Source organism: Mus musculus, chromosome 18, assembly GCF_000001635.26.
Source record: "Mus musculus strain C57BL/6J chromosome 18, GRCm38.p6 C57BL/6J".
Lineage (NCBI taxonomy): Eukaryota > Metazoa > Chordata > Mammalia > Rodentia > Muridae > Mus > Mus musculus.
Window position 1 is genome coordinate 4,400,811 of NC_000084.6, and position 144,179 is coordinate 4,544,989.

Genomic DNA, 144,179 nt, shown 5'->3' on the forward strand with positions numbered 1-144,179 from the left:
GCCAGTATCACTGAAATGTAGGACCTTCTTAATCATTGATCACCCCTGAGGAACAGGCCCTAAGGTTGACTAATACCAACCAGTCTTCTGGTATTAGTGGCTCCCCGAGTGCCTTTACTTGGGTAGGACCCATTTGCTTATGAACTTTATTTTCAAATATTGCCCTGGCTCCATTCACCTTTTTTCTAAGCATCCAGCTACATCTGTTAAACCTTTTTGTTTGCTTCCCTTCTAAGTCTCTCCTTTTATCTCTGTTTACTTCTGACCTATATTACAATATATCATTTTTTATATCTAACTTAAAATCTATTAAACTATATTTTAATTGAGGGTTTGTTTGTTTGTTTGTTTCCCTTGTTTGTTTCTCAGTTCTACACTTTTGCCAAAAACCTTCCAATTTGGTTGGAATTCTCAACTCAATACCTGGTCTCCTCTTCCTGTACACAGCAGCTTGGGGCCTGACCTGCGAGCCTGGTGACCTGTCCCTCCATGGCTCTGCTGTTCTTGTGGTACTGATTCCTGCTGACCAGGGCAGAAACCAGTGATATTGATTCCTGCTGAGCAGAGCAAAAACTAGTGGTCCTGGGGGATGGGGGGGGAGTGACATGATTTCATGCAAAAGGCTTTCTTTTGTGTCTAGAAGGTGGGTGAGAATCTTGGGTTCCCTTGTTACAGAAAGGGCAGATATTTTGAGGATAGATTCAGTATAGAGATTCGTGTTTACTCTGAGTTGTAGCACCGGCAGGAACGATCAAATCCCAGGCAGGTATGCTCAGCAAATGTCCACACTGCTTTCTGGCCCTCTCAGTTGTGAACTACTGCTTCAGTACATGTCTCCCACACCTGTCCCCTGAAAGGATTGGGCTTCCCTGCAGTTTACTTCTCATCAGACTTGAAGTGTTTCACCCCTTGAGCACTCTGATGTATTCAAGCTGCTGGCCTTTTTTCCCTCTACTTCTTTGTCATTTGTAGCAGTGGCTCTACCTATTTGCTCTGCTTTTACTAGAAACCCGTGAGGTCTGTTGACCCCAACTCCTGGCCCCTGTATAGGAGTGTGTATTGCTCAGGGACTTTCAGTCAGTGCTCTCTTACTAGCAGCTTGTTTGAATGGGATTCCGTGCAATCATCCAACTGGAGCCACACCCATCTATCACCATGAAAGCAGAGAGCATGCCCTCCTTTAGAAATCCAGCATTGCCAAACTTTGACATCTAGCCTGTGGTTTTTCTCAGAGGATTCTGTCCATGCGAATTCAAGGTTGAATGTGTCCCATGTATGAATGTGTACAAATGCCATGTATATGTACCATGTATGATAAATGTGTACAAATGAATGTGTACATTGAGACACTTAACCAAGAAGTAGATGTTTTCTTCCAAGTTTTCAAAATACTTGTCTTGGCAAAGATAAAGAATGAAGCATTTTAGGCCGAAAATCTTCTTTTAAAAATATTCTTATTTATAAAAGAAGTTAAGAGCTAGAGAGATGGCCATTAGGAACACTTTCTGCTCTGTGGGTTTGGTTCCCAGCACCCACATGGCCACTCACAATCATCTCTACTCCAGTCCTAGAGATCCAATGGCCTCTTCTGGCCTCTGTGGACATCGGACACATGCATGTGGTGCGCTTACATGCATGCAGGCAAACACACACAAAATGAAAAAGAAAGACATCTGTAAAAAGGGACTTTAGAAAATGTCTTTTCAAATTTTACCATAAGTTCTTGGGAATGTTTTTATTATTTGTTTTACTGGGGGAGGAGATGTGCTCTATGTGGCATGTAGAGGCCAAAGGAGGATGGTGAGTGTCTCCCACTACCTTCTACCTTACTTACTCACTGAATGTAAAGCTCATTTTGACATCTAGGGTCCATCTATCTCTGTTCCACACAATGTGGTTGCAAGGGTGCACAGCCATGGCAATGTTTATGTAGATGCGAGGATGCAGATTCAGGCCCTTTCACTTGCACAGCTTTCTTGCACTCTGAACCATCTTCATCCTATTATAATATCCTACAATGAAGATTTAAATGCATGTGTACACAGGTGAAATATAACTAACTCATGTTTCTTATTTTCAGTTGTATAAACAGTCAGCATTTGCTGTGGCAACAATAAAAATTGATGTCTTTATTTTAGTTTTCCATATATAATTATAATGTGTTACATATATTTTAGCACTGTTGGATTGCCAGAGACCAAGCAAGTCTACATATTTAATAAAACCATGTGAGAGCTGGAGTTATTTTGTTCTTATCTTCATAGCTTTGGAAAGCAGTGCTTCAAAGGCCGTGTGGCTGTAGGATGGAAGTCTCATTAGGAGATGTTGAGTGTAAAGGTTGCATTGTTTAAAGCCTTTTGAAGTCCCATTTCTAAGCCATATTAGCTGCATTTAGTCTTCTAGATGAAGAAAGATTTGACTATGATTAAGTAAGTGCAGTATCATCCTGGAATAAATTATATTCATAAATTAATAAAATATATGGATTCAAGAGGAAATACTTTCGGCCTTAAATGCAGTTACATATCTACAGTCTCTTTAAACCCTGTGCAGCTGACATCTGTTTTGCTTTTAAAATTAAAAGTTCAGATAGCACCAGAAGAGACAGAGGACATGTAGGTGGAGGTGTCTTTTCCTTAATTGGTTCTTGATTGTGTCAATAAAGACAGCAGAAGCCAGTCACTGGGTGAAAGAAAAGGGGTGGGATTTCCGAGTCCCAGGAAGAAGAGAAGGGGACAAGAATAGGTGAATTTCCATGATACTTTGGGGAGAGGAGCATGAATGGACACCATGTAAGGCCTCCGGGCAACTAGTACCAGTAGTGGCCTCTGCCACCTGCGAAATTCTGACATAGGATAGCTAATGAGTTTAAGGCTATAGATTCTGTGCCCAGCAGTTGTGTTATCTGGTTGGTTTTAAAATATTAAGGCTGTCTGGTGTTTTCCATTGCTGCATTTAAGTGGGCTGAAAGAGAAAGAGCACAGCCAGGACAGAATTTGTCAGGCTTTGGAACAGGAGGATGGAGTGAAGGACAAAGCTCCAGGGAAGAGGTAACCAGGTGGAGGGCAGGCTGGCGGAAGAGTGATCTTGAGCTCTGGCTTGGCAAAGCTAGCTGGGATGAAGAGATAACTAGGTGGAGCTTGGGCTGGTGAGAGTGTGGCCCCAGGCAAAGGAGCAAGAGTGATTTTAAAATTATATGCAACAAGGACATATTTTCTAAGACCATCAGAAGCATGTCTAGTCACACATGGAGGACCAACAGCTCCAGCCTTTCTATATAAGGTCAAATGTTCTAATCAGCAAGTGCGCTCAGCTTGGATTCCACGTTCCTCATAGCACCTCCTTGCTTCCTTTCTAAGGCTTAGCGACTTAGACAAAGGCCATGTGTGTGGTAGCCAATAAAACCTGCTGTCTTTTCCTCACCCTTTCACATTCACTGTCTGTGATTTTTATTGAGGTTTAGTCTTTTGTTATGTATTGTAATGCTGAATACTGGCTTTCAAGGCCTAGTTGCCCCCTCCCCCCTCCCAACCCCAGTGAGACAATCTGCATGCACACAGAGTAATGCTATGTGACCTTGCTCCTTAATTTAAAACTATTGGTTGAATAAAGATGCCAACAGCCTGTAGCTGGGCAGAAGAGAAACAGGCAGAGTTTGGGTTCCTGGGCTGGGGGTTGGAGGAAGAATACAAGGAAGAGAAGGAGGAAGGTGGAGAGAGGACAACACACCTTGAGGTAGGTGAGTTATGAAGTCATGGCATGAGGGCTGGCCAATTGGAGTTAAGAGCAGCCCAGATGGAACGTGGCAAGTTATAACTAGGAGGTTTTTTGGTTTTTTTTTTTTTTTTTTTTTGGTTTTTTTGGGGGGGGGGTGCGGGGATTGAGACAGGGTTTCTCTGTGTAGTCCTGGCTGGCCTCGAACTCAGAAATCCCCCTGCCTCTGCCTCCCAAGTGCTGGGATTAAAGGCGTGTGCCACCACGCCCAACCTAGGAGTTATTGATGGGGAAGTAGACTTTTAAGCAAGGAACGTAGATTCTAATAATAGGGTAGGTATCGGCCCAGATCTATTAAAGGCTTACTGTAAATATGAAAGTTGTGTGTCTTTTATCTGGGAACAGAATGATCAAAGGTGAGGTAGAAAACCCATATGAGAGTAGGTATCAACTACAACTGATTTCAATATTACTGAGGAAATGGTGGCAAGGAAAGTTTTCAAAGCTCAGAGATTTAGTCTTTAAGCCCTTGTGGGCCCAGGTTAGTTGTTTTTGTAGGTGGTCTTGTAGTTTCCTTGACCTCTCTGGCTCCTTAATTCTTCCTCCTCCTCTTCCACAGGATTCTCCAAGCTCGACCTAATGTTTCACTGTGAGTCTCTGCTTCTGTTTCCATCAATTGCTGGGTGAAGCCTCTCTGTTGACAGTTATGCTAGGCTCTTGTCTGCAAGTGTAGCAGAGTATAGTTAACAGATTCAGGGGTGGCTCCCTCTCATGGCATGAGTCTCAAGATGAACCAGCCAATAGTTGGCTGTTACCTCAGTTTCTGCCCCATGGTTATTCCCACACATCTTATAGGCAGCACGAGTGTAGGCAGAAAGTTTTGTGCCTGGATTAGTGGCCCAGTCCTTCCACTGGAAAATCTTGCCTGATCACAGGAGATGGTCAGTTCAGGCTCCATATCCCCCATTGCTAGGAGCCTTAGCTAGGGTCACCTTCATAGATTCCAGAGTTTCCATTGGCCTAGGTTTCTAGTTCATCCCAGAGATGTTTCCCCACCCCAGTTGTCTCTCCCAGTACTCTTTCCCTCCATCCTTACCCCACCTGATCCCTCCTGTTCTTATTTGAACCCCACCTTCTATCCACCCACAATGTAACTCTAAGCAAGTGAAAGATATATTCCTATTCCTCCATCATATATGAGGTTGGTGAAGATTTTTTTCCCATTCTGTAGGCTGCCATTTTGTCCTTTTGATGGTGCCCTTTGCCTTACAGCTTTTCAGTTTCATGAAGTCCCATTTATTAATTGTTGATCTTAGCGCCTGAGCTGTTGGTGTTCTGTTCAGGGACTTGTCTCTTGTGTCAGTGCACTCAAGGTTGTTTCCCCACATTATCTTCTATCAGGTTAAGCATGGCTGGTTTTTTATTGAGGTCTTTTATTCACTTGGACTTAATTTTTGTGCTGGGTGATTGTTGTGATTGCCCTGGTGCTGTTTGTATTTTGATGCTAATTCTGCTTCTCCAAGAGGGGCTGCCTGGGACAAGGAGTGAATCACTCCGGTGACTCCATGTGAACCTTCTCCCCATTTTCAACTGTTTGGAAAATCTTTTTCCAGCCCTCTAATCTTGAGTTAATGTCTATTTTTGATGTTGAGGTGTATTTTTCCCATCGATTCTGTTAGCCCGTGCCTTTTTATTGAGGTATTGAGTCCATTTATATTGAGAGATATTAATGACCAGTGATTGTTAATTATTGCTATTTTGTTGTTGTTATTGTTGTTGGTGGTGGTGGTGATGACGTGTGTGTGTGTGTGTGTGTGTGTGTGTGTGTGTGAATGTGTGCTCTTACCCGCTCTGTCTTAGTCAGGGTTTCTATTCCTGCACAAATATCATGACCAAGAAACAAGTTGGGGAGGAAAGGGTTTATTCGGCTTACACTTCCATACTGCTGTTCATCACCAAGGAAGCCAGGACTGGAACTCAAGCAGGTCAGGAAGCAGGAGCTGATGCAGAGGCCATGGAGGGATGTTCTTTACTGGCTTGCCTCACCTGGCTTGCTCAGCCTGCTCTCTTATAGAACCCAAGACTACCAGCCCAGAGATGGTCCCACCCACAAGGGGCCTTTCCCCCTTGATCACTAATTGAGAAAATGCCTTAGAGTTGGATCTCATGGAGGCATTTCCTCAACTGAAGCTCCTTTCTCTGTGATAACTCCAGCTGTGTCAAGTTGACACAAAACTAGCCAGTACATTACAAAAATATAAAAACAAAATACAAAAAACAGTATTTTGTTTTTGCTGGTGTGAAATTATTTCCTGTAATTTCTTGGGTTTAGTTAATAAACTCCTTGGGTTGGAGTTTTCCTTCTAGTTCTTCTGTAGGGCTGGATTTGTGTATAGACATTGTTCAAATTTGGTTTTGTCATGGAGTATTCTATTTTCTCCATTCACAGGGATTAAAAGCTTTGCTGGGTATAGTAGCCTGGGCTGATATCCATGGTTCCTCAGAGTCTAGAAAGTAGCCCAAGCCCTTCTGGCTTTTAGAGTCTTTGTTGAGAAGTCAACTATAATTCCAATAGGTCTGCCTTTATACGTTACATGGCCTTTTCCTCTTGCAGCTATTAGTATTCTTTCTTTGTTCTGTTCACTTAGTGTTTTGATCATCATGTGGTAGGGAGGAATTTTCTTTTCTGGTTCAATCTATTTGATGTTCCTTAAGCTTTTTATATGTTTGTATGCATCTCTTTCTGTAGGTTAGGAAAATTTGCTTCTATGATTTTGCTGAAAGTATTTTCTGAGCCTTTGATCTGGTAATTTTATCTTTTCTCTATTTCTATTATTTTGAGGGTTAGTTGTTGTTGTTGTTTTCTTTTTTCACAGCGTCCCAGATTTCCTCCATGTTTTGTGTCAGAAACTTGTTAGATTTAACATTTTCTTTAACTAATGTATCAATTTCTTCTACCATATCTTCTATGCCTGACAATCTCTTGTATTCTGTTGGTGCTCCTGTGTCTGTAGTTCCTGTTTGATTGCCTAGATTTTCTGTCTCCAGAATTTCCCCAGTTTGTGTTTTTTTATTGATTCTATTTCCATGGTTTTGAACAGTTTCATTCATTTTCTTCGCCTGTTTGGTTGTATTTTACTGTATTTCTTTAAGAGATTTATTCATTTCTTCTTTAAAGACGTCTATCATCTCTACAAGATTGGAGTCAAGTGTTTTGGTGCGTGTGCACATGCACATGCCTGTGCCTGCCTCAGCTGTCTTGGAATATCCAGGACTTGAAGTATTAGGATATCTGGGTTCTGGTGGTGCCATATTGCCCTGCTGTTTATTGTATTCTGGCCTCTAGTCAACTGGACTTGGGGTTATTATAGGTTTAGGTGCTAATTTCTTATTTTATCTTCGTTGGATGAGAGTTTTTTGGATGTTATTTCCCTTGCTTTACTCTTTTGCTCTGGTCTTCTTGCCTGAGTAGCCTGGGGTTCGAGTGACCAGTGAGTTTTCAGATCCAGGGTGTCTGCTGGGATTTTTGTGGCATCTGGGGCTTGGGGTGCCAAGGTTCCTCTGGGGTTCCTAAAACCAGTGTGGCCTTTTCGAAAGCAGGGGTCTTCTACTAAATTTGTGGGCAGTTTATGGTTGTGGTGTGTTTTAAGGGGTGTTGGCAGGCAAAGGGTAAGTTCTTACCTGGGGTTCCTGGGGCCTGTGTGGCTTCCAGAAAGCAGGCAGACTAGTGAGTCAAAAAATGGAGCTCTTGTAGATTTTTTTAAAATCATAATGTAAAACAAAATAGCTTTATACTGATTGTAATGAGTCAGGACATCTTTTGTCTTTTCTCCATGAATGGGGTTCACTGGGTATTTAAATGTCAGAAGTGATATAACTAGGTCATAAGATAGATCTGTTGTTAGGTGTTTGAAATATTTCCATATTGATTTACAATGTGACTAGACTTTTCCTGTTCCCATCAGCAGTATATAATTCCCTCTCTCCACATCCAGAGCAGTGTTTTTTGATGTATTCTTTCTTTCTTTCTTTTTCTTTTCTTTCGTTTTTTGTATTACCTTTTTCTCCTAACATAATATTTATATTTATGTTGATTACTTGGGAATTTCACATAAGGCACTCCTATCACCTCACTTCCTTTCAGGTCCACTCCTCTATGCATATGACTTCCTGTAGCAAATCAGCAGCAGCAGGAGGAGGATGAGACAGCAAGTCCAGTTTCTGTTGTCCATATACTCACTGGAACATGCTCAAACCCCAGTGGCCAGTCCCTTTGCTATTGTTTTCTGAATGATTGATATTCAGACTGCGATGAGCTTGAATCAATGTAGTTTCAGTTTGCATTGCTCTGATTGTAGTGGGGTGAAAGTTTTTCATACTTACTGTTTCTCCCTTTGAGAACTATTTCTTCATTTCATTAGTCCATTTATTTATTAAGTCACATGAGTTCTTAGTTCTTGGAGTTTCTTTTTGTATTACACATATTAATCTTCTGTCAGATAGATAGCAAAGATTTTCTCCTAGTTTGTAGAATACCCCATCTTTATTGTTTCCTTTGCAATGCCAAAACCATCTAATTCCATGAAGTTACAGTTTTCAGCTTTTAGTACTATTTCTGGAGGGACTAATCCTATTCAGAAAGTCTTTGTCTGCATCTCTACTTTGAAGTATCCCTCCCCTACCTTTTCCTCCAATAGCATCAGAGTTTCAGATCTTTGATCTTTAGAGTTGATTTTTATATAGTGTGAAAGAGGAAGGCCTGTTTTCATTCTTCTGCATACCATAATTTTTAAATTTTTAATAATATTGTTGGTACCTTCAACAGTACTGTGGCATTTTCTAGATGCCACAGAATTCTCCCACGTCACCTGCAAATAACGGTGCTGTTTCTTCAGCCTTTGGTTTCGTTGCTTTCCATTTCTCTCTGCTTAGAGTGGCCATGGCTTCCGGTAAAGCACAATAGAATGGTAGCATTGTCCTTGACTTCACAGGAACAGATTTATGCCTTTATTATTGTGTGTGTGACCCCTGGAGCTCTTGTAGATAATGTGTGTGAACTATGGGTCATACTTTTTTACTATATTAAGATTAAATTTTATTAGCTTGCCCTGTTTTTTAATCAATTGTTTTATAATACAAACTGATATTTGTAGGGAGGTCTGATGCTAAGGTCCTGTTCCCCAGTTGGTTATTGATCTGTCATTAAAGAAAGCCATGTACCAATTGCTGCATGAAAGTACAGGCAGGACTTCTGGGTCCCTTGGAGGAAAAGGGAGACACACAGGAAAGAGAGACAGTTCACCAGGCTTCTGATGGAGAAGGGTTGAAGAGCCATGTGAGATCTCAAAACGGAGTGGCCACACAGGCTGCTCCTCCAGGCAGGTGCTCAGGGATGTAATTAGCAACTGAAATTTAGGACAGGTGGGAGGTATGGTGGTAAAAATATTGTTTTAAGGGTGTGCTTTTCTAGGCGGGAGATAGTAGCACCCAGCAATAGTGGCCAAAAGCAAGTTGAGAAGGAACAATTGTGTGTGTGAGTGTGTTTTATCAGTGGATTCAAGGGTAGCTAGGAGAGGGCTGGTAGCACAGCCAGATCCCAGAGCTAAGGCTGGGGAGCAAAAGGCTATATGCAACAGATATTCGTAAACTTATAACTGAGAAAATGGGACATAACTTTTACTTAAAATAATTTTAATAATAAAAACAATATTTGAAGAAGCAGTCTATTTTTTAGTATAATGTAAAATAAAAATAGTTCTATACTGATTGTAATGAGTCAGGTCTTTTGTCTTTCCTCCACCTAAAGGCAAGAATGGAAAAGCTACTTTTGAATATGTTAATAAATGTCCACTTCTAGTAAGGTACCTATGGTGCCTCAAGAAAATAATTGTGTTGTGCTAGGTTATTGTGGATTTCTTGTTATGGGTACAATGGCAAAGAAAGAAATTTGAGCAGCATTCTAAATGCTAACAAAACAAAGCAAATGAAAATGTAGTTGGAAGGATTTGGAGTTGGTTTAATTTTGTTATTGTTGTTTAATTATTACTTTGAATCACTTTATGTGCATGAATATTCTGTCTTCATGTATGTCTGTGTTCCATGTGCATACCTGGTAACTGCTGAGATCAGAAGAATCTATGGAATCCCTGAAACAGAAGTTTATAGATGGTTCTGGACTACCATGTGGATGCTGTGAATCAATATCAGATTTTCTGCAAGAGCAACAAATGCTCTTCGCCATTGAGCCATCTCTTGAGCCCCCGTTCATCTTAATTTTTAAATAATCTCTAAGCTAGAGAGATGTTTCAGCAGTTAGGAGCACTCAGAGAGGACTGAATTTCCCAGCTCCCATGTCAGGTAGCCCACAACTACCTGTAACCCCAGATCCAGGTGATCTTACACCCTCTTTTGGCTTACACACACACACACACATACCCCTAAATAAATAAAATCTTATAAAATAGTTTTTGATATAAAAAATTCCAATTGAGATAGCAAGAAGCCTCCAGTTTGGATATTTTACATATCAGTTTCTCCTTCCTCCTCAGAAAGCTGCTTCAGATGGAAATGCTCTGCTCACTTTTTTTTTAAACTTTTGATGTTCTGGGGACAAAACTTAGGGTCTGATGTATACCATGTACTGAGAGATCTGTATAGGCCCAGAAACATAAGTTTAAACAAACATTCAGGCCCCAAGATATCTGGCCAGCTGCAGCTGCCGGGAGTTCCTGGTCCTGCTGCATTCTTTTCTGCACTCAGGAGATACTCTCTGGAGGAAAAAAAAATCCAACTGAATCAGGGGTAGCAGAAGCCTTGTTCTAAAGCAGTTTGTTTCCTCCTCCCTTACAAGTATCGGGGTTGAGCCCTCAAAAGTAGACTACTCAATAATGCAGTCCCCAAAGGCAACCAGGAGGGATGGCCAAACCAATAGCTGTGTGAACCATGTTATAAGAAAATGTGAAAAAGCAAGACTGTGGTTCCACCAAAGATCTTATATTCAAAGTTTCTTATATTTAAAGATACAGAAATGGTTAAAATGCCTGTATTCATCCCTTTTTCATTGTTGTAACAAAATACCAGGCAAAAACAACATTTTTAGGATGACCTTATTCACATTGTATTAAGGTATGTCTGTTCTTTCAATTATTGATTAGAGTGTTGGCAGGATTTTGGTATTGTCATTTCTATGGCCTATCACCAGCTTTATATTTATAAATGCTTGTCCTTCCACACCTACCCAAAACATGAAGGTCAGGCATTTCTCAATGCCTTAGTCAAGCTAAGAGATGTTCTGGTGCTGTCTTACTGCTGATTGGTTATAATCAAGAGCTGACAGCCAATAGCTGGGGCAGAAAGTATGAGGGTGGAACTTCTGGGCAGGGAGAATGACTTGGGAAGAAGAAAGCAGATCCAGGAAATTCAGAGGCAGATACAAAACAGAACAGAAGGAAGACCAGAGCAGAGCAGAAAGGGAAAGAGTTAGCATGTGGTGGGACACTGTTGCATCCGCTCTCGACCAGCAAGAACTACACGACCACCAGTCCTTCTAACAGCAGTTTATTCAGCAAATTTCCATCTTCATCTCTCTTGCTTCAACTTTATCTCTCTCAACTTTATCTCTCTCTCTAACCCCGGCCTCTCACTCTTATATACTCTCAGCCCTCATCTATTCACGGCAGGCCACGTCACCTCACCAGGCACGCAACTTCAGCTAATCAGGGCAGCAGGGGCATGTCTCCACCAAAATGGATTCGCCACTATTCCTGGTGCACCTGCTCAGCTCTCACGATGGTTGTGGCTTATTTTCAGGTGTATGAGGAAGTCAGGTGCAAGTCATAAGACTTAGCTGTAGTCCCGGGCGCCTTCTTGGGACTGCTGCCACACTCGCTCCTCACAGGACACTGTGCTGGGAAGTTGGATTAAGTTAGAAAGTAGCTGGGAAGAAGATGGCCTAGTCGGCTATCATTGGGAGGAGAGACCCTGGTCTTTCAAAGATTATATGCCCCAGTACAGGGGAATGCCAGGGCCAGAAAGCAGGAGTGGGTGGGTAGGGGAGCAGGGCAGGGGGAGTGTATAGGGGGCTTTCAGGATTGCATTTGAAATGTAAATGAAGAAAATATCTAATAAAAAATTGTTTGGAAAAAAAAAGTAGCTGGGAGATTGCCCCATTAAAAGGCCTAAGCTTTAAACTATTTTAGATGTCTCCATGTCAATTTTGAATTACTGGCACATCCAAGAAAGTCCCACAATACAACTTAAAAGGGAAAGGATTTTTTCCCAGGCTTCTCTTCTGGAAATCTGCTGGAAGAGAGAGGGTTGATGTACTCTGAAAACAAGGCAGAGGTACAGCTGCAACCTGACTCACAGATAATTTGACTCTCATGGAGCTTTCAAGAAGCTCGTTCAACTGGGTTTTTTTTCATGTGTGTCTAATGATTTTTGAGCAATATTGACTGTTGCATAGTCGGAATGTAAGAAGCCCTGTTCAATGACTTCAGCAGGTGGCTCTGTCTTAAAAGGTTGTGGATGCTACAGATGGTAGGGTCTAGCTGACAAAAAGGTTTTGGGTGGGCATCGAGGTTAAAAACCTGTAAGAATTATCAAATGTGAGTCTTTTCTATCAAATACTGAAAACCTTGTGTCTAAGACGAGGAATTAAAATCTTATTATTTCTCCCACCTTGTAAGAGTTTTCATGCAATTTTTTTGCATATGACATACATATGAACATTTGACATACATTTTGGGAATTTGATGGCCTGGAACAGTTTACCTTTTTCCCTTCTTCATTTCCTGTGTGCCAATACTTTTCAGCCCATCCAACTGAATGAGACTGAGGTTGGATGCTAGCCAATGGGGGAGAGACACTGCCACCACCTGAGTTAGAATAAAAGCCAAATGTATTTCTTATCTCAGAGCGTTTGCACCTCCCCAGCATACCTTGTTGGTCAAGCACATAGTTTCCTTTGCCTAGACCTTTTGTTGGGGTGGGGTTTTTTGTTTGTTTGTTTGTTTTGTTACCCCCAACCCATCTCTACCATTGCCCAATCCAGCTTCTTTTAAAACTCATTTGTTTATTTGTGTTGTTTCAAACCCAGGACAAACGGCTGCTAAGTTCTCTGGCATCCCTCACTCTCTACCAGTTACAGGGTATGCCTGGCATACTTTGCCCCCTATGCTAAACTTTTTAGCCAAGGAGTTTAGCTGCCCTTTCCCCAGAGGGTCTTCCCTATGACATTTTAGTTACCCACCCAACCCTTTTGTGCTGCATCTGGTTCTCTTCTCTCTTTCCTTCTCCCTTTCACACATAGTTCAGGATCATGGCTATACTGGACTCTTCCAGATGTGTCCGTCTCTGGCTATGCTCTCCCTTATGTTTATAATAAACGTTCTACTCCACCATACATAGGAGCAGTCCTGTCCTTTCCCTTCCTTTTTATGTATCTATTTGTATTCTGTTTGTTTGTTTCTATCTGTGTGTCTATGTACCCACTCACGTGCAGTCAGAGAACACCTTTCCAGGGCAGGTTAAGTCAGATCTCTCTTGATTGTGCTTCCATGTTGCATATTCCACACTGTCTGGCCAACAAGCCACTAGACAGTCCTCCTGCCCTGACTCCTTCCTTGCAGTAGGGGCACTGGGATTAGAGGCACAGGCTACCACATCTGGCTTTTCTATGTTGGTTTCAGGGATTGAACTCAAATTGTCAAGCTTGCACAGCATTCCTGGATGCATCACCTCCCTAACTCCTAGCCCCACCATCTTTCCTGCCTCTGCCTCCACAAGGATAAGCATGGACAGCAGCCACATGGTGGACAAGCAGCCACATGGCAGGGAGGGATGCTTGAGAGAAAGAGTGAAAGCGTCCAAACCCAGACACTATTGCACAATGCCAGAAAGATTTTGCCGAAGGGACCTTGTTATAGCTGTCTCGTATGAGGCTATGCCAGTGCCTGGCAAATACAGAAGTGGATGCTCACAGTCATCTATAAGATGGAACACAGGGCCCCCAATGGAGAAGCTAGAGAAAGCACCCAAGGAGCTGAAGAGGTCTGCAACCGTATAGGTGGAACAACAATGTGAACTAACCAGTATCCCCAGAGCTCGTATCTCTAGCTGCATACGTAGCAGAAGATGGCCTAGTCGGCCATCACTGGGAAGAGAGGCCCCTTGATATTGCCAACTTTATATGCCCTAATACAGGGGAATGCCAGGGCCAAGAAGTGGGAGTGGGTGAGTGGTGGAGCAGGACAGAGAGAGGGTATAAGGAACTTTTGGGATAGCATTTGAAATGTAAATAAAGAAAATATCTAATAAAAAAATAAATAAATTGATATTCAAGTTCAAAAAAAAAAAAGAAAGAGTGAAAGCGCTTGAGTGAGACACTCAAGGCTCTGATTAGTCTCTGAAAGGGAAAGAAATAAGAAGTAGAAGAGAAGAAAGAACAAGAGTCATTCCTTAGCCGGGCGTGGTGGTGCACGCCCTTAATCCCAGCACTTGGGAGGCAGAGGCAGGTAGATTTCTGAGTTCGAGGCCAGCCTGGTCTATAGAGTGAGTTCCGGGACAGCCAGGGCTTTACAGAGAAACCCTGTCTTGATAAAAACCACACACACACACACACACACACACACACAAATTAGTTATTCCTTTCTGAGTCTCAAAATGAAAGACAGAGCCAACCCCATGGTGGTTCTGTAGCAACTGTACCAAGGAACTGCACTGCATCCTGGAGAGGAAAAATACATGATCTCATTAAAGAGATAATTAGCATGGCTTACTGTGAACCTGCCTTCCTGAAGGCGATTCCTTGGCTGGATGAGTAAAATGGGGTTAGCCCTTAGGAAGGAAACAGAGGCATGTCTTCACCTGGAGGTAGATGCCATTCTTTAATGAAAAGCTTCCCGACACCGTAAGAAGAAGTATCCCTAAAATCACTTAGGAAATGGGGAAGTAGATACAACCCATTTCTACCACAAAAACCTATGGATCCATTTCCAAAGCTGTTCACAAGAAAGGATTAATGTCTGGACTGGAGTGTTAGTTTCTACTCTTACACATACTCCCAACTCCCTTTGCTTTAACATGCAGTGGTCAGAAGTTACTCTGTTCACTGCCATAACTTAATGTAAAGACTGGGAGCTTACACAAAGTATGGGTGTTGGAGGTCAAAGCTGGATTCCAAGCAATCAGACCCAGTCACATTTTTCTCCCAATACTTAGTATGGTGGCTCAGTTTGGGTTTCTATTTCTCTGAAGAGACACCATGACCACAGAAATTCTTATAAAGGAACACATTTAACTGGGACTGGCTTACAGTTCAAAGGTTTAGTTCATTATCATCATGGCTGGAAGCAGACAAGCAGACATGGTGCTGGAGAAATGTGCATTCCAGACATTGAATCTGAGATATCAGGCTTGGGGATAAGCTTTATCTGTTGAGCCATCTCAATAGCTCCCAACCTCAAAACAAGCCTTTTAAATACTTAATGACTTCCTAAAAGTTTCAGATTTAGAGCACTTTATATTTCAAATTTGATAATTATGGATACTTAACTGATAAAGTCTATGCTGTTATCACATTATACATAAATGGTATTTATTCTAGAAATGTGACTTTTTACATTTTAAAGTCAGAGTAAAACAGAAATGAATTATGCATCCATCCACCTACTCATTATGGAAAACGTCAGCTGACTAGAGGGAATATAATCTGATAAATGCTATGTATGATGAGTCCCAAGCACAGCTAACATTTGGCACAGAAATACTGAGTGTCTTTCTTAAACTAGACTAAGACCAGGATGTCTGCTCTTAGGTCTTCTGTAGACCGTGACCCCTGAAGTTCTAGCCAAGGAAATCAAGCAAGCAAAGAAAAGCTTGGAAACACTGCAGAGAACTAAGAAAACAGTGCTTTAAATATTAAATATGGAAGAGATTTGCAAACTCAAGAAGAATTGTTATCAAGTGTGGCCCAGTTTTGCTAGATGAACAGCTCCTGAGGTAGAGGCATGTAGAAGGAACAAGGAAATTAGAGCAGTGTGTGCGAGCCTGGAGATAACTGATGCTCTAAGCCTTGGCTGGAGAAGCTGCGTTCTACAGCGGGCAGCAGCTAATGTAGAGACTTACAACTGGCCAAAGTGCTGAGAATAAGTGAGTATCAAGAGCTTAGCACCGAACAGGAGACACCTACCTCCTCCGGGCTCAGGAAACACCCTGGAAGAAAGGGCAGGAAGAACGTAAGAGCCAAGGTTGGGAAGACTGCTATGGAACTCAGCATTTGAGACATGGTGTGGCTGTTATACTCATGAATGTACAGCTGTTATGAGTATGTGTCCAAGACCTCTGCAAGATGGGGCCCATTAGGCTGGGCGTGGTGACACACACCTTTAACCCCAGCACTTGGAAGGCAGAGGCAAAGCGAATTTCTGAGTTCAAGGGCAGCCTGGTCTACAGAGTGAGTTCCAGGACAGCCAGGGCTGCTGGGGCCAGCCAGCGGCTCACATGTCTGGATTCGAGCCTGTAATCTGGAATCTAGGCAACGAGAGAAAGGATGGAACCAAGACAATAGTCTGATCAAGGTTCAATTTTAATATTGGGAAACATGCACTTATAAAGAAGGGGAGGGGCCCATTCCCGCCAAATCATCCTTGGAGTCCAGCTGCAGGTGACCATGTGTAGGCTCCGGAAGATCTTGGCGAGCTGGTTCAGCCTCAGGCAGGTGGCAGGTAGTGGCATATCAAAGGAGAGAGATGAGAAGCAGCACAGCAGGTGGCTCTGCCTCAGAGGCAGATGGTCTGAGGCCAGCCTAGCTAGGCTGGAAGGAGGTAACACAGGGCTACACAGAGAAACCCTGTCTCAAAAAAAAAAAAAAAAAAAAAAAAAAAAAAGTTGGGGCCCATTAACATACCATTATGGATGGGCTGTCTTTTGGCTCAAGGAACTATTGGCAGCTAATGGTTACTGGGGTGTTGGGGGGCTACTGTTTTCTTCAGTAGTGTGGCCACTAATAAATTACTAATATGCCATACCAATGCTTATGTAAGCACCCCTTACTAAACTTAGGTGGGGGCCTGAGTAGATGGCACAGTGAGTAAATCACTTGCTGTGCAAGAGTGACTATTGGAAGTTCAGACCTCCAGAGCCCATTAAAAACCATGTAAATGCCAAGCAGCTATTATGGCTCACTTTATAATTTCAGCACCCAGGAGACAGAGGTCTCTAGGGCAAGCGAGCTAGCTAGACCAACTAAGCTAGCAAGCTCTAGGTTCAAGAGAGAGAGACTCAGCCTCAATATGAAAGGTAAACAGGTAAGAAAGACACCTGATATCAAGCTCCATTCTCTATATGCATATACTCACACTTGTGGGCATATCCCATCATGTATGCATCCCATATACATGAAAACATGCTTATACATATAACAGCACAATCAGTACTCATATGCATAAAAATTAAAAATTACCTTGTTGATATTAAAAAGAAAAACTCGAAAATAGGAGGGAGACAGAACGAATAAGATGTTCAGAGGGAGTAGAAAGAGCATGAGTGAGCAATGGGGGCAAACAGGACAAAAATACATATATTTGTGTGTAATTGTCAAATAATAAATAAACTTGTTTTTAAAAATAGCATATACACTATGCATGCCTGTGTAGAAACTATAAGAACTCAGCTGTAGGAAGGAATAGTTTTCTTCATGGCTCATAGAAGCTTTCCTGGACAAGGGATGTCTGAATGCTTGGTCCCCGGTTAGTGGACCTGTTTGAGAAGGATTAGGATTGTTGGAGGAGGTGTGTCACAGAGAGTGAGCTTTGAGGTTTCTAAAGCCCATGCCAGCCTCCTGATCTCTTCCTCCTCCCTCTCTGCTATGGATCAGCATGTAAGCTTTTAGCTGCTGCTCCAGCACCATGCCTGCCTGCCACCATGCTTGTCACCACCATCTGTCATGATGATCCGAAACTAAACTTTCTGAAACTGAAAGGAAGGCCCCAACTGGATGCTTTATTTTATAAACTGCCTTGGTCATGGTGTTTCTTCACAGCAATAGAATAGTAACTAAGACACTAACCAAATCATATACCAAATATTAACATCTCAAACACATGGTTTCTACAAAAACATCAATGATTTGCACATAGTTTGTTTGTTTGTTTGTTTGTTTTTAATAGTTGTTGAGATCTGGTATTTGTTTTACTCTTCTATAACTTCACAGTGCAGGCTGATTGCATTTCAGGTGTCCCATAGCATCTGTGGTGAGTGGCTGCAGTCTTGGGTATAGTGTTTCTGAATAGATGAAAATAGGAATGAAACCCAGGCTCCTCAGGGGTTGGTGAGTCAGCTTAATGATTAAGAACATGTACTGCTTTGCAGAGGACCAAGGTTCTATTCCAAGCACCCATATGGTGGTTCAAGCATCTATACCTCTAGTTCCAGAGGATCTAATGCCTTCTATTGACTTCTGCAAGCACAACACACACACATGGTACACATGCATGCATTCAGTAAAACACTCATACATATAACATAACAAAAACAAAACAAAAATGACTTCCCACTCCCCCCTCCCCCCCCCCAAAAAAACCTCACACACAAAACAAAACCCAGACATCAGACATCTTAGGTGACCATGACAGCACAGCACATATAATAGCACCTGAAAGTCTGAAGCAGGAGAATTATGGAGTGCATGAAAACCAGAGAGGCATAGTGAGTATGAAGCCAGCCTGAGATGTCATATATGTCATGAGATGACATATGTTACATGTGTCATATAACATAACCCAGTCTCAGAAAACTATCATCACTACCATCACAAATAAAACAAAACAAAATAGTATGCCCAAGTTATCTCTGGAGAAGAACAGTATTTTTGTTTTCGTTTTTTAAGTTTCTACTTTGCTTTTTGTGGATGACATTATACAGTAAAATAAAAAAATACTAAAAATGAAAAAAACAGCCCACAAAGTATTAATCTACTGAACTCACTACAGCTGTCTTAGTTAATTCAATGCTATAAATATTTTAAGTATGAAATAAACACTTTTAAAATGAAATGCAAAATGAAAGCTTAATTTTTATAACACCAGCTGCAACAACAACAACAAAATTGTACACTGTTCCTTTAAATTTATTTACTTACCTTGCTTTTGGGTCAGGTCTCCTCCACAGAAACTATACTGTGGTGGAGCTCAGTTGACTACTAGCCAATCTTGATGATTCCTACCTTAATTTCAGTTGAATATTTCTTCTGCTTCAAAGATCAAAATCCCAAGACAGGTTGTGGGTGGCACCTCTGCCTGGAAATGAGGACAATGCAGTCCATCATTTGCTCAAAGTGCAGATTCTATCGACACATTCTCAAAGATTGTTGTTGTTTTCTGTGCTTTAGAGCAACTTGATGTCTCTCCCATCATTGGGCAGGATGGGGGGGGCAATAGTGGGGGGGACAAAATTTATGAAAACAGATTTTTCAATGGTTTCTTTCCAAATAAAATCCTAGCTGAGTTTGATTCCAAGTTGTGTTTAATGGAATATTTAAATATATTAGAAGCAGAATGATGGGGCCAGGCAAGTTGAGTGTCTGAGTGATGCTGAGCCATGGTACTGCCACAGGACATGGGATCCTCCTTCCAGAGGGCAGTGCTTGCCTATTGTGCAATAACCCATTGTAGACTGTTTCTGGTGTGTAATCTGTGTATCACAATCACCGTTGATCCCTCTCCTGAATCAGCTTGCTCATATATGCATATCCATGTAATAAAATCTTACTTTTAGAGGCATTACACAGATCAAAATTCAAAATTTACAAAAATACCTAAATAAAGAGATTCCCTGTTTCTTGAAGGCAACTCCATAAGAAAGTATTTTCCAAAGTCAGCTCATAGTAGCTGATACAGCTGTAGGTCAAGGAGGTATGACAGCAGAACTTAGAAGCATTGTCTATGCACTACTTGCCTATATACTACTGCCTATTCCACAGGCATGAAAATGCAAGGTTGAATGGGTCATGGAGTATTGTTCCACAGTTTCAGAAAGCAAATAAGACTAAGGAAAGTCTATTAAGGAGTGTTGCAGCCATGGAACACACCCTACCCACGATAGGATCTATGAGTCCTGCAGTCAGTACACCCAGAATCCAGGAGGCTACCCAAGCCTTTTGGAGACCAGTTGATTACATGATGAGCTCTAGATTCTGAGCTGCAATATTTGTTGTTTTCCCTGCTTGGCTTTAGTTTTGCTTTGGTGTGACTATCCCTTGCTGTACTCCAATTCTACCATTTTAGAATAAGAACATTTACTCTGGCTATTATATGTTGGAAGTATGTAACTTGGTTTTGATTTCATAGGAGCCCACAGTTAAGATACTATAGATTTGTAAAGTTTTGAGACCATTATAGAAACTTTTGGTTTGGAATAGAATGCATTTTGCATTATAACATTGTCATGAGCCTTTGGAAACAATGGGTGGAATTTGTGTCTTAAAGATGATATATTTGTGTGTCGGGATGAGAAAAGGTAGAATTGTGGTGGTTGGTGTTATCAACTTGGCAATCTAGAGTCATATGGAAGATAGCCTTCTAGGTACACCTTTGAGAATTATCTTGATTCCATTAATTGAGGTGTGAAGGCTCTCCCTGTAGATGGCTACTACATTCCTTGCCTGAGATCATGAACTGTGTGAGTGGAAAAAAAAGCTGATCACCAGCATGAATTCTAGCTCCTGCAGCCTTGACTTCCCCATCATGATGGACTGTACCTTTGAACTACGAGCCAAAATAAATTCTTTCTCCCTTAAACTGCTTTTGTCAGAGTATTTTATCACAGCTACAGGGAAAGAAGCTAAGACAGTCAGTTAAGTTTTTCCTCATTCTTCCTTGAACCACACATCTCTTTTGTAGAAAATTTTGTAAACCATGTCTTTATAGCATTATCATCTCTCTCTGTATTAATGTATCTGCAGGATAATTTCACAGAAGTAGATTTCCTCAGTCCTTTGTAAGGCTGGGAGTTTATCTAGACTCCCCTCGGGGCAGAGTGTTATTTGTAATCTTAAACCCTCACCTTATTTTTCTTTGCTAATATAAATTTAAAATAATGCCTTAGTCCTGCCTTGCTCTTTTTTTTAAAACAGATTTATTTATTTATTATATATAGGTACACTGTAGCTGTCCTCAGATACTCCAGAAGAGGGCATCAGATTTCATTACGGATGGTTGTGAGCCACCATGTGGTTGCTGGGATTTGAACTCAGGACCTTTGGAAGAGCAATCGGCACTCTTAACCACTAAGCCCCCTGCCTTGCTCTTTGCCTGGGTGGGACTTAGTACCTTTTTAAGTCTTAGGTGCATTTGACCTTATTAGTCAGGGAACTATTTCCCTATATGAACATTTCTATAATTTTTTACTGCTTCCCAAGAATTCATGAGGTCTCTTTTGAAAAACCTTATGAACAGGAGGAGGGCTTTCTATATGGAAGCAGAAACAACCCTTGCCTGGCTTTCCTTTTTCAGTGTTGGGAAATGAACCCAGAGTGCTGTGCACAAGCATATGTTCTGCCTTTAGCTCCATCGCCAGCCCCCAGAGCTTTCCTTTCTAATCTATAGTAGTAGTATTTTGCTTCCCTCTTCTGGTGACTCTCTCTAGGAAGCTGAAATCACAAGGACTGTATCTGTTTTACATGGTTGTTCAAAATTCTGCATTGTGTTTGACTCTCATAGAACATGCACCAGGAAGATCTTTTTTCCTCTTTTGCCTTGATATATTTCATTTTTAAAAAATTGTGGCTTTAATTAAAGCCTTGGATGCCTTCAAGAAAGATGAGAGTGGAAACGTGAGGAGAGGGAGGGAGCTCAGTGGCTTTCATTTTTTTCCCTCCTGGGTCTGCTGAACTATTGGCTGATGGGAGAACAAAAAGCTACATCCCATCACAGGATAGCTTATGAACTATTACTGGAGAGTTTGGGTCACTGACTCTTCTTATGTACTATGTAAAGAAGCTAGGACAAAAAGATAATGAATTTAAGACTCAGTTACAAAGGAACAAACACAGTATGTACTCACTGATAAGTGGATATTAACCCAAAAGTTCAGAATACCCAAGATTCAATTCACAGACCATATGAAACCCGAGAAGAAGGAAGACCAAAATGTGGAAATACTCACAGGAGGAAATATAGAGATAAAGTGTGGAGCAGAGACTGAAGGAAAGGCCATCCAGAGACTGCCCCACATGGGAATACATCCCATATATAGCCACCAAGCTCAGACTTTATGGTGGATGCCAGGCAGTACTTGCTGCAGGGAACCTGATATGGCTGTCTCCTGAGAGGCTCTGCCAGAGCTCACAGCTAACCATTGGACTGAGTATAGAATCCCAGATGGAGGAGTTGGAGAAGGCACTGAAGGAGCTGAGGGGGGTTGCAGCCCCATGGAGGGAGCAACAGTGTCAACAGTCCAGACCCCCAGCAGCTCCCAGGGACTGGACCACCAACCAAAGAATACACATGGAGCAACCCATATTGCTGGCCACATATGTGGCAGAGGATGGCCTTGTGGGTGGAGAGGCCCTTGGGCCTGAGGGTGTTCGATGCCCCAGTGTAGGGGAATGCCAGAGTAGGAGGACAGGAGTGGGTGGGTGGGTGATCATCCCCGTAGAGGCACGGGGAGGGGGGTTGGGATAGGGGACTTATGACGGGGAGACCTGGAAAGGGGAAAACATTTGAAATGTAAATAAAATATGCAATCCGGAAAAAAAAAAAGCAGGAGCAAATTTGTACCTTTATGAGATAGATGTGCTTGTTTATCTGTGCATAAAGAATTAAATCTTAGTTGAATATTTAAAAAAAAATGCAGACCTAGAATGTGCCAAGACCCAGGTTCTTTCCCAAATTTTTCTGCAAATTTGTGTCCTGCCCTTTAATGACTTGATCCAGTTAAATACTATATGGGACTTTTATTTTTCTCACTCTTTGCTGTATAAGAAAAATATTAATTTTTTATTAAAATTCTTTTAGAAATTGAATCTATTTCATATAAATCCTTAATGAATATAGAGCTATATAGCTGTCTGATAAGTAGTCTGACTCAGGCTTTAGTTAAGTTACTTTAGACAGGAGTATGGAGCCTAAGGACAACTTGCATGCCTACATGCTTTGTAAATTAAAAAAAAAAAAAGCAAAATAATAAGTAAAAATAAGCAAATTAAATGTGGAGCCAGGGCAAGGGGAAAAAAATCTTGTTTGCATTTTTCAGGTTCATTTCTTCTTGATAAAATGTTTGCTGCTTAGTTGAGCAAGGTCTGTCTTGCATATCAACAGCTAGGTGGGAAGAAGTCAAAGTTAAAAGCCTAAAACCCATTTTAAGAGTGGCATTGTAACTCAAGGTACACAGTCATCGAAGTATTTTCTGGATAGCAGCTAACCTACACGCTGTTTTTGTGAGAGGTGTTGAGGAGCCCTGGAATATCTCATGGCAGGAAGAAAGAGATCATTCTGAGGAACCCCCTCAGATGTGCATGCAAACAGGCCAGGGTATTTTCTGAAGGTGCCCGAAAGGGTATAAATCCCCTACCCTGCCCGCCCACCTACCCAGAACTGAAGTTTCTGAGCTAGACAATTAGAAAAAAAGTCCTCTCAGCAGGACACACAGAGAACTTACTCAAGACATGCCCAGTCAGCTTACTGGGTCAACTTACTGAGTCAAGAGTCCACTTACTGAGACAAGAGGATTGCCATAAGTTCAAGGCTGGTCTGGGCAACATAGTGACCTCCTAACTATAAAAAGTAAAGAATAAATTAATGAATTGAGGCATTCAGTGAAGGCTCCAGTTAAGTTGCAGTGAAGAAATTCGTTTGACGCTTCAGTGCTTGTAGCTGGATGGGGAACTTGGGTGTTTATGATCTAACCAGAAGATGGGGTGGTAGCTTTTTATCTATGTCAAGGCAGTTATAACATTGGCATCTTTATAAACAAACAAAAGCACTAGGGAGGTATAAGGAAGAGGTGGTGAAGTGTCTGAGTTAATATCCTTGAATTAAAGATTGCTTTACCTAACAGTGCAGCCTGTCTGTTGTGTGGTAGTTGCTCGGTAAACATTTGCTGAATCCATTTATGAAGAAACATTGTCTTTCCTCGTGGACAGCACACCTGACCTCATTTCCTCAGATGACTTAAGGAAAATACCTATAAAAATACTCCATAAATAATTTCACATCTTGGACTGGACAGAGAACAAAGGGTATGCAGACTTCCCCACCCCCACCCAGTGGCTTCAAAAGCAGCCAAAGCGAAGCAGTTTGAGAGAAAGACCTGGTCAGGCTGGGATGCTGGAGAGATGTGGCTTCCTGCTGTGCTGGCCTCCTTTCTTTTAAAAATTAATCACTTAGTGTTATTAAGCTTTAATTAACAATGTATGTATACTTAAGATGTATATGGTGGTGTTTAGAGATAGGTATATCACACTGTGAAGTGATTAAATGGATCTAAGGTTGATTTAGGGGTGTGTGTGTGTGTGTGTGTGTGTGTGTGTGTGGTCACCATGCTGTGGAGTTCTCCTTCTGTATTTCCTTCTATATCTCACACAGAGATAGTGTATCCTCTGAAGACATCTCCTCATACCCTTCCATCTTCTCTCCCACCTTGACTTTCAACTTCCTTCCTTCCTTCCTTCCTTCCTTCCTTCCTTCCTTCCTTCCTTCCTTTTTCTTTTCTTCCTTTTTTCCCTTTTCTCTTTAACAATCCTGGGGATTGAACCCATGGCATAAATGCGTGTGAAGGAAACATGCTCTATTGCTACAGTACAGCCCCAGCCCTCCATTCTTTACTTTTGAAGTCACCTGTTCTTTTACACTAAATTAGGAATATACCCATATGTATTCCTATGTAGAAATTGAAAGGTACAGCCAGCAGAAACAAGTGCTGTCCTTGATGTTGTTTAAGTGCAGCAGCTTGAAGGACACTGAGGAACCTCCCCCATCAGCAACAGTTCACAAAACTAGAAGCTGAAACTCCAGGATTTGGTTGTTGATTAAAAAAAAAAAGAATGGGATCTGAATTTGAGGGAGCCATGAATTCTAAACTGACTGGGAGACCATGAGTTTACAATTTAGCTGAGCGTGCCAGACACATGGGCAGGAAAACAGCACTATGGAAAGCAGTCTATTCTAGAGAATAAGAAGCAGTACAAAGCCTACCTAAAAGTGTGCTTACACAATGGTCTCTACATTGTCTGTGCTCCTGCTGTGGTTTCTTCCTCATGGGTCCCTCTGGCCACATTGCCCACCCTCATCCTTGAGAGGGTTTTGCATTCTCTGTTGTAGATCTTACTGTTTATTAACTTTATTAACTTGCTTCAGGCAAGTTAAAAAATTCTGTGCACTCAAATCAAGAAGATACTATAACCTTATACACTACGAAAGGAAAGTATGCTAACTTGTAAAATGTCAGCACATAATAGATTTGATTGACATTTTTATTATTGTTGTAACTATTAGTAGAAGTACTAATAATAATTGGACACTTAGATATCAAGTTTCTTTATACTATAATTTGATACATTTAATAGATAATTGTATAGATACATTTTTGTGTATGTCTTTTATTATTTTCCCAGATTGTATTTGTTTACTGTACATATTTTAGATTTTTTATCTATTTTCTTTCCTTTTATATTTCCAACGTGTGGGCATGTGTGCACATGTACCATGTGTATGGAAAGGTCAGAGGACATGTTGGAGTCAGTTCTCTTCATCCACTGAAGCAGTCCCAGGCATTGAACTTGGGTCTCCAGGTTTGCTGGCAAGTGTTTTTACCTGCTGACCATCTTTCCAGCCCTTGTGATCTATTTTCCAAACTGTATCCCAGAAAATGTATATGAATTAGCTTTTAAATCAATATTTGAAAAAGAATGCCTGTTCACTCCACTCTCTTCAGCACTATTGGTTGCTATTTAAAGGTCTCAGAGGGAAATAATTAATATTTTCTTATTAACTTTTGATTTGTTTATAATTCTGGGATGAATCCAGGGCTCTTCCCATGTTACTGAGTCCTCAGCCACAGCTTAGTCCTCACTGTCTTAAACCAGAAGGGGAGACAAAAAAACCTCTCAAGTTTATCTTCACTTGCATCCAACCTTGTGTGTGTCCTGCCCTTTATTGGGAATGAAATTAAATCTAAAGTAGATATAACCATTTATGTTTAATACATTTTATATGTTCTATATTCATTTGATTAAAATATTATTCTTTGTTGTGTCTGGCCAGTAGATCACAACCTGGGTTCTAGCCTGGAAAGGCATTTTGGAAACCTGGAAGAGAAGAGGGGCTGGGCTGCTCAAGATAAGGAAGGAACCAAGACAAAGCTCTCTGCTCAAGGTTCAATTTTTACTATTTCGGCACTCCATTATAAAGGAAGGGGGAGGGGCCCAATTCCCGCCAAATAATCTTGGGGTCCAGTAGCAGGGTGATCATGTGGCTGCGGCGAGAACAGCAAAGCGGCAGGTTCCAGCAGTAGGCGTGGCAGAAAGATTGAGCGGGAAGCTCCACCCCTGAGCAAGCAGGTTTCAGGCTGGGGCAGGGGAGACTACATCTCCTCCCGGTTGTTAATAAAAATAAAAATAGAAAAAAAGGCTGGCCTGAGGCAAAAAATTAATCTATGCTCAATAGTTCTGCCTGAATTCTTAGGGCTAAAGAAAAAACCTGTCTCCGTGGGATTCCCTAACTTGTCTTATGGTAAACCGTATCTGGATAAGACTGTCCTTTCTATCCTAGTAAACAACTAACAGAAAAGCCCTAAGCAGTAGGCTCTGACTTTATGATGCTAATTAGTACTGAATAGGTAACTTCCTTGTTGAATTTTAAGTAGGGCGTTGGAACCCTGGCTAAGTTTGACTGAACAAATTTGAAATACACTTTATTAAGAATAACACTGAGTTGATATTCCTCTACATTTTTAGATGACAGGCGGGAAACAGGGAGAAGGGGGTAAGGACTGGCTCCGTAGTACAAGGCCAATTGGCTTTTTTAGGGTGGGAAGCTGTGAAGGGGTTGCCCTTCCAACAGTTCGGTCTCCAACCTCTCTCCCCCCTATTAATTAAGTTTAAAAAGGCCACACTTAACTGAGGTGATCAAATGATTTTCTCATCCGTAGATGAGTGGGCTTTTAACCTTGGCTTGAGTGGACATTGACCCGATTCCTCCCGTGGGTGCTATCACGACCCACACCTGTGGCGCTTGGTATCTTTTGGGAAGGGGAGGCAGAGCCTTAGATATTTTTGTTTTTTAGCTGTAAATAGATACCAACCTCCGTCAAACCCGGTTTATCCCACAGGAAACTCAGAAATGGTCAAGCTGGACCTTCCCCTGCAGTAGTTCTCTGCACCAAGCGATACCCATACTGTATTCGTATGATCACGAACCAGTATGCACAGTTCTGAGTACTGTGCAGCTCCTAAAGGAGAATTGTCAGCCTCAGATTTAGCAAGGCCTAGGCAAGAATTATGTCATTAGTAACACCACGATTTGTGGCTAAAATAGGAGCTGGAAGTCTTTCCTCCTCATCCCTGTTATTCCCACAGCCTGAGGAACTAAGGGGACCTCACAGTAACAACAAGGGTGAAAAGCCAAAGGCCAGCTAAGGGACTAAGCCCGTCTATCAGAATAAAAACCAATCTCTTTTAATATTAGAAATATCTGCCTTACTAGCCCTCTTGTTAAACCTAAATTTCAACTCAGACTGAAAACCACGTGCTGGAATGTCCTTGGAATGAAGATAGCAGTTGCCACCTGTGTGCTCTTGGGGGCGGGGGATGCACGTCTGGCTGGAGAATGTTGATTAACCTGCTTGAAAAACAAAAGATCTAGACAATGAGAAAATAGGAAAGCAGATCTTCTTTTGGGGAAGTCTAGGTACTTTATTCAGTTGCAAATTAGCAAGGCACAAGCTCAGTCTCTGGGCTGCTTTTAGAATAGTAAAAAAGGCCAGAGACTCTCTGGAAGTGGGGGATGTGCTCTGAATTAACTTTGCTAGGTAATTAAGAATATAGGAATCTCTAATATTGGACTGAATATTAGACCAGTCTAAGATTGAGTTAGAATGACTGGTCACACTGAAGAAAAGAGAAAAATCATTATGACTCTATTAAATGACTAATTTTACCAAGTCAGTATGCACAGTCTCTGATGTACTATTGCCATAAAGTTAAAAGGCTAGAAGCTAGTCTAAACTAGAAAAATGGCAAGCAAGGATGGATCTAAAACATGAATTTAATTTAGTTTTTTAGTCATTTCAATCAGGACACTGAGTCAACTTACCTGCCAGCTCGTCACACGAATTAATATGCTTCTGCAGTGTTCTGTGGAGAGAACCTGTTTTTCCCTTTCCCAATAAGGTAGCTGTTTTAGGATCAATCCATAAGCCAATAAGTAGATCCTTTAAAGATACTATAAAGCATTTATTAAATTCTTTGACATTTAAATTTCAAATTTTGAAAATAAAGATATGATTTAAATAGTGTGCATGGGAATGCACTAAATAGTATGTATGGGGATACAATTTTTCTCTTTTTTGTCTTTTAAGAAGTTAAAGTTTTAAAATTTCACAATACCTAACCTTTTGAATTAATAACTTGTTGACAAAATACTTTAAATACTTGGCTGTAAAGGGGCAGTGACTAATTGCACTATCAATCATTTTTTAAAGGAGTGGTTGTAACTAGAAAGCTTGCAAAGTTATTAAGAGTCACATGTGCATAATTTATTTATTTATTAACTAGAAATATGCATAAGCAATTGTAAATTTGAGAATTAATAGTATCTGAGGGATGAACAATTTAAGCAATTGTGAGCTCAGAGATATGGCATTGACTATTAATATACAAATTAAGGTTTGATTGTTCAGCATTTTAAAACACCATCTACAGCACACAACTAGATTATTTGTGCTGGAACAGGGGAAACTGTGTCTTAAGACTCCTCCCCACAGCAGCTAGTTGGGCCCACGTGGGCCAACGATCGGCTGGGAGGATGAGAAAAATGACTTTACAATAATGTTTTTTTCTGGCCAAAGAATTGTCTTGGGCACAACTAATTTTTAATTACCAATTAATAACAATTATAAAAGCTTTCTTTATTTTTTGTAAAACCTTTTGTAGTAAACTAAAACACTAAGTAATAAAAGGATATTGTCTCTGAATCTTTTGGGTGAGAGCAAGGATTTAAGGTAAACTTCCTTTAAGAAGCATTAGTTAATAAAATACTTTCCACTTAGGAAACAATATACACTGAAAGATTAAAACTCTTGGCTTCTTGTATAGAAGCAGAAGCAATAAAAATTTTTCTTACATAATGTAAAATTACATTAGCCATACCTAGAGGCAACATTTTCTAGTAATTACCAGTTCACTAGAAGCAAAACTCTTTGAATTTAAGCATTATTCTAAACATCTGAATAGATCTGCAACACTATTAAAAAGAAATTCTCTTGAACACAGGGAAAAACTTTCTCAGGCAATGTTTGCAAAACAAAAGAAAGGCCACAAGCAGCTCTGGGGCTGCCTAGAGCCCTGTATTGACTCAAATGTAAAATATTTTTTAATCTGAGCATCTTGGCCCTCCTGCAATAAGGACTGATTCTAGAGGAACAATATAACTGTCTATGTCTCTAATTTTTGATACTCTTTTTTAAGATGACTTACAGTTAAAACGTTCTTCACAACTTTAGTGTTGTGAAAAAATTGCCCATACTGCAGTTTCCTGCCAGGCTGCAACTATAGCCAAACTGATTGTTTGAGGGTCTAACCTATTCACAAAGACAAACATAACTAGATAACTTTGTCACAGTTTTGTATGAAGTGAGCTGTATTAGCACTTTCAAAAGATGATTACTCTTATAATTATCTTAATTAACAATATATGGGTGAGTAGAAAATCTTAAATTTGAAATCAAACTGCAAGCTGCAGTCAATGGAACACTGGCAATTTTAACCATAATTTTTAAGTTTTCGTTGCAATATTAGAATATATCTATAACTTTTGGAAAGCAAAACCCAAGTTTAAAACAATTTATCATCTTTAAAATCAATATTAGAAGCATTACTATCATATTACGAAGTTTGGCTGCCAATTAATACCTATGAATACATTAAAGCAAGCTTTAATGCTTTAATAAAGAGGCATTGCTTTAAATCTTATCTTAAATTTTACTATTTAGGATAGGAACCACATTAATTATTATCTAAACCAGAAATGTCTTTAGAGACCCAGCCTCTTGGCCTGCCTTATGCCACGTGTCGGAAGGACTCTAAACTTGAGTTATCAAATTTAGCACTAACCATCTGTAGCAATGTAACAATTATTAATCTTAACCAACAACTTATGAGCTGATTGTGAAAACACTCAGAGCACATTACCAATAAAAAAGAACCAAATGAAGCAGTTAATTTTAGACCAATCAGAGAATATTAATTTTTGTAGCTACAATCATAGAATAAAAGGCACTTTACCATTGTCAAACACATTAATCATGAACCATTTATCAGCTTTTTTACTCCGAAACTAAGAGGCTGTGCACTCGCCCCTTTTTCCTAAAACGAAACAGTTTTTCCAGCAGGGTCCCTCCTGCCATGTGTCTGATTCCTGGCTGAAGCACGTGGTAGCTCTCGGCTTTGTAGATAAAGTTTTTTATACCATCTTTATTATCCAACATAAAACATAGAACATTCATTCATACAGACTGGACACGAACATACATGAATTGAACACGAGAACAGATTGATGCACCAGACATTAGACAAGACACAAAAGGGAGCAGAGTACTCCTGCTATAAGGCCCAGAGAGAACAAAGCATGGCACTCCTGAAATTCCTCTCTGCTTTTTGGGACATTTTCCTCTCATGATGCAGTTTTTATTAACTGCGGCAATCCGCCTGATTATTAATTTCCTTTTAATAAACCCTTTCTTTTCTCACGCCTAAAAATGTAGCTCCGGAGAGCCACGGCCTACCGCCTGTTATAGTTCCCAGCTCCTCTTAAGCTTCACTGCTGAACCTAAGTGAACCAGCGCTCGGGTTTAACGCTGTTTCAGCTTAGCCCATATCTTCTCCGGTATGAATTTCCTTTATCCTTTAATTATTCCATGGAGCTCCAAACCAGCAGTGCCTCTTCCAAAAATCCTTTGCCGTTTCTCAGTCCCCTGTTGGTTCGCCAAATGTTGTGTCTGGCCAGTAGATCACAACCTGGGTTCTAGCCTGGAAAGGCATTTTGGAAACCTGGAAGAGAAGAGGGGCTGGGCTGCTCAAGATAAGGAAGGAACCAAGACAAAGCTCTCTGCTCAAGGTTCAATTTTTACTATTTCGGCACTCCATTATAAAGGAAGGGAAAGGGGCCCAATTCCCGCCAAATAATCTTGGAGTCCAGTAGCAGGGTGATCATGTGGCAGCGTCGAGAACAGCAAAGCGGCAGGTTCCAGCAGTAGGCGTGGCAGAAAGATTGAGCGGGCAGCTCCACCCCTGAGCAAGCAGGTTTCAGGCTGGGGGAGGGGAGACTACAATTCTTACCATTGTAGCTTGTATTTATGAGATGTATCTACGTTGTAGTTGTATCTATATATTCATCATGAATACATCTACATATTCAGTACAGCCTTCCTTGTCTGTTGTCTTCAGCTCTCTGCTGGGATGATTTGGCTCTTCTGTGACTACTGCTTGGGAGGATTCTATTCTTTCAGAGGCTACCTTCTGAGTTAGTGAAGTCTCTCCTCGGGCATCCTTGCTGCCTCCTTATACAGCACACAGACCTGCCAGCGCTTTACTTTCTATCCCCGAGACTCTCTCCACTTAAAAACTCCCTTTAGATGTCCTGCTATAGTTGACTGGAAAATGTCCCACAGGCTCCTAGATTTGGGTGTGGCCCCTACTTGGTGCTACTGACTTGGGGGATTGTAGAATCTCTGGGTCCTAGCGCCTGGCTAGGGGATGATGTAACTACCAGGCTTGGGACTTGAGAGCTCCAGGCCATTCCTCTACCCCAGATCATCTGTTTCTGGTTTATTACAATGTAAGGAAACACCCGACCCCCTGCCCCCCAAAGCCTCTGTCTGCCACTATGAACTCTGCCATGCCTTTCTCACCATCACAGACATAAGCAGACCTCAGGATTTCCTCCCAGAAATTACAGGTATTTTTGATAGTAACAACAACAACAAAAATAATAATAAACAATATTTAATAATTATTATAATTAATAATATCTATAAGTTCTCCTTCTCTGTGAGTATCGATTTTCCTCATTCTTTCCACACTTCTTTTCCTTTATATGTGACTAAGTATATCTGGACATTCTCATTTAACCTAAATACCTGTGCATCTGTAACTTCTCTTTATATGTTCTAGCTCTTTGAACTTTGTGATGCTTCCTAGAGAACTTCCTCATCTCTGCTTTCAGATCATTGTTTTTCTGATCATCTATGTCTAGTTACATAAAACCTATCCACTAAGTTTTTAATTTCAATCACATAGTAGGTTTTTGTTTCTAAAAAACGTTTGGATTTTTTTTCTTTTTTTTCTGATTTTATTTTAATAATGTTACATTGTTTGTTGGTTGAATATTTCCCTTTCTGGCATTAGTCATATAAAATATTCTTATTTTATAACCTATAAAATTAACTAGTTTTTCTGAAATTCTTGGGTTACAATGCCATTGATTATTTCATCCTCTGTTTCTGTGTGTGCCTGTGCCTGTGCATGTGTGCACATTCACGCATGCATACATACTTACATGAGCACATGAATGGTGTGATACACATTTGGAAGTCAGAGGACAACCTCCATTCTCTGGGTCCTGAGGACAGATCACACATAGGATGCCAAGCTTGGTGAGAAGCATCCACCTTTGAGGTAGGCTTTCCTGAAATGTCATGAAAGTAGGAATTTGAAGTAGAAATTTTAATGAGATAAATTCCCAGAAAAACGTTTCCCCGAGTTTCAGTACAGTAAGAAAAATAATAGATACTTTCTCTCTCCCTTTGCTTTTGAGGGAGGGAATCAAGCTTAGAATGGCCTCTCAAACTCACTATATAGCCAAAGCTGACCTTGAACTCCTGATCCCTTGCCTCTACTTCCCCAGTGCTAGGACTACAAACATGCACAACCATGCCAAGCTTGCATTGCTTTCCTGCCATGTATCTGGGGGAGATTGAGCACTTATCTATTCTAGTTTAATCTTTGGCATTGAAGGATTCCTATTTGCTATGAAGGTATATGCTTCCTTTCTTTTGCAAGACCACAATTCTGCCTCCTGCTTTAGCAGAATTATTAAACCTAATACTCAGAATTAATCAGGTTGTATTTACTTCTGGGTCTTTGATTGGATTCCATTGATCAACCTGTCTGTTTTTACACCAATACCATATGGTTTTTATTACTATTGCTTGGTAGTACAGCTTGAAATCAGGGATGATGACTCCTCCAGAAGTTCTTTTTGGGGGCAGGGTTATTTTTGGCTATCTTGGGCTTCTTGTTTTTCCATATGAAGTTGAATATTATTCTTACAAAGTCTATAAAGAATTGTGTTGGAATTTTGATGAGGATTGCATTGAATCTGTAGGTTGCTTTTGGTAAGATGTCCATTTTTACTATGGACATGAGCTTAGGAAATCTCTCCATCTTCTGATATCTTCTTCAATTTCTTTCTTCAGAGACTTGAACTTTTTGTCATACAGGTCTTTTGTTGGACCATGAAAGGCAGTCTGTGTTCTGGTTGAGTGAGGTTTACTCCGGATACCCAGTAGAAAATTCTACAAGGGACAGAACTTAGACAATGCCCCAAGCTCCTGGTTTTCTGCCTGGACTCCACCCCCACAGTTACCTGGCAACAGCAAGGTAGCCCACCCAGCCCATTATAAAAGGGACTGGTTGGCCCCTCCTCTCTCTCTTAAGCTCTTGCCTCTCTTACTCTCACCTCTCTCCTCTCCCTTCCCCCCTCTCTCCATGTGGCCATGGCCACCCTCTGCTTCTTTACTTTTCTTCCCCTCTTTGCCTTTCTACAATAAACACCTTAAAACCTTGGGCCATCTCTGCTCATTGAGATCTACCATGCTGGAGCAATAGAGCAGACTTCCCTCTAACTAGCCACATGTCTTTCCAGCTACCAGACTGGACCAAAGGCCCTCGCCCATGCAGGAATCACCCAGCACCTTCTCTCCCTGCCCACTTCCTCCTTCCACCCCAGGGTTGACTGAGCCACCCCCTGGGACCTGCACTTGGTTCTCAGCTTTTCTGAGACATCCAGTGTCATCTAAGATGTTTGAAACTGAGAACCTGTTATCTCTGGCTTCCAGATGGCCCAGGGACCTCTTCCACATTAACCAGGGGTCTGTGGTATCCAAGGGTCCGAGCCAAGACTGCACCTTCTCCACCCCCATGAGCAGGGTCTGGTGACCTAATACAGCCTGATACCCATCCTGCGTCTGTTCCATGGGGTCCCGCAGCAGTCTCCTGTGTCTGCCCATCCAGTCTCCCTGAGCTCTGGTGGGACTCAGGTCTCTCCCACCCCTTTATTTCCCCACATCTGGCTCCCGACAGTCTTTCACTTGCTTGTTTAGAGTTGTACCAAGATATTTTATGGCCGTTGTGAAGGATATTGTTGTTCTGATTCCTTTCTCAGGCCATTTATTGTTTGTATATAGGAGGGCTTCTATTGTGGTTATTGTGGTTGTTAATTTTGTAGCCAGCCACTTCACTAAAGGTGTTTATCAGCTGTAGGAATTCTCTGGTAGAATTTTTGGGGTTGCTTATATATACTATTGTATCATTTGCATACTTAGCTTCTTCCTTTCCATTTTGTATCCCCTTGATCTTTTTTAGTTGTCTTTGTTCTAGCTAAAACTTCAAGTATTATATTGAATAGATGCAGAGAGAGTGGACAGCCTTGACTTGTCCCTGATTTTAGGAGAATTGCTTTACGTTTCTCTCCATTTAATCTGATGTTGGCCATCAGCTTACTGTATATTGCCTTTATCGTGTGTGCATATGTAGTATATCACCTTTCTCGTGTGTGGATATGTAGTATATTACCTTTATCGTGCGTGGGTATGTACTTTGTATCCCTGGTTTCTCTAAGACTTTTATCATGAAGGGGTGTTGGATTTTGTCAAAAGCTTTTTCAGCATCTAACGAGATGACCATGTGGTTTATATGGTGGATTACATTGACAGATTTTCATGTGGACACTTGATATTTTTTTTTATAAAGAAGCCAGAAATATACAATGGGGGGGGGGGAAGCATGTTCAACAAATGGTGCTGGACAAACTGGATGTCTGCATGTAGAAGAATGCAAATAGATCCACATCTATTACCTTAAGCAAAACTCAAGACACACCTATAATATCTTGAGCATATACCCAAAGGCTCTCCATCATCCCACAAGGACACTTGCTCAAGTATGTTCATATCAGCTTTATTTGTAATAGTCAAAAACTGAAAACATCCTAGATGTCCCTCAACAGAAGAATGGATAAAGAAAAATATAGTACATTTACACAATAGAGTATTACTCAGATGTTAAATACAATGATTGGGCCCTTCCTTCTTCATGGGGGTCACTGACCACTGGTCACAGGGCAAAAGGAGCAGAGTCAACAACAGGGTTTCAGAAGGCCCATGAGTACAAATGGTAATAATGACGTATTAGGACCGGCTTCAGTGAGACAACGCCAGGGTATGCAAAGATCATTGGCTGAAAGCTAAGGCCCTGAGACGTCTCATTAGCATGGGAGGCATTTCTGGAATCTCAGGTGCTCCCTGAATGAGTTCTTATCAGGAGCAAGGAAGTTGAACCTGGAGCCTTAACTAAGGCTATGTGACATTCCACAGGTATGGAGTGTGTGCTCTGGGATTTCTCAGGCTGAGAAGAAGCCTCACTGACAAACGGAATCTGCCATTTTACACATAGCTCAGGGCTTTCCAGTAAGGTCAAACTGACCTTTGCAGCAGGGCAGCACAATGGCATCATGAAATTTGGTAGATGTATGTAACTGTAAAAGATTATCCTGAGTGAGATAACCCAAACCCAAAAGACAAACATGATATGTACTCACTTATATGCGGATATGAGCTGTAAAGCACAGGATAACCACCGTGCTACAATCCACAGACCCAAAGAATCTAAGTAATAAAGAAGACTGGGGGGTGGGTGGGATGTGAATCTCACAGCGAAGGGGATAAAGAATAGACATCATGACAGATGGGGAGAGGGGACTGGATTGGGGTGGGGATAGAGATAGGAACAGGAGAGATCAAGTGTGGGGAGAGTAGTGGGAAAGACAATTGGAATCAGGGGTCGTCTCTGGGATGAGCTAGAAACCTAGGGCAATGAAAACTCCCAGGAATCTATGGAGGCAACCTTAGCTAGAATTCCTGGCAATGAGGGACACAGAACCTGAACTGCCTATACCCTGTAACCAAGCAAGACTTCCCGTGTAAGGATTGGGACACAAGCCAAACTAGAAAACATTTAATCTATACTTTGTTCTGCCTACAAGATGTGCTGAGGTAAAAGTAGTGCAGAAATTGAGGGAGTAGCCAACCAATACTGTCCCAGCTTGAGATGCATGCTATGAGAGGGAGTCCACCCCGACACTGCCAGGAGGGCCAGGAGCCAGAGGCTGGACAGTCCACAATAGAACCAAAGGCAAATGGCAGAAAACAAACTTAATGAAATGATTCCTAATGATGTTCTGCTATACTCGTAGCTTAGCATCTAGTCCATTTGTCATCAGAGAGGCTTCACACAGCAGCTGATGGAAACACATGCAGAGACCCACAGCCAAAAATTAGGCAGAGCTTGGGAAATCTTAGGAAGATGGGGAAGAAGCATTGTAGAAGCCAGAGGGGTCAAGGATACCACAAGAAAAACCACAGATTCAATCAACCTGAGCTCACAGGGACCCACAAAGACTGAACCACCAACCAGGGAGCCTGCATGTGTCTGATGTAGGCCCCCTGCACATAGGTTACAGTTATGTAGCTTGCTCTTCTGGTGGGTCTGCTAACAATGGGTACAGGAGCTAAGTCTGACTCTTGCCTGCTTTGAGACCCTTTTCTCCTACTGGTCTGCCTTGTCCAGCCTTAATAGGAGGGGAGGTGCCTAATTTGACTGCAACTTGATACACCAGGGCTGGTTGATATTTGTTGAAGCTGCCTTTTATCTGGGAGGTGAGGAGGGAAGGGAAACTATAGTTAGAAAGTAAAATAAGTAAAATAAAAATAAAAAATAATGAGGTTGGCCTGGGGGGTATAGTTCAGGCATATAGAACTCCACGCGCAGTGTGTACTAAGGCCCCATCCCTTAGGCGCAGTCTCCAGTACCATGGAAAACTGTACTGTGACTAGGCCAGCAGCAGCCCACCTATTCTCTTGCTTCTTTTCCAGCTCATTCTTAGCCTTAGATTGTGGGATTCTCTTTACTTTCCTGCAGGTTGCACCTGAGACCACTCTGATTTCATCTGTCTTGGCCATATGTTTATAATGATTGGGTTTCCAAACCTTTACACAAAAAAATGGAAGCCCACATTTTGTTTCAGTTAACCCTGGCAATTATTGAATATAACTAAATAATGATTGTCTAGCTTCCTTAGTTCTATTGATGGTTGGAGGACCTTCTCCTTGCACAGTGAGGGTTGCATAGCACAGTGGCCTTATGTGAAAGTAAAAAGGGGAACTTTGAAAGAGAAACACACGTGGACTCCACATGGTACTGACGAGTTAGGTAAAGGAAGGAAAAAGCCACGGCAGGCAGACTCAACTGGCTCCATGCTTTGTAAGTCTTATTCTGCAGACAGAAATCCATCCCAGGTGACTTGTAGTCTTCGGAAGGGGAGCTAACCACTCTGTGACGCACTTGTCTGTTGGTACTTGCTGAGAAATGCAAACGAGTCATTTAGCTTCCAGTGAGAACCTACCAGGAAAATAGTTCTAGTATCTCTGGTGGTTTGAATGAAAAATGTCCCCATAGGTTCCAGTACTTGAACATTTGCTTCCTGGTGGGTGGCACTATTTGAGAGGTTTAGGGGTGTGTGGCCTTGCTGGAGGAAGATGTGTGATGGAGTTTTAGAGCCTTCCAGTTAAATTCTCTCTGCTTTGTGTTTGAAGTTACGGATGTGATCTCTTAGCTTCCTGCACCTGCCACCGTGTTTGTCCCCCCACTTCCCCACTGTGATGGACTGTCATCCCTCTGGAACCATAATCCCAAGCAAATCCTCTCTTCTCTATGTCTTCTTGGTCCTGGTATTTATCACAGTGACACGACCAAACTAAGGCAATAATCCTGGCTTTGTGTCTGAGCAGAAAATGTCTTGGTTTAGAAGACCAATCATAAAAATACAGCATTCTAGACGGCAAAAGACAATCCTTCAGACTCACAAAAGTACAAACCCATCTGTGCATGAAGATAGGAAGCTGAACAGCAGGAGAAATCCCATGTACTAAAGACTGTTACACTGTTTATTATTTTGAAATAGTGATTTCACACATCCTCTGTTACAGAGAAGTTAGATAAATGGTTTTTATCTAATTTTCTTCTTGCTGTTCCATGACAATGTTTTCTTCAGTCCAGTCCAGACCATCAAAAGACACACAGCATGAACAAGCTCAAATCCAAACAACACAGCAAATTGTTTCCGCTCTACCAGGAGATGCAGAAGCACTTCATCTTAAAAGATTGCAGAGAAGACAGTTGTTAAAATAGAGTTTTGGGGGAGAAAATGGAGATCTCTAGACCACTTATTCATTGTATGTTGTAAACTCCAAAGACTGGAACATATTTTTGATTACATCTAGTATACAGGCTCTGGGATTTGAATAGATCAAACTTAAGAGAGGGTTGCTCAGGAGTAGTTCCAACAAACTTTCCACAGTTCATTGTAGGAATCTATTATATAATTAGACTCTTGTCAAGGACTGAGGATCCCCACTCCCAAAAAACATGGTGGTGACCCTGTGACAGGTAGTACAACTCACAACATGACATATACCATTTAGGCCTTAAAACCCAGCAGGCAGGCAGCACCACCTGACCAAATGAGAACAGAGTGAATCTATCAAATCCAAATGTTTTAACCTTGCTTTTTGGCTTCTGTAGTTTCACTTTTGGCTAACTGTTCAACTGAGGTGTGTCAACACAGGATGTGTTGTTTGTGCTTAGAACTCCATCCTGAGGAAGGCTTGGGACTGCACTGGGGTCCTGAACACCCAGTGTAGTCTCCAGCCAGCTGATGAAGACTTTCTATTGGCTTGAACCTATGTCTTCTCTGGTGGATATCCCACAAGAGCCCAAAGCAGAGGCTTTCCCCTGAGTGAATTTATCTTAGACTCACGAATACAGCTCTGTGGGATTTTCAGGCCTTGGTTATCATTGCAAACAGACTGATGCTTAGAACTGCTGTGTCCTTTCCTGAGCACACAGCTAGACTTCCTGTCCTAGACTTCCTGTCAGTCAGGAGGCCAATGTCACTGAGGGCTCACAAATGGAATGTGAACAGTATGCATGCCCCACTTCCAGATCTGGCCTATAAAAATTTCACATGCATGCTCTGACAAGCTCATTTCCTCTCCTGATTAGGAAGGCCTCTGTGCAGCCTAGGGGAATGCATGCTAAAGATAGCAGAGCTGCCATGAGCCTGGATTTTCCTATGACTGTGGGGCTAGAGAAGAGCCACCTACCTGAATTTTCATTCACTGCTGCAGTGCATAATCATTGCACATTTAGGTTATTTTGATAATATAGCTGAGCCCCAGAACTAATGGAGGGTGTGTGAGGTACAGGGAGGGAATTAATAGCCCCAAGAGACACCAGTGTGACCCAAATAGAGTTGTTTTTCTTAGTGCAACTATTAACACACATCTGCATTGTCTCTGGCTGTCACCCAGGGCCTGGGATCTTTGTTGTGTATCTCTGTCCTCCATGGCAGCCCCAGAGCCAGTCAGATTTGTCTAAATGCTTCCAATAGTGCTCAGTACCTGGTTATTCAAATCTAATACAGCTGTACCTAGGCTGCACATTTCCATGTCATGCCTTCCTGAAACATTGGATTCAATGTGCAGAAGAAAGAGCAATATTTTCACAATAAAATAAATATTAATGGGCAGAGTGCAAAACTGGATGAATTTCAAAGTCCAGGCTTGCCACTTCAAAGAGATTCCAGCCTGCGTTTGCAGTCCTGGAGGAATGCCTTGGACTCCCGTGGGCTGCTGGCTAGCTGTGCTGAGCACTCAGTGCTCCAGTCTCTCATTGTTTCTTTAAGGATTTTAGGTTTGAATCTAGTAGACAAATATTTTCTCCCAATACACTGCAGACACCCAGTTCAAGGGCTGTTAAATATTGCTAGAGCACTGGATTGTTTGTAACTGGCCTCTCTTCTCTTCCTTGTCGGGGGAAGAGGCCTGGGCCACCCACAGATGTCAGCTCCGTGATAGACTGTGATAGATATGGGATGTGAGTTTTGTGGGTAGCTCTGCTGAAGGAGGGACTCCTTTTTTTGCCTATGGCCTCAAAAGGCCCCTTCCCACCACGCAGTGCTTTCCCAGCTGCCCACACCCCATTGCAAGTCTTCATTCGGAACCCCAGTGTGTCCTGAGTGGAGGAGTTGGAAGTACTCACCCTCTGCTCAGTGTGGACGGAATGGAAGCTTTGGCCCTGAGCAGCCTTGCAGCTCTGTGCCTACTAACCACACTAAGCATCTTTCCTTCCTGCCTTAACAGCCTGTATCTTACTGAGTGTCATAATTAGTTTTCTATTACATGATAAACACCATAACCAAAAGCTCCTTGGAGAAAACAAGTTTTATCTCCCCTGGGAGTTCACAGTCTTCCATGATGGGAGGCAGGGCAGGAATTTAGGTCCCCCAGTGACTGTGGGGGACAGTGCTTACTGGCTTGCTCTCCCTGGCTTAGTTTACTTTCTTTTTGTTTTGTTTTTTTAAAGATTTATTCAAAATATGTATGTGAGTACTCTGTTGCTCTCTTTAGAGAACTCATCAAAGAGGATATTGAATCGCATTACAGATGGTTTGAAGCCACCATGTGGTTGCTGGGAACAGAACTCAGGACCTCTGGAAGGGCAGTCAGTGCTCTTAATCACTGAGCCATCTCTCCAGCCCTAGTTTACTTTCTAATATACCTCAAGACCACATGTCCAGGGGTGGCACCACCCACCGTGGACTGGGCTCCTCCTACCATCAATCATTAATGAAGAAAATGCCTTACAGACTTGTCTACAGGCAATGTGATGGATGCATTTTCTCAGTTCAGGTTGCTTGTCCCAGATAAGTATAGCTGTGTCAAGTAGATAAAACAAAGCAAACAAACAATGAAACAACCAAGGCACTGGATATGGTGGCATATACCTGCAATCCTGCTCAGGAGGAGCAGGACTCAGGAATACAAGTCCAAGGCCAGCCTGGGCTAAACAGTAAGATCCCCCTTCCCCTCCCCTCCCCTCCCCTCCCCTCCCCTCCCCTCCCCTCCCCTCCCCTCCCCTCCCCTCCCCTCCCCCCTCTCTCTTTCTCTCTCTTCTTTCTCTCCTCTCTCCCCCCCCCCTCTCACACACACACACACACACACACACACACACACACACACACACACTCCTTTCTGGACACAGTTGCTCAGTGTGGACTTGTCACTTGCATTCTTTTGCTTCCCTTGCCATTCTGCCTCCTGACATCCTTTTGAGTTACTAGGCATATATTGATTCAACTCAGATCCACAGCCTTCTGAGTGTGGGGGTCTGGGTAAGCCCAGGGTGAGGTGAACTTCATCTCACCACAAAGGGGGGCAGGGAGGATGAGCAGCACCAAGGAAGGCCATGGAGGTAGCCCTGGTCTGGCACTTACAGAGGGCTATGGGGCTGCGGAGCCACCAGTTCGAGGAATCACAGAAGTGAGCTCAGGAGTCTATTAGGCTAGATCCTGCACTGTGACTGTTTTGCTTAGAAGATAAAAGTTGGAAGGTAGGAGATGGGATCAAAAGAGAGCTCAAGGGACACAGTCTGAGAGGACAAGCCCTGGGAGATGAGGGGGATGGCAGATGCCTGCAGGGAGCAGAGCAGCTGCACTTGCACAGGACAGTGGCCTCACTTGACAGGCTCTGATTTCTAATGTGTTGCTGTTTGTTGTATGGTGCTGGGGATTGAACTCAGGGCCTTGTGACTGCTAGGCAAGTACTCTAACACTGAGCTAATCTCCAGCCCTGAGAAATACTGGTTCTAAGTCAGTAGACTATGTAGGAGACTGCTTTCCTGAGTGAACAGTCTACTTTGACCTGTCCCAACTCCAGGTCTCTAGTTTCCCATTGACTGTTCAAGTATTTGTGCCTGCACAAGCGACAGCCATTTGTATCGGTGTCTGTTTATATTTCACAAGTGGCTTGTTGTACAAAAGTCTTAGTTCCTATGCTTCTGGCTGTAAGTTCAAGGTCCTTATTACAGTAAATGCAACACCAATAAGTTCACAGTAGGTGGTTTCAATGAGTTCCAGGGGGCTGCAGGATGTTTGTTCTCCATGCAGAACAAAGCTGGCTATGCTTCCCTTGGCCTCCAGTCACAGCCCTCTGGGGACACACAGTGATCTCTGTGCCAGGTCACTCTGAGATGTAGGGAGCAAAGCCGGAGGCAGCAGCTCACCCCAGTCAGTTCTGAGGAGCTGGCATTAGATTCTCCAGTGTGATTGCTGGATGAGTCCTTTCTGCGTTATAGCTCCAGGTAGGGTGAGTTCTTTGTGGTTCATGTAGTTCTAGGAAGATAGGGACCTGCTCCAGGCCAATAGGAACTCCTTAGCTGAGACAGAGTTTATATGGGTTCTTCCTGAATAATTCTTGGGTACACCCCTGATCATACCAGTTTCCCTCTTTTGCCTCCTCCAAACCGAGGCTGAGTTAAGTCGAGGAAATGTCTGGCAGCTGCCCTCTGGTGGGGTCGTGCTCCTTGGGAATTGGCTCCTAGCTTAGAGAAGCTCGGCTGCCATCTTGGTTGGGAATCCATGTTCCATGATGCCCTTCAGAGAGTCATGCCTCTCTCAGACTTTTGCTGTTCTGGGTAGCACTTCCTCCTATAAGACTATAATGAGTCTTAGCTTACCGGGGAACCCCTGAGTGAACAATGAGGAACTGAGGACCAAAGCAAAAGGAAGAGGAATGTATTGTTCCATCATGCTGGAGTCATCATCCTGCACCCTAAGAAGAGACCGCATACCTCTCATGCAGCCTGTTTGGTGAGCTTTATACAATTTTCAGAGCAGCAATTATTAGGCACAATGTGATTGGCAGAACAATGTGACTTTTAAACTGATTGGTCTTTAGAGAATGAGGTGGCAAGGACTTCCCTTGTCTGTAGGTGGCCAATAGTTGGTCTGCTCTGTGGAATGTGTCTGTGCTCTGGGCCTCCCCACCAGCAGGTGGCTGATGGTCAATTCCCCTCATCCCCTGTGGTCTGAGGAATGCAGTTAAGCCTCTCCCTCTCAGAGGGGAAGGGTGCTTAAGTGCTCCAAGACCTTTCTCTTCCAGGAGGGGAGGAGTCTGGTGAAAAATTTCAAAGGTCCTAAGCTGACCGCTTCATTTTCCCCTTTTCTTTGCTCATGTTTCAATACTGAAGCTATTGCTGGCATTGAATCTTTAACTACCCCCGGAATGGTCTCCAATATGTGCTTCCCGATGTTTCACACTCTAGGTAGCATAGAAGATATGGTTGGCTCCCTAACACTGATGGGCCTGCTGCTGGCTTCTCCCATCTCAGGGGCACACACATATGGGGGTTTCTTGCAGGACACTTCTCAACTTTGGGTATCTGCACCCTAAGCCCTATCCTCTAAGTCTGCTTCTGGGACATGGCTTAGATCTACAAGTCCCTTGTGCCCTACATTCAGGCAATCCCTCCCCCCCCGTGGCTCCAGGGCAGTGACACTCCAGAAGTCAAGGTCCACTGCTTAACCACAGAGATCAAAGACAGGGTCTAGCCACCAGATACTATGCAGGTAGTGGACCAAGCCACACCCCCACTGGCTGAGAGCATCTGCCAAGTCACCCTGGTAGGGTTGTGGGGGCTGCAGAGGCTCAGAGCTGGAAGATACAGCATAGCTGTCTTATGGATTCTCTGGTCTTGCAGAAGGGCGTTGCTTGGGTGTCTGGATGCTATCTAGTTGCTCTCAGGTGCAGGTGCTGGTCTGATGTGAACCCAGGAAGTTCCTCCATCCACTTTAACGGAGGTTGGGGTAGTCAACAACACCAGGAATGGCCCTCTCCACTTTGCTTCCACGTTTTCAGCACGACACCTCTTAACATATACCCAATCTCCAACTTGGTACTTGTGTGGAACCTCTGGGGTACCTGTGTTATACAGGGCACTAAGTTTAGACCACAATTACTGGTGGCTGATCTGGAAAGCTTGCAATCAAGCCATAAGATCTTTGTCAGCCTGAAAAGTCATTCTGGGGGGATCAAGATCTGGGTTCAAGGAAGTGGGGTCCCATACAGGATCTCAGAAGGGGTCAGGTTAAAATGGTAGGGGGTGTTCTGGGCTTAAAATAGGGCCAAGGGGAAGAGCACCAACCAGTCCTAGCCAGTCTCCAAGGTCAATTTAGTCAAGGTCTCTTTTAAGGTTCTACTTATTCTCTCTACCTGCCCTGAGCTCTGGGGATGGTATGCACAATGGAGCTTCCAATTAGTCCCCAATGTCTCTGCCAATCCCTGACTTACCTTAGAGACAAAAGCAGGACCATTGTCTGATCCAATTACCTTGGGCACTCTGAACCTCTGGAAAATTTCTTCTAATATCTTCTTAGCTACCCCAGTTGCTGTTTCCTGCTTCATGGGGAGAGCCTCAACCCATCCAAAGTATCTACAAACACTAGAAAGTATTTGTAAGCATATTTTCGTGGCTTAAACTTCTGTAAAATCGACCTATCAATGTACTCCAGGCCATTCTCACCTAGGTCTTTTGCCCTGTCTACTCTTGGCTGCATAAGCATTCACTTACTGGCATACTTTACACTGTTCTACTATATTTCTGGCCCAAAACATGAATCTTATTATATATCCTTAACTGCTTGGACAAGCTTTTTATCCCCTAAATGAGTCCATCTGTGCATTCGGCCTAGTAAGTTTTTTGCTTGCTTTCTGGTGAGTATAGTTTGCTTTCTTGTGTGCACCATTACCCTTCCTTCTCTAGGTAGTAGTTGGTAGGGTGGCTAGCAATCGGAGCCCTTTCTTCTTCTATATATTCTAAGTGAAGCCATCCCTTAGTCCAGTCCCATTTCCCAGCAGGTGTTTCTTGCAGGCCCATAACCAGGATAGGCTCCTGCATAGCCACTTCTCACGCCACTTGATCTGCTTGGTCATTGCCCCGTCCACTGAGTCTCTTCCCTTCTGATGTCCTGGGTATTGAATAATACCCACAGCTGCCAGCTTCATTAGGGCATCCAAGAGATCTAAGATTTCCTGTTTGTTTCCTCTGAGGTGAGCAGTCCTCTCTCTTGGCATAGAGCCCTGTGGATGTGGGCTGTGGCAAAACATACCTGCTATCTGTGTGGATGTTAATTTTCTTGCTGGCTCCAAGTTCCAAGGCCTTGGTGATTACAATTAGCTCCACTTTGTGCATCAACATGCCAGGGAGTAGAGGTGCCAGTGGGTAGAGGTTCCACCCAGATAACATTTGTGCCGTCCACCACAGCAGCATCTGCTTGTCTTCATCTAAGGAGAAGAAACTTGAAAGTGGATTCAGGGGGACCCTGGTGACTTACTTACCCCTTTGTAAGTAGGTGTGGCAAATCATATATAAGGAGCCAGCATTCTCTGGCCTTGCAGGAGGCACCCATATTAGAGAGAGTAGAAGAGGTCTATATGCGGAGGATCTGAATCTACTGCAATTCTGGCCTAGGCTTTTAATCAATCTAAGAATGACTAAACCAGCCACCTTGGGGTCAGGGAGCTGTGTTTAGGATGACGTAGGTCCCATCTCCATGTCAAAACTGTTTCTACTTTCTTTGGGGAACAAACTGGTGATTTTCATAGGTAATTCATCAGGGTAATTCTGAGAGATCTACCGCCTGATCAGGGCCATGCAAGAGCAATCTCAACTGCACCTGTTGTTCTTCTGAGCTCTGGTTCTGTGGTCTATCAGGGCTTTATATTGTGCTGTGAATTAGTAGACAGACAGGATATTCAGGGAGCCCTGCTTTAATATGCACCTGTCATGTAGGGGTTTGAGTTGACATGGAGTGGAATTAGCCTCAGGTTTCCAATGGCAACTTGATTATGAAATGATACATTGAGTGGCCCATGGATATAGTGATAGCTGAGAGCTCTTGCCATAAACGATGCATACCCAGGGCCACTCCAGAATCTAAACCATGCTTGCTGGATGATGAAATGGAAGTTTTTGGTTGTGTCATATGATGCAGACTCAAATGATATTTTGCTGAGGCAAGACCTGTGGGAGGACATGTGATGTTTAAAGAGAGTATAAAGAGGACGTAATGGACAGTGATGAGGTACTTGCATAGATAGCTTTGCCATGCTTTGTTGCTCTTGCATCTTCACTGATCTTTACTTTGTTTAGAGACATAGTAGAGAACATTTCCTGGCATCCCAACTGCTTCTTTTCTCTCCTGCTGACTGCTGCTGATTCAGTGGAGGTCTGTTTCTACTGGATTGTGCCACCACTGCCGATTCATGTTTGGTATTCTGACACTACTGAACTGGACTGCCTGTATCCTGACAGAGATTGGAATCATCCCAAAAGAACTACTTCTAAACAGGTCCACATCCCCTTGTCCTATTTACCATCTTTTCTCCCCTACATTTGGAGTAGGCTAGAAGGGGTATCGAAGTATTTGAAAACCCTTATTTTTTTATTAGATATTTTCTTTATTTACATTTCAAATTTTATTCCCTTTCCTAGTTTCCCCTCCAAAAATCCACTATTCTATCCCCCGTCCTCCTGCTCCCCATTCCACCCACTCCCAATTCCTGGCTCAGACATCCCCCTATACTGGATCATAGAACCTTCACAGGACCAAGGACCTCTCCTCCCATTGATTGATAGGCTATTCTTTGCTACATATGCAGCTAGAGCCATGAGTCCCTCCATGTGTTTCCTTTGACTGGTGGTTTAGTCTCAGGGATCTCTGGGGTTACTGGTGAGTTCATATTGTTGTTCCTCCCATGGGAGCTACAAGCCCCTTCAGCTCCTTGGGTACTTTCTCTAGCTCCTTCATTGGGGACCCTATGCTCCATCTAATGGATGACTGTGAGCATCCACTTCTGTATTAGTCAGGCACTAGCAGAGCCTCTCAGGAGACAGCTATATCAGGCTCCTGTCAGCAAGCTCTTGTTGGCATCTGAAATAGTGTCTGGGTTTGGTGGTTGTTTATGGGATGAATCCCCAGGTGGAACAGTCTCTGGATGGTCATTCCTTCAGTCTCAGCACCGAACTTTGTCTCTGTAAGCCCTTCCATGGGTATTTTGTTCCCCCTTCAAAGAAGGATCGAAGTATCCACACTTTGGTCTTCCTTCTACTTGCGTTTCATGAGTTTTGCAAATTGTATCTTGGGCATGCTGAGCTTCTGGGCTAATAGACACTTATCAGTGAGTGCATATCATGTGTGTTCTTTTGTGATTGGGTTACCTCACTTAGGGTGATGTGATGGTTTGCATATTCTTGGACCAAGGAGTGACACCATTTGGAGGTGTGGCCTGGTTGGAGTAGGTGTGTTACTGTGGGTTTGGGCTTAATACTCTCACTCTAGGTGCCTGGAAGTCAGTCTTCCACTAGCAGCCTTTGGATGGACATTGTTGAGACTGCTATAGACTATGAGGACTTTGAAAGTTGGTACTGGAAGTGGTTCTAGAGGAGCAGAAGTATAAGGATGAATCTTTTAAACTACTGGAGTTGACTTGTTGACCCACCAGCACCTTCAACTACTGAAATCTCTCCAGATTCTTTCTCTCTCTCTCCTTTGCCTGTTTGCCGTGTGGGACTGAGCAACTGCTAGATCCTTGGACTTCCATTCACAGCTACTGCTGACCATTGTTAGGAGTTGGACTGAAGACTGTAAGTCATCAACAAATTCCTTTACTATATAGAGACAACCCATAAGTACTGTGACACTAGAAAACCCAGAATAATACAGATGATATCCTCCAGATCCATCCATTTGTCTAAGAATTTCATGAATCCATTGTTCTTTTTTTTAATTAGGTATTTTCCTCATTTACATTTCCAATGCTATCCCAAAAGTCCCCCATACCTTCCCCCCCCACACTCCCCTACCCACCCACTCCCACTTCTTGGCCCTGGCGTTCCCCTGTACTGAGGCATATAAAGTTTGCATGACCATTAGGCCTCTCTTTCCACTGATGGCCGCCTAGGCCATCTTCTGATACATGTGCAGCTAGAGACATGAGCTCCAGGGGGTACTGGTTAGTTCATATTGTTGTTCCACCTATAGGGTTGCAGATCCCTTTAGCTCCTTGGATACTTTCTCTAGCTCCTCCATTGGGGGCTCTGTGGTCCATCCAATAGCTGACTGTGAGCATCCACTTCTACCTTTGCTAGGCCCCGGCATAGTCTCACAAGAGACAGCTATATCAGGGTCCTTTCAGCAAAATCTTGCTAGTGTATGCAATGGTGTCTGAGTTTGGCGGCTGATTATGGCATGAATCCCCAGATGTGGTAGTCTCTAGATGGTCCATCCTTTTGTCTCAGCTCCAAACTTTGTCTCTGTAACTCCTTCCATGGGTGTTTTGTTCCCAATTCTAAGAAGGGGCAAAGTGTCCACACGTTGGTCTTCGTTCTTCTTGAGTTTCATGTGCTTTGTATCTTGTATCTTGGGTATTCTAAGTTTCTGGGCTAATATCCACTTATCAGTGAGTACATATCATGTGAGTTCTTTTGTGATTGGGTTACCTAACTTAGGATGATGCCCTCCAGGTCAATCCATTTGCCTAGGAATTTCATAAATTCATTCATTTTAATAGTTGAGTAGTACTCCATTGTGTAAATGTACCACAATTTCTGTATCCATTCCTCTGTTGAGGGGTATCTGGGTTCTTTCCAGCTTCTAGCCATTATAAATAAGGCTGCTATGAACATAGTGGAGCATGTGTCTTACTTACCAGTTGGAACATCTTCTGGATATATGTGCAGGAGAGGTATTGCAGGATCTTCCAGTAGTACTATGTCCAATTTTCTGAGGAACTGCCAGACTGATTTCCAGAGTGGTTGTACAAGCTTGCAATCCCACCAACAATGGAGGAGTGTTCCTCTTTCTCCACATCCTCACCAGCATCTGCTGTCACCTGAATTTTTTAACTTAGCCATTCTGACTGGTGTGAGATGTAATCTCAGGGATGTTTTGATTTGTATTTCCCTGATGATTAAGGATGTTGAACATTTTTTCAGCTGCTTCTCAGCCATTCGGTATTCTTCAGGTGAGAATTCTTTGTTTAGCTCTGAGCCCCATTTTTTAATGGGGTTATCTGATTTTCTGGAGTCCACCTTCTTCAGATATTTATATATATTAGATATTAGTGCCTATCTGATTTAGGATAGGTAAAAATCCTTTCCCAGTCTGTTGGTGGTCTTTTTGTCTTATTGACAGTGTCCTTTGCCTTACAGAAGCTTTGCAATTTAATGAGCTCCCATTTGTCAATTCTCGATCTTACAGCACAAGCCATTGCTGTTCTATTCAGGAATTTTCCCCCTGTGCCCATATCTTCGAGGCTTTTCCCCACTTTCTCCTCTATAAGTTTCAGTGTCTCTGGTTTTATGTGGAGTTCCTTGATCCACTTAGATTTGACCTTAGTACAGGAGATAGGAATGGATCAATTCACATTCTTCTACATGTTAACCGCCAGTTGTGCCAGCACCATTTGTTGAAAATGCTGTCTTTTTTCCGCTGGATGGTTTTAGCTCCCTTGTCAAATATCAAGTGACCATAGGTGTGTGGGTTCATTTCTGGGTCTTCAATTCTATTCCACTGATCTCCTTGTCTGTCTCTATACCAGTACCATGCAGTTTTTATCACAATTGCTCTGTAGTAAAGCTTTAGTTCAGGCATAGTGATTCCACCAGATGTTCTTTTATCCTTGAGAAGAGTTTTTGCTATTCTAGGTTTTTTGTTATTCCAGACGAATTTGCAGATTGCTCTTTCTAATTTCTAATTCGTTAAAGAATTGAGTTGGAATTTTGAGGGGGATTCCATTGAATATATAGATTGCTTTTGGCAAGATAGCCATTTTTACTATATTGATCCTGCCAATTCATGAGCATGGGAGATCTTTCCATCTTCTGAGATCTTCTTTAATTTCTTTCTTCAGAGACTTGAAGTTCTTTTCATACAGATCTTTCACTTCCTTAGTTAGAGTCACTCCAAGGTACTTTATATTATTTGTGACTATTGAGAAGGGTGTTGTTTCCCTAATTTCTTTCTCAGCCTGTTTATTCTTTGTGTAGAGAAAGGCCATTGACTTGTTAGAGTTAATTTTATACCCACCCACTTCACTGAAGCTGTTTATCAGGCTTAGGAGTTCTCTGGTGGAATTTTTAAGATCACTTATATATACTATCATATCATCTGCAAAAGGTGATATTTTGACTTCTTCCTTTCCAATTTGTATCTCCTTGATCTCCTTTTGTTGTTGAATTGCTCTGGCTAAGACTTCAAGTACAATGTTAAATAGGTAGGGAAAAAGTGGGCAGCCTTGTCTAGTCCTGATTTTAGTGGGATTGCTTCCAGCTTCCCACCATGTTGGCTACTGGTTTGCTGTAGATTGCTTTTATCATGTTTAGGTATGGGCCTTGAATTCCTGGTCTTTCCAAGACTTTTATCATGAATGGGTGTTGGATTTTGTCAAATGCTTTCTCCGCATCTAATGAGAATATCATGTGGTTTTTGTCATGTGTTGGGTCCTGTTTGTTTATATAATGGATTACGTTGATGGATTTCCATATATTAACCCATCCCTGCATCCCTGGAATAAAACCTACTTGGTCAGGATAGATGATTGTTTTAATGTGTTCTTGGATTCGGTTAGCGAAAATTTTATTGAGGATTTTTGCATCGATAGTCATAAGGGAAATTGGTCTGAAGTTCTCTATCTTTGTTGGATCTTTCTGTGGTTTAGGTATTATAGTAATTGTGGCTTCATAGAATGAATTGGGTAGAGTACCTCCTGCTTCTATTTTGTGGAATAGTTTGTGCAGAACTGGGATTAGATCTTCTTTGAAGGTCTGATAGAACTCTGCACTAAACCCATCTGGTCCTGTGCTTTTTTTGGTTGGGAGACTATTAATGACTGCTTCTATTTCTTTAGGGGATATGGGACTGTTTAGATCATTAACTTGATCCTGATTTAACTTTGGTAACTGATATCTGTCTAGAAATTTGTCCATTTCATCTAGGTTTTCCAGTTTTGTTGAGTATAGCCTTTTGTAGAAGGATCTGATGGTGTTTTGGATTTCTTCAGAATCTGTTGTTATGTCTCCCTTTTCATTTCTGATTTTTTTTTTTGCTTTTTGTTTATTTTTATTAGGTATTTTCCTCATTTACATTTCCAATGCTATCCCAAAAGTCCCCCATGCCCCCCCCCACTCCCCTACCCCCCCACTCCCCCTTTTTGACCCTGGCGTTCCCCTGTACTGGGCATATAAAGTTTGCATGTCCAATGGGCCTTTCTTTCCAGTGATGGCCGACTAGGCCATCTTTTAATACATATGCAGCTAGAGACAAGCACTCTGGGGTACTGGGTAGTTCATATTGTTGTTCCACCTATAGGGTTGCAGTTCCCTTTAGTTCCTTGGGTGCTTTCTCTAGCTCCTCCACTGGGGGCCCTGTGATCCATTCAATAGCTGACTGTGAACATCCACTTCTGTGTTTGCTAGGCCCCAGCATAGTCTCACAAGAGACAGCTATATCAGGGTCCTTTCAGCAAAATCTTGCTAGTGTATGCAATGGTGTCAGCGTTTGGAAGCTGATTATGGGATGGATCCCTGGATATGGCAATCACTAGATGGTCCATTCTCTCGTTACAGCTCCAAATTTTGTTTCTGTAACTCCTTCCATGGGTGTTTTATTCCCAATTCTAAGAAGGGGCAAAGTGTCCACACTTTGGTCTTCGTTCTTCTTGAGTTTCATGCGTTTAGCAAATTGTATCTTATATCCTGGGTATCCTAAGTTTCTGGGCTAATGTCCACTTATCAGTGAGTACATATCATGTGAGTTCCTTTGTGATTCGGTTACCTCACTCAGGATGATGCCCTCCAGGTCTATCCATTTGCCTAGGAATTTCATAAATTCATTCTTTTTAATAGCTGAGTAGTACTCCATTGTGTAAATGTACCCCATTTTCTGTATCCATTGCTCTGTTGAGGGGCATCTGGATTCTTTCCAGCTTCTGGCTATTGTAAATAAGGCTGCTAAGAACATAGTGGAGCATGTGTCCTTCTTACCGGTTGTGACGTCTTCTGGATATATGCCCAGGAGAGGTGTTGCTGGATCCTCCGGTAGTACTATGTCCAATTTTCTGAGGAACCGCCAGACTGATTTCCAGAGTGATTGTACAAGCTTGCAATCCCACCAACAATGGAGGAATGTTCCTCTTTCTCCACATCCTCGCCAGCATCTGCTGTCACCTGAATTTTTCATCTTAGCCATTCTGACTGGTGTGAGGTGGAATCTCAGGGTTGTTTTGATTGGCATTTCCCTGATGATTAAGGATGTTGAACATTTTTTCAGGTGCTTCTCAGCCATTCAGTATTCCTCAGATGAGAATTCTTTGTTCAGTTCTGAGCCCCATTTTTTAATGGGGTTATTTGGTTTTATGGAGTCCACCTTTTGAGTTCTTTATATATATTGGATATTAGTCCCCTATCCGATTTGGGATAGGTAAAGATCCTTTCCCAATCTGTTGGTGGTCTTTTTGTCTTATTGACGGTGTCTTTTGCCTTGCAGAAGCATTGCAATTTTATGAGGTCCCATTTGTCAATTCTCGATCTTACATCACAAGCCATTGCTGTTCTATTCAGGAATTTTTTTTCCCTCTACCCATATCTTCTAGGCTTTTCCCTACTTTCTCCTCTATAAGTTTCACTGTCTTTGGTTTTATGTGGAGTTCCTTAATCCACTTAGATTTGACCTTAGTACAAGGAGATAGGAATGGATCAATTCGCAATCTTCTACATAACAGCCAGTTGTGCCAGCACCATTTATTGAAAATGCTGTCTTTTTTCCACTGGATGGTTTTAGCTCCCTTGTCAAAGATCAAGTGACCATAGGTGTGTGGGTTCATTTCTGGGTCTTCAATTCTATTCCATTGTTCTACTTGTCTGTTGCTATACCAGTACAATGCAGTTTTTATCACAATTGCTCTGTAGTACAGCTTTAGGTCAGGCATAGTGATTCCACCAGAGGTTCTTTTATCCTTGAGAAAAGTTTTTGCTATCCTAGGTTTTTTGTTATTCCAGGTGAATCTGCCGATTGCCCTTTCTAATTCGTTGAAGAATTGAGTTGGAATTTTGATGGGGATTGCATTGAATCTGTAGATTGCTTTTGGCAAGATAGCCATTTTTACTATATTGATCCTGCCGATCCATGAGCATGGGAGATCTTTCCATCTTCTGAGATTTTCTTTAATTTCTTTCTTCAGAGAAATGAAGTTCTTATCATACAGATCTTTCACTTCCTTAGTTAGAGTCATGCCAAGGTATTTTATATTATTTGTGACTATTGAGAAGGGTGTTGTTTCCCTAATTTCTTTCTCAGCCTGTTTATCCTTTGTGTACAGAAATGCTATTGACTTGTTTGAGTTAATTTTATATCTGGCTATTTCATTGAAGCTGTTTATCAGGCTTAGGAGTTCTCTCGTGGAATTTTTAAGATCACTTATATATACTATCATATCATCTGCAAAAAGTGATATTTTGACTTCTTCCTTTCCAATTTGTATCCCCTTGATCTCCTTTTGTTGTCTAATTCCTCTGGCTAGGACTTCAAGTACAATGTTGAATAGGTAGGAAGAGAGTGGACAGCCTTGTCTAGTCCCTGATTTTAGTGGGATTGCTTCCAGCTTCTCAACATTTACTTTGATGTTGGCTACTGGTTTGCTGTAGATTGCTTTTATCATGGTTAGGTATGGGCCTTGAATTCCTGATGATTCCAAGATTTTTATCATGAATGGGTGTTGGATTTTGTCAAATTCTTTTTCAGAATCTAATGAGATGATCAAGTGGTTTTTGTCTTTGAGTTTGTTTATATACTTGATTACGTTGATGGATTTCCGTATATTGAACCATCCCTGCATCCCTGGAATAAAACCTACTTTGTCAGGATGGATGATTGTTTTGATGTGTTCTTGGATTCGGTTAGCAAGAAGTTTATGGAGGATTTTTGCATCAATATTCATAAAGGAAATTGGTGTGAAGTTCTTTATCTTTGTTGGGTCTTTTTGTGGTTTAGGTATCAAAGTAATTGTGGCTTCATAGAATGAGTTGGGTAGAGTACCTTCTGTTTCTATTTTGTGGAATAGCTTGAGAAGAACTGGGATTAGATCTTCTTTGAAGGTCTGATAGAACTCTGCACTAAACCCATCTGGTCCTGTGCTTTTTTTGGTTGGGAGACTATTAATGACTGCTTCTATTTCTTTGGGGGATATAGGGCTGTTTAGATCATTAACCTGATCTTGATTCAACTTTGGTACCTGGTATCTGTCTAGAAACTTCTCCATTTCATCCAGGTTCTCCAGTTTTGTTGAGTATAGCCTTTTGTAGAAGTATCTGATGGTGTTTTGGATTTCTTCAGAATCTGTTGTTATGTCTCCCTTTTTATTTCTGATTTTGTTAATTAGAATGCTTTCCCTGTGCCCCCTAGTGAGTCTGGCTATGGGTTTTTCTATCTTGTTGATTTTCTCAAAGAACCAGCTCCTCCTTTGGTTGATTCTTTGAATAGTTCTTCTTGTTCCCACTTGGTTGATTTCACCCCTGAGTTTGATTATTTCCTGCCATCTACTCCTCTTGGGTGAATTTGCTTCCTTTTGTTCTAGAACTTTTAGGTGTGTTGTCAAGCTGCTAGTGTGTGCTCTCTCTAGTTTCTTTTTGGAGGCACTTACAGCTATGAATTTCCCTCTTAGAAATGCTTTCATTGTGTCCCATAGGTTTGGGTATGTTGTGGCTTCATTTTCATTAAACTCTAAAAAGTCTTTAATTTCTTTCTTTATTCCTTCCTTCACCAAGGTATCATTTAGAAGAGTGTTGTTCATTTTCCACATGAATGTTGGCTGTCTATTATTTATGTTGTAATTGAAGATCAGCCTTAATCCATGGTGATCTGATAGGATGCATGGGACAATTTCAATATATTTGTTTCTGTTGAGCCCTGTTTTGTGACCAATTATATGGTCAATTTTGGAGAAGGTACCATGAGGTGCTGAGAAGAAGGTATATCCTTTTGTTTTAGGATAAAATGTTCTGTAGATATCTGTTAAATCCATTTGTTTCATAACTTCTGTTAGTTTCACTGTGTCCCTCTTTAGTTTCTGTTTCCACGATCTGTCAATTGATGAAAGTGGTGTGTTGAAGTCTCCCACTATTATTGTGTGAGGTACAATGTGTACTTTGAGCTTTACTAAAGTTTCTTTAATGAATGTGGCGGCTCTTTCATTTGGAGCATAGCTATTCAGAATTGAGAGTTCCTCTTGGGGGATTTTACCTTTGATGAGTATGAAGTGTTCCTCCTTGTCTTTTTTTTTTTTTTTTTTTTTTTTTGCTAACTTTGGGTTGGAAGTCGATTTTATTCTATATTAGAATGGCTACTCCAGCTTGTTTCTTTAGAACATTTGCTTGGAAAATTGTTTTCCAGCCTTTCACTCTGAGGTAGTGTCTGTTTTTCCCCTGAGATGGGTTTCCTGTAAGCAGCAAAATGTTGGGTCCTGTTTGTATAGCCAGTCTGTTAGTCTATGTCTTTTTATTGGGGAGTTGAGTCCATTGATATTAATATATTAAGGAAAAGTAATTGTTACTACCCATTATTTTTGTTGTTAGAGTTGGCATTCTGTTCTTGTGGCTGTCTTCTTTTTGGTTTGTTGAGGGATTACTTTCTTGTTTTTTCTAGGTTGTGGTTTCTGTCCTTGTATTGTTTTTTTTCTGTTATTATCCTTTGAAGGGCTGGATTCGTGGAAAGATAATGTGTGAATTTGGTTTTGTCGTGGAATACTTTGTTTTCTCCATCTATGATAATTGAGAGTTTGGCTGGGTATAGTAGCCTGGGTTGGCATTTGTGTTCTCTTAGTGTCTTTATAACATCTGTCCAGGCTCTTCTGGCTTTCATAGTCTCTGGTGAAAAGTCTGGTGTAATTCTGATAGGCCTGCTTTTATATGTTACTTGACCTTTCTCCCTTACTGCTTTTAATATTCTCTCTTTATTTAGTGCATTTGTTGTTCTGATTATTATGTGTCGGGAGGAATTTCTTTTCTGGTCCAGTCTATTTGGAGTTCTGTAGGCTTCTTGTATGTTCATGGGCATCTCTTTCTTTAGGTTTGGGACGTTTTCTTCTATAATTTTGTTGAAGATATTTGCTGGCCCTTTAAGTTGAAAATCTTCATTCTCATCAACTCCTATTATCCGTACATTTGGTCTTCTCATTGTGTCCTGGATTTCCTGGATGTTTTGAGTTAGGATCTTTTTGCATTTTGTATTTTCTTTGATTGTTGTGCCGATGTTCTCTATAGAATCTTCTGCACCTGAGATTCTCTCTTCCATCTCTTGTATTCTGTTGCTGATGCTTGCTTGCATCTATGGTTCCAGATTTCTTTCCTAGGGTTTCTATCTCTAGTGTTGCCTCATTTTGGGTTTTCTTTATTGTGTCTACTTTGCTTTTTAGGTCTAGTATTGTTTTGTTCATTTCCATCACCTGTTTGGATGTTTTCCTGTTTTTCTTTAAGGACGTGTAACTCTTTAGCAGTGTTCTCCTGTATTTCTTTAAGTGAGTTATTAAAGTCCTTCTTGATGTCCTCTACCATTATCATGAGATATGCTTTTAAATCTGGGTCTAGCTTTTCGGGTGTGTTGGGGTGCCCAGGACTGGGTGAGGTGGGAGTGCTGCATTCTGATAATGGTGAGTGGTCTTGGCTTCTGTTAGTAAGATTCTTACATTTGCCTCTCACCATCTGGTAATCTCTGGAGTCAGTTGTTATAGTTGTCTCTGGTTAGAGCTTGTTCCTCTTGTGATTCTATTAGTCTCTATCAGCAGACCTGGGAGACTAGCTCTCTCCTGAGTTTCAGTGGTCAGAGCACTCTCTGCAGGCAAGCTCTCCTCTTGCAGGGAAGGTGCCCAAATATCTGATGTTCGAACCTGCCTCCTGGCAGAAGTTGTGTTCCATTCACCAGAGGTCCTAAGATCCCGTGGAGAGTGCTCTGTTGACCTTGGGGGTGTCCACAGACTCTGCGCCCAAGGTGACTCGGTGCTGGGGCTGACTGGAAGGGCAAATTCATTGTTCTTAATAGCTGAGTGGTACTCCATCGTGTAACTGTACCACATTTTCTGTATTCATTCCTCTGTTGAGGGACATCTGGTTTCTTTCCAGCTTCCGGCTATTATAAATAAATGTACCACATTTTCTGTATTCATTCCTCTGTTGAGGGACATCTGGGTTCTTTCCAGCTTCTGGCTATTATAAATAAGGCTGCTATGAACATAGTGGAGTTTGTGTCCTTATTACAAGCTGGAGCATCTTCTGGGTATATGCCCAGGAGTGGTATTGCTGGATTCTCTGGTAGTATTATGTCTAATTTTCTGAGGAACTGCCAAACTGATTTCCAGAGTGGTTGTACCAGCTTGCAATCCCATCAGCAATGGAGGGGTGTTTCTCTTTCTCCACATCCTCACCAGCATCTTCTGTCACCTGAATTTTTGATCTTAGCCATTCTGAGTGGTTTGAGGTGGAATCTCAGGGTTGTTTTGATTTGCATTTTCCTGATGGTTAAGGATGTTGGACATTTTTTAGGTGCTTCTCAGCCATTTGATATTCCTCAGTTGAGAATTCTTTGTTTAGCTCTTTACCCCATTTTTAATAGGGTTATTTAGTTTTCTGGAGTCTAACTTCTTGAGTTCTTTACATATATTATATATTAGCCCTCTATCAGATTTAGGATTGGTAAAGATCCTTTCCCAATCTGTTGGTGGCCTTTTTGTTTTCTTGACAGTGTCCTTTGCCTTATAGAAGATTTTATGAGGAAAAATCTAAGTCTACAGGAAGTTTCACTTTGGTACAGAATTAATTTTGATGCAAAATCAAGGTTTTCATTGGTATAAATTTCTTCTATTAATACTAAAAATTTAAAAGTACAGGACTTTGACCCAGTCCTTCTATTGCTGTTATTATAAACTGATTGGAGATGTTTAAGCCTGTGAGTTTAGGGCCAAGTATCAGATTCATGGCTGTGAGTTTATTGTTTGAGTGTTTTCAAGATTTTAATTAGAAATACCTGAGAGTAGTTAACTGGCAACAGTCCAGATTACTTTACATAGTTAGTTGGTTTTCAAAAATGTCATAAATCCACAGAATGTGACATTTAATATCATTTATTCAAATAAGTTAATTAATGTCTGCTCCTGACAGCTTTCCCTGTCTTGGATTCAAAGAAGAAATTGAGCATCTCTGAGTTACTCCTGTTGTGACAAGACAGCCACTAGGCAAGAATTGCCTCATTTCATCTACAGTCATAGTACTGTCAAAAGAAAGGATACAATTACAAGTTTAGGACAGCTTGATTCTGCTGAGACAGAGTAGGCTAGTCCTTAATATCCTGTTTCTATAAGGTCTGTCAGATGATCCTGTCCAGAAGGCTGAAGACCGATGCTCCAACATTTTGAAGAAAGGGACTGTCCAGGTGATCAGTGGTCTCTATAAATTGGCTAAGTTTTCGAAGTTGTGTTAGGCTTCCCATATATTTTCAGTTAATATCAGTTTTTCTTGGATTTCTGACAGGGTTGAAGACTTATAGTCTCCTAGCCAAACCAGGGTATTTACTTTGAGAGGAACAGATCTGAGAGGATAGTTTCCAGATAGCATTCAGTCTGAGGCCAAGACATAGCCAGGTGCAGAGCTATAATCTTTTAAGTTAGGACAGAGGACAGTGTTCAATTTTATTGGCAAAAATGTTAGACTGGGTGTTAGGTCTATCTTATACCATATAAATTGCAAAATGGTAATGGTTGTGCTCAAATTATATTTTGAGAGAAAGTTGGTTTTTTATTTGTTTGTTTGGTTTTTTTTGTTTTGTTTTGTTTTGTTTTAATTAAGCAGAAAGGGTGAAATGTTGCAGGATTTTCCCTGTCCAATCACATTAGGGCAGTGGGAGGTCTGTGATTGGACAGAGAAAAGGAAGGCAGAGCTAAGAGGAGAGAGAGAGAGAGAGAGAGAGAGAGAGAGAGAGAGAGAGGGGGGGAGGGGGAGGGGGAGAGGGAGAGAGAGAGGGAGAGAGAGAGAGAGAGAGAGAGAGAGAGAGAGAGAGAGAGAGAGAGAGAGACTGACTCAGAGGAGAGAAAGGAAGATGGCTGCAGACATGTACCCACGTGGCATTTACCAGCCACAAGTAACTATGATTTCCCAAGGCTAGAAATATTGGGATAAAGCTTTTATCATTATCAATTGGCTCTGAAATTATTGTATTGGCATCTTGTAAATTGTAATTCTATTGATACATAAATCTGATTGGTTAATTAAGCTTTAAGAGTCTTGATTTTACTGGGGTACTGGATTTTGTGATGTGATGGCTGACCGTGAGGTGTGGTGTGTTACATGGTAGCGAGAGGAACTCGGGGGCCTCCATTAGAGAGATGGCAAGCAGAGGTAACCTCTGGAGAGATGGTCCAGTGGTCTGGTGTGACCAGAGAGTTGGCAGGCCAGAAGGAGCAAGGAAGTATGGTCTGGCCCATGGAGAGTTGACAGGTTCATTTTTAAATATTTCTTGCAACCCTTTCTCCTTAGAAGGAAAGAAGAAATTTTAGACCATAATGCTGTTGATTGCTCTGATGTGAAGGTATGTTTTCTGAAGTGGCAAAGTGTTCCCAAGGGAACTTAGAGTGTTGTGTGTGCTCCTGGTGACACTGTTTAGTTGCTCAAGTGTCAGCAGTCCCAGCAGATGTCTGAACAGAAACCAGGTGATTCAGGGAGAGGTCTCACTCTTCTGCTTTTGCACCTGTTCATAGGGGTCCTTTTTCAGTATGTCCACCATGCTGGCCAGACCCAGAGTAGCATTTAAGTATTGGAATTACAAATGTTTCACATAGGCTGATAGACTTCTCCAGGAATTTCCACAAGCCTTGTGACATTCATCAGTACCTCTCTGGTGCAAGATCTCTTCCCTGACATTTGGACCCTGAATCCAATTGGCCAGTTGTCTAGTGAGTCTTTTACTTTATTCCATGTGGCTTTATGTTTTTGAGGCTCTTCTCCTATGAAGAATTAAAGTGTTTTGTAGACCATGTAGTACTTTGACCTGGGGAAAAAAAAGACAATGACACCCAGGTATAGGATACATGGAAAAACAGAGGTGTGGATCGTCAGTGGGCATGGCCAACAGTAAGCCAGGAACCTGGAATCCAGTGCCTTATGACATTAACTCATCCTTAACTATAGCCACTTGATTGCAGGGAACTTACTCATGTAAGAATGGAACAATGGGGCTATGCAATGTAGTCAGTGTAGTGCTGAGAATCTAAGTTCATTCTCCCCTTTAAAAGGCATGGTGATGCATTCTTACAACCCCAATCTGGCAGACACAATCAGGGGAGTCCCAGGGGCTCACTAGCCAGTCTTATTAGCCCAATTGGAGAGTTCCAAGGCAAGAGAGACCATGCCGTAGAAGACAAGGTGGCTGGCTCCTGAGGAATGGCACTCAAGGTTGACCAAGGTTGGTTTCCATATGTATAAGCACAAATCTGCACATGTACTTTATGTTTTTGTACACATGTAAACCCACACACACGGAAAAGAGAAATTTGGATAGTGGAGTCTATTGCAAAATTGTCATAGACTATATCTGGTACAGCAGATCTACAATGCAGTTCCCATTTTTCCCAGGTCTTGTGGTGCAGTTTATGTGTCATCAAGTCATGCAGATGTGACACTTTGGGCTGGTAGAGCATTGCAGCAGTACACTCTTCCTTCATAGCATCTGCACATCACAAAATACCATCTGACAGCTCCATTGTATTGCTCTTGACAGTTAAGAGTACTTGATGAAACTTTGCCTTTCTTATATTGAATGTGGACTCAGGTCAGGTGCTGGCTGCAGCACATGTGTTCCAGAAGTTGCCTGGATTCTGCTGGCACATATGCAGCCTGAAAACATCCTGCTGGAGGAACAGCCTGCTGGAGGAATAGCCTGCTAGTGAAGCAGCCTTGGGGTATTTCAGGTTCAGCTACTGCTCTTTTCCTGATTTCCACACCTCCTCATCCTGAGATGTCAAAGTGACTTACACAATGACAGCTGGAATAGAATAAGAAGTCAAAAGCATCTCTGGGCATGGTGGAACACCCTTGTCATCCCAGCAAGTGGGAGATGGAGGCAGGAGAACCAGAACTTCAAGGTCTTTCTAGGCTAAAGAGCAAGCTTGAGGCCAACCTGGGCTACAAGGATGCAAAGGCAGCCAGGGCACATGGCTTTGATCACAGATGGGAATCTGATGTGATTCTGAACCTCTTAACCAGGGTTAAGAATTAGCACAATTATCCAGCCCATGATACCATTCAGCAAACACCAGTCATGTCCCCAGAACAGAAGAAGCATAAAGTTTCTTAGGCTGAATCAGTCTTTCTATGCCCTTCTGGAGAAAGTACTTGCTGGACTATAGAAAAGCAACAATGCTGTCCCTCAATGGCATGTACAATCAGACTCTGCAAGAAAGTTTATTTTGGAAAAGCCACAATTGACATTTGTGACTGGTTTCATGGAAAGAAATGAAGTTTCAGGGTACCCAGGTCTAGGCCTTCTATTTCCAGATTGTTCTCTCTGCTCGACTGGTAAAAGTTCATTCCAGGGCACAGACAGAATGCAGCTATTTCTACCTTGAGAGCATGGGTACGCATGTATATCACTTGTGATGGTTTGTATATGCTTGGCCCAGGGAGTGGCACTATTAGAAGGTGTAGCCCTGTTGAAATAGGTGTGGCATTGTTGGAGTAGGTGTGTCACTGTGGGTGTGGGCTTTAAGATCCTCATTCTAGCTGCCTGGAAGCCAGTATTCTGTTAGCAACTTTCAGATGAACATGTAGAACTCTCAGCTCTGACTGAACCATGCCTGGCTAGATGCTGTCATGCTCCCACCTTGATGATGATGAACTGAACCTGCAAGTCAGCCCCAATTTAGTGGTGTCTTTTATAAGACTTGCCTTGGTCATGGTATTTGCTCACAGCAGTCAAACCCTAACTAAGACATTACTTAAACAATCAGTTTTAATCCTATACTTTCAAAAAGTTATTGAGGATTTTTTGTTTTTGTTTTTTGATTGTTTGTTTCTTGTAACAAGTTAAAATATGACCTGACAGAAAACTTGAAAAGGATGTAGTTTGGTTCATGCTACAAAATTATGATTATGAGTAGACGTCTTGGGGGTACTGAATAATAGTGATAGATGCAGGAGCCAGAATGGACTGAGAGCCATGGGGGGCGGGGGTCTTCTACCAATGGTCAAGGTCTAAATGGGAGCTGGGAAACAGTGCTGGCACACGTACAGTTAGACACGGCTGCTTGTCCTCTGGTTGTGAGCTCCTATGCCTTTACTCCCTTGGCTCGGTGACTAGCATTTGTTCTGTCTACCTGGCAAAGCCAGAGGTAAGGGGAGATCCCTCATGCCTCAAGCTTGGGCACTAGTGTGATGACCACCTGGGTGAGCTCAGGCAGAGTTGTTCACACTCTGAATCGCAGTCCTCTGCAGTGCAGGCGCCTTTTTCCAGCTCAGGAGAACACTGCTATTCTCATCTCCCACTTGGAATCCATCATCACCCACATGTCCCTAAGTATCATCAACCCTGACTCCAAATTCCTATTTTGGTAATTTTCAAACATGCAAAGAAAGGAATTATTCATAAAATAAAACTTGTATTCTCTGCTAAAATCATTATTTTTTTTCCCTCTGTGTTGGTTTTCTCTTCTCTGCACTCTTGTATCTCTGTCTCCTTTCTGTATTTTTTCATGTGAGTGTGTGTGTGTGTGTGTGTGTGTGTGTGTGTGATTCTATGTGTGCGTGCAAGTGTGTGTGTTTCTATGTGTGTGTGAGTGAGCCTGTGTACATGTGTGTGTCTGTGTGTGTGAGCATGAGTGTGTGTGTGCGTGTGTGTGTGTGTGTGTGTGTGTGTGTGTGCTGGGAGGTCGAAGCAGGAAGATCATATGTTTAAGGTCACTTTGGGCTACAGAGTCAAGAAAAGAATGTTCTCTTATACAATAAACACCACATCCACAGTCAATGTCACTAATCACAGTCCAATTACTTCATCTTCACAGTCCACATTCTTTCATTAGCTCAGGATCCTATTAAGGTTAGAGTATTGCAAATGGCTGGCAGCACTCATTAGTTTATTATAGAACAATCCATGATTCCATTAGCGATGTCTATCATGACTTTCTTAGTTAGGGTTTTATTGCTGTGAACAGACACCATGACCAAGGCAAGGCTTATAAGGGCAACATTTAATAGGGGATGGCTTACAGATTAAGAGGTCCATTATCATCAAGGTGGGAGTGTGGCAGTGTCCAGGCAGGATGGAGCTGAGAATTCTATATCTTCATTTGAAGGCTGCTAGGGGACTTGCACGTGGTTAGGTGGAGGGTCTCATTACCCACACCCACAGTGACACACTTTCTCCAACAAGGCCACAGTTATTCCAACAAGGCCATACCTCCTAATAGTGCCATTCCTGGACCAAGCACATTCAAACTACCACAAAGACATTGTATTTACTCATCATTGTCTTGTTCCATTTGCCCACCAGGTATCATCCATCCCCCCTGTCCACTGTAGCCACCGTGTATATACTACCCAGTTCTTAGTTACCTAGTATCTATCTCAGTTATCAGAAGGTCTGTTGTGGCATCATGATGCTTGTGTTCTAGTACCCTTAGTTAGTGCCCTAATGTGATATCACAGAGAACATTGCCCTTCTTTATTTTGCCAAGTAGGTGTCTCCTGCTACCATAGGAAAACTAAGTTCAGTACAGTAAAATACTTTTCTTTTATAGTATGTTATAATTTCCTACCTCATTATTGTTGTTGTTGTTTGATAGTGTCATAGTTATGTATAGATAGGAAGCAAACATTTGTATAGAACCTAGCATCTTTCATGATTTCAGATATCCGCGGGGATGAGGCTTACCCTGTGGCTAAGGAGGGACCATTGTAATTTGAGGATTCTTACTTCACTCGCAACTCCTATGCTGTTTGTTCTCACCTAAGAATCTCAAACTTATCAACCATGCAGTCCACTGTTCAAAAGTAAGAAAATGCACTGTGCCCTCATCAGCAGGGGCCTGTCCTCATCAGAGCTTCTCCATTCTCAATCACTAAATCACACAGCTTCACAAACATGGTTCACAAAGATGCAGAAAATGTTACTCCATGCACAGGCTACTCATCAGATTCATAAAATAGCTGAGCTGAATGTGCACACGAATATGCTTAGCTTTAGATCACCAGAACTTGTTTTAAATCCCTGTATGCACCTTGTTATTTTGGCTTACACTATTTCATATTTTTTCTACTTTAGGAAACATACTTCCTCTTGAAGCTGAGCCCTTCTGAGGATGACAACCCGGAGGATGGATGCAGGAAGTCAGGAGGACCTTCCTTGATCTTCTTAACAGAAAAAGAGGCTTTGTTACAGTCATAGTTGCAGCACTAGTCTGAACCATACCCTTGCCACACCCTGCTCCAGCAGGTGCCTTGTCTGTCTGTGTTTGTATGTCCATCTGTAAGTCAAGATGTGTTTTGACAGGACTCTTGCAGAGGGGAGTGATACAGACGTGGCCTTCTACAGCATCTGTGCCCTGCCTTTGCTTGCTGGCGTGTACCCCCTCAGCCACTCATATTTCTCAGGATAAATATGGCAGACAACCTGTTGGAATGTGAAACCCACAAATGTTTCATAACCACATGGTCACCCAGTTTTATAAAAGTAGAAAATTCAAATGATCCATTCTACTTGTCCAGTATGATGAAAACAGATGTGGCCCAACTACAAGCTGCTTCACACAGTGGCTCTGGTAAGTTCAGATCTCAGTCTCACTGCCTCCTCCCTCCTCTTTAAGATCCAGGCCAGCTTCTCTCTCTCTAAGCCTGAGTCTCCTGGTTTATGGGGAAGGGGAGGGAGAGTTGCTCTGTCTTCACCACAGGACCAATAAAGTGACCAGAGCAGCCTCTGGTTCCCAGCAAGCCTTGTCACCATCATCCAGAAGACAGCTGTTTCAGTACAACTCTCCACACACAGATTACTGGCAGTTTCCACACAGGTGGGAATGCCTGGATGCCTCGAGGTTTAGGTATACTTCTTAGGAACATCGAAAATCCTTTATCTCAGCTTCGACTGGTGGCTCTCATTTTGGTCTTGGCAGTAGGTAGGCTGAGACAGGTGGCTCTCTATGAATTTGAGGGCAGCTTATTCTATGTAGTGAGTTCTAGACCCACCAGGGCCACAAAGATGAAACATTTTCTCTTAATTAAAACAAAACAGAAATCTTTTATCTATCTGTTCACCCCATCCTTTGTCCCTGCTCCTTTGAGCTAGTTAGCTGGGGTTTATTTTCAAGGAATGTCAAGGTCAGATGCAAGGAATGGGTAAGAGTTCAAGTAGGTTTTGTTGGAATAGTTAGCACTCTGTGAAAGTTTTTCATCCCGTTGAGTACCAGGAGGAGCTAAGTGATATTAAGAGCTTCACAAAGCGGTGTTAGGGTATCTTGGGAACAGTAGGAATATGGGCCCTTTCCTGACTTTGATCATTTGTTTGGCCTTGTGACTGGAAAAACAGTGCCTGCCCAGGTTCTTGCTGAAAGAACAGTAATGAACCAGAGAGGGCAGTGCAGCAAGAGCACAGCTTTAAGGTGTCTGGGGCTTAGACTAAGCTGTCTTCCCTTGCTTCACCCTGAAGCTTACTGCAGCCAGGGAAACTGGATGATCAGGAAGTATTAGCCTTCCCAGGAAGCCTTGCTCCTCTCATCTGACTTCTGGGCCTTTCCGCCATCCCCTTCCTGCTTCTCTGGTACACTTTAGTTCTCCAGCAGCTGAGTCGGCCATAGCCCCACTTCATTTTGCCAGTGCAACCTCTGCACATGCGCTGTGCTCTGGCCTTTACAATCCAGGTTTACAGCCCCCTTGATTAACTAATCAGTCAGGACGATCCTATAGGAGCCACAGCCACTGGATGCTCGTCCACCCAGTCTCAGGGAGTTCCATGGCATTCCTTTTGCTCTCTATGTCTGCCCACTAGGCTGTTTTCTCTCTTTTTGGTCCAATCTCCTCTCTCAAGTGGGATTATGTAAACATAACGGCCATTTGTCAAGAGCCCCCTTTTCCTCCTTTTCTCTAGATATGTTCCCTCATCCTTCCTTGGTGATATTATCCTCTCTCATGTCCAGATCTGAGTCAAGTCTGTGAATTTAGAGTTTATCTCTGGAGATTTGAGGCTCTATTTTCAACTATCCATGTAGATGCTTTTAGAGTGTAAAAAGCCAGTATTTGCGAAAGCCACCTATCTATCCTCTAGAGGTCAGTTATGCAACTGTGTCCCAGGCTAACCCTTTCTGACGAACCTTTCTACCTTTCTTTTGTCTTCAGCCCTTTCTGTTCAACTACTATGATCCAGTGCCTAGTTTATGAAATTCCAGTTGAGTACCTCCCCTCCCCTCCCCTCCTCTCCCCCCTCCCCTCCCCTCCTCTCCCCCCTCCCCTCCCCTCCCCTCCCCTCCCCTTTTCTCTTTCCCCTTTCCCTTCCTTTCCCTCTGCTTCTCTTCCCTTTTTTCCTCTCTCCCCCCTTCTTCAGAGTGGTCTCCTCTGTAGCCCAGGGACCTCAAACCTTTACCTTTCTCCCTTCCTACTACTGAGATTACAGTCATTTTCTGATTGGTCTTAAAGTCTTACACCAGTCCTGTTACTTGTCTGCTCCTAACTGATTCCTAACTAACCCAAGTGTGGTTGCCTGAGCTTAGAGGGACCCTCAAAACCTCACCAGTCTGTCTCCATCACAGCCATGGTTAACTCTGATTGGTAGTCAACCTGCTCCCTTCTCATCCACCAGCTTGCTCCCTTACAGTTATTCCTTAAGGAACAGTGAGTAATTGAGTACCGCATATGGACCAAGACTGTTTTAGAGGTGGGGGTTGTGCAGGAAAGAAGGGGGAACAAGACAGAAGATCACTGCAGTGGTGGGTTTAATGTGTTAGCAGGCTTCAAATTGTGTAGGAAATTTATTATTATTATTATTATTACGTATTTTCCTCAATTTCCAATGCTATCCCAAAAGTCCCCCCCACCCCACCCCCAATCTCCTACCCACCCATTCCCATTTTTTGGCCCTGGCATTCCCCTGTACTGGGGCATATAATGTTTGCACGACCAATGGGCCTCTCTTTTCACGACTAGGCCATCATTTGATACATATGCAGCTAGAGTCAAGAGCTCCGGGGTACTGATTAGTTCATAATGTTGCACCTACAGGGTTGCAGATCTCTTTAGCTCCTTGGATACTTTCTCTAGCTCCTCCATTGGGGGCCCTGTGATCCATCCAATAGCTGACTGTGAGCATCCACTTCTGTGTTTGCTAGGCCCCGGCCTAGTCTCACAAGAGACAGCTATATCACGGTCCTTGCAGCAAATGCTTGCTAGTGTATGCAATGGTGTCATCGTTTGGAGGCTAATTATGGGATGCATCCCTGGATATGGCAGTCTCTAGATGGTCCATCCTTTTGTCTTAGCTCCAAACTTTGTCTCTGTAACTCCTTCTATGGGTGATTGTTTCCAATTCTAAGAAGGGGCAAAGTGTCCACACTTTGGTCTTTGTTCTTCTTCAGTTTCATGTGTTTTGCAAATTGTACCTTATATCTCGCTATACTAAATATCTGGGCTAATATCCACTTATCAGTGAGTAAATATCATTTGAGTTCTTTTGTGATTGTGTTACCTCACTCAGGATGATGCCCTCTAGGTCCAACCATTTGCCTAGGAATTTCATAAATTCATTCTTTTTAATAGCTGAGTAGTACTCCATTGTATAAATGTACCACATTTTTTGTATCCATTCCTCTGTTGAGGGGCATCTGGGTTCTTTCCAGCTTCTGGCTATTATAAATAAGGCTGCTATGAACATAGTGAAGCATGTGTCCTTCTTACCGGTTGGGACATCTTCTGGATATATGCCCAGGAGAGGTATTGCTGGATCCTCCGGGAGTACTATGTCCAATTTTCTGAGAAACCGCCAGACTGATTTCCAGAGTGGTTGTACAAGCTTGCAATCCCACCAACAATGGAGGGGTGTTCCTCTTTCTCCACATCCTCGCCAGCATCTGCTGTCACCTGAATTTTTCATCTTAGCCATTCTGACTGGTGTGAGATGTAATCTCAGGGTTGTTTTGATTTGCATTTCTCTGATAATTAAGGATGTTGAACATTTTTTCAGGTGCTTCTCAGCCATTTGGTATTCCTCGGGTGAGAATTCTTTGTTCAGCTCTGAGCCCCATCTTTTAATGGGGTTATTTGATTTTCTGGAGTACACCCACTTGAGTTCTTTATATATATATTGGATATTAGTCCCCTATCTGATTTAAGTTAGGTAAAGATCCTTTCCCAATCTGTTGGTGGCCTTTTTGTCTTATTGACTGTGTCTTTTGCCTTGCAGAAGCTTTGCAGTTTCATGAGGTCCCATTTGTCAATCCTCAATTTTACAGCACAAGCCATTGCTGTTCTATTCAGGAATTTTTCCCCTGTACCCATATCTTCCAGGCTTTTCCCCACTTTCTCCTCTATAAGTTTCAGTGTCTCTGGTTTTATGTGGAGTTCCTTAATCCACTTAGATTTGACCTTAGTACAAGGAGATAGGAATGGATCAATTCGCATTCTTCTACATGATAACAACCAGTTGTGCCAGCATCATTTGTTGAAAATGCTGTCTTTCTTCCACTGGATGGTTTTAGATCTCTTGTCAAAGATCAAGTGACCATAGGTTTGTGGGTTCATTTCTGGGTCTTCAATTCTATTCCATTGGTCTACTTGTCTGTCAGTATACCAGTACCATGCAGTTTTTATCACAATTGCTCTGTAGTACAGCTTTAGGTCAGGCATGGTGATTCCACCAGAGGTTCTTTTATCCTTGAGAAAAGTTTTTGCTATCCTAGGTTTTTTGTTATTCCAGATGAATTTGCAAATTGCTCCTTCTAATTCGTTGAAGAATTGAGTTGGAATTTTGATGGGGATTGCATTGAATCTGTAGATTGCTTTTGGCAAGATAGCCATTTTTACAATGTTGATCCTGCCAATACATGAGCATGGGAGATCTTTCCATCTTCTGAGATCTTCTTTAATTTCTTTCTTCAGAGACTTGAAGGTTTTATCATACAGATCTTTCACTTCCTTAATTAGAGTCACGCCAAGATATTTTATATTATTTGTGACTATTGAGAAGGGTGTTGTTTCCCTAATATCTTTCTCAGCCTGCTTATTCTTTGTGTAGAGAAAGGCCATTACTTGTTTGAGTTAATTTTATATCCAGCTACTTCACCGAAGCTGTTTATCAGGTTTAGGAGTTCTCTGGTGGAATTTTTAGGGTCACTTATATATACTATCATATCATCTGCAAAAAGTGATATTTTGACTTCCTCTTTTCCAATTTGTATCCCCTTGATCTTCTTTTGTTGTCGAATTGCTCTGGCTAATACTTCAAGTACTATGTTGAAGAGGTAGGGAGAAAGTGGGCAGTCCCTGATTTTAGTAGGATTGCTTCCAGCTTCTCACCATTTAGTTTGATGTTGGCTACTGGTTTGCTGTAGATTGCTTTTATCATGTTTAGGTATGGGCCTTGAATTCCTTATCTTTCCAAGACTTTTATCATGAATGGGTGTTGGATCTTCTCAAATGCTTTTTCTGCATCTAACGAGATGATCATATGGTTTTTGTCTTTGAGTTTGTTTATATAATGGATTACATTGATGGATTTTCGTATATTAAACCATCCCTGCATCCCTGGAATAAAACCTACTTGGTCAGGATGGATGATTGCTTTAATGTGTTCTTGGATTTGGTTAGCGAGAATTTTATTGAGTATTTTTGCCTCGATATTCATAAGAGAAATTGGTCTGAAGTTTTCTATCTTTGTTGGATCTTTCTGTGGTTTAGTATCAGAGTAATTGTGGCTTCATAAAATGAGTTGGGTAGAGTACCTTCTATTTGTATTTTGTGAAATAGTTTGTGTATAACTGGAAATAGATCTTTTTTGAAGGTCTGATAGAACTCTGCACTAAACCCGACTGGACCTGGGCTTTTTTTTGGCTGGGAGACTATTAATGACTGCTTCTATTTCTTTGGGGGATATGGGACTGTTTAGATCGTTAACTTGATCCTGATTTAACTTTGGTACCTGGTATCTGTCTAGAAATTTGTTCATTTCATCCAGGTTTTCCAGTTTTGTTGAGTATATCCTTTTGTAGAAGGATCTGATGGTGTTTTGGGTTTCTTCAGGATCTGTTGTTATGTCTCCCTTTTCATTTCTGATTTTGTTAATTAGGATGTTGTCCCTGTGCCCTCTAGTGAGTCTAGCTAAGGGTTTATCTATCTTGTTGACTTTCTCAAAGAACCAACTCCTCCTTTGGTTAACTCTTTGAATAGTTCTTCTTGTTTCCACTTGGTTGATTTCACCCCTGAGTTTGATTATTTCCTGCCATCTACTCCTCTTGGGTGAATTTTCTTCCTTTTTTTCTAGAGCTTTTAGATGTGTTGTCAAGCTGTTAGTGTGTGCTCTCTCCTGTTTCTTCTTGGAGGCAGTCAGAGCTATGAGTTTCCCTCTTAGAAATGCTTTCATTTTATCCCATAGGTTTGGGTATGTTGTGGCTTCATTTTCATTAAACTCTAAAAAGTTTTAAATTTCTTTCTTTATTCCTTCCTTGACCAAGATATCATTGAGAAGAGTGTTGTTCAGTTTCCATGTGAATGTTGGTTTTCCATTATTTATGTTGTTATTGAAGGTCAGCCTTAGGCCATGGTGGTCTGATAGGATACATGGAAAAAGTTCAATATTTTTGTATCTGTTGAGGCCTGTTTTGTGACCAATTGTATGGTCAATTTTGGAGAAGGTACTGTGAGGTGCTGAGAAGGTATATCCTTTTGTTTTAGGATAAAATGTTCTGTAGATATCTGTCAGATCCATTTGTTTCATAACTTCTGTTAGTTTCACTGTGTCCCTGTTTAGTTTCTGTTTCCACGATCTGTCCATTGATGAAAGTGGTGTGTTGAAGTCTCCCACTATTATTGTGTGAGGTGCAATGTGTGCTTTGAGCTTTACTAAAGTGTCTTTAATGAATGTGGCTGCCCTTGCATTGGAGCATAGATATTCAGAAATGAGAGTTCCTCCTGGAGGATTTTACCTTTGATGAGTATGAAGTGTCCCTCCTTGTCTTTTTTGATAACTTTGGGTTGGAGGTCGATTTTATTCGATATTAGAATGGCTACTCCAGCTTGTTTCTTCAGAACATTTGCTTGGAAAATTGTTTTCCAGCCTTTCACTCTGAGGTAGTGTCTGTCTTTTTCCCTAATATGGGTTTCCTGTAAGCAGCAAAATGTTGGGTCCTGTTTGTGTAGCCAGTCTGTTAGTCTATGTCTTTTTATTGGGGAATTGAGTCCATTGATATTAAGAGATATTAAGGAAAAGTAATTGTTGCTTCCTTTTATTTTTGTTGTTAGAGTTGGCAATCTGTTGTTGTGGCTGTCTTCTTTTTGGTTTCTTTTTTTTTTTTAATATTTATTTAGTAAGTACACTGTAGCTGTCTTCAGACACTCTGGAAGAGAGCACCAGATCTTATTACGGATGGTTGTGAGCCACCATGTGGTTGCTGGGATTTGAACTCAGGACCTTCTGAAGAGCAGTCAGTGCTCTTAACCGCTGAGCCGTCTCTCCAGCCCTTCTTTTTGGTTTCTTGAGGGATTACTTTCTTGCTTGTTCTAGGACATGATTTCCGTCCTTGTATTGGTTTTTTTCTGTTATTATCCTTTGAAGGGCTGGATTCGTGGAAAGATAATGTGTGAATTTGGTTTTGTCGTGGAATACTTTGGTTTCTCCATCTATGGTAATTGAGAGTTTGGCCGGGTATAGTAGCCTGGGCTGGGATTTGTGTTCTCTTAGTGTCTGTATAACATCTGTCCAGGATCTTCTGGCTTTCATAGTCTCTGGTGAAAAGTCTGGTGTAATTCTGATAGGCCTGCCTTTATATGTTACTTGACCTTTCTCCCTTAATGCTTTTAATATTCTCTCTTTATTTAGTGCATTTGTTGTTCTGATTATTATGTGTCTGGAGGAATTTCTTTTCTGGTCCAGTCTATTTGGAGTTCTGTAGGCTTCTTGTATGTTCATGGGCATGTCATTCTTTAGGTTTGGGAAGTTTTATTCTATAATTTTGTTGAAGATATTTGCTGGCCCTTTAAGTTGAAAATCTTCATTCTCATCAACTCCTATTATCCGTATGTTTGGTCTTCTCATTGTGTCCTGGATTTCCTGAATATTTTGAGTTAGGATCTTTTTGCGTTTTGTATTATCTTTGATTGTTGTGCCGATGTTCTCTATGGAATCTTCTGCACCTGAGATTCTTTCGTCCATCTCTTGTATTCTGTTGCTGATGCTCGCGTCTGTGGTTCCAGATTTCTTTCCTAGGGTTTCTATCTCCAGCGTTGCCTCACTTTGGGTTTTCTTTATTGTGTCTACTTCCCTTTTTAGGTCTAGTATGGTTTTGTTCATTTCCATTACCTGTTTGGATGTGTTTTCCTGTTTTTCTATAAGGACTTCTACCTGTTTGGTTGTGTTTTCCTGTTTTTCTTTAAGGACTTGTAACTCTTTAGCAGTGTTCTCTTGTATTTCTTTAAGTGAGTTATTAAAGTCCTTTCTTGATGTTCTCTACTATCATCATGAAATATGCTTTTAAATCCGGGTCTAGCTTTTCGGTTGTGTTGGGGTGCCCAGGACTAGGTGGCATGGGTGTGCTGCGTTCTGATGATGGTGAGCAGCCTTGATTTCTGTTAGTAGGATTCTTACGTTTGCCTTTTGCCATCTGGTATTCTCTGGAGCTAGTTGTTATAGTTTTCTCTGGTTAGAGCTTGTTCCTCAGGTGATTATGTTAGCCTCTATCAGCAGACCTGGGAGACTAGCTCTATCCTTAGTTTCAGTGGTAAGAGTACTCTCTGCAGGCAAGCTCTCCTCTTGCAGGGAAGGTGCCCAGATATCTGGTGTTTGAACCTGCCTCCTGGCAGAAGTTGTGTTCCACTCACCAGAGGACTTAGAATCCCATGGCAGATCCTGTATGGGTGCTTGCGGGTGTCCAGAGACTCCCCGGGCCAGAGACCCCGGTGCTGCAGTGGACTGGAAGGGACTTGAGTTATCTGCTTCCTTAATTAATGCAGTCTCAGGTCCGGTGCAATTGGATTGGAGCAGGCACCGTGTTCCAATCACCAGAGGTCTTAGGATCCCGTGACAGATCCTGTGTGGGTTCTTGCGGGTGTCCGGAAACTCCCCAGGGCCAGGGAGCCCGGTGCTGCAGTGGGCCAGCCGGAAGGGCGGAAATTTTTACTTGATTTTTTTTTCCTTTTTGAGACAAGGTTTCATGAGCTCAGGTTGGCATTGAGCTTGCAGGCTAGCTTAAGGATGACTTCGAACTTCTGCTCTTCCTGCCTCCATCTTCTGAGTGGTCACAGCATGAGCTGTTGAGCCTGGCCAGACTGATCCAGAGAGCTGTGTGTCAGGTGCTGGATCTCCCTACATTTCATACCACTCTTAGGCCCATTTTCCAATCCTAACGTATTAACTAACTCTTGCTAATATATTGCACAAGTAGCCATAAACTTTCAGGGTTCTAAAGCAGGAAGCTTCCTGTGGCCAAGGCAGTTGGACAGGTTATTCTCACATGGAAGGGCAGAACTTCCCACGGTGATGTATAGAAACATGGGAAATGACAGTAGCTTTTCTGGGGATTCCACTGATGAAGAGAGTCATATGATCAAGACCAACACTGCTGTATCTCAACGGAGCTGTTCAATGTCAAGCTCAAAGCCAATATTTCTTATTTACATTCTGGAAGTTGTTTTCAGGATGCCACTGTGAAACTTGGTATGCCTATATTTTTGTTAAAGTCAATATTGTACCAGTTTACAAATTAAAGAGTCTCTTGTCCATATCCTGGTCTCACCCATGTGCTCTGTTGTCATATGTGAGAATCATGTCTATTACACACCTCAAATTACAATGTTTCTGTTTTCTTTCTGAGACGGGAGACTCATGTACCACCCCAGACTGGCCTTGAATTCACTATGTAGTCAGAGGCTGGCTTTGTATTCCTTCTGCTTCTACCTTCCAAGTGCTAGGATTACAGATGTACATCAACATGTCTGGTGAAAATATGTTTGTTTTACTAGCGATCATGCATACTTACAGAGTAAGAGGAAAAGACTTGTCAACAGTTACCATTTCTATTGCTGCTCATCATTTCCTGTAGTTCCAGGTTTCTGTCTGTCGTGGTTGTTAGTGTTGATTGCCACCTTGACAGAATCTGGAATGGTCTGAGAGATAAGTCTCTGGGCTCTCTTGTAAGGGATTATAGTGATGGAAATACTTTCCTAAGGGCAGGACAGATGGGAAGGTTTAGCACCAGAATTGAAGTCATTCTCTCTGCTTTCCAGTGGTGGATGAAGTATGATCAGATGCTTCAAGCTACCAACACCTTCACCAAGCTCTTCACCAAGATGGACTGCACCCTGGAATAAATTCTTTCTCTCTTAAGATGCTTTTGTCTCATGATACTTTATTGCAGCAGCAGGGAAAGAAACTGACACTGTGTGCTACTGTTTCTCTGTATCCTGAAGAAGAAGCACTGTTCAGTTAGCATTGACTATCTATCACCAATATCTCCTACTGCTCCGACTCTGGCTTCTGATTGCCTGAAAGTGTCTTTATTTTGCTTTCACTTTTTTTTTTTAAGATTTATTTATTTATTATATCTAAGCACACTGTAGTTGTCTTCAGACACTCCAGAAGAGGGCATCAGGTCTCATTACGGGTGGTTGTGAGCCACCATGTGGTTGCTGGGATTTGAACTTCGGACCTTCAGAAGAGCAGTCGGGTGCTCTTACCCACTGAGCCATCTCACCAGCCCGCCTTGCTTTCACTTTTGAAGTAAAGTTGAACCTAATAAAAAAAATTGATAGTGACAAACTTTCTTAAATAGTCTGTTTTTCTTTACTCTCTTATGCTGAGAACCCTGTGGTAGTTTAAATAAGAATATACTTATTTACATGCTTAGTCCCCAGTTAATGAACTGTCTGGAAAGGATTACAAGATGTGTCACTAGGAAGGAACTTTGAGGTTTTAAAAATGCCCACACAAGGTGCTCTTGTGCTCTCTCCCTCTCTCTCTTTCTCTCCCTCCCTCTCCCCACCCTCTCCTCTGCCTTATGCCTGCAGATCAGGATGCAAAGCTCTCAGCTTTTGCTCTAGCACCATGCATGTCTGCTCCCTGCCATGATGATCACTGAATAACAATCTGAAACTGTAATCAAGCTCTCAATTAAATACTTTCTTTTTCAAGTTATATTAGTCATGGTGTCTCTTCACAGCAACAGAACAGTAACAAAGACAGCAGTTGGTACCATGAAGGAGCATATTGCTGTAACAGGCCTGACTGTGTGCTGTTTGTTGGTGACATGTGAAAGGCTTTGGACTTGTATTATAAAAGATTTAGGGAATATGGATGTCTTTGTACTCTCAGACATGCACTAAAGAAACCTAGAATGTAAAGCAGGCAGGGTTGTTCCTTCAAGGGAAGGAATACAAAACCTGCGTTCCTTCCAGAAAGCTAGAGAGGATGTGCTGTTTGCCTGGCAGCCTTTGTACAATATGTATGGCCAAAGACTTTTTTGGCAGCAGACCCTCTTCTGGGCCTTCTCAAAACCTTGTTTTTCTCAGTTAGTCTGTTCTGTAGAGCCTATTTTTATGAAAGGTGACATATGTACTTTATGAAATATGTAAACTTTGTACATTTAGGATGGAGTTAATCATTGTAAGATTAGTTTTCATCAGATTGTGCTGTGTTTAAATAAAACAATCCAGGGTCAGACTCTCAGAGTTTAAACCAATGCTGGCTACTGAGTTGTGTTGTGTTAAACTGCCTTCTCTGGTTTCTCACGCTGCCTGTGAAGGTCACAAAGACACCCCTGCCCGGAAAAAAGCAGTCAAATGCTTTAAGCAAGGTGTACTGGGCCAACCTAGTAGGAACATGGAAGACAGTGGTTTTAAAAACAGTAGATTAGAGGTTTCAGAGGGAAAGAATATTAGCAAGTGGTTTAGGCCATTCTTGTGGAATTTTGGCCAAGAACATGGCTGGCTGCTTTTTACACTTGTCCTAAAAATTTGCCAGGAGCTAAATTGAAGAGTTTTTGGATAATGGCATTATCAAAGCGGTTTCAAGACAGTCTAGTATTGACTGTATTATGTAGTTACTAGTTATCATTCTTATACAGATTTACAATTGAAAAGGAGCAATCTAAACAAAGAAAAGTACAAAATATACAGTTTGAGGAGAAAAGAAACACCAGTAAATGCATTGTTGGAGTCTAGTCCTGTGTTCAAGGAGATAGAAAGCTTAAGAAAAGGTATGAATGAAAAGAAAAGCTAAATGGAATAAAGGCAGTGGTGTCTTCATACCCCCACCCAGTTAAGCTTCCAACTGTAAAAGGATATTTTAAAAAAAGCTTAGGCAGTAAAGGATATCATCTCACCAGAAAGCTTATGCAAATGTAATTCAATGAAGGACCGGGATTCCAGCCCCATAGAGCAGAAAAACTTGTAAGCTTCTGTCATATGGCTCTGGCTTTAAAGTCAACATATACAGGAAAGGGTTATGGAATCTTCCTCTACAGTTAAGGAAAACATTTAAGTGCCTTTGCAGCTGGGCGTGGTGGCACATGCCTTTAATCCCAGCACTTGGGAGGCAGAGGCAGGCGGATTTCTGAGTTCGAGTCCAGCCTGGTCTACAAAGTGAGTTCCAGGATAGCCAGGGCTACACAGAGAAACCCTGTCTCGAAAAACCAAAAAAAAAAAAAAAAAAAAAAAAAAAAGAATTTTAAGTGTCTTCGCATGGAGGCCTGGAGAGGCCATTGCATGAAGCTATGAAGATGAAGCCTGAATTGTGTTGTAGACCCTAAGATATAAGAAATGCCAGAGTTGTGGGATATCTGACAAGGAGATCTGCTAACAGGGTATGGAACCAGCCCCAAAGAAAGAAGTGGGTTGTAGTCAACAAAGCTAAAAGGAGTGGGAGACATCAGACATGGAGATGCAGAGTTTAGACTATGCCCAGCAGGTTTTCAGTCTTGTATTATTCAGTATTTCTTTATTATGCACCTTCCCTCCCTTTTCGAATAGCAATGTATAGTGAGAATTTTGGTTTCTTTAAAATAAAAGCCACAGAAATATTATGAGAATATATTTTTGTTTTAATCCCTGATGTGGGATATGGGGCTGCTTCAGGTTGTCCACAGCAGCTGACTATGATTTGCCTCATGCTCTAGCAGGGTATGGTTTTTCTACCTGCAGATAGTTTCTGCAAGTGTGTGAATTTGGAATTCTAGGGACTTTTCAGACAATGTTTAAAGACTAGAGCCCTGATAGAAAAGGCCGTTTGGCCTGTTGGTGGTTGAATGCTGTTGGTCACAGTTGGTTGCAGTTTGTCAAGTAGTCATGTGAAGAAATCAAAAGAAGAAATTAGATCCCCTAACTGCGAAGATCAAGCTTGACCCAAGGAACTCCATGTTCAAAATCAGCAGGAAGTAGCCTAATGATAACATTACCACCTTCTTCTCTATCCTTTTTTATCTCCCACCTAGTGTTGTGAGGCTGAAATAGTGGAAGAAGAGGGGTGCAGAAGGGTAAAAGAAAAAAATCCTACAAAGTTGCTAAAAGTCCAGCTACAGTGATGTATATTCTGTGCCAATTATGTTGGAAATGTGTGATATGCTTTCTTATTTTGATTTGCAAGGGGTTACAGTTAAGACATTACCTTAAGACTCAGAAGAGACTTGGGACTTTTAAAAAAATGTTGAGACCATAGAAGACTATGGGACTTTTGGAGTTGAACTAAATGCAGTTTTTTATTATGATATAGCTATAAGCATATGGAGACCAGTGAGTGGAAAGAGGTGGTTTGAATGAGAATACCCCCATAGAGTCATGTATTTGCATACTTAATTTTGAAAAGAATTAGGTCACTGGGTGTGGGATTTGAGGCTTTAAAAGCCCAACTACAGGTCCAGTCTCTCTCTTTCTCTTTCTCTCTCTCTCTCTCTCTCTCTCTCTCTCTCTCTCTCTCTCTCTCCCCTTGCTGTTTGAAGGTCAGATTGTAAATCTCTCAACTACTGCTCCAGTACCATGCATGTCTGTACCCCACCTTGATGATTGTGAACTAACCCTCTGAAACTTTAAGCAAGCCCTTGTTAATTTCTTTTTATATAAATAAGAATTGCCTTAGTCATAATGTCTCTCCACAGCAATAAAACATCAACTATAATAAACCTTTTTCTGTGAAACCCTTCATTCCTCAGAAGCTGTACCAATTCTGTTTAGAGATTTATTTTCTGGCCATTGTACTGTAAGAGGGAACATTCTGAAAGGATTTAAGTTTAACTAGCTTTAGCTCTGGAGCAGAAGGAACAACTGTATCTAATTTCAGAGGCTTTATCACACATCCAGAGAAGCAGAACATGCTATTATGTGACAATTATAGAATGTTATAAGACAGTTAGATGGATGAAAACTTATAAATTCTTAATAACGCGTTCTCACGCCCGGCCAGGAAGAACACAGCAAACCAGAATCTTCTGCGGCAAAACTTTATTGCTTACATCTTCAGGAGCAAGAGTGTAAGAAGCAAGGCAGGAAATGGCGAAACCCCATCCCTTTTTAAGGAGAATTATCCTCCACCTAGGACGTATTACTCCCTGATTGGCTGCAGCCCATCGGCCCAGTTGTCATCACGGGAAAGGCAGAACACATGGTGGGAAAACTGCCCCTGCATGTGTGCAGACTATGTTTACCACTTAGAACACAGCTGTCAGTGCCATCTTATAATGGCAAATGTGAGGGCGGCTCCTCACAGATCCCCCTTTTCTTTTAATAAGAGCAATAGGCCACCCATATTAATGAGAGTGGAGATAGAGGTCAAATCCCCAGTGTGCAGGTAAAGGAGCCGTACACATAACCTCCTCCCAGGCTCATCACCCAGAGGGGTCCTGGTCTGGTCCCGTGTTGTTTTTCCTGGGGGAAGGACACTTGAACACTCAACCTTCTTGAAAGATGACATGTCTCCCTAGAATAGGCTCATATATGCCGCAGAGCCCTTCTACTGCAGTGCTTAGCCGTGCAACTCTCTCGGGCTGCTGAAGCACACTCACTCTATCCCGTGCAATGAGACTAGCCTCGTGGGGTTTAAGAGCTGAGTGGCCAGCGACCTATTGCTTAAGCATAGATAACTATATATCAGGGGAAGCACCATGTTCTAGTCCTGCAAGCGCCTGGGCAATAACCACCTTGTCTCTCCTAGTTTGGGCCTTAAGCTTACAGACCAACCAAAGAAGCAACACTAATCCACAGCGAAGTGTATCTCCAAATAATCTCACCCCCACCCATTCTTTAAAGAAGGAAAATGCTGAGGAGATCCAATTGGGTAATCCTTTGATCAGGGACAGGTCCAAGCGCTTGGAGTTGACCTGAATGATGGCAAGTCTCAATTCCCGAAGGGTCTGTTCAAATTCAGCCGTCCAATTCTGTAACATATACTGAGAAAGACCTTTTAACAAATTAGCTGCCCTAGTAAATTTCTCATACTGAATGGAAGTAACGCACAATCCCGGAAACTTTTATTCACATCCCAGCCACTTCTAAAAGATTTACTGCATTGACCACATAACAGGAATCTGACACAATATTAAGGGGTTCTAAAAAGGTTTTTAAAACTTCTAAAACCACTAAACATTCTACCACTTGAGGTGAATTTTCATTATATTGTTTGGATACCACTTTACCATTAGCCACATAGGCACCTATACCAGTTTTTGATCCATCAGTATATACCACAATCCCATTTTTAAGTGGGTTTCTTACTGTTATTTGTGGAAACACAACAGATTGATTTTGGACAAACTGTAAAAGTGGATGTTTTGGATAATGGTTATCTATTTGTCCTGAAAAGGAGGTAACTAAAACTGCCCAATCATTAGATATTAGGTGATATGGGCTCTGTCCTTCCTTGCTCTTGACGTCCTAACCCTTTTCCTTACAACCAAATAGGCAGAATCATTTCTGGAGGAGCCCATTTTCTTTATCTCAGGTCCTGCAAATTTCTCCCTGGTATTATCAGGGAGGAGCAGCAGCTGAGCCATCCTATCTCCTTTGCTAATAGAAAAAACGCCCTTGGGGCTTGAGCACAGGACCTGTATTTCAGGGGAATGTTGACAATCCATAACTCCAGGGTGGACTACTAAGCCCTGCAAGGTGAGTGAACCCCGGCCGAGAATAAGGCCCATGGTTCCAGGGGGCAAGGATGGTATAGGCTCCACTGGCACCGGCTGAATACTCATTTGAGGCATTAATAGGAAGTCGGAGGCGGCACGCAGGTCCACCCTTGTGGGTCTTCCTGGGTCGCCTCTCTGACTGCTTCCTGGGTCCTGACAAACCGGTTCCCATATCTTTGAGGGCCCTGGGACCGAGGGCCCGATGACCCGTTTTTTGGCACATAAGCTGATTGACTATCAGGTGGGGGAAGGACTCTGCCCTTTATATCCCTCACAGAGCGACACTGGTCAGCTCTATGATAACCCTTGCCACACTTAGAGCAAAGAGTGAGAGTCCCCCCCTGTTTATCTGGAGCTCTGCAATCTTTCTTAAGATGCCCAGGCTTCCTGCAGTTAAAACATGTCCTCCGATCATTTCTGCCCATGGAGCATTTTTGGGATTGAAGGATGGCAGCCGCTAAACCTGCATTGGTGAGAGGTCCCCCAAGCTCCCGACAAACCCTGAGCCAGTCTTGTAAACCTTTGTTCTTTCTTGGGGCTATGGCTGCTCGGCACTCCTGTGTGGCTTGCTCATAAATGAGCTGTTCTACCAGAGGGGCGGCTTGCTCTGAATCTCCAAAAATACGCCCTGCTGCCTCTGTCATTCTGGCCACAAAATCTGAGAAGGACTCTTGTGCACCTTGAGTAATCTTGGTCAACTGCCCACTTGCCTCTCCCTTCTTAGGTAGTGCTTTCCATGCCTTAACAGCAGCAGCTGAGATCTGAGCATATGCTCCCCAATGATAATTTGTCTGGTTAGCAGCGTGTTGTCCCTGACCTGTAAGTAATTCAAAAGTCCACGTTCTCTGATCCCCTTCCATGGTGGCATTGGCCCTTGCCTGCGTCTGGCAGGAGTCCTGCCACAAGGCTTTCCACTCAAGATACATTCCCATACTGGGGGCTACAGCTTTTACTACCGTCTGCCAATCACCAGGAGTCATAGCGTGATTCGCAAGCCTTTCCACTTGTGCTATAGTGAAATTAGCACTGACTCCATAGTTACGGACCGACTCGGCAAGCTCTTTAATCTGTATATACGCTACCGGAGCGTGGACACGCCCACCCTCGGCTCCTTCAAAGACCGGAAATGCCTGTTGTATTTTCCTTTGTTCCTCCTTTGGAATGAACGAGTCTGTGCATTGCCTCTCTGTCCATTGCCTCTCTGCGCAGGGCTGATGCACTACGCAGGGCGGGGGCTCAGCATAGGGTGGAGGTGCACTATGACCTTGAAGCCGACTGCCAAGAGGCCAAGCAGCAAGCTGGCCTTTGCCAGCCGCTTTTGGCTTTTTCCTTGACCGATTAGCTCGCATTTTATCTGGCTGGCACTTTTCTCTCTCATAACGAGCTGTTTCCTCCTCCAAGTCTGTTTCTTCAGAGAAGCTAAATTTTTTATCTGATTCAGAGCTACTAAGAACTAGCTCCCCGAGCCCATCCAGCGATGAGCACAGGCTCCTTCTCCTAGAGACCTCCGCTAATTGATCTTTCTTCTTTTCCCTTTTCCCTCTTTTCCTTCTAATCTCTCTCCAGGTATTCCTACCTGACCTTAACTTTTCCTCGGGTTCAAGACCCTTGGAAAGGCCTGTATACTTATTTTGTGCACCATGTTTCCTCTTTGCTCCTACTCTCTCTCCCCGCTTTACTTCTGATAGATTGACTTTAATTTCGTCTAGAATTCGCCCTGCCTTAACCACTTGATAACATGTGAAAAGGAACAAAAGGGCTTCTAACACTAGAAAAAATTCAAGGCCAAACATATTCCACTTTACTTCTGATAGACTGTCTTGAATTTCCTTAGAAAGTTCAAGATCAGACTTACCTCGTAAAGCTGTACTCACTGGTACTCTCGTTCCCCAGCTGAAAAGTTCTGAATTCATACAGTTGAATCCTTCTTAACAGTCTGCTTTACGGGAACCTTTATTACCGCGACCCGCAGTTCTGGTTCTGGAATGAGGGATCTTCCTTGCGCAGGTGAAACTCCCGTCCCGAGTTTCCTCCCGGGTTTTTTCTTCCCGGATTTTTTCTCGTCCCGGAATTTCTCGTCCCGGAATTTCTCGTCCCGGAATTTCTCGTCCCGGAATTTCTCGTCCCGGAATTTCTCGTCCCAGGTCTTCTCGTCCCGTCCCGGGTCTCAGCACCAATTCTTAATAACGCGTTCTCACGCCCGGCCAGGAAGAACACAGCAAACCAGAATCTTCTGCGGCAAAACTTTATTGCTTACATCTTCAGGAGCAAGAGTGTAAGAAGCAAGGCAGGAAATGGCGAAACCCCATCCCTTTTTAAGGAGAATTATCCTCCACCTAGGACGTATTACTCCCTGATTGGCTGCAGCCCATCGGCCCAGTTGTCATCACGGGAAAGGCAGAACACATGGTGGGAAAACTGCCCCTGCATGTGTGCAGACTATGTTTACCACTTAGAACACAGCTGTCAGTGCCATCTTATAATGGCAAATGTGAGGGCGGCTCCTCACAATAAATAAAATAAATATTGTTTCTTCAAGTTGTCCTCTTGCCTCCCCATGTGCATTCACACATCCACACATGGAATGAATAAATTAAGAAAAATGTCTAAAATGTCAACTTCATTGATATATGAAAAATGTAACATATAGTAAGAAAGAAATTTATCAAAATGTTCATCATACTTATGACTATAACTGTTAAATATACTTAATATCAAAAATCACGAGTGAATTGAAAAATGGTCTATGCTCTTAGAGCTGAATATAAGTAACATTGTATAACTTATATAGAAAAGTAAATGTTTTAAAAAAAAAATCAATGGGTGAAAATGGAGTTTAAACTAGATTCATGAATATCTGGAAACCTACAGACAACATATAAACAGTGGCCTTGCAAATCAGCTCAGAAAAGGTAGCTTGCTTAATAAGCAGTCATGTCCAGGAACTGTCCAAGTAGAGGAAAACAATCCTAGAATTTAATCGGCATAACATCAAAAACAAAATTCAGGTTGATTAAGGTGTAGAAAGTTAAATAATAGAAATTCCAGAAAGGGAGGGTCTTGGAGGCCAGAGGACTCAGGTGAAGATGGTGCCAGTCAAGTCCACTCGAACTGCATCATGGAGGTTTCCTGTGGCCAAGCAGAAAGTAGTGAGAAGCCTAACACTGAGGACATGACATCCAAACACTACTACTTTGACTCCTATGCCCACTTTGGCATCCACGAGTAGATGCTGAAGGACGAGGTACACAGCCTCACGTACTGCAACTCCATGTTTCACAACCAGGATCTCTTCAAAGACCAGGTGGTGCTGGATGTGGGCTCAGGCACTGGCATCCTTTGCAATTTGGCTGCCAAAGCAGGGGTCGTAAGTTTATTGGGATTGAGTGTTCCAGTATCTCTGATTATGCTGTAAAGATTGTCAAAGCCAACAATTTAGACCATGTGGCAATCATCATCAAGGGCAAGGTGGAGTAGGTAGAGCTGCCCGTGGAAAAAGTGGACATCATCAGCGAGTGGATGGATGAATTACAGCCTCTTCTGAGTCCATGCTTAACACCATACTGCACGTTCATGACAAGTGGCTGGCACCCGATGGCCTCATCTTCCCAGACTGGGCCACCCTGTATGTGACAGACATTGAGGACCGACAGTATAAAGACTACAAAATCCACTGGTGGGAGAACGTATATAGCTTTGATATGTCCTGCATTAAAGACGTGGCCATCAAGGAGCCCCTGGTAGACATGGTGGACCCAAAGCAGCTGGTCACCAATGCCTGCCTCATAAAGGCAGTGGACATCTACACAGTCAAGGTGGAGGACCTGACCTTCACCTCCCCCTTCTGCCTGCAAGTGAAGAGGAATGACTACATGCATGTACTGGTGGCCTACTTCAACACATCGAGTTCACCAGAAGCCACAAGGGGACTGGCTTCTCCACCAGTCTTGAGTCCCTGTACACACATTGGAAGTAGACTGTGTTCTTCATGGAGGACTATCTAACAGTGAAGACTGGCGAGGAGATCTTTGGCACCATTGTAATGAGACCCAATGCCAAAAACAATTGTTACTTGGACTTTACCATCAACCTGGAATTCACGGATCAGCTGTGTGAGCTCTCTTGTTCCACAGACTATCGGATATGCAGAAGGGGGCTTGAGGGCTGGGCTTGGGGGATGGAAGGATACGTTGTGACTGTGTTTTTCATAACTTATGTTTTTATATGGTTGCGTTTATGCCAATAAATCCTCAGATGACCAGCCCTGGGGGCTGGGGTAGTTCAGTTAAAAAAATAATAATAAATAAAAAAGAAGGAAGGAAGGAAGGAAGAAAGGAAGGAAGGAAGGAAGGAAGGAAGGAAGGAAGGAAGGAAGGAAGGAAGGAAGAAAGGAAGAAAGAAAGAAAGAAAGAAGTTAATTCCAGAAGAAATTTGCAACATTATTTGCATAATTTTAAGAGTAACTTCTTAGGTAGGAGAGAAAAAGAGAGGTCCAGCTGTGCTGGTGAGCACCTGTAATCACAAAACACCTGTGTGCTGGTGCACATCTGTAATCATGACACTTGGGTATTAGATGTAGAAAAGCCAGGAGCTCAAGGCCAATCTCAGCTACATAGCAAGTTCCAGGTTAGCCTGGAATATATGAGACCTTGTTTCAAAATACAAAACACAAAATCAATAAATGAAAGTAAAATCTATTATCTATCTATCTATCTATCTATCTATCTATCTATCTATCTATCTATCTCTTTTGGCAAAGGAGAGGCAGAGATGGCTGTTCATCCTCATGCCATGTCTGGACAGTGATTGTCCAACCAGAAATCATCTAATGATGTTATGTGACTGTCTCACCAATGGAAGTGACTGTGCCATTGCCAGGGTTGAGGAGGCCATGGGAAGGGTGCTGACTTTTCTACCACTGTTCTGAAGCACAGTATGGATGAGCCTAAGATAGACAAAGCCATGTGCCTAAGTCATCTCTTAGCTGCAACACATCATCATTGTATTGTTGTAAGGATGAAAAAGAAACTGATATTATTTTACCTGCAGAGAATATGAGCTTTGTATTCAGAATTGAATTACATTGTCCAAATCAGAACACAAAAATACAACTCCATATAAATGAACAGCCCTCTAGTTGACAGACTTTCTTAGCAGGCATGAAAACACAAAATAGATAAACCACCTACAAAGAAGCCAAAAAACAATCAAATTGGCAAAAATTAAAAGAAGAATGAAGCACAGAGGAGCTTTTAGGAGAATTATGGGTAGAAATGTGCCACACTACAGTGCTGACTGGAATAACCTCTAGTATAAAGGTTGAAATTAGATACTTACTGAAAACTTGGCTCATGTGCATTTCATTTTCTTAGTCTTATCAGAAGAATGTAGTTTGCAGATAAAGAAGTCCCTAAATTTAAACACACACTGGAATTGAAGAGGGAAGTTAAGTGGTACCATGGGTGGGATAATCAGACAGCTTTGTAGTGTCATATGTAATAGAAGATACTTTGGCCAGGTCAAATGCTGTCATTAAAAACAAACATGTGGATAAACTCTTCCTTTGTACAGGAGGCAAAGACCAATAGATATCCAAAATCAAATATAGCATGTTAATCTAGCTTTAATCCAGACCAGAACAAAAAGTTATAATGGGTAGTTGGGAGAAATTTGAAAATGTGTCAAGTATCTGGTAATTGTATAAACTACTTTAAATTATTTTTGGCATGGCAGAGGTTGTGTATTCATTTGGGAGTCATGATGAAATATGTGGATTTAGGGTTGCAATAGTTCTAAGTGAACTACCAAGCAGTATAGCAAATATAACTGCATATGCTTCTAGACAGCGATAAAGCAAAATGTATACCTTTTGTATCCTCAGCTTCATTGTAAGAACCTACCACATAATAAAGGTACTAACACATAAAATTAAACATGTATAGACATTTTCACCTTGTGGCTTATTGAGACGAATAGCTATAAACAGTCACTGATAAGAGGTGAAGACATAGTGCCTTCATGACATAAAATCCTCCATGTCAACTAAGACAAATGAGTTGCATTTGTCTGTATTGGCTTGAAACATACACACATGGCACATACGCAAGAAAGAGATTACATAACAATGGTATACCCATGAAGCCATTTGTATAGAACAATATTCATAAAAATCTTATTTTCTAAGTATCTGTCAATCATCTATATACCTATCTGCCATCTGTTAACATCTGTTTATCATTTATGGATAGATATATATTATATACATCATCCATCAGTCTATGAATATTGGTTGCCTAGAAGACAAAGTTGGGTCACCTGTTTCTTTATTAATTTTATATTATTAACCTTGTAAGATTAAGTTTTCTAACACAGTTACAGACGTTGGATGTCTTTCTTTAAAATGCTCCTGTCTGCTTAAACTCCACATCTCTTCCAGCCTGGGCCCTCCACTGGTGAGATCATTACCTTGTCTGCCCCCTGAAGACCCCATAGTCTGAAGGAGGCCTGTTGCACCTAGGGCAACAGACCCCACCATCAGAAGGCCTCCCAGGAGATCTGCTGCACCTAGAGCAACAGACCCCACCATCAGAAGGCCTCCCAGGAGATGTGTTGCACCTAGGGCAACAGACCCCACCATTAGAAGGCTTCCCAGGAGATCTGCTGCAGCCAAGGTGACAGATCATCAGGGTGCATGCCCCTCTGAAGACCCTCATAGTCTGAAGGCCTCCCAGGAGATCTACTACAGCCAGGGCCACAGGTCTCCCAGGATACCTGCAACAACTGAGGGACACAGGAGGCAGGCTCTAGACAGAGACACCTAGGTCAGTTAACATCAGAGACAACCAGATGGTGAGAGGCAAGCTTATGGTCTTGTCTTCATAAACAACAGAAGCCAATATTGCTTGGCACCATCAGAACCCAGTTCTCCCACCAAAGAAAGCCCTAGATACCCAACACATCTGAAAGCCAGGATGCTGACCTAAACTTCTATCTCATGAAGATAATAGAGTCCTTTAGGAAGAATATAAATAAGTCACTGAAAAATATAAGAAAACAGGTAAACAGGTAGAAGCCCTTAAAGAGGAAACAAATCCCTTAAAGAAATATAGGAAAGCACAATCAAACAGGTGAAGTAATTGAACAAAGCAGTCCAAGGCCTAAAAATGGAAGTAGAAACAATAAAGAAAACACAAATGGAGGCAACCTTAGGAAATGGAAAACCTAAGAAAGAGGTCAGTAGCTACAGAAAAAAAGGAGACAGAAAAGAGAATCTCAGGAGTAGAAGATATCTTAATGATACTGACATAACAGTCAAAGAAAATACAAAATGTAAAAAAACTCCTAACCCAAAGCATCTAGGAGATCCAGGACACAACAAAAAGACCAAACCTAAGAATAATAGGAATAAAAGAGTGAAGATTCCCAACTTAAAGGATCAGAAAATGTCTTTGACAAAATCATAGAAGAAAATTTCGCCAACCTAAAAAAAAAAAAAAAAGATGGCTGTAAATATACAAGAAGCCTATGGAACACCAAATAGACTGGACTTGGAAAGAAAATCCTCTTATCATATAATAATCAAAACACTAAATACACAGAACAAAGGAAAAATTTAAAAGTTGTAAAGAAAAAAGATCAAGTAACATATAAAGGCAGACCTATCAAAACTACACCAGACTTCTCAACAGAGACCCTAAAAGTCAGAAGAGCCTGGATAGAGATCATTCAGACCCTAAGGGAACACAAATGCCAGCCTAAGCTACTATACCCTGCAAAACTCTCAATCATTGTAGAAGGAGAAACCAAAATATTCCATGACAAAACCAAATTTAAACAATATCTATGAATCCGGCCATAGAAAGAATTCTATAAGGATAACTACAACACAAGGAGGGTACCTACATCAAAGACAATATAATAAATTAATCATCTCACAACAAAACCAAAGGAGAGAATTGCATAGACATAATACCACCTACATCAACAAACATAACAGGAACTAACAATCATCTCTCTTTAATATCTCTCAATATCAACAACTCAATTCCCCAATAAAAAAACATAAACTAACAGACCGGACATGCAAACAGGATCCAGCATTATTCTGCATACAAGAAACACACCTCAATGACAAAGACAGACACTATCTTAGAGTAAAAGGCTGAAAAGAAAGTCTTCCAAACAAACAGTCCAAAGAAACAAGTGGGAGTAGACATTCTAATATCCAATGAAACAGACTTTCAACCAAAAGTTATCAAGCAAGATGGGGAAGGACACTTCATATTCTTCAAAGGAAAAATCCACCAACAGACAGTCTCAAGTGTGAACACCTATGCCCCAAATGCAAGGGAATCCACATTCGTAAAAGAAACTTTACTAAAACTTAAAACACATTGAACCCCACACAATAATAATGAGAGACCTCAACAGTGCACTCTCACCAATGAAGTAGGAACTAAACAGAGACACAGTGAAACTAATAGAGGTTATGAACCAAATAGATTGAACAGATATCTACAGAACATTTCACCCAAAACAAAAGAGTATACCTTCTTCTCAGCACCTCATGGTACCTTCCCTAAAATTGACCATATAATCAGTCACAAAACAAGCTTCAACAGATACAAGAAGATTGAAAAAATCCCATGCATCCTATTAGACCACCATGGACTAAAGCTAGATTTCAATAACAACAAAAGCAAGAGAAAACCCACATACCCATGGAAACTGAGCACTTCTAATCAATGAAAACTTGGTTAGGGAAGAAATAAAGAAATTAAAGACTTCCTGGAAATCAATAAAAATAATGACACAGCATACCCAAATTTATGGAATAGAATGAAAGCAGTGCTAAGAGGAAAATCATAGAATTAAGTTCCCTGTAAAGAAATAGGAGAGATTCTAAATTAGCAACTTAATAGAACACCTTAAAGCCCCAGAACAACAACAACAACAATAACAACAAAAAACCAAACACACCCAAGAAGAGTAGATCATCCAAATAGAAACAAAGAGAACAATACAAAGAATCAACAAAACCAAAAGTTGGTTCTTTGCAAAAATCAACAAAATAGATAAACCCTTAGCCAGACTAACCAGAGGGCACAGAGACAGCATCCAAATTAACAAAATCAGAAATGAAAAGGGAGACATAAAGACTGAAACTGAGGAAATTCAGAAAATCATTAGATCCTATTGCAAAAGCCTATACTCAACAAAACTGGAAAATCTAAATGAAATGGATGTTTTGTTTTCTTTTGTTTTGTTTTTAGAAAGATACAATGTACAAACGTTGAATCAAAAGCAGGTAAACTATCAAAACAGAACAATATACCCTAAGGAAATAGAAGAAATCATTAAAAACCTCCTAGCCAAATAAATGAATAAATAATTAATTAAATTAAATTAAATTTAAAAAGCACAGGGCCAGATGGCTTTAGTGAAGAATTCTAGCAGACCTTCAAAGAAGATCCTCAAACTACTCCATAAAATAGAAACAGAAGGAACACTACCTAATTGATTTTATGAAGCCACAATTACTCTGATACCCAAACCACACAAAGACCCACCAAAGAAAGAGAACTTCCAACCAAATTTGCTTATAAATATTGATGCAAAAATACTCAATAAAATTCTTGCAAATCAAATCCAAAGAACACATCAAGACCATCATCCACCACGATCAAGTAAGCTTCATCCCAGAGGTGAAAGGTTGATTCAATATATGGAAATGCATTAATGGAATTCACTATATAAAAAAAAACTCAAAAAAATAAAAAAACACACACACACAATCATCTCATTAGATGCTGAAAAAAAGCACTGGAAAAAATACACCCCCCCTTCATGTTAAAAGTATTGGCAAGATCAGGAATTCAAAGCCCATACCTAAACATAATAAAACGCAATATCCAGCAAAGGAACATCCAAGATTAAACTAAATGGAGAGGTACTTGAAGCAATCCCACTAAAACCAGGTACAAGACAAGGTTGCCCATACTCTTCCTACCTATTCAATATAGTACTCGAAGTTCTTCTTAGAGCAATAAGAGAATAAAAGGAGATCAAGCAGATACAATTTGGCAAAGAAGAGGTGAAGGTATCACTATTTGCTGATGATATGACAATATACATAAGCGATCCCAAAAATTCTACCAGAGAATTTCTATAGCTGATAAACAACTTCAGCAAGTTGCTAGATATAAAATTAACTCAAACAAGTCAGTAGCCTTCCTTTATACAAATGAGAAATGGTCTGAGAAAGAAAATAGGGAAACAACACCCTTCATAATAGTCACAAATAATATAAAATATCTTGGGGTAACTCTAAGCAAACATGTGAAAGATCTGTATGAAAAGAACTTCAGGTCTCTCAAGAAAGAAGAACCTAGAAAATGAAGAGGTCTCTCATACTCATGGACTGGTAGGATTAACAGCATAATAATGGCCAACATACTAAAAGCAATCTACAGATTCAATACAATCCCCATCAAAATTTCAACACAATTCTTCAAAGACATGGATAGATCAATTCTCAATTTCATATGGAAAAACAAACAAACAAAAAACTCAGGATAGTGAAAACAATTCTTAACAATAAAAGAACTTCTGGGGGAACCACCATCTCTGACCTCAAGCTGTACCACAGAGCAATAGTAATAAAAACTTCATGGTATTGGTACAGAGAAAGACAAGTTGATCAATGATTTGAAGACCCAAAAGTAAAACCACACACTTTATGGACACTTGATCTTTGACACAGAAGCCAAAAATATACAATGGAAAAAAGAAAGCATCTTCAAAAAATGGTGCTGCTCTAACTTGCAGTTGGTGTGTAGAAAAGTGAAAATAGACCCATATTTGTCATCTTGTACAAAGCTCAAGTGCAAGTGGATCATGAACCTCAACATAAAACCAGATACTGGAAATCAATTTGGAGGTTCCTCAGAAAATTGAAAATACAGCTACCTGCAGACCCAGCTATACCACTCTTGGGCATATACCCAAAAGATGCTCCAACATACCACATCCACTATGTTCATAGCAGCCTTATCTGTGATAGCCAGAAACTGGAAACAACCCAGATGTTCCACAATGAAAGAATGGACACAGAAAAGGTGGTTCATTTACACAATAGACTACTATTCAGCTAGTAAGTACAAGGGCATCATGAGTTTTGCAGGCAAATGGATGCAACTAGAAAATACCATCCTGAGTGAGGCAACTCAGACCCAAAAGGACATACATAGTATGTGCTCACTGATAAGTGGAAATTAGCCACAGAATACCTAGGATAGAATCCACAGAAGTCAAGGTCAACAAGCCAGAGGGCCCAAGTGAAGATACTTAAATCCCATTTGGAGGGAGAAGAAAGCACCTGGGTGGGAGGAGGGGCAGAGAAAAGGGGAATATGACCAAGCATAGGGGAGGTGAATCAGGACTGAAGCCCTGAGGGCCAGCAGGAATGGAAATATGCAACCTCAGGGTGAGGGGAGGTTGTGGGAGTTGGGAGGACCTTCTAGAAAGTACCAGAGACCTGGGAGGTGAGAAACTCTCAGGGCTCAAAAGGAAGGGCCTTAGATGAAATGCCCAACGGTGGGGAGAGGGAACTTGTAGAGTCCTCCAGTAGAATGACAGGGTATAAAGTGGAGGGATGGGGTTGCCAACTCACAGTCAAAAGCTCTGACCCAGAATTGTTCCTGTCTAAAAGAATGGCAGGGACAAAAATGGAGAAGAGACCGAGGGAAAAGAGATCCAGTGGCCAGCCCAACTTTGGATCCATCTTGATGCTATGGTGTGTTTACAGACAGAAGCCTGGCATGGTTGTCCTCTGAGAGACACAACAAGCAGCTGACTGAGACAGATGGAGATACTTACACTGAACCAATGGACTGAAGTAAGGGACCCCTGTGGTTGAATTAGGTAAAGGCTGAAAGAGTTGAGGAGGGGGACCCCATAAGAAGACCAGCAGTCTCAACTAACCCAGATCCCTAAGGTCTCTCAGACATTGAGTCAGCAACCAGGCAGCATACACCCGCTGATAGGAGGCCCCTGACACATATACAGCAGGGGACTGCCATATCTGGCCTCAGTGAGAGAAGACACACCTAACCTTCAAGAGATTTGAGATCCCAAAGAGTGGTAAGGCCTGGTGCTGGGGAGTGGGGGTGGGGACATCTTTTGGAGGCAGCAGGGAAGAGAAATAAGATGAAGAACTGTGGGAGGGTGGACTGGGAAGAGGGTAACCAATGGATTGTAAAAAAATGAAAAGTAATAAAATAAAAGTTAAATAAAATGCTATCTCCTCTTTTAAGATTTATTTTTAATTGTCTCTGTGTATTTGTGTGTAGGTATGTGCTCACATACACAGGTGTCTCCAGAGGCCAAAAGAAGCTGTCAGATTTCCCTGAAGCTGCAGTTACAGTTGGATGTAAGCTGCCCAACATAGGTGCTAGGGACCAAACCCAGGTCCTCTGCAAAATCACCAAGAACTGTTAACTTCTGAGCCATCTTTCCATCCATCCATAATGCTGTTTCTATCACTGTGGAGGGCTCTTAGAAGGGCAGCTAAGTTAAAGCCTCCTTGCTGTGTCCTCTGTCTTCCAGCACCTCTTCCACTTGACTGCACCATCCAATGTTTCTCTCTACACTCACCAGATTTTTGTTTTTAAGTATCTCTTTTTTAAAAAGATTTATTTTGATTTTTTTCGGCTCCAGACAAAAGGCCACCTTCCTGGTGAGAGCACAGGGGTCCGCCCAGCCCAAGAGGTTTCTGCCTCAGGCTCCGCGGGAGCCACCTTGGTTCTCGGACTCCGTGGAGGGCAGGCTGCACGGGTGAGGGTGTGGAATACAGAGGTCAGCAGTTTCTGGGACAGGCAAGAGCCAGAGACCTTCTGAGGCAGCGCCATTTTCGGCTCCAGATAACCGGCCACCTTCCTGATTTCCCTCCAAATTAGAAAATTAGCCCTTCCACTCCACTTGAGCACCGGGGTGCCTTGCCAGCGGAGTCGTCCGACACCTGCAAGGACCCACACAGGATTCCCCACGGGATCCTAAGACCTCTGGTGAGTGGAACACAGCATCTGCTCCAATCCAATCTTGCGGAACCTGAGACTGCTGTAACTAGGGAAGCAGACGACCCGGGCCTGACCTGGGGCACAAGTCCCTTCCGCTCCACTCGAGCACCGGGGTGCCTTGCCAGCGGAGTCGCCCGACACCCTCAAGGGCCCACACAGGATTCCCCACGGGATCCTAAGACCTCTGGTGAGTGGAACACAGCATCTGCCAGGAGGCAGGTTCGAACACCAGATATCTGGGCACCTTCCCTGCAAGAAGAGAGCTTGCCTGCAGAGAATACTTTGCCCACTGAAACTAAGGAGAGAGCTAGCCTCCCAGGTCTGCTTATAGAGGCTAACAGAGTCACCTGAGGAACAAGCTCTAACCAGAGACAACTATAACAACTAGCTTCAGAGATTACCAGATGGCGAAAGGCAAACATAAGAATCCTACTAACAGAAATCAAGACCACTCACCATCATCAGAACGCAGCACTCCCACCCCCCCTAGTCCTGGGCACCCCAACACAACCGAAACTCTAGACCCAGATTTAAAAACATTTCTCATGATGATGGTAGAGGACATCAAGAAGGACTTTCATAACTCACTTAAAGAAATACAGGAGAGCACTGCTAAAGAGTTACAGGCCCTTAAAGAAAAGCAGGAAAACACAACCAAACAGGTAGAAGTCCTTAAAGAAAAACAGGAAAACACATCCAAACAGGTAATGGAAATGAACAAAACCATACTAGAACTAAAAAGGGAAGTAGACACAATAAAGAAAACCCAAAGCGAGGCAACGCTGGAGATAGAAACCCTAGGAAAGAGATCTGGAACCATAGATGCGAGCATCAGCAACAGAATACAAGAAATGGAAGAGAGAATCTCAGGTGCAGAAGATTCCATAGAGAACATCGGCACAACAATCAAAGAAAATACGAAATGCAAAAGAATCCTAACTCAAAATATTCAGGAAATCCAGGACACAATGAGAAGACCAAACGTACGGATAATAGGAGTTGATGAGAATGAAGATTTTCAACTTAAAGGGCCAGATAATATCTTCAACAAAATAACAGAAGAAAACTTCCCAAACATAAAGAAAGAGATGCCCATGATCATACAAGAAGCCTACAGAACTCCAAATAGACTGGACCAGAAAAGAAATTCCTCCAGACACATAATAATCAGAACAACAAATGCACTAAATAAAGATAGAATACTAAAAGCAGTAAGGGAGAAAGGTCAAGTAACATATAAAGGCAGGCCTATCAGAATTACACCAGACTTTTCACCAGAGACTATGAAAGCCAGAAGAGCCTGGACAGATGTTATACAGACACTAAGAGAACACAAATGCCAGCCCAGGCTACTATACCCAGCCAAACTCTCAATTACCATAGATGGAGAAACCAAAGTATTCCACGACAAAACCAAATTCACACATTATCTTTCCACGAATCCAGCCCTTCAAAGGATAATAATAGAAAAGAAGCAATACAAGGAAGGAAATCACTCCCTAGAACAAGCAAGAAAGTAATCCCTCAACAAACCAAAAAGAAGACAGCCACAAGAACAGAATGCCAACTCTAACAACAAAAATAAAAGGAAGTAACAATTACTTTTCCTTAATATCTCTTAATGTCAATGGACTCAATTCCCCAATAAAAAGACATAGGCTAACAGACTGGCTACACAAACAGGACCCAACATTTTGCTACTTACAGGAAACCCATCTCAGGGAAAAAGACAGACACTACCTCAGAGTGAAAGGCTGGAAAACAATTTTCCAAGCAAATGGTCTGAAGAAACAAGCTGGAGTAGCCATTCTAATATCGGATAAAATCGACTTCCAACCCAAAGTTATCAAAAAAGACAAGGAGGGACACTTCATACTCATCAAAGGTAAAATCCCCCAAGAGGAACTCTCAATTCTGAATATCTACGCTCCAAATGCAAGGGCAGCCACATTCATTAAAGACACTTTAGTAAAGCTCAAAGCACACATTGCACCTCACACAATAAAAGTGGGAGACTTCAACACACCACTTTCATCAATGGACAGATCATGGAAACAGAAACTAAACAGGGACACAGTGAAACTAACAGAAGTTATGAAACAAATGGACCTCACAGATATCTACAGAACATTTTATCCTAAAACAAAAGGATATACCTTCTTCTCAGCACCTCATGGGACCTTCTCCAAAATTGACCATATAATTGGTCACAAAACAGGCCTCAACAGATACAAAAATATTGAAATTGTCCCATGTATCCTATCAGACCACCATGGCCTAAGGCTGACCTTCAATAACAACATAAATAATGGAAAGCCAACATTCACGTGGAAACTGAACAACACTCTTCTCAATGATACCTTGGTGAAGGAAGGAATAAAGAAAGAAATTAAAGACTTTTTAGAGTTTAATGAAAATGAAGCCACAACGTACCCAAACCTATGGGACACAATGAAAGCATTTCTAAGAGGGAAACTCATAGCTCTGAGTGCCTCCAAGAAGAAACGGGAGAGAGCACATACTAGCAGCTTGACAACACATCTAAAAGCTCTAGAAAAAAAGGAAGAAAATTCACCCAAGAGGAGTAGAAGGCAGGTAATAATCAAACTCAGAGGTGAAATCAACCAAGTGGAAACAAGAAGAACTATTCAAAGAATTAACCAAACGAGGAGTTGGTTCTTTGAGAAAATCAACAAGATAGATAAACCCTTAGCTAGACTCACTAGAGGGTACAGGGACAACATCCTAATTAACAAAATCAGAAATGAAAAGGGAGACATAACAACAGATCCTGAAGAAATCCAAAACATCAGATCCTTCTACAAAAGGCTATACTCAACAAAACTGGAAAACCTGGACGAAATGGACAAACTTCTGGACAGATACCAGGTACCAAAGTTAAATCAGGATCAAGTTAACCATCTAAACAGTCCCATATACCCTAAAGAAATAGAAGCAGTGATTAATAGTCTCCCAGCCAAAAAAAAGCCCAGGACCAGATGGGTTTAGTGCAGAGTTCTATCAGACCTTCAAAGAAGATCTAATTCCAGTTCTGCACAAACTATTTCACAAAATAGAAGTAGAAGGTACTCTACCCAACTCATTTTATGAAGCCACAATTACTCTGATACCTAAACCACAGAAAGATCCAACAAAGATAGAGAACTTCAGAACAATTTCTCTTATGAATATCGATGCAAAAATTCTCAATAAAATTCTTGCTAACTGAATACAAGAACACATTAAAGCAATCATCCATCCTGACCAAGTAGGTTTTATTCCAGGGATGCAGGGATGGTTTAATATACGAAAATCCATCAATGTAATCCATTATATAAACAAACTCAAAGACAAAAACCACATGATCATCTCGTTAGATGCTGAGAAAGCATTTGACAAGATCCAACACCCATTCATGATAAAAGTTTTGGAATGATCAGGAATTCAAGGCCCATACCTAAACATGATAAAAGCAATCTACAGCAAACCAGTAGACAACATCAAAGTAAATGGAGAGAAGCTGGAAGCAATCCCACTAAAATCAGGGACTAGACAAGGCTGCCCACTTTCTCCCTACCTTTTCAACATAGTACTTGAAGTATTAGCCAGAGCAATTCGACAACAAAAGGAGATCAAGGGGATACAAATTGGAAAAGACGAAGTCAAAATATCACTTTTTGCAGATGATATGATAGTATATATAAGTGACCCTAAAAATTCCACCAGAGAACTCCTAAACCTGATAAACAGCTTCGGTGAAGTAGCTGGATATAAAATTAACTCAAACAAGTCAATGGCCTTTCTCTACACAAAGAATAAACAGGCTGAGAAAGAAATTAGGGAAACAACATCCTTCTCAATAGTCACAAATAATATAAAATATCTCCGCATGACTCTAACTAAGGAAGTGAAAGATCTGTATGATAAAAACTTCAAGTCTCTGAAGAAAGAAATTAAAGAAGATCTCAGAAGATGGAAGGATCTCCCATGCTCATGGATTGGCAGGATCAACATTGTAAAAATGGCTATCTTGCCAAAAGCAATCTACAGATTCAATGCAATCCCCATCAAAATTCCAACTCAATTTTTCAACGAATTAGAAGGAGCAATTTGCAAATTCATCTGGAATAACAAAAAACCTAGGATAGCAAAAACTTTTCTCAAGGATAAAAGAACCTCTGGTGGAATCACCATGCCTGACCTAAAGCTGTACTACAGAGCAATTGTGATAAAAACTGCATGGTACTGGTATACAGACAGACAAGTAGACCAATGGAATAGAATTGAAGACCCAGAAATGAACCCACACACCTATGGTCACTTGATCTTTGACAAGGGAGCTAAAACCATCCAGTGGAAGAAAGACAGCATTTTCAACAATTGGTGCTGGCACAACTGATTGTTATCATGTAGAAGAATGCGAATCGATCCATACTTATCTCCTTGTACTAAGGTCAAATCTAAGTCGATCAAGGAACTTCACTTAAAACCAGAGACACTGAAACTTATAGAGGAGAAAGTGGGGAAAAGCCTTGAAGATATGGGCATAGGGGAAAAATTCCTGAACAGAACAGCAATGGCTTGTGCTGTAAGATCGAGAATTGACAAATGGGACCTAATGAAACTCCAAAGTTTCTGCAAGGCAAAAGACACCGTCAATAAGACAAAAAGACCACCAACAGATTGGGAAAGGATCTTTACCTATCCTAAATCAGATAGGGGACTAATATCCAACATATATAAAGAACTCAAGAAGGTGGACTTCAGAAAATCAAATAACCCCATTAAAAAATGGGGCTCAGAACTAAACAAAGAATTCTCACCTGAGGATTACCGAATGGCAGAGAAGCACCTGAAAAAATGTTCAACATCCTTAATCATCAGGGAAATGCAAATCAAAACAACCCTGAGATTCCACCTCACACCAGTCAGAATGGCTAAGATCAAAAATTCAGGTGACAGCAGATGCTGGCGTGGATGTGGAGAAAGAGGAACACTCCTCCATTGTTGGTGGGATTGCAGGCTTGTACAACCACTCTGGAAATCAGTCTGGCGGTTCCTCAGAAAATTGGACATAGTACTACCGGAGGATCCAGCAATACCTCTCCTGGGCATATATCCAGAAGATGCCCCAACTGGTAAGAAGGACACATGCTCCACTATGTTCATAGCAGCCTTATTTATAATAGCCTGAAGCTGGAAAGAACCCAGATGCCCCTCAACAGAGGAATGGATACAGTAAATGTGGTACATCTACACAATGGAGTACTACTCAGCTATTAAAAAGAATGAATTTATGAAATTCCTAGCCAAATGGATGGACCTGGAGGGCATCATCCTGAGTGAGGTAACACATTCACAAAGGAGCTCACACAATATGTACTCACTGATAAGTGGATATTAGCCCAAAACCTAGGATACCCAAGATATAAGATACAATTTCCTAAACACATGAAACTCAAGAAAAATGAAGACTGAAGTGTGGACACTATGCCCCTCTTTAGAAGTGGGAACAAAACACCCTTGGAAGGAGTTACAGAGACAAAGTTTGGAGCTGAGATGAAAGGATGGATCATGTAGAGACTGCCATATCCAGGGATCCACCCCATAATCAGCATCCAAACGCTGACACCATTGCATACACTAGCAAGATTTTATCGAAAGGACCCAGATGTAGCTGTCTCTTGTGAGACTATGCCGGGGCCTAGCAAACACAGAAGTGGATGCTCACAGTCAGCTAATGGATGGATCACAGGGCTCCCAATGGAGGAGCTAGAGAAAGTACCCAAGGAGCTAAAGGGATCTGCAACCCTATAGGTGGAACAACATTATGAACTAACCAGTACCCCGGAGCTCTTGACTCTAGCTGCATATGTATCAAAAGATGGCCTAGTCGGCCATCACTGGAAAGAGAGGCCCATTGGACACGCAAACTTTATATGCCCCAGTACAGGGGAACGCCAGGGCCAAAAAGGGGGAGTGGGTGGGTAGGTGATTGGGGGTGGGTGGGTATGGGGTACTTTTGGTATAGCACTGGAAATGTAAATGAGCTAAATACCTAATAAAAAATTAAAAAAAAAAAGCAGAATAAAACTGACTGGGAAACACCAAAAAAAAAAAAAAAAAAAAAAAAAAACAAATTAGAAAATTAACATTTAGCACTGTGAGGGTGAAATCTTCTTTGATTTTCACTTCTTCAAATATGAGTAAGACAGGACATCTTTTAATCAGTCCTTACTTTTTATTCTGTTTCAGTTGGCTGTTTCTCTTTGCCTATTTTCATTTTTTATTATAAGTGAGCTCATTATGAAGAACAAATTTAAGGTTATTAGATGTCATATTTGGAACCATGCTAGTTGGTGCTGTTGACTTGTGTTGTTATACAGAAGTTTTGACTATTTAAATTTTTAAATATTTTCTTTATAGTTTTCTGAGTTTTATGTTTTAAAGTCCTCTTCAAAATACGACTCTTTGTCTTCTTAAACTTTTCAGTTTAATTTTATATTTCTGTTGAAATTGTTTTATATGGCTACTGTTGTGTGTAAATACATGTAATATATATGTAGGTATAAATACACATATGTATATGTGTACAAGACAGAAGCTGACATCAGGGATCTTCCTCAGTCATTGTTCACCTTGTTTGAATTTGGCTCTATGTAGTCTCATGCCTTTACCTCCCAGTGCTAGGTTTACCAAGGTTCTTCACCACACCCTGCTGCTTCTAAGTGGGTGTAGGGGATCTGAACAAAGAACCTCATATTCATGTAGCAGGTATGTTGCTTACTGAGCCATCTCCCCAGCTCCCATTATAATTTCCTCAAACCATATAAAATATCATTTGCAGAATTATTTTTGAAAGTTTTTCTATGTATTTTACGTCTATTGACTCTTTTCTAAACAATAATCTCTTATTCTGAAATTTTCTCTGTGCGTGAACTTTATAGATTTTTCAGGACACATCTTTAATATTTAGACTCAGATTTTTGCTGTTTTGGCCAACAGCACAGTCGTAGAAAATTTTCTTCTGATTTTCTCAAGAAATCACATCACTTTTCATACTACTTTTAAGTATTTAATCCATTTTTGGGTTGATTTTTTATGAATGGTGCAAGATAGGGGTCGAATGTCTTCTATATATATGAGCCAGTTTCAAGGACTAGATATTGAATATAGTTCCCTCCCTTTATGTGTACTGCTGTCAAATGCTCATTGACAACACTGGGTTTATATCTGAGCTTTCTCTTTCGTTCCCTGGGCATATCTAAGTGTTTGTACAAGTAATGGCGCCATGCTGCTTTGATTAGATAGTTTGTAATTCAGTTTGAGATCAGCAAAAATGATTACCTCCAAACTTGTTCTTAATTCTCATAACTGTTTCAGCTAGTTATAAACTTTTGTGGCTCTATGCAAATTCTAGTGTGTATTTGTGTGACGTTGCTATTTTAATAGGAATTCCATTGAACCTATAAATTGTGTTATTTAATATAGACATTAGAACAATTTAGTGACTCTTCCAACCACAAAACATGTATTTTTCTTTACTTATGTTCTTTTCAATTTTTAATTGATTTTAATTACTTTTTTTGTATTAAAGTACATATTTTATTTACTTTACTAAAAGTATAGATATTTCACTTTCTTGGTTAAGTATATTTTCAATGATTAGATTCTAATTGGGTTCTACTCCATGCCAGCAAATTGGAAAATCGAGGAGAAACAATGTTCTAGACTTAGAATGAATAAATCATGAATAGAAAATCAGCCTAGACCAACCTAGCCTAGTCCGGCTTAGCCCCAGCCTAGCCCAGCCTAGCTCAGCTGTACCGGCTAGTTTTGTGTCAACTTGACACAGGCTGGAGTTATTACAGAGAAAGGAGCTTCATTTGGGGAAATACAGATCCTGCTGTAAGGCATTTTCCCAATTAGTGATCAAGGAGGGAGGTCCCCTTGTGGGTGGTACCATCTCTGGGCTGGTAGTCTTGGTTCCATAAGAGAGCAGGCTGAGCAAGCCAGGGGAAGCAAGCCAGAAAGGAACATCCCTCCATGGCCTCTGCATCAACTCTTGTTTCCTTACCTGCTTAAATTCCAGTCCTTTCCTCTCCAAAAAAAAAAAAAAAAAGATTTATTTTATTTTATATGAGTATTCTATCCGCATTTACATCTGCATGCCAGAAGAGGGCATCAGATCCCATTACAGAAGGTTGTGAGCCACCACATGGTTGCTGGGAATTGAACTCAGGACCTCCTGAAGAGCAGTTAGTGCCCATAACTGCTGAACCATCTCTCCAGTTCCCACCTGGCACACTCTTAATGCATGAGCAGTTTCTAGCTAAACACAGTAGGGTTGAGAGCTCAGCTGTGGGACTGTGGGGCGTCTAGGCACTGAGGCATATAAGCTCCTGGTTTTGCTTTGTTTATCCAGAGTGAGCAGCAACTGTGGCTAGTAACTGTTTTGAGAATTCCTCCATTGATGTCAGGTGCTGTGGAATATGCTCATGAGGCTGAGGCAGGAGAAATGTGAGTTCAATGTCAGCCTGGGCTCCTTAGTAAGTTTACAGCCACTGTAGATTACATAATAAAACACTATTCACAAACAAAAAATGCCATCCATCGTCTTAAAGATTTGTTTGTTTGCTTTACTTTATGAATATGTGTTTGACTGCTTGTCAGTATGTTAGTTTGCATACAGCTGCCCTCCGAATAGACTGGGGCATTTGGATCCTCAGAGCTTAAGTTCCAGACAGAGCAAGCCACCCTAAATGAGTGCTGGGAAACAATCAGGGCCTCCACAAGGAAGCAGGGCTTCTAATCCCTGAGCCATCTCAGCCTGTCCATTACCTAAAAAGATATGTATTTGGTGGAATGGAATTTTCCCTGTCTGGCCAGGTGGGTGACACCCAGCCTGTCTACCATGCACATGTCCCTGTCTGGCCCAGTGGGTGGCACCCAGCCCGTCTACCTAGCACATGTCCCTGTCTGGCCCAGTGGATGATACCCAGCCTGTCTACTGAGCACATGTCCCAGTCTGGCCTAGTGGGTGGCACCCAGCCTGTCTACTGAGCACATGTCCCTGTCTTGCCTAGTGGGTGGTACCCAGCCTGTCTACCATGCACATGTCCCTGTCTGGCCTGGTGGGTGGCACCCAGCCTGTCTACTGAGCTCATGTCCCTGTCTGGCCCAGTGGGTGACACCCAGCCTGTCTACTGAGCACATGTCCCTGTCTTGCCTAGTGGGTGGTACCCAGCCTGTCTACCATGCACATATCCCTGTCTGGCCTGGTGGGTGGCACCCAGCCTGTCTACCATGCACATGTCCCTGTCTGGCCTGGTGGGTGGCACCCAGTCTGTCTACTGAGCTCATGTCCCTGTCTGACCCAGTGGGTGATACCCAGACTGTCTACTGAGCACATGTCCCAGTCTGGCCTAGTGGGTGGCACCCAGCCTGTCTACCATGCACTTGTCCCTGTCTGGCCCAGTGGGTGACACCCAGCCTGTCTACTGAGCACATGTCCTTGTCTTGCCTAGTGGGTAGTACCCAGCCTGTCTACCATGCACATATCCCTGTCTGGCCTGGTGGGTGGCACCCAGCCTGTCTACCCCATGCACATGTCCCTGTCTGGCCTGGTGGGTGGCACCCAGCCTGTCTACTGAGCACATGTCCCTGTCTTGTCTAGTGGGTGGTACCCAGCCTGTCTACCATGTACATATCCCTGTCTGGCCTGGTGGGTGGCACCCAGCCTGTCTACCATGCACATGTCCCTGTCTGACCCAGTGGGTGATACCCAGCCTGTCTACTGAGCACATGTCCCAGTCTGGCCTAGTGGGTGGCACCCAGCCTGTCTACCATGCACTTGTCCCTGTCTGGCCCAGTGGGTGACACCCAGCCTGTCTACTGAGCACATGTCCCTGTCTTGCCTAGTGGGTGGTACCCAGCCTGTCTACCATGCACATATCCCTGTCTGGCCTAGTGGGTGGCACCCAGTCTGTATACCATGCACATGTCCCTGTCTGGCCTGGTGGGTGGCACCCAGCCTGTCTACTGAGCTCATGTCCCTGTCTGGCCCAGTGGGTGGCACCCAGCCTGTCTACTGAGCTCATGTCACTGTCTGGCCCAGTGGATGGCACCCAGCCTGTCTACTGAGCACATGTCCCTGTCTGGCCCAGTGGGTGGCACCCAACCTGTCTACTGAGCATATGTCCCTGTCTGGCCCAGTGGGTGACACCCAGTCTGTCTACTGAGCACATGTCCCTGTCTGGCCTGATGGTGGCACCCAGCCTGTCTACCATGCACAGATGCTATGGCTTTCCCTTCACTCATGATTTTATCTGTGTGGAATGTGCAGCCAGGATGACATATTTCATGGCAGACAAACTTCTTTTGCAACTTTGCTACACAGATCGGGTGTCTTAGCAATGTCTCATAGTAAAATGACATTCAGGGTGCCCAGAGCAAGTGTTTTCATTGGCTAGGGTGGCAGTATAGGGAGCCCTGGGAATCACCGTGACTGCCTCCTCAGTGCCGGGATTGCAAGCATGTTACTATATTTGGATTTTTGTTTTTACATTACTACGTTGTTGTTTCATTTCCTTTTGTAAGTGTCTGAGCAGGTGTGGAGGACGGAGGATATCTCTCAGGATCAGTCCTTCCTGTCCCCATGTGGATTCTGAGGATTCAGCATGATAGGTCAGGCTTGGTGCCCATGACCTTTTCCCACTACGCCATCTTATCTTCTTACACCTGGCTCTATGGCGCTTTCCCACCTGAGTGTGGAGAGCAGACTCAGGCCTCATATTTTCACTTTACTGGCCAAGCTTTTTTGCTAGTCCAGAGCTACCTACCTTTTATGGCCAGTGATGCTGCCTTCTTTTTAAAACTGAGCAAGCTCATAAGAACGGCCAACTTGCCTCTTAGGATTGTCATCTTGTGAGTTCCAGGGCTGGTGTTGGACGCAGGACTTTTGCTCTGTCTCTACTGTCTCCCTGCTGTCTCTTAGCCCCGCCCCTTCCCTGCTTGAGGCTGAAGAAGCTCTCTGAGCTTCCCTTATTAGACTCCCTTGCCAGCTGGCACTTAAAGGAGACAGGGTGGGCGCCTTCCTGCTTTCCAGTGCCAATCAGCATGGCTGGCAGCTGTGGAAGAGAGCCCGGCTGCCCACTTAATTACTGCTTTCACAGGCCATGCTGTGCGTGCATAGAGGTGACGGCAGTAGCTGTGCTGGATTCCCTTTGTGACTGTACAGCCAGCCATACTTTCTTACCCAGGAGACCTCTGCCACACACTCCTTCCCCATTCGTGATCTGAGTATCCTCTGGGCTGATTTCCATCTCTGAGATCTAAGTCATGGCTAGGCCTCCTTCCCAAAAGAAGAAAAGCCCTGCAGCCTGAAGTCCCAACTAAGCACCAGACTCAGCCTGTGAGTGCCCCCTTTGAGGCCCGTGTTCTAGCAAAGCAAAGCTGCCCATCCTGGCTTTTCTATGACAGTTCCTGGCCATCAGCATCAGAGCATGAGCTACATAGAGTCCCCTGCCACCACCACCACCAAGGCCCAAGAGGGACACCTCCTCCAGCTCCCAGACTTTCCCAACACTGCTCTTTTCCTCTCCAGCCCCTGTTAGTTTCTTGACACTCAGTTTCTTACTTATTTGGCCTCTCCAGGCCTGTTGAGCTGATTCTATGCTTGGCATGCCTGGCACACTTTCTCTTTCCTGATCAGAGCCTGACTGATACCCTCCTACTGTTTCTGGGCTTAGGGTTACAGCCTGTGCCCTAACAAGTAGGGCTATGTCACCTCAATAAGCTGACTTAAAAGGCCAAATTAACAGTAATAAACAGAGAAAGAAGTTTTTGTTTTGTTTTCATTGAGGCTCCACTGGGAAGAGACAGGGAGACCCAGTAACCCTCAGAATTCCATCTTTGGGCTCCTGAATTGAGGATGATCTCTAAGTAGAAGGTCAGAGTTATGCAGATTTAAGTAGTCCCCAGTCAAGATGTGGTTCTACCCATCTGTATGGTGGTCTGTCAAATAGTCAGTCTCTTTCCTGGAAAAAAGTCATCTCTGACCAGCCCAGGATTTAGACTTTCTTGTCTCTCTTAGCAAGATTTTGAAGGAGTGGGGTGGGGTCCAGTTTCTTAGGGTCATTGTGAGGGATACATGTGCCTCTTCATCCCTGCCATGTGTGCTCATGGCACCTCAGGGTGCTAGAAATGGAGCATGTCTTGGGAAACAGTATGGTTTTGACTTGCCTGTCTCTATGTCACAATGAAGACTGAGATGCAGTTGGAATCCTGTGCGTTTTCAAGTGTGGAACAGAGAGAGAGCACAACTGACAATGACCTGTGCTGGCCTGCAGCCAAGTGCCCATGTTAGTTATTGTGATGCATGGATAGTGGCTTCTGACTCAAGAGAGAACTTTCAAATGCAAAATGACAAGCTCGGGCTTAAAGCCTTCACCCTGCTTATTGATGGACCAACTCACTGTCTTCATTAGGGTTTCACTGTGGTGAACAGGCACCATGACTAAAGCAAGTCTTATAAGGACAACATTTAATTGGTGCTGGCTTAAAGGTTCAGAGGTTCAGTCCATTATCTTCAAGTTGGGAGCAAGTCAGAGTTCAGGCAGACATGGTGCAGGAGGAGCTGAGAGCTCCACTTCTTGTTCTGAAGGTAGCTAGGAGAAGACTGGCTCCCAGGCAGCTGGGACAAGGGTCTTAAAGCACACACCCACTCCCAAAGAGCCATACCTCCTAATAGTACCACTCTCTAGGCCATGCATATACACATCATCACACTCACCACACTGAGAATCTATAGATATTCAGAATCTATAGATATTCCCAATGGTGGGAAGTGTAAGAAGCAGCAACTCTTTTGGTTTGGAAATAAAATCCTGGCATTTTGTACATCTCTGGAGCCCACATGGAAATTGGAGAAATGTTGTGGGGGTGGGTGCATGACTCAGAAAGGGCTCTAAGTGAGAAGATATTTCCACCATATGCGATTATTCACTCAGTGACAATTTCAGCAAGTTCTCAATAATAAAGGGTGCACTCTGCTTGTGAGTCTTGTCACCCTTCTAGCCCCTCTGCTGCTTACTCAATGGCCCATGTGCAATATGTTCACATTGGCACCCCATGCATGGCTCCAGATATGGCCATTTCCTCACCACAGTAAACTATGCTGCAGTACCACAGAATGCCTAATCTGTTGATGGCAGAGACATACACTAAGTACAATTGTAAGAGCCACCTGCAGGCAGGGAAACTCCACTGGATGTTTTTCTAAAGGGTAGAAGCTGTCAGAAGGATCTGTTGGAACAGTCCCTTACTCTGGATGGGAAATGCCTCTCCCTGGCAATGCCTTGGCAGCATTCCTGTTTGTGAACATCTGGAATTATCTTAGTGGTAGTCATGAGTTCTGTCCATAGACGTTACTTCACAACAAAAGAACTAATGCGCCTAGCTTAATAGAATTCTGGAATGACCCAATGTTTTATGGAAGCTTCATTGTTGCTACCTATTTATAATTTCATCTTTGGCTTGCAGAAATACAGTAGCATTAGGAGAAAAGTTAGGAGAGGAATTTACAACAATCTGAGATGGGGACAGGACTGCGAGGACTCTGTTACTTGCCTTTTGGATTGTCTTTATCTGTAGGGAAGATTGTTATATCTCACAGCATGGAAATAGGTTGTGTGAAATGTCAAGGAAGATTGTACATAAATATCACCCTGAAAGCTCATCTTGTAACCACTGTTTGTTATGAGAATGAACACAGAGACGATTTTATCTTCTGCTCTGTGGTCTGGGACTGAGACTGGAATACTCCATTTTTCAGTCTCCTTTGCCAGCTTCCTGACAGGTGTGTTAATCAAAAGCACTAATGGAGAACTGGACAGTGGGATGCAGAACTACAAGAGCCTTCCTTCCTGTCCTCTGGTTCCCCCCCCCCCAGCACTTTAATATGTGAAACAGTAGGCTCCAACTACCACATCTCTGATATTAGTAGGGTGAATCTTCCCTCTGGTGACCAAGCAACAGCCCTGGGGGCTGCTCATCCCTGCTCAATCTTTGGAAACATTGCAACTTCTAGAAACAGGGCCACATGCATACTAGACAAGTGCTCAACCACTGAGCTACACTTTCTCTCAGCTTATATGTTATTAATTTCTGAGTTACTCAAAAATCTACATCTGTCTTTTAAGTTTTCCAACATGTGTGTAACCAATTCATTGTGTGATTAAATTTGTTTTGTTTACAATGCCTAAAGTGGCATGTACTTTTCCAGATGGACTTCACTATTATAGATCTTTCCTACTAGAATAGTCATGCCCACCCATCCAACCACCTGTCCATCCATCCATCCCCATCCATCCATTTGTCTGTCTGTCATCAAGAAACTATCTATCTGTCTATCTATCTATCTATCTATCTATCTATCTATCTATCTATCAATCTATCTATCAGCCATTCTTTTAATCTATCCCAATATGTATCCCAATATGGTTAAGAGTGCGTGCTGTCTCCTAGAGGACCCAAGTTGACTCCCACCACCCACATCAGGTGGGTTGCAACCATATATAACTTCAGCTCCAAGAGATCAAAGGGTTTTGCCTGGTCTCCATGAACATTTGAATTCACATGCATATTCCCCCTCTGTCTCTGTCTCTCTCTCTCATGCAAGCATATGCATGTACATGCAAGGGCACTTCACCCTGCCCGGCCCTCTTCTACAAAGAGATCCTGGATGGGTTTTTACAGGTCCTTAAAAGGATGGCATGTGCTTTTCCCTCATCTCTCTTTTCTTCCTTATTCATTCATCCCAGCCTCGAGTTTTGTGTCTCATCCAAATCATTCTCTTTTCCTGTCAATCACTTCTAAACTTGATGAGGAATAGAAGTGTATGGAGAAAGAATGTAGAGCGATCCATTTTGGAATGATTTATACTTTAAGAAATATTCTGGAGGCTACCAAAACTTCTTCTGCAGGAAGGGAAGCATCAAGTGTGTCTATTGGATGGCATACGCTTCCTGTGGAGGATCACACCTTCTATTCTGACAGAGAGCCTGTGGGTCCCATCACTGTTACTATTCAGCATCTCACACCAGGTATAACTAAAGTTAAATAGAGCAAAAGACACTTGTTAGGTGTGATGCAAAATATCTCTTTTTAGTGTCATCAAAGACATAAAAGGCCTTCCACTGGCAACTGAGCATGTGGAGACATCAAGGCACCTTTGCATTCCTCTTTTTTATTAGATATTTTCTGTATTTACATTTCAAATGCTATCCTGAAAGTTTCCTGTAACCTCACCCTGCCCTGCTCCCCTACTCACCCACTCCCACTTCTTGGCCCTGGCGTTCCCCTGTACTGAGGCATATAAAGTTTGCAAGACCAAGGGGCCTCTCTTCCCAATGATGGCAGACTAGGCCATCTTCTGCTACATATGCAGCTAGAGACACGAGCTCCGGGGATACTGTTTAGTTCATATTGTTGTTCCACCTATAGGGTTGCAGACCCTTCAGCTCCTTGGGTACTTTATCTAGCTCCTCCATTGCGGGCCCTGTGTTCCATCCATTAGATGACTGTGAGCATCCACTTCTGTGTTTGCCAGGCACTGGCATAGCTTCACACGAGACAGCTATATCAGGGTCCTTTCAGCGAAATCTTGCTGGCATATACAATAGTGTCTGGGTTTGGTGGCTGATTATGGGATGGATCCCCGGATGGGGTAGTCTCTGGATGGTCCATCCTTTTGTCTTAGCTCCAAACTTTGTCTCTGTAACTCCTTCCATAGGTATTTTGTTCCCAATTCTAAGGAGGAATGAAGTATCCACACATTGGTCTTCCTTCTTCTTGATTTTCTTGTGTTTTGCAAATTATATCTTGGGTATTCTAAGTTTCTGGACTAATATCCACTTATCAGTGAGTGCGTTTTTTAATTAGTGTTCTGGATAAATTTTTTTCAACTTGGTACAAGTTAGACTTACCTGGGAAGAAGGAACCTCTATTGAAAAAACAAAACAAAACAAAACAAAACAACAACAACAACAACAAAACGGTTGTATTCATTGATCTGTAAGAAAGCCTCAAGGAGATTTTCTTTGTTTCTGTGTGAGGGCCCAGCTCATTATGGGTGGTATTGCCCCTTAAGAAATTGGCCCAGTGATATATAAGAAAGCAGGCAGTATACATGGCCTCAGCTTCAGTTCCTGCCCTCAGGCTCCTCCTTTGTGTTATTACTCTGATTTCCTTGGCTGATAAACTGTACATTCTAAAGTAAAGTAAACTCTTCTTTTCCCAAACATTCTTTTGGATCTTGGTGTTTTTGCCACAGCAACAGAAAGCACATTTAGATATATACCAGAATGTTTTTAGCTGCAGACAACAGACTTTCCAACTCACAATTACCCAAATAATCCAGCAATTCAACTCTGAGCTATAGACCCCAGAGACATGAAAAAAAATATGACTATGCAAAACTGTGCACATGAATTGTCATGAGGTCATTGTTTATGACAATAAAACATTCAGCATCTAATGAACAAATGAGCAAAAATATGGTGTAGACACATGGTGGAACATCTTACATTTAGTGAAAAGGAGCAAAGAATGGACTTCAAGAACAGTCCAGGAAAAACCAGTGAACTCGTACTCCAGTTTGGGATATGGACAGTTCCATGAAGAGAGAAATGTGTGGGTTTCAGGGCCAGAATGAATGAGAGGATGTGTGTTGGTATTCTGTTTAAACTCCACCGCACAGTTCCTGGTAGCAGCCAGGTATGCTCCTACCCACAGTTACCTGGCAACAGCCAGGTAGGCTTGGTCCAGTATAAAAGGGGCTGTTTGGCCCCTACTCTCTCTCTTACACTCTTACCTCTCTCTTGCCTCTTGTTCCTCTCTCCCCATTCCCTTCCCCCCTCTTTCCACGTGGTCATGGCCGGCCTCCACTTATCTACTCTCTCCTTCTCTCTGCTTTTCTCTGCCTCTACTACTCTCTTAACTCCCCTCCCCATGCCCTAAATAAATTCTATTCTATACTATAATGGTGTGTGTCTGGTCCCTCAGGGAGAGGGGATGCCTTGGCATGGGTCTGCTGAGGCACCCCCTCTCCCCCACACCCCACCAGAACATTTTCATACAGCTCTTTCTCTTTTTATGATCACAACAATACGTGCTATAGTTTTATATAGCATGTCGCTCATGAGCTCCTACCTGTTTGAATACTTCGCCAGTCATTCTAGCTGTTATACTTTTTGGAAGTTTGCAGAGCCTTCAGGGTGGAGCCTAGTGGAAGAAGTGGGCAATCTTGAGATCTTACAGCTCAGCCCACTACCTACCACTCTCTGCTTCTGGACCATAGATACAATGTGTCCAGCTGCCTGGTGCTCCTGTCTACAGTGCCTTCTCTGCTACAGTGCTGTGACCCTTCTTAAACTGTGAGCCAAGGCAAACCTTTCTTTCTTCAAGTTGTTTTTTGTCAGCTGCTTCCTCACCGTAAGGAGGGGTAACTAACTGATACAGACCAGAGAGCTAAAGGGTTTCTTGGCAGGTGGTAGAAATGTTTAAAAGCAACTTGTGGGGATGCTTGTACAATTTTGAAAATCATTTAAATGCCACAGGGTTAACTGTGAATGGGTAAATTAGGGATGAAACGATTATTTCATAATTAAATTGTCACCAAAAGCCCTTACTTAAATAATAACCAAAACTGTTACTTCAGTTCTAGAAAGTGTGGACTGAGTGGGTTAGTGAAGGATGAATTGGGTTAGCTATGGACGAGTGTCTTCAAAGATCCCATCTGCTTCTGCCACTTCCTTCTCATTACCTGCCCTCTTGGTTGTACCACACTGGCATCATCTTTAGAAACCCTGGGGAGAGATAAGGGAGAGTCCTTTTTGATATACCTTTTTCTTGTTGTGTTGAGGCAAGGCCTAGGCTAGCCTCATGCTTCTGCTCTTAAGCACTGGGGTTCCACACATGCATCATCTTCTCCAATAAGCGTTATATTTCTATGCCTCTGGCCACCCCAAATTTAAGAGAAAACTTCCCAGGTAGCTGCTAAGCCAATCTGTCATCTCATTGATGAGTCAGGGTCTCTCACTAAACATTAGGCCAACCATGACAAGGACCTGAGTTCACCACAACTTGTTCAAAGCTCCAGGATTAAACATGGTGTCTCAGACAGAGAGGCAGGAGTCTGGAATTTAGCTCAGACTCTGTCAGAATGAAGACAGGTGACCATGCCTGCCAGGTGGACAGCCTCCATAGCTACAGAGGTGAAAGAATTTTCTCCAAGGAATCAGTCTGGATGTTGCTAACTTACTTATTTATCCTCTTGCGTTTACTGAGGCAGAGTTGTGCTAGGTAGCCAAGGACTGTCATGAACGCTGATCGTCTGTGTCGCCTTTTTCATGCTAGGGTTACAAACGTGCACCGCCAAGCCTACCTTTTTAATTTGTTCATCTATTTTAGGGTGAGTTTGAGATTTTACCTATCTATCTTTATTCTTTTATCCGCCAACCTGACCTCCTGTCTATATTTATGTACATGAATGAGTGTGCACACGTATGCATGCACATGCACACACACAGATTTTAAATGTTTATACTTTCAGCATCTTGTAACTAAGGAATATGAGATTTTACTTTTAAATTATTTTAATTTAATTAGGTTTTTTTGTATTTGCATGCTTTGGGTTTTTGTTTTTGTTTTGTTTTGTTTTGTTTTTGTTTTTTTTGTTTTTTTTTTTTTTGAGATGGAGTCATGTAGCCCAGGCTGGCCTTAAACTCACTTTGTAGCTAAGAATGAATGGTCTTCGACTCTGGATGTTCCTAGCTGCTAAAATTATTAGTATATGCAATTAGATTGGATCCATTTTTATTAGATTATTTTTAATTCTCTTATTTAATTTATTTAATGTGTATGTGGTGTGTGTGTGTGTGTGTGTGTGTGTGTGTGTGTGTGTGTTAGGCATTTATGTATCACAGCTCACATGTGTAGGTCAGAGGACATTGGGAGTCAGTTCCCTGTTACTATGTATTTCACAGATTCAACTCAGGCTGTCAGAAATGTGTGGCAAACCTTTCTCTTTCTGCATAGTCTCTCTGGCAAACCAGAGTTTACCCAACTCTGCCTTGGGGCGAAAGTGTCTGATTAGGAATGGATCTGTAGGAGACTCTACTGGAGCCTTGGAAAGAGGGCACACCCTTAGCCTTGGCCTCACCTACATCTCCTGTTTCCAGTGCTGATCTTTCTTAGCAGACATTGGCAGCTGGTACACAGGAGCCGCCCTGGTCCCATGTGTTTGTATTTAACGATACAGAGCTTTGAACCAACCTCAAGCTGTGCCTGTGGGGGGATCAAAGTCAATACTCGAATGTATTTTATAAACGGTGAACTTCGGTGAAGAAACAAAACTCATTTAAGCTGAAGCCAAGGGGTGTGTTATGTTTTGATTGATGTCAAAAACAAAGGGAGAAGGTTGGTTCCCCTTGCATGTTCTTTGGATTTTTTTTTTAAGAGCCTGTTTATTAAAGTCTGTACTTTCAAATAAACACAGAGAACTCTCGTGTTCTTTTTGTAAACATGTTTGAGTCCTTTGAAGCCAAACGTAAGGAGTGTGACAGAGATGCCTCTCCTGGATTCTGGGTTGAGTTAACTGGCTCTTGCTGTCTTTACAACTCACTCTGCACAGAGGATTTTAGAATTGACTCCACTAGGTGGAGGGAGAGGGAAGCCACTCAGGTGACAGTGGCTACACTCAAACCTCTCTGTTTCCTCTGGAGTGCCACACAACTGGGCCATGGTCTACAGCCTTCCTTCTGCTGGCAAGCACCTGCCTTCCTGGCCCTTGGCCAGTGGTACCTTGTTAGGCTACCTCTGGGGCAGGGGAGAGACACACACTCACTTCTAGGGCATTACTTGTCCATCATGAGCAGCACCAAGCTTCTGACCACCTGACATGGACACACCCCAGCACCATCTATCTACCCCTCCAGAACCATTCCTTCCTGGGCCTGTTAATAGACAACTTCGCGACATGTAAACATTTACAAGCAGCAGTTTCCCCACTCTGGGAAAACTCTTTTTGCTTTTTGAAATGTGTCGTGGCCCCATGTGGTAGAGATATAGGCTTCCATGTTCTGTGTTCCCCAGCAGGCAGTGGTCCTCTGGGCTATTTTGGTCACTTCCTTTGAACGGTTCCTTCCTTGAATTGTTCGCATGGCATTGTATGATTCACAGAGCCAGCTTCCTTTCCCCTCCCAGGCAGCTGGGAAAATCAGGCTCCCGTTATGTTTTCATTGTTAACTGAAGCTGCACCTGGCTAGGCAGGGCTGGCTGAGTTAGGTCTCAGTGTCCAGCTCTTGCAGTTATTACAGCTGTTTCTTGGTGGGATGAAGAGACACTGGGGAGAGGTTGAGCCACTCTATGTGGAAGAAGCCTAGTTCTACTGCAGCTGCCAGCGTTTTGGGATCTTGGTGGGCACATGTGACATCCAATTGTGCCATATCCCCTAAGGCAGTGCTTGTCCACATGAAGGGGTTTGAAGAGCTGGTTTAAAAGACAGAAGCCTAAGCAGTGCCATGCAGAGTAGGCAGACACTCAGCAGGTGATCTGCCCAGGCCCCCAGGACTGCCGGGAAGGACCGAGGGCCTGTCCCTCCCCTGGACCTGGCTAGTGGCCCAGGTCAGTCACTGCCACAGAGCAAGAACTGAGAGGGTCGCCCTCTTCACTGCTAGTTCCTTAAGCAGACACAGACCTAGCTGCACATTCTCTCTGGGTTTCCTGGTTTCTCGAGGTTCTCACCTATCCAGCTGGGCTGTAAATCCTCCTCAGGGTGGCAGCACACATCCAGCCAAGGTGAATCAGAGTCCATTGATAAACAACATGGACAATGCCAGAAGTTGAACACAAGACAGGGCCTTGCTCCTTGGGGTCTGTAAGCAGCCCCACTAAGTACCATGACTTGAGAAAAGCAGCTCACCTCTCCATGCCCCAGTTCTCTTATGTGTACAACGGAGGTAATAATAGTACTTCTTACCTCATCCTTTTGTTTGGAGGATGGAGTCGGTGAGCATACAGGACGTGCTTGAATAATGCTCAGTGCAGGGTGGCTCCTAGCTTAATGTGCATTGTTTGTAGTACTGTACATAACTTACTGTCTACTCTCTCTAGTGCATGGCCAGGTCACTGAACTGAAATAACTATAACTGTTACTATAGCCACATGACCAGCCACTAGGACTCACAAAACGGCACATGGCTCATTTAGCTACTGCTGACCTTTTGGAACCTTTTGGAACCAGATTTGTCAAACCGTTTAAGCACCTGGATGAATTAACTATAACTCCAAAGACAAATATAATCTCTGGCAGAAAGATAGCATTGTATTTTAAATTCCTAAGTTTCCCTATCTGTTCCAGAAAATCTCAATCAGTTCATTCATGCACAATGATCACGCTCAAATGGTCTAAAGAACATGTAATATGTTAAACAAACTCCACTGGGTTTTATGCTAAAAATGAGGAGAGGCTGGAGAGATGGCTCAGCAGTTCAGAGCACTGGCTCCTCTTTCAAAGGATCCTGGTTCAATTTCAAGGACCTTCATGGTAATCCACAATTTCAAGGACCTACATGGTAATCCACAACCATCTGTAATTCTACTTCAAAGGGACCCATGCCTTTTTCTGACCTCTGAGGATGCCAGGCATGCAACCGGGGGCAAGACACATAAATATAAATAAATAAACAATAAATTGCTTGTATCACTCTTGCAGAGGACCTGAGTTCAATTCTCCATATCCATGTTAGGTAGCTCCCAACCACCTATAACTCCAGCTCTGGAGATGCACTATCTTCCGTCTCTGCAGACACAGATACTCATTCCCACACACAGACCCACGCAAAATTAAAATTTCTTAATGTAAAAGTAAGAGTGCATGTTTAGCATGTTTTAAACAACAAGATAACTGGTAAATGTCAAAATAAACTCTGTACAGAGATGAGAAGAGGGAGCATGCCTGATGGAGAACTGTTCTCCTGATTCATCAAGTCACATGGACCTTTGAAGTTCTATGGTGAACTGTCGGGGCCCTCTCTCATTTGCAATGCTCTTTGCCTTTGTTGGACTGACGGTAGACCTGCTGTTGCATAGGAATTCTCACAGCCCAGGGCTGTACACTGTGTCTCTGTGTACAGGAAGACCTGGGTGCAACAGGCTGTCCTGTTTCCATAAGTTTGCAGCACCAGACTCTGCTTTCCTTAAGCTCTCTTCTCCATAGGTGCGCCCATCTCCAGGAAGCTGAGTAAGTAAAGACCTTGTTCCGTGCGTTACCTTCTGTCCTACCTGTCATATGCATTACCCTCTGTCCCACTTTGTTCCATGCATTACCCTCTGTCCCACCTTGTCCCATGCATTACCCTCTGTCCCACCTTGTCCCATGTATTACCCTTTGTCCCAGAGAGTGTTACTAGTATTGTGAGGAAACACCATGGCCAAAAGCAACTTGGGAAGGAAAGGATTTATTTGGCTTACACTTCCCCATCACTGTTTACCATTGAAGGAAGTCAGAGCAGGAACTCAAACAAGGCAGAAACCTGGAAGGAGGAGCTGATGCATGGAGGGGTATTGCTTACTTGCTTGCTCCCCCATGGCTTTCTCAGCCTAGTTTCTTACAGAACTCGGGACCACCAGACAAGGCACCACCCACAGTGGGCTGGCCTCTCCCCCATCAGTCATGAAGAAAATGTCCTACAGGCTTGCCTACAGCCAGATATTATGGAGGCATTTACTCAATTCAATTTCCCTTTTCTGAGATGGCTTTAGCTTGAGTTGACATAGAACTATCTAACACCCACCAAGCTTCCAGATCCTCAATCATTCCCCAACCCACACTGCCAAACAGGAGGGGTGAGTGGCACACCATCACAGCCATAGGCATCCTCGCTCAGCTGGGAAACAACAAGGAAATCTGCACCACAGCACAGCAAACAGTGGTCTAATGTGTGCCTGCACCAAGACTGTTCAGTAACCAGACCTGGTTGTTTCTGGTGACTGTCTTCCAGGCTGTGGTCTTGGTGTCACATCTAGACTACCTGTTCCTAGCAACCTGCCTTGGATCCTTCTTGCACACTGTGTCCTGGAACATGGCAGCAAGGGTGCTGTACAGCTGTGGAAGAATTCTGGGCAATGGGTGGCAGGGCTGGGTCTGCCCATGCCTCACCTCACTTGTGATACCACGTGACAGTGTGGACCTATGGAGAGAGTCACACAGCAGCACACTGAGAACTGTTAGGGGGAAATGTTCCAGAAATATTGAAATGCCATCGACTAGGAAGTGTGTTACCAGGGAAAAGGGCATTGCTGTGGTCTGAGTAAATTTCCCCAAATTCCCGCATCTCCCAGAGCATAAATTGACAGCACTTGTAGGGGCCTTTGGGAAAAAATTAGGGCTAGATGAGGTCTTGAGACCAAGTCCGATGGTGCCCTTGGTAGCTCCATCAGAAGAAAGAGACTTGAGCAAGCAATGCTCTCTCCATATTACTATACAGCAGGAAGATCTTTAGCAGAAGCCAAGCAAATACCAATGTTAACCCTTGCTGGGCAGCCTGGGAAATAGTGAGCTCGCTTCTGCCTTTTTTGGCAATGGAGTGACTGAGTTGTGTTCTCGGGAAAGATGTGGAGGAGAATGTGCTTTTCATTATTTCCGTGGAAGCGGTTGAGAAGGGTCCAGCTCTGGTCTGTGGAGCTGAGGCTGTAGTTGCCCTTGGAGGGCAGTTGCCTCCCGCACACACACTGCCTTCCCAAGAATCTGACACCTCCAGACGCAGGGCCTGGGAATGAGACACTTGGAGAACGGCTCGTCTCTTCCATTGGCTTGCCTTTCTCCTCTCCTCTTTTAGCTCTACCTTAGCTCATTATTCCTATTTTTTCACCATCCTAGGCATCCAGCTTCCTGCCCTCATATTCAGGGCACTGTGCCCTGGCCTCATCTATGTATGCCCAGTTGTTCAGAAGACCGACGTGTCAGAGGCATCCTAGCTCCGGCACCTCTCCTTGCACATGGAAGGATGCTTTTGCCATCTGCTTTCAATGAAGTGTGGATTTCAGTACATATTATGGAAACAGAAACGGAAAAACCATTGGGGTCCCTCCTGCAAAAACAATCATTATCCCCTGAAACGAGCATTGGGGACTTCCAGGAGTGGAGCCCATCGTTATTAATGAAGAAGAATTCAGACAGGAATTCTGGCAGAGTAGGATGGGGGAGAGGGAAGGAAAAGTGGAATGCTTTGACTCCCCCAGAGTTGAGAAGAGTCCCTTAACAGAGCAAGCAGACCAGTCCCACAGCCAAGACTCTGGAATCTGACACCAGTCTGGTTTCTCCCTGACTCAAGAATGTGGGCTTGCTGGCCTCGGAGCTGTGGCAGTGGGCTGAAGTACAGAAGCAAGACAAAGAACTTAGCCAAGCTACAGTGGAGGCCAAGGTGGAAAAGAGTCTGCAGGAGCTTCAGTGCTGACCAGGGCCTTCCTGAAGGCCATGTTGCCCTTTTCTTCAGTCCCTTTCACAAAGCTAGCACTGCTCTTCCCAAAGTACAGTGTAGATTTGTAATTTGTGTGAATTTACCACAGGATATGGTGTGTGTGTGTGTGTGTGTGTGTGTGTGTGTGTGTGTGTGTGTGTGAATGTGTGTACATGTGTGTGAAAATTTCTCCTAGCCCACTGATGCCTGAAATTCTATGCCTACTCCCCATTCTCTTCCCTTCTCTTGAGATACCACCATCATCTCAGAGATACTAGGGCTTTCTGCTTTACCAATAAGCTGAGCTGTCTGGGAAAGCAGCTCTTGGCATCCCTCTTGGTAGAGTCATTAATGGGGAGCAGTCAGAACCCCAAGTACTGATTTGTCTCTGAAGCACTTGCAGCAGAAAGGTAGTTTCGAAGAGGGCGTGGCTTAGCCTCACAGTTTGCTTGATGACCCACATTGGGTTTGTGCTGCTAGAAATAAGGTTGAGGTGACAAAGAATGAGACCATCACTCCAACTGACTCATCTCAGTAAGGTCAACCTTTATTCTTTATCAAGAGGATGTATGGCTCACAGAAGTGGGAGAGTAAGCACACGTGGGTAGGAAGTGAGCTTGTTCCTTCTTCTAATACAGGTGAGACTGTGTCCCTTCTCCATCTACTGGGCTTTGACCTCATGACTTTCATCACTGCCTACTTTTAGAAGAAAAGGCATAAAGAAAATGAAAGAAAGCAGGAAGGTCTGAGGTCATAGCATGTCCTGAGCTATCGTTCTCGCCGGCAAGAACACACTCGGACAACCGGATTCTTCTGCGGCAAGCTTTATTGCTTCTTAAGGAGGGAAGACCCAGACCCCCGAAAATGGTGCTGCTTATATAGCCCTCAGCGTGGCATTTCAGCACCTGATGTGGTGTGTCAGCTCCTGATTTGTTGCTCGCCCATCACCTCATTACTACGCCCCGAGATGGAAAGTGACTAGGTGTGAGTTCACTCTTGCACTTGCGCACAAGGCTTGTTTACTAGTTAGGCACAGTGGAAGCCAGCACCATCTTATAATGGCGATTGCTTGCAGCACGGCTCTCCACAATAGCAGGACCTATGTGTAAAGAATGATTTTACCAAATTCAATAAATGATAAAGCACTGGCATGATGCTTTACAAGATGGAAGAAATACAAGAATTTTAATAATTTTCTATACATAAAAGTTGTACAGTGTTTTACAAAAAAGGCTAATACTTAGTGTTTTTTATAATACTCTTTGTGCAGCTAGAGAACAGGCCAAGGAACAAGCAAAGGAGAAAGTGCCCTCATCCCAGAGACCACAAACCTCATGTCAATGTTTACTGAAAGAACATCGTTAGGTAGCTGGTTTTCCAAGCTTGGATTTTGTGTCTATAGGTTCTGCTCTCTACTCCTTTTGCTCCATTTCTGTAACTATAACAAAACCCCCGAGACAGTGTGGTTTATAACAGATAGAATTTTAGTTGGATCCCCACATGGTCTGGTGTGGGAAGCAGGAAGCCAGCCCAGCACCCCAAGGTCTCTCCACAGAGAACCTGCAATGTGTGAATGTCTCATGTAAGTACACAGCAAGTCCATAGCCAAAACTCTGAGAGTGTTGCCTGGATTCTGTTCCTGCCACAAGCTCCCACATCACTGTACCTGTGGATTCACCATGTCCACAATACAAGGACCCAAGGCATGGATGGAAACAGGACTCACCATGAGAAGCAAAATAAGTCAGACTCAAAAGGTCAAATATTATTTTATTGTTCATATGCAGACTCTAGATAGAAACATATTCAATTATATGTGTACTATACAAAATATATAAATATATATTTATATTTATATAAAAGGCTATTTGGGATAAGGACAGTGCTGTGACAAGTGAAATGTGGGGAATAATCAAGTGTCTCATTGTGTATAAAGCAAAGCACATGATATAAATGCATGAAGATGCAATGAAACCCATTATTTTGTGTAAAGAATTTACAATTAAAAGAAATAAAGGAGAGCTGCTCCACAAGAAAAAATCTATATCTGGCACTATGTACCAGGTTGAAAGTCCATGGGGGGAGGTCTTAAGTCTTAGGGGACACTTAATACTGTTCTTTAACTAAACTGACTTAGTGTTAAACTGCTTTCTCTCTATATAAGTTTATAGTCATAGACAATTACCTCACTTGGACTTAGAGAAGCCTCTTTCAGGGAACTGTAGTGAATGCAGAGACACAAGCTGCACAAGTGCTGGGAATAACTAAAAGTTGAGGGCTCAGCCTTCAGCAAGGCCTTTATGCCATCTCCTCCAAGGCTCGGGATATACTGTGGGAGAGGACACAGAAAACTTCTAAGAGCCAGAAGACAGGAATAAAGGCTGTGAAATGCTGTCTTTGAGATCTAACACAGTCCATGCAATCATGAACTCTCAACAACAGGCTGACTGCACCCTAGCTGAATCTGTATGTTCTGACCTCACCAAGAGATCCTGCTTCAATAAGTAGACATGAAAGAAGACAACTAAAGCTGACTTCTGGCTTCTGCCCCCACATGTATGATGCATGGGCTCCCATGCAAGCATGTACACACCTTCATACACACCACACACATGTACATATGATAAATAAATGAATAAATAAGTAATTAACTAACTAACCTGCAGAGATGGATCAAGAGTTAAGAGAGCTTGCTGCTCTTCTACAGGACCTCAGAGTTCAGTTCCCAGCTCTTATGGTAGGTGACTCACAGCCAGCTGCAATTCCAGTTACATTCCCTTTTGGACACACACACACACACACACACACACACACACACACACACGGAGGGAGGGAGATGGAGGGGAAGAGGGAAAGGGAGAGCAAGAGCAAGAGTGAGAGGGGTGGTGGTGGGAAGAATATGTCTTGGGAGGAAACACACCTTAAGGAGCAAGAGTCCACAGCAACAGCTTTGACTCAGTGACACAGACAAAGGGAGGTCATTGTGTCATGAGCCATAAGAATGGATGGGTCAGTTTGCTAGTGCAGCTGGGGTGGGGTAGGGTGGTGGTGAGTATGGGGTGCTGGCAAGGACAAGGGTGGAAGAAGCACCCACAAATCAGGAATAATCAGTATCACCCTGAACGAAAGCATCAATGCTTTGGAACTGCTGCTCCTGGGCAAGTGTACTAGGGAACTGAGGAAAAGTTTTGAGAGCCTGCACGGTGGCAGTGGAGACATACATTTGTAATCTCTAGCTTTTCAGAGCATCTTGACACTTATTTGCACCCCACCCTGTGCTGTTAGGATTGAACTACTAATCCAGTTCCCTCATTCGGGATATCCAATCAGTGGACAAACACTGGACCCTATAGGTGGTTTGCTATGAATGAAGACCAGATACCTGGGAATCTTGAGCTTCACAGGCTCAAGAAACCAGAAAGGAGGTCTAAGTGTTTGGGAAAGGATAAGGAAGTGGACAATGTGGATATAGGAGAAGGTATGTGGCAGAAAGACCCAACCCCACCCATGCTCTCAAAGGCTCAACGGCTCCACATCTCTTCTGTACCTTTGGTCCTAATACCTAGTCCCTCTTTTGAGGCCTCCTCCTTTTAAAGTGTGCCATTTGGATTTGATTTTTTGTACTGCTTGGTGTATACTGTTCTCTGCACAAACCTCACAGAGTCCAGAGCCCTCTGAGGGTGTGGTAGAACATGCTGGGCCTTCGGAGCACTGCATCAGAGAGAATGGATCATTGCCAGATGCTTTCAAGGCTGACCCTGAGGTGGCTTCCTAGGGAGCAGCCTTGTTTTATGTCCTCAGCCTTCCTCTCGGCCTTTGAGAGACTGGGAGATTTCAAGCTTACAAGCTTTGTTCCCAAAAGCTACTAAGAGGCCACTCTGAACTTGAGCTTGCAACATATTACATTAGAATTGAGCCCAGAAGTAAGCCTGTTTTTTTCCTCTCCTTCAGAGTAGCCTTTCTTTTAAGCTCTGGAAATTAGTTATTTTTCTCTCTTTAAAGCATAAACAAAAATCATACCACTGACCACTCATTGTTTTGGACTCCAGGAGTGTGTAGTCACTAGCCGAGTCAGGACTGATCCAAGCTGGCCACCCCCACACATTCTCCTCACTGCTCAGCTACTCAGCTGCCCCACGGCAGAAATCCCATGTGGCACTGGACGTGCTCCACCTCATTCTCCCGACACTCTCTGGGTTCTTAGAACTCTGTGGTGTTTGTGATGGGCAGCCTGTGGAGTAACAGCACGCACAGCTGACACCCTGGGAGGAGCACTGTACTCATATCTGAGACTCACATTTTGTTCTTCTGTTCATCCCACCCAGGAAATCCTGTTCTTATGGTTGGCAGCCACCAAAGGCTCCTGGAACGGTGCCCAATCTGGAGCCCAGCTAGTGCCTTTGCCAGAAACCCACCTTCTTCTTGGGAAAAAAAACTGTTTGTTCCCTGATAAGACTGCAGTACAAAGGCCTGGGTCAGGGGCCAGGGGACTGTGGTCCATCCCAGAACTTAAGCAGCTCACGTCTTGATTTTTTTTCTATGAAAATGAAGGAACTGTCTCAGTGGATAAAGTGTTTGCTTCATGACTCACAAGACCCAAGTTTAATTCCCAAACCCACATAATGGTAGAATCAAGGAACTGACTTCACAGAATTGTCCTCTGATTTCCATGTGGGAGGCAGAGCTCATCTGAGGTAGATAGCTTGTACCTCTGAAGGAGGTCTGGCCACCTACCACTTCCTTTTTTATCTTCTTGTCCACCATGAAGTGATCAGTCTCTACCTTAAGCTCCTGTCACCTGTCCTTCCTCTGCCTTTCCACAGATGCAGAATCAGAGGACTCAAGAACAGTGGTCGGCTGGGAAGGAACACCCCTGCCTCAAGCTGCTTTGCTCAGGGCTTTGGTCAGTGCTGTCAATCACTTCTACTGTACAGTGAACCAGAGTTTCTTCAGATTTTCTTCTTCTGTGTGAGGGCTGCTAGGTCACTTGCCTTTTCCTTCTCTCCTTCACCTTGTTCAAGTATCACACAGAAGTCCGTTAAGTCATCCAGTGTGCTGGTAGGAAACCATCTCCTTCCCTTGCTCCTCCAGCAGTACCTGCTCTGGCATCTTCCATAGCTTTCAGCTTGCTGCTCGCTGGCTTCTCCCTTCAGAACAGTGGCTCTTTCTAATGCTGCAGTTCTTCAAAACAGTTCTCATGTTGTGTTGACCACCAACCATAAAATTATTTTTGTTGTTACTTTGTAACTATAATTTTGCTACTGTTATGAATTGTAATGTAAATATATATGTTTTTTGATGGTCTTAGGGAACCCCTGAAAAGGGGTCTTTCCATTCCTGAAGGGGTGAGAATCAGTGCTATAGAACAGGCTTTGTGATTAGTAGACATTTCAATGATTTCCAAATTTAAGTGTAAGAAGGTGGAACATGGGAATCCCTTGTCCCCCTGGAGACTCCCATTTCTATTTCTAGCTGGCACAGTTCCTACTGTTTCCCTCCATGAATGTGTTCATGTGTATTCAGGAAGGAATGTGTGAGTGTGGGCACATTTGTGAGCTTATGTGTTCATGTGTATGTGTGCAAGTGTGTGTGCACAAATGTGTGTGTATGAATGCATGTGTATGAGTGTATATATGTGTCTTTTTTTGGTGTCTCAAGCATTGTGTCATACCTATACTTTTCTCCCTGACTCCCTTCTTTTCACTTCACCAAACATCTAGGATCTATGGTTGACTATTGGGTTTGTTTGTTTGTTTGGAGCTCCAGGGACAGAACACTGGCTCTGTGCAAGCAGTGCTCAGTATGCTCCATTCAATTCTACCTAGTCCAGAACTTAAGGGCTATTTTACACCAGTACACATCTTCTTCTGGCTTTTAAACCCATTCATAGATGTTTTACTCTTTTCTAAAATTAAAAGAATAATGTAGGAACTAAAAAGGGCCTGGGAAAGGAGGGGGAAGGGAGGAGAGCCCACGTCCTGCCAGAGTTCCACCTATGCTCTGGACAGGCAGATGCGGGAGGGCTGCCAGACACTTTCCACTCAGCCCCGGGTAGGCATCCAAGCCTCTGACCCACTCGACAGGGGGTGGACAGGGGGCAGCCCCCAAAACCAAAAAGGACCCCGGGGTACACCCTGTAGTCCGGGGTTATGGGAGGGAGAGGGCTGAGGAAGAGAGATTCCCACACCGTCGAGAGTGAGCACAGTGGACCTTGATGAGCAGAGACAGTCTATGGTTTTAGAGCTTTATTGTAGAAAGGCAGGGAGAAAGAAAGGAGGTAGAAAGGGGGGGATCTAGAGAGAAAGAGAGAATAAGAGAGGGAGAGGGAGAGGAGGAGAAGGGAGGGGAGGGGAAGGGAGGGGAGAGGAGAGGAGAGGAGAGGAGAGGAGAGGAGAGGAGAGGAGAGGAGAGGAGAGGAGAGGAGAGGAGAGGAGAGGAAGAGCAAAGGAGTGAGAGGAGTGAGAAAGCAAGGAGGGGCCAAGCAGCCCCTCTTATGGTGTGGGCTATCTTTACTGTTGCTAGGTAAGTGGGGAGGAGTTTAGCCTGAAGGTCAGAAGCTTGGGACATTGCCTACATGACTTCTAGCCATGCTTCTCTTGTGGGGGCAGAAGTGGGGGGGGGCAGTAACTTAGGCAGGAGCCAGAGTTCCAGGAGCATGAAGAAATGCCTACTGTGCCATGTAGGTGAATTATCACCACTCTGGGGGTCAGACCTCAGCTTGACTGGAGACTAGCCTGTCTGTGCATAGCCCAATGCCCCACAGAATAAAATTTTATGAAGCATATCATATATAGTAATATAAAATATTTATGATTAATTAGAAGAAAACTGGGCTATGGAGAGCAAAGGGGAGGAGTGATGGAAAGGTCTGACAAGTGGGTGTCAGGTTACAGAAGACAGAAGAACTAGATTCTGGTAAGCCTATGACAACAGAGTGACCACAGAGGACCATGCACTGTGCATTTCAGAAAGCTACAAGAAAGGATCTTGAATGTTTTCAATCCCTAAATTCAATGTGAACATCGTGCAATGTATATATGTAGCAACACATCACATGGTAATACAAATATATAACATTGAGAAGCTAAATACAAGGAAGAGGAGGTTCTGGAGAAGGAGGGGCAGAAGAAGAAGAGAAGGAGGAATACTCATTTTTAAAAAGAGAATAAATTAAAAAAAATATGTGTGGAGCCTAAATCATTGGCTAGAGGGGTCTTATGGAGCCCTCTAAAAATCACAGGCATTGCTAAGGCTCTTGGTTGCCCTCCGCAGTCTGATGGTTTGGTCCTATTTGAAGACAGCATTTACTTGTGCATTATGGAGAAGTCAAGCTGGTCCCTAACTACAAGCTTCTTCCTTACTGACGATACTAGAAGGTGCTCTGCAAGCTACCAGAGAGGGAAGATAACTATCAACTCAGCTACAAACCCTGTGATCTACAATGCAGCTTTCCTGCAAGATATACCAGTGTAACCGTGGCACAAATGTTAACTACTTTTTAAAAAATGCATTTAAGGCCCAGTCCGTGAGATAAAATCCATACTTGACACTGCTAAAATAGACAAGAATCTGAGACTAAATAGGCCTTGGAGAAAACCTAATGGTATCATTCTACTAAAGGAACATAGCAATAAAATGACTCCCAGTGACATGTTACTATACCCATAGATCTGTGCCTCCCTCAGTCCATGACAGAGAAGCAGAAGATGATAATCAACACTGGGACCCACAACTGGACAGGGTGAGAGAACGGTAGGTTTTGGAGCAATCGGCCCCAGATGGGATGTTTTCATCAAACCCTTCTGTGAAGGCTCAAGGATTTAAGCAGAACAGGAGGCAGAATTATTTTAAGAGCCAGAGGTAATGGATAATTCCAAGCAGTATATTTTAGACACAGCAGGACTGATTCATTCACATGGCAGGATGCACAAGACCTGCACAAGTTTAAGAAAGATGGGATGCCATCACTGACAGGGAAAAGTGGACATGGGTTCCCACCTGCAACCAAGAAGTGATTTGTCACTGATTCCTTCTGGCAAAGGGGAAATCCAGTTTCTCCAATGGAGTCTCACTGGGTCTCACAAACCACACTCCAGGGCAGGCTTTATGCATAGGAGTAGCTGACCAACACAAAACAAACTCGGTGCTATTTTTGTGGACTTTATGTTTTGTTTTAGCATTCTTTTTATTTTTATTTTTTGTCTTGTTGGTCTTTTGCTTGTTTGTTTTGGCTTTCTTGCGGAGGTTTCTTGTTTCTTTATTTTTTGTTTTGTTTTCTTTAAGAGAGGAAAAACATGGGAGGAAGAAAAACATGATCAAAATAATTTTATGAAAACTTAATTAAGAAAATAAAATAAATATGCATAGGAGAAGAGTCTTACTCACAAGCCTCTCAGCATGTGTGGTGATTTGAATAGAAATAATAGTATATAGACTCACGTGTGTGAATGCTTGGCCCATAGGGAGGACACTACTAGGAGGTGTGGCCTTGTTAAAGGAAATGTGGCACTCTGGGGGTGGGCTTTGAAGTCTTATATGCTCAAGCTACACCTAGTGTGGCACAGTCTCCTGCTGCTGCCTGTGAATCCCGATGTAGAACTCTCAGCTTCTTCTTCAGCACCATGTCTGCCCACATACGGCCATGCTCTCTGTCATGATGTAGTGGACTAAACCTCTGAAACGGAACCAGCTCTAATTAAATGTTTTCCTTTATAAGAGCTGCTGTGATCAAAGTGGCTCTTTACAGCAATAAAGCCCAAACTAAGGCAGCACATCTCTGACTCTGTGCCATGTGAGGTTACGTTGACCTTCATCACCCCAAGGATACCCTTTGTCTCTCCCTGTGTGCTGGCTCTCCAGCACATTCTATATGTCTCTTTTCTTCACTTACTCTCATATTGGTGGGATGTTTCTTTTATTAGTTTCTTTAAAAAGTATGCTTAGAAGATAAAACCTTTTGAGGCCCTAACAAGTCTTAAAGCACCCTTACATCAGCCTGCCATTCAACTGATAGTCTCGATGGGTATTGCACAATAGTCCAGATCTCATTTTTCTTTAGAGAATCTTCTTGCCTTGAATTCTCTTAAGAAATCTAATGCCCATAATATTGATCCCAAACATGACAGGTTTTTCACTTGCAGAGAACTTGTGGGATTTTCCAGTAATTTTCATGGCTTGACACTTCATAGATGTGCTTTGGTGTCAGCTTGGACACTCATGTCTCCCAGTACTGAGCAATTTATTGAATAATTTCATTGCTGACTTCCACATACATTTTCTTTCTTTCTGAAACTTGGTGTTGAACCACATGTACTAGATGTTGATTTTTGTACCTTTTAATTTTCCTGGATTTCTACACTGGAAAACTTCTTTACATTGTTCTACTGATTTTTATGTTGTTTCTGTAATTTTATTTTGCATTTCCAAGATCTTTTACTTATTCTCTGAGTGTCTAAATGATTACTTTAAAAAAAATCCCATGGCCCTGTAAGATAGCTCAGGGGGTAAAAATGCTTGCTGCCAGGATTAATGACTTGAGTTCAATTCCTACGCACATGGTAGAAGGACATCATTGACTGCTGCAATGTATGCTCTGACCTACACATGTGCACCACACCATGGCATGTACTTGTCTCACCCCTAGAAAATCAATAAAATGTAATCCAATTTTAAAAATATAATTGTTTTGGACATGATTGCAAAAATTCCCCATGTCTCTGAGGATATATATGTATATTTATACATACATATATATGTGTGTGTGTTTGTATATGTACATGCATGTATAGTCTTCATTATTAAAGTTCTATACATGGCAACAGATGCAAGAGGGTCCTTGTCTCCTAGGGACCACATCATCACTGCATTCAGAGGCTGACCTTAATGCCAACATGCACTAATGATAAAGACATATGAATATATGCCATATATTTTATATTAAGTGTTTTAGTATGTATGACTCTTTATGTGTCTATTTTTTCAAACTGATTACTGTTTTTGGCCACCTTCTCTGCCATTTCATAGCTCTTGGCTCTCACAGTTTAGGAATCAGTCGTGCAGGGCTGCTTGGTGATTGAGCCATGATAGAGACTGACTTGACTCATTTTCACACTGCACCGTGGTGAAAGTGCCACCTAACACCAGAATCTTAATGATATTTCCTTTTAGCTTCTCCAGAGAGGCTTCGATCTCTTTGCTGAAGAGGAAGGGTCTAGCCACCAGCATTTGAGGAGTTGAGTGGGAAGAAAGGACTAGCCTATGCTACATGAACACCTCATCAGCATGCTATTCTTGTGCATGGCATTCTCCACCCACTGCCTGTCTCTCTTTCTTTCCCTCTCCATAAAGAAAGGAAACATGGACAGCTTGGGTCAGTGGGATGGGAAGGTGACACATTCCTTGCCTCTTCAATGCTTCCCGTTCAGCTCTTCTCATTTATTCTTCTCTTTACCCCTATTCTGTTCAATTGTTTTTTGGTTTTTTTTGTTTTTTTGAGATAAGGTTTCATGTAGCCCGGATGAGCCTCTATGTGTAACGAAAGATGATCTTGAACTCCTGATCCCCCTGTCTCTACCTCACCAGTACTGAGATTATACCACCACTTGTCCTGGCTTTACCACAGTTGTGACTGGGTAACTGTCAGAATATCTGACTTTCTCATATGTCTCTTTCACTTCTGCTTTCAAACTAGAACCTTCTTTTGGAGCTTTTGTCTTCATGTGTGGCCCTTGAATGTAAAACAGAGGCCAACTCATATCACTAAAGTTTGTTTTCCTACTTCTTGACTAAAGCAAACATTTGTTTGGTTTCTTTTTGTTGTTAGAGATAGCATAGGGCCTGGTCCAGATTTTTGCCTTGATTGTTGTTTTTGTTGGGGTGTGAAGAGATACCACATACATGCCAACTCTTATAAAGAAAAATATTTAATTGGGGCTGACTTAGAGTTCAAAGGTTTAGTCTATTGTCTCAGCAGGAAGTGTTGTGGCATGCAAGCAGGCACTGGAGAAGGAGATGAGAGTTCTACATATGGATACATAGGAGAGAGAGAGAGAGAGAGAGAGAGAGAGAGAGAGAGAGAGAGAGAGAAATTGGGCCTGGTTTGAGCTCTGAAACCTCAAACCATACTCCCAGTGATTTGCTTCCTCCAAAAAGGCTACACCTACTCCAAGGTCACATGTCCTAATAATGCTACTTGCTATGAGCCTAGGGAGGTGTTTTCCATTTGAATCACAGCACTCAGCATCACAAGTCTGGTCCCAATATCCACACACATCAGCTTGAGGGAAACCATAACACATTGGGAAATGACCTCTAAAACCACAGTACCTTATAGTGTCAAGTGTTGGTTTCTTCTTTGGCTACACATTAGCAATGGGTTTTGCTCTGCATGATTTTTGTTTTGTTGCTTTAAATTTTCACTTTTATTACATGTGTATATTATGCATGCCTGCTTGCCTCTGTGCATTGAGTGTGCACAAGTGTGCCTAGAGGCAAAAGGAGGGCATCAGAACCTCTGGAATTAGAGTTACTTGTAAGAGCATCTTTTATTTGCTCGAAGTAATTGTCGCTGAGGCCTACTGCCTCAGTCTTCACTAGGAGGTGTCCTAGAAGCTTCTAGCCTCTGTACAATCTTATCTAGGCCTGCAATGTTTTCAGCCTCTGAGACTGCTGAATAAGCTCATCCCTTCCTAGTTCTTTCTGAACTCTGGTTGATTCCACTCAAACTCCTCTCCAAACTGACTGATTCAATCTGGCTTCTCTCCACTTCTAAATTGTTCTGATTGGCCTTATACTAACTTTAGCAATGTGTTCTAATCTTCTAGCTTCTCATTCTCTGGCTCATTCTGTCTTCACTTGTGGTTAGCTTGTTCTCTCTTGGAAATTTGTCTCCCTTTCACCATCTGGGTAAAACTCCACCCCCTTCCCTGCTTCCTTAAGTAGCTTTAAGTAGCTCTTTCTTCTTGTGAGAGTTGGACATACTCTACTCCATTAAATCTTCCTCTGATTTGTCATTTTATCCGACACTCAATTAATTAGATATCATTTTAAAACATGGGTGCTTACTTCTACAAACTAACTTTACCTTCATTGCTTGGGATTAAAGTTGTGTACTAAGTGCATGTTTTTATTCCAGCCAGTGGAATTAAATATGTGTGCTAAGGGCTGAGCCGCATCACAACTAGAGACATTTTTTTCAGTAAATAATACAATTTTGGGGTTCACAGTGTGATCAAACATCCTGCAACAGTTACTACATGTGGTCTTGAGTCACCCAAAATGGATACTATGAATCAAAGCAGGGTTGGGCCCTCTGCAAGAGCAGCAAGTGCTCCTCATCATGGGACAACCTCTCCAACCCTGCTCCGCAGGTTTCATTCTGTGACACAGGCTTAAAGAATAGCTATCACTCTGATATCAAAGAGGAAGATATAATGGCTGAACCATGCAGTAATATAAATAAAGAAAGTCACTTTCTGTGCAGTACCCATATGGACATGGTTGTTTTAAAACAAACAAAAACTTCATGAGGCTGGAGATGTAGTTCAGTGGTTAACAACATTTGTTGCTCTAGACCAGGCATGGTGGTGCATGCCTTTGTTCAGCACTTGGGAGACAGAGGCATATAGATCTCTATGACTTAGAGGCCAGCCTGGTCTTCATAGTAAGTTTCAGGCCACTCAGGGTTACACAGAAAGACTGTATTTTTTTTTAAAGGATCTTGGTTGTTCTTGCAGAACAACATTGCATTTCCAGCATGTACATGCAAGGGGTAGCTCACAACTGGCTATAACCCCAGCTCCAAGGAATCCAATATCCTCTGGCCTCTATAGATATATGCATAGATAAACAAACACACACATACATGCACATAGGCATTCATACATCTTTAATAAATAAGTAATATAAACTTTACATTGTCTAGTCAATGTCCAAATTTGTCTTTTTTTTTATGCCTCAATCTGTTAAGGGAAGAACTTATCATCCAGTGTCTGTCCCAACTTCTTCAGTGAGCTCCCAACCTGGGTACTCAAAACACAACCGAGACTTTAGCTCCCTCCTCATTGCTCATCACAAACTGTCAGCATTGCATCTCAGGATACAAAGGAATTCCTCACTGCTAAAGCACAGCACCAGGGTCTAAGCACTGCTTCCTAAGTCCCACTGTTTGCCTGGGTTCTGTGTGAAGAGTCTCAGTCCTGACTCTGCAGGTGTGCTGCGCGGGCTTCCTCCTCCATCACGTGCTCAATGTCTTCCACACTCAAGTTCCCTCCAGGTCCCTGCTTCTCTTCTTCCTCAAGAGGGCCTTAGCTACCTGAAAGGACTCGACAGAGATTATATTTTAGTGAGTAGAAAAGCTGCACCCTCTTCTAACCTACTAACGTTCTGTGCCTGAGAATAGGTCAGAAGCTGGGTTCCTCCTCGTGTTCTCTGTCTGCCAACTGGAGATCAATGAATTCAACTTGTGGTTTTAGAAACCATAATTAACTCGTGATTTGTAGTCTCTCCTCCCCCAGCCTGAAACCTGCTTGCTCGGGGTGGAGCTTCCTGCTCATTCGTTCTGCCACGCCCACTGCTGGAACCTGTGGAGCCACACACGTGCACCTTTCTACTGGACCCGAGATTATTCGGCGGGAATCGGGTCCCCTCCCCCTTCCTTCATAACTAGTGTCCCAACAATAAAATTTGAGCTTTGATCAGAATGAAATTGTCTTAGCTCCGTTTTTTCTTCCGCCCCGACTAGATTCCTCTCTTACAGCTCGAGCGGCCTTCTCAGTCGAACCGTTCACGTTGTGAGCTTCTGGCGGCCGCAACATTTTGGCGCCAGAACTGGGACCTGAAGAATGGCAGAGAGATGCTAAGAGGAACGCTGCATTGGAGCTCCACAGGAAAGGATCTTCGTATTGGACATAGGAGCAACAGACAGGTACACATGCTAGCGCTAGCTTAAAATTTCAGTTTTGTAAAGTGTTGCTGAGGATGCAGTAGGATACGAATTAAGCTTGAATCAGTGCTAACCCAACGCTGGTTCTGCTTGGGTCAGCAGCGTGTTAATCGGAACTAGAAACGGAAACAGGCAGGTTAGCCGCAGCTTTTTAGGAAGCTGCTTAGGTGGAAGAAGAAAGGGTTTAAAGTCATGGATCAGGCGGTTGCCCATAGTTTTCAGGAGTTGTTTCAGGCCAGAGGAGTAAGGCTTGAAGTACAATTAGTAAAAAATTTTTTAGGTAAGATAGATAGCTGTTGCCCATGGTTCAAGGAAGAAGAAACACTAGATTGTGGAACCTGGGAGAAAGTTGGTGAGGCCTTAAAAATCACTCAGGCAGATAATTTTACCCTAGGCCTCTGGGCGCTCGTAAATGATGCAATAAAAGATGCCACTTCTCCAGGGCTAAGTTGCCCCCAGGCGGAGCTTGTGGTATCTCAGGAGGAGTGCCTGTCAGAGAGGGCCTCCTCAGAAAAGATCTTATTAACTCAAAAATTGATAAATGTGGGAACTCGGATGAAAAACTGATTTTTAACAAAAATCTCTCAGATAGAGGAGCTGCCCATTACCTTAATGAGAATTGGTCCTCTTGTGAATCTCCCGCTCCACCTGTAGTCCCCACTTCGGGAGGTGCCACTCATAGGGACACACGACTAAGCAAGTTAGAGTTTGAGATTAAGCTTCAGAGGCTGACTAATGAGCTTCGGGAACTAAAAAAGATGTCAGAAGCGGAGAAGAGTAACTCTTCTGTAGTTCACCAGGTGCTGCTAGAAAAGGTTGTGAGTCAGGCTCGTGGGAAAGGACAGAATATGTCTAATACGCTAGCCTTTCCGGTGGTCGAGGTAGTTGATCAGCAAGATACTAGGGGCAGACATTACCAGACCTTAGATTTCAAGTTGATAAAAGAGTTAAAGGCGGCTGTTGTGCAATATGGCCCTTCAGCCCCATTCACTCAAGCATTACTGGACACAGTTGTGGAGTCACACTTAACCCCTTTAGATTGGAAGACTCTTTCTAAGGCTACCCTGTCAGGAGGAGATTTTTTGCTTTGGGATTCTGAATGGCGAGACGCCAGTAAGAAAACTGCTGCTTCTAACGCTCAGGCTGGTAATTCAGACTGGGATAGCAACATGCTTTTAGGAGAGGGCCCTTATAAGGGACAGACAAATCAGATTGATTTTCCCGTTGCAGTGTACGTGCAAATTGCGACGGCCGCACGCCGTGCTTGGGGAAGGTTGCCAGTCAAAGGAGAGATTGGTGGAAGTTTAGCTAGCATTCGGCAGAGTTCTGATGAACCATATCAGGATTTTGTGGACAGGCTATTGATTTCAGCTAGTAGAATCCTTGGGAATCCGGACACGGGAAGTCCTTTCGTTATGCAATTGGCTTATGAGAATGCTAATGCAATTTGCCGAGCTGCGATTCAACCGCATAAGGGAACGACAGATTTGGCGGGATATGTCCGCCTTTGCGCAGACATCGGGCCTTCCTGCGAGACCTTGCAGGGAACCCACGCGCAGGCAATGTTCTCAAGGAAACGAGGGAAAAATGTATGCTTTAAGTGTGGAAGTTTAGATCATTTTAGAATTGATTGTCCTCAGAACAAGGGTGCCGAGGTTAGACAAACAGGCCGTGCCCCAGGAATATGTCCCCGGTGTGGGAAGGGCCGCCACTGGGCAAAAGATTGTAAGCATAAAACGAGGGTTTTGAGCCGCCCGGTGCCGGGAAACGAGGAAAGGGGTCAGCCCCAGGCCCCGAGTTACTCAAAGAAGACAGCTTATGGGGCTATAAATCTGCTGCCCAGCCAACAAGATCAGTTCTTGAGCTTGTCAGGTCAAACCCAGGAAATGCAAGACTGGACCTCTGTTCCACTGTCCATGCAGCATTAACCCCAGAAGTGGGAGTCCAAACTCTGCCTACCGGAGTTTTTGGACCACTACCTGTAGGAACCTGTGGTTTTCTCTTAGGACGAAGCAGTTCTATTGTAGAAGGCCTGCAGATTTATCCAGGTGTTATAAGTAATGATTATGAGGGAGAAATTAAAATCATAGCCGCTTGCCCTCGTGGTGCTATAACTATACCCGCTAATCAGAAAATTGCTCAACTTACTTTGATCCCTTTGTGCTGGTCACTATCTAAATTCTTTGAAAATGAAGAAGGACAGAATAACTTTGACTCCTCTGGCGTAAATTGGGTGAAATCTATCACCAATCAGAGACCTAACCTTAAATTGATTCTTGATGGAAAAAGCTTTGAAGGATTAATAGATACCGGGGCCGATGTAACGATTATTAGAGGGCAGGACTGGCCCTCAAACTGGCCCCTGTCTGTTTCCTTGACTCACCTTCAAGGAATTGGTTATGCCAGTAACCCAAAACGTAGTTCCAAATTGCTAACCTGGAGAGATGAGGATGGAAAATCAGGAAATATTCAGCCGTATGTTATGCCAAATTTGCCTGTAACCCTGTGGGGAAGAGATCTGTTGTCACAGATGGGCGTTATCCTGTGCAGTTCTAAGGAGATGGTGACTGAACAGACGTTCAGGCAGGGACCCCTGCCTGATCGTGGACTAATAAAGAAGGGACAGAAAATTAAGACTTTTGAGGATCTTAAACCCCACTCTAACGTGAGAGGTTTAAAGTATTTTCAGTAGCGGCCACTGTCTTGCCTGCATCCCACGCCAAAAAAATTCAATGGCGTAATGATATTCCGGTGTGGGTAGATCAGTGGTCTTTACCTAAAGAGAAAATAGAGGCCGCTTCTTTGCTAGTGCAGGAGCAGTTAGAAGCAGGACATTTGGTGGAGTCTCACTCTCCCTGGAATACACCCATTTTCATTATCAGGAAGAAATCGGGAAAATGGAGACTGTTGCAAGATTTAAGAAAGGTTAATGAAACCATGGTACTTATGGGAACTTTACAACCGGGGCTCCCCTCCCCAGTAGCCATTCCTAAGGGATATTATAAGATTGTTATAGATTTGAAAGATTGTTTCTTTACCATCCCTTTGCATCCAAAGGATTGTGAGAGATTTGCTTTTAGTGTTCCTTCTGTAAATTTCAAGGAACCCATGAAAAGATATCATTGGACAGTTCTCCCGCAGGGCATGGCTAATAGTCCCACCTTATGTCAAAGGTTTGTGGCAAAGGCAATTCAGCCTGTTAGACAACAATGGCCAAATATTTACATCATCCATTTCACAGATGATGTCTTGATGGCGGGAAAGGACCCCCAAGATTTGCTTTTGTGTTATGGAGACTTACGAAAGGCCCTGGCTGATAAGGGATTACAAATTGCTTCTGAAAAGATACAAACTCAGGATCCTTATAATTATTTGGGTTTTAGACTCACTGATCAAGCTGTTTTTCCCCAGAAAATTGTTATTCGTAGAGATAACTTAAGGACCTTAAATGATTTTCAAAAATTGTTAGGTGATATAAATTGGCTTCGCCCCTATCTAAAGCTTACTACAGGGGAGTTGAAACCTTTATTTGATATTCTTAAAGGGAGTTCTGATCCCACTTCCCCTAGATCCCTAACCTCAGAAGGATTACTGGCCTTACAGCTAGTGGAAAAGGCTATTGAAGAACAGTTTGTCACTTACATAGATTACTCCCTGCCGCTGCACCTGTTAATTTTTAATACGACTCATGTGCCTACGGGATTGCTATGGCAAAAATTTCCTATAATGTGGATACATTCGAGGATTTCTCCCAAACGTAATATCTTGCCATATCACGAAGCAGTGGCTCAGATGATTATCACTGGAAGAAGGCAGGCATTGACTTATTTTGGAAAGGAGCCAGATATCATTGTCCAGCCTTACAGCGTGAGTCAGGACACTTGGCTGAAACAGCATAGTACAGATTGGTTGCTTGCGCAATTAGGGTTTGAAGGAACTCTAGATAGCCACTACCCCCAAGATAGGTTGATAAAATTCTTAAATGTGCATGATATGATATTTCCTAAGATGACTTCCTTACAGCCTTTAAATAATGCTCTATTGATTTTTACTGATGGCTCCTCTAAAGGACGAGCTGGATATCTTATTAGTAATCAACAGGTTATCGTAGAGACTCCTGGTCTCTCGGCTCAGCTCGCCGAATTAACAGCAGTACTGAAGGTTTTTCAGTCTGTGCATGAGGCTTTTAATATTTTTACTGACAGTTTATATGTTGCTCAGTCAGTACCCTTATTGGAAACCTGTGGTACGTTTAACTTCAATACGCCGTCAGGATCTTTAGTTTCAGAATTACAAAACATCATTCTCACCCGGAAAAATCCGTTTTATATTGGCCACATATGGTCTCACTCTGGTCTTCCTGGACCTCTGGTAGAGGGTAATGATCGCATTGACAGAGCTCTAATAGGAGAAGCCTTAGTTTCAGATCGGGTTGCTTTGGCCCAACGTGATCACGAAAGGTTTCATCTTTCTAGCCATACCCTAAGGCTCCGACATAAGATCACAAAGGAGCAAGCGAGAATGATCATAAAACAATGTCCTAAATGTATTACTTTATCTCCAGTGCCGCATCTAGGAGTTAATCCTAGAGGCCTTATGCCTAATCATATTTGGCAAATGGATATAACCCATTATGCAGAATTTGGAAAACTAAAATATATACATGTTTGCATTGATACTTGTTCAGGATTTCTTTTTGCTTCTCTACATACAGGAGAAGCTTTAAAAAACGTAATTGATCATTGCCTACAAGCATTTAATGCCATGGGATTGCCTAAACTTATTAAGACAGACAATGGGCCATCTTATTCCAGTAAAAACTTTATTTCATTCTGTAAAGAATTCGGTATTAAACATAAAACTGGAATTCCTTACAACCCCATGGGACAAGGAATAGTTGAACGTGCTCATCGCACCTTAAAGAATTGGCTTTTTAAGACAAAAGAGGGGCAGCTATATCCCCCAAGGTCACCAAAGGCCCACCTTGCCTTCACTTTATTTGTCCTAAATTTCTTGCACACCGATATCAAGGGCCAGTCTGCAGCGGATCGCCACTGGCATCCAGTTACTTCTAATTCTTATGCATTGGTAAAATGGAAGGACCCCCTGACTAATGAATGGAAGGGTCCAGATCCAGTTCTAATTTGGGGTAGGGGCTCAGTTTGTGTTTTTTCACGAGATGAAGATGGAGCGCGGTGGCTGCCAGAGAGATTAATTCGTCAGATGAACACAGATTCTGACTCTTCTGGTAAGTATCATTCTAAAGACTAAAATTCCTTTTGTGCTTAAAATTCAGCTGAGAGCAACAGCTCTCAAAGCTGTTCTCCAGCTACTCTCTGAGCCAGCTCCCGACAGGAGGCCGGAGACTAGCCTCAGCTTTACAATTTGCATTTGAATAAAGTACCTAGACTTCCCCGAAAGAAGTTCTGCTTTCCTACTTTCTCACTGTCTTTCAAGATTTTGTCTTTCAAGCAGGTAAATCAACATTCTCGAGGCGGACCAGCGGATGTGCATCCCCGCCCCCCTAGAGCACACAGGTGGCAGCTGTTACCCCCAGTCTCAGGACATTTCCAGCACGTGGTTTTCAGTCTGAGTTAAAAATTTAGGTTTACCTAGAGGGCTAGAAGAGTAGATATTTCTATATTAATAAAGATTGGTTTTTATTTTGATAGACAGGCTTAGTCCCTTAGCTGACCTCTGGCTTTTCACCCTTGCTGTTACTGCAAGGTGTCCTTAGCTCAATAGGCTGTGGAAAAAACAGGGATGAGGAGGAACGACTTCCAGCTCCTATTTTAGCCACAAATCGTGGTGTTACTAACGACATAATTCTTGCTTAGGCTTTGCTAATTCTGAGGTTGATAATTCTCCTTTAGGAGCTGCACAGCACTCAGAACTGTGCATACTGGTTTGTGATTGTACAAATTCAGTATGGGCACCGCTTGGTGCAGAAGTACTGCAAGGGAAGGTCCGGCTTGACCATTTCTGAGTTTCCTGTGAGATAAACCCGGTTTGAAAGAGGTTGGTACCAAATTTTGGTTAAAAATAAAAAATATTTTCCGGCTCTACCTTGCCTCCCCAAAAGGTACCGAGAGCCACATGTGTGGGTTTTACCCACGGGAGGAATCGGGTCCATGTCCACCCAAGCCAAGGTTAAAAGCCCACTCATCTACGGATGAGAAAATCATTTGATCACCTCAGTTAAGCGTTGCCTTATTTAACTTAATTAATAGGGGGGAGAGAGATTGGAGACGTACTATTGAAAGGGCAAGCCCTTCACTGCCTCCCACCCAAATAAAAGAGCCGGTCGAACGCCTTCTCCCTGTTTCCCACCTATCTTCCAAAAATGCGGAGGAATATCAACTTAGTGTTATTTTCACATAGTTCAGTCAAACTTAGCCAGAGTTCCAACGCCCTACTTAAAATTCAACTAGAAAGTTACCTACCAAGTACTAATTAGCATTATAAAGTCAGAGTCTGCAGCTCCAGGCCTTTCAGTTAGTTGTTTACTAGAAAGGACAGTCTTAAGCCAGATACAGTTTACCATAAGAAAAGTTAAAGAATCCCAGTGAAGCAAGTTTTTTCTTTAGCCCTAGATTCCAGGCAGAACTATTGAGCGTAGATAAATTTTCCCCCTCAGGCCAGCTTTTTCTTTTTTTTAATTTTGTTAATAATAGGGAGGAGATGTAGTCTCCCCTCCCCCAGCCTGAAACCTGCTTGCTCGGGGTGGAGCTTCCCGCTCATTCGTTCTGCCACGCCCACTGCTGGAACCTGAGGAGCCACACACGTGCACCTTTCTACTGGACCCGAGATTATTCGGCGGGAATCGGGTCCCCTCCCCCTTCCTTCATAACTAGTGTCCCAACAATAAAATTTGAGCTTTGATCAGAATGAAATTGTCTTAGCTCCGTTTTTTCTTCCGCCCCGTCTAGATTCCTCTCTTACAGCTTGAGCGGCCTTCTCAGTCGAACCGTTCACGTTGCGAGCTGCTGGCGGCCGCAACAGTGATTCATGCTAAAGAATGCTATCTCTTATGCTACATGAGGATTTGTTTTACTTTTCTCATTGCTTGTGTTGAATGTTTCAAGATCCATTGACTCTGCAAAACCTGAAAAGACTCACTATATAAACAACCCACACCTTTCATTTGATCCGTAGGATAAAGGCCATTTATTTTCAATGCAAGAGATCAACATTAAATTATGCAACCTTTCCAGATATTGCACCCCTCAAAAGCTAAACTAGCTTTTCCTTGCAGGACAGCGTCATCTTGGTTCCTATAGTGCCTGGAGAATGAAGATTCCTACACCAAAGGCTGAGACATGGAAGGCCACATGGTTATGGTGTGAGGAAGCAGTGGGATCTCTTTGAACATCAGACTCACCTCCTCTCAAGTCGGGTACAGTCTAAGCAGAGAGGTCCTGTATATGAGCTGTGTTTTGTTACTTGCTTTGTAGTGTGTTAGGAAGGCCATATGGGAGGGGTTCCTGGGAAGGAGGCCTTCACTTTCATGCAATCCAGGAAAATTTGCTCACATCCATTCTCTCTTTTCTCCTGGACACCCCTGACATTGTCATACATACTTCTGAGCTCAGATTCTTTCTATCTAATATAATAGCCTTATGGGTCAGGGTAATTATTAGTCCCAGATAAGTGACCTGAGGGGTGGACAGTTGGATTTTAGAAGGTGAGACCCTGTAGCCTCGATTGGAGAGGAAAATTTGAAGAGCAGAGGTGTCAGCTTGGCTAATTTCTAAAGAGGGGCTACAGAGAAGGATATCATCTACATAAAGTGTGATCTTAGATTTAGGGAGAGATAAAGATAATAAGTCAGAAGTCACAGCCTGACCAAATAGGTGTGGGCTGTCCCAGAATCTCTGAGGTAGAACAATCCAGGTAACTTGGGTAGAAAAGTGGGTATCAGGATCTGTCCAGGTGAAGGCAAGTATGTTCTATGACTGGGCATCTAGAGGGATAGAGAAAAACACATCCTTGAGATCTAGGACTGAGAAATGGGAAGTCCCCGAGGGGATAGTGGAAATAAGTATGTAAGGGTTAGCCACAACAGGATGGAGAGGAACCACTGTGGAATTAATATGTCTGAGGACTTGAACTAAGCGATAGGTACCATTAGGTTTCCTGACTGCTAGTATAGGGGCATTAAAGGGGGAAGAAGTAGGGCAAAGGAGTTTCTTTCTCAAGAGGTCAGAAATGATTGGCTTAAGTCCCCTGAGACTCTGGAGAGAGAGAGGGTATTGAGTTAGGTGATGTACCTGGTAGAGTCCAATAATTAAAAAACAACAGAAGAATGTTTAGGAACTGCTGGTGAGCTTGAGTTTAGGCGAATATGGGGAGCAAAAGAAATAGAGGCTCCCAGTCTAGCTAGGAGATCCCTTCCCAATAAGGGGACAGGATACATTGACACTATCCAAAAGGAATATGTGAGAGGTACACCCCTAATGCAACTAAATGATGGGGTCTGGTAAGGGAAGTAAGGTTGTCCTTTTACCCCAACATTAGGAAAATAAGGAGAGTGGGCCCCCAAAACTCTGTTAGGACTGAGTAAGTGGCTCCAGTGTCTAAGAGGAAAGATATGGTATGGGAAGCCATTCCAGACTCCCTGGCCAGCCGGACGGAAATCTATGCTAGGCAGTAAACAAGCCCATATTTGGTGGATGGCTCTCCCTTAATCCCTGATTGGCTGAGCAAGCCTGCCTGGTGAGGTGATGTGACCTGTGGTGATTGGTTGAGGCATGGTTGTGGCTTGAGTGGATAAAAATGCTTGTACCCTGAGGCTCAGGGGATTTGAAGAGAGAAGCTGCCTGAGTAAACTGCTTTAAGAAGAACCGGTGGTTGCGTTTTCCTTGCTGGTCGAGTTGGACGCAACAATATGGGTCACCCACATACCACGATATCTACCCTAAGCTCCATGTTTGTGATGGAGGTCAGAGGAGCCTGGGCCTTGTCACTTGGCCATAGCCAAGCCTAGGAGATTGGTTGGAGGGTTATCTGGGTGTGATGTCCCTCTGTTTTGTGTAACATGAGGGCAATCGACAGCCCAATGACCCTCTTGATGGCACCTAGGCATGGCCCCCTTGGCTTGTAGGGATTAAGGCAGGCTTTTGCCCAATGACCTTGCCAACTGCACCTGTAACAGGTACCTGGTGGTCTCTGAGTCTTAGAAGACCATGAGCTCAGGGGTATCGGCTGGAGCTGGTCGGACAGCCTTTGCCAACATATTTTAGTTTTGTTTGCGGACCTTCTCATCTCTCCCATGGAACACTTTGAAGGCCAGCACTAAGACTCCTGCCTGTGGTGTCAGGGGTCCCCTCTCCAGCTTTTTGAGTTTAGTTCTTATGTTGGGGTAGCTCTGGGAAAAGAAGTAGGTCATTAGAAGATGTTTACCTTCAGGGTTTTCAGGGTCCAGATTGGTATACTGCAGGAAGCCCCTTTAAGGGGCTCTAAAAACGGAGATGGATTTTCCTGTTTATCTTTGACAACCTCTTGGAGTTTTTCAAAATTTACCGTCTTTAAAGCTGCCTTTCTCAGGCCCACCAAAAGATATGTAACAACCTGTCTCTGGCTAGAATACTACCTGCGGAATTATAATTCCATTGAGGATCCTGGTCAGGTACTGTCTCCAATCAGATTGGATATGCTCTATCTGTTTGATGAATCTCATCTGCATGTGCTCTCACTTGTTCCCAAACTCGCTCTATCATGTGTATATCATGGAAAGTCAGACTGTACGATTGGGTAATATGCTGAAATTCTTTAATGAAGGAGGAGGAATTAGAAGTATAGGAGCCCAACCTCTTTTCTATCTGAGAAAGTTCACTCAGTGAGAAGGAAACATGTACTCTGACAAGACCGTCTACCCCTGCAACTTCCCTTAGGGGAAGGACAGTTGCTGGGTCAGATTCCTCTCGGGGAGGAGAGCTTAGGGGTTTGGTTGTAGCCTTAGAACGTGTGATAGGTGGTGTGAAAGTAGGTGCCAAGGTAGAATGTTTAGAAGGACCTGCGGTTGGCACAGAAGACGGATCCTTGACCCAGAGGTAGTAGGCTCTGAGGTATCTCAGTGACGAGAAACTGAGGCAGCAGTTTGGGTTTTCAATGGTGCAGAAACAAGCCTATGGAGAAAAGGGGGTGGCTTGTTAGTTGGGTCTAGCATTGTGGTGTCATCTAGCAGGAATTGTGCAGGATTCATGGCTCAAAAGGAGTTGAGTTGGAGAGCAGAGAGAGCACATAGAAGTATTAGAGCAAAGATAGATGAAAGATTTAACATAGATAGCCTCTTCTCATTTTCCGGTTCGCTGGCAGTATGTACTAAGATCCTTTAAAACAACTGGATCTAGGGTACCATTAAGTGGCCATTTAGAACCATTGTCTAGCGAGTACTGAGTCCAGACCTTATTGCAAAAGTGTATTAATTTTGATGCCTTCAAATGAGGCGTTAACTTCAAAGACTTGAGATTCTCTACGAGACACCCCAGTGGTGTATCTGGGATATGTTTGAAGACATTTTGTTGCCCATTTGGAGGTTGCTGGTGTCCTTACCAGTGTCCCGGGAACAATCCAGAAACCAAAAAGGAAATCAGCCAGGCTAGTATGCCCAATTTTAAACGAGGACCTCTAGTGGCTACCCAGTAAGCCCCAGGCTTACTGTGGAAAGTGCTCTACCCTGGATCCAGGGATTTCAGCCAGCTGCAAGAGCCCCTGGGGAGAGAGTGACTTTCACCAGTGAGATTGCCCAGATGGACATTGAGGATCCCATCATAATTCCATTGAGGATCCTGGGTAGGTACTGTCTCCAATCCGATTGGATATGCTCTATCTGTTTAATGAATCCCATCTACATGTGCTCTCGCTTGTCTTAACTCCTATGTCAGCTGGAGGTGTGGCTGTAAAACACCAACCCCTTAGTCCCCAGACAGTACTGGCCAGGCTCTGTTCTGGGAACTGGAGCCCCCCACCCCCACCCCTTCGGCTGACCCGCCCTACCAATAATATGCTGGTGTCTGTGTGGGAATTCTAGGGAACCAGTAAATGAGAGCGTGGAAGCTGGGCCTGTAAGGTGTACCAGAACAGCACAACTCACGTGGGTTGAAGTTTGTATGTGCAATGGCAGCGGCAGACCACATGGGCAGCAGCGGAGGTTCAGCAGCAGAGGGGCTGCACGTCTGCTGGATACCCCTCCTACCCAGCACGCTGGACACAACCTGGATCCACTGGGATCTAGCAGCTGTTGGTTGTCTTTGCTTTCCCGGGTTTAGGCACCAAAGTGATGTATTAATAATAATAAATATATCGCGGATATATCCAAACAGCATGCCCTGCCAAGGCGGTTCCACATAGAGGTTTTTTGAAAGGAGCTGCAGGGCTATGGAAGGGGAGAGAAGAAAGATAAGAAAGAGAGAGCGAGGAGGGGTGTTCTCCTTATTTATACGGAAAGTGAGGTAACACAAGTAAGGGTGGGAGGTGAGCCAAGTGGGTTCTGGGATATGAGGGTCGTTGGCTTGGCAACACAGGTCATGGGTCACATTGTTAGTGCTTAGGTTTAGAATGTCCTGGTACTAACAGATTGGTTCAGAAGAAATGACTCACTCCTTGTCCACAACCCCTCCCAAGAGAACGAAATTTGCATCAAACTACAAACAGCACTAGGCCCATCCACAACACCTGTGGATGTGGGTCTCTGTGTAGGTAATGTGTATTTGAATCCAGGTGCCCTCCAAGGCAGAGGCCTCGATCTCCCAAGTCCTGTAGCTACCTGTAGCTGTTAGTGGTCAGATGTGGGTGGCTCCTGATGCAGATGCTGAAAAGCAAGCTAGTGTCCTCTGCAGGAGCAGTATGTGCTTTTAACTGCTAAGCCATCCATCCTTCCAGCCGCTTATTCATTCTCTCTCTCTCTCTCTCTCTCTCTCTCTCTCTCTCTCTCTCTCTCTCTCTCTCTGTGTGTGTGTCTATCCAATCTGTGTGATGGGGTGAGAGTATTGTGTGTGTGTCTTGATGCTCATGTGAAGGTCACAGAACAACTTGAGGAACGATCTGTGAAGTCATTTCTCTCCTTTCATCATGTGGGTCCCTGAGATTGAA

The 144,179-nt window shown here is 42.7% G+C and overlaps 2 long non-coding RNA genes and 1 pseudogene across 4 annotated transcripts in view; 2 read left to right on the forward strand and 1 right to left on the reverse strand.

Moving 5' to 3' along the window:
• The first annotated feature begins 42,426 nt into the window (after positions 1 to 42,426).
• On the forward strand, positions 42,427 to 76,754 carry Gm52359. Its single transcript, XR_003952666.1, has 3 exons — positions 42,427 to 42,971; positions 64,515 to 65,010; positions 74,666 to 76,754. It is a non-coding gene; the product is annotated as a predicted gene, 52359 (long non-coding RNA).
• Positions 83,696 to 84,691, forward strand: Gm7411 (predicted gene 7411; annotated as a pseudogene).
• The window catches only part of Gm41658, a 20,988-nt gene continuing 17,610 nt past the window's right edge, over positions 140,802 to 144,179 (reverse strand). For all 3 annotated transcript variants that reach the window (XR_877154.1, XR_877153.1, XR_877155.1), the window contains 2 exons: positions 143,182 to 143,463; positions 140,802 to 142,213 (listed from right to left, as the gene is read on the reverse strand). This is a non-coding gene — a long non-coding RNA (predicted gene, 41658). The remainder of the gene's footprint in view (positions 142,214 to 143,181; positions 143,464 to 144,179) is intronic.